Genomic DNA, 144,179 nt, shown 5'->3' with positions numbered 1-144,179 from the left:
AATTGTGAATGTAAATAAAGATAAATTTTGTTTGGATAAATAACAAAACTTACAGAATGCTTAATGTATGCCAACTTCTGAAATACTTTCTAAACATTTCCTCATTCAATCCTCACAAAAACTCTTAGGAAGTAGGTGTTTTAGATAGTTCATCTTTCTTATAAGGACACTCAGCTTGGGAATGTTAAGTAACTCGTCCAAGGTCATGTAACAAGGAAGGATAGCTTTGGGAATCAAACCCAAACTATCATGAGAACCCTGACTCTGATTTTCTCAGAGGTCAAAGGAATAACATTTATAGTGAGAGAAGGGGAAGGGGATTCTAAAATGTTTAATCATTCATTTGAGAGGCTATCATTGAGCATTTATTATTGTTGTTCATTTCTCAAAGCTATTTTTTGTTACTTTTCATTTCATCCTATTTTGATTTTTGTTTTCTTGTGGATGCAAATCTTGGGGAAGGTTGAATATTCATAGATATCAATATTTGAGAATGAGGTCAGGAAAATATGGTTGGCAGTTATCTTTGGAGAAATATTAGTGTTAATACACTAAAATGCTTTCTAAGAAGGTTGCCAGGAATAACATAGAATTGTACTTCCTACGTCTCAGAGTGACTTCAGGACTGCCCTTGTCTAAATATACAGAACATTTTTTTAAAAATCAAACACAATTACATATGTAGATTAGGTTATACTGTAATGGAGGAGAGAATCATTTATAACAAAATAAGGTTATTTTTCTATTATTGAGCCCTCACCAATACCAAAAGATCCAGTCAGGTTTAATTTTGGTTCTCGTTTTCTGACTAGAAGATTCTTTAAGTGCAGAAATAACTCAAATTGAGTCATAGAGCTGATAGGTGTTTAGAAAGGTTAATGATCTGAGAATCATCTAAATGCACAATAATTGAGATCCACAACCTTCAATATGCTTAATGATTTCTCTCAGTTTCTTTCTCATTTATGGCTTTTTCTTGTAAATGGGGAAAAATTACACTCTGTAGTTCTCTCAGGCATTTTGTTTGTTTGTTTGTTTGTTTGTTTTGATTTTGGTTTTTGGATCTTTCCTAGAGACCAGCCAAGTACCCAGAAATCTTTGTACCTTTTCCAGCTATCAAATTAGCCTCAGATTATTATTTCTTTCCCCTGCCCCCCTCCAAATGATCTAACTCTACTAATTTCCCTTTATGAATTTCTAGAAGAGTTTGGGCCCCAGGATAAACATCACAGCCTCACCCACCCTCCAGCTGGCAGAATAAAATTTTTATATAGGTGGAACTGCATAATGTGAAGATCAGGGCAACTGGAGTGTTAATTGGCAAGAATAAGTAGAGATAGTCTGAGGCTCCTTTGAAGAGAGGGGGACAATCATGTGCCAATAACACAAGCAGAGCTCAGGCCTGCCTCTCACAGTGGCGGAGCCACTTCCGCTGTTGGAGGAGAGTCACTCCCTGATTCATGCCCAGGTCTGCTAGCTACTTGTTTGCTGAGTGGTGACACTCTCCGCCTCCACCTCCCCACACATGGAGTTCTGGGGAATTGCCCCAATTTTCAGCTTTGCTAATGTGGTTTATGACTCATTCTCTTTTCTTTTCAGTGACCTTTTAGAGTGACAGTCATTACATCTATTTTGATACCTTTTTTAAAATTTTGGTTGATTTCTCTTGTTGAACTTTTTATTTGTTTGAACACATTCTGTAATTAAATTTAAAAATTTGTTTTGCATACCATGTATACAAAGCTGGCTCTTTTTTCCACTTCCCAGCTAAAACATTTCCTTTCCATTTAGGAAAAAACAGTGCAAGAGAATCTTATTTCCTATGAGGCAATCAGGATTATATTTCCCAATAATGTTATCAATAATTGTCTAAAATAAGGTACAGGGCTGCAGTCCTAGGAGTATTACTTAGGATCTATTTATTCATAACTTTACATACAATACATTTCCTGGAATAAGGATTGCCGGTGCAAGCGAGGTTGAAGCATTCAATCTTTTCACAATTCTGCAATGGTAAGTGGTTTTTTAAAAATCCTAATTCTAGTATATTTGTTTCTTTTTAAATTTTATTGTTATTGTTTAAAACTCTTATCATAATTATATTTCCTCCACCTTCCAAATGTGAAAAACCCCTTTCCAATACTTTATAAGTTAGAATCTTTGGTATGTTTATCAGCAATTTAACCTCACATAAGATGGAGAACCTATGTAGATGAACTATGGAAGATACATCCTCGTGTATGCACCTAATTTCTATCGCTAACCCTGGAGCCAACTGGATTAGAGAATTATAAGTAACCCAGATTTGTTGGAACATAAGGTGTAAAGGTGGTAATGGCAGGAGATGATGAAGGAGAGACAGTGTTAAAAAGCTTCATTTTTTGCCATTTTAGAATCAGCAATAGGTCTGGGGAGAAAGACTGGTCATGATCTAATTTTAAGAAATCTGAAATCTAAGTTAGAAAATCTATAAATTTCCTAGATTTAAGAATCTATAATTCAAAAAGTTCAGAGGAAAAAAGTATGACTCCTGTGTAATTTAACAGAGTAGAAAATTCCAGACGTATAATTTTCATTATATAATTGTATTAGCAAGAACATTAATACTGAGAAGATACACTACTAGACTTTATAGTGTTATTAGCATACTATATAGTAGAGTTTTATTGTATGTGTGAGTATGTGAGTGAATGTAATCTCAGATTTAAAACTATATAGTTTTCTTAGCTACACACACACACACACACACATACACATACACACACCATACCACTGGTCCTCTGTTTCTGTGGGATTTGCATTGCAGAGTCAACCAATTCTGGATTCAACCAACCATGAATCAAAAATATTTGAAAAAGTAAAGTATTTTACCTGTATTGAACATGTATGGACTTCATTCTGGTTATTCCCTAAACGATGCAGTATAAGTACAACAGCTGTCTGCATAGCGTCTACATTGTATTAAGTAATATAAGCAATATAGAGGTGATTTAAAGTATATAGGAGGGCATGTATATAGATCATAGGCAAATACTATGCCATTTTATATAAGGGACTTGATTATACACCAGTTTTCATATCTGCAGGGGACCTGGAAAAGCCCTTCACTTCACAGACACTGAGGAATGACTTTTTGTGTATAAAGAGGGGAAACAAAAAACATAAGATTGCATATAAGTGCTATTCTAGGTGTCTTAGGGCAACAATATGCCTAACAAGTGAACCAAGAGTATTCTTAAATACCATGCATAGCAAGTTATTTCTTTCCTGCTTGCCTGACTGCCTCCTTCCTATCCTCCCTTGTTCTTTTTTGTTATTTTGGGGAAAGGATGGTGGGGAGGAGAAAGAGAGAGAGAGAGAGAGAGAGAGAGAGAGAGAGAGAGAGAAATGAAGAAGAAAATGAGAAGGGAGAGAAAGAGGAAGATCAGGTTCCAGTTCCATGAGACTATCTCCTGCATGTGATCAGTCCTAGGCAGACCTGCCAAGTCTCATGCATGTTTGCAAACTGATTTTTGTTGCATGGTGCCAGTGTGATTCTAGTGTAGGTGGAAAAACCAATAATTTTTATGGGCCAGGCAACAAGATGTTTTTTATGACATAGCAAAAAACCATATGTGCCTAGAACTTGACATGATGATCCAGATAATGTAGTTTGCTCAAAATAGTTTTAAAATCCATGAAATCTAATTATTCTGGAACTTCCAGTAGGCATGGCTTAAGTGAGAAGCACAGCAGTGGATTCAGGTTTTGTGGGACCTGCAACATATTCAGTTTGGGAGGAGGGCACTGATTAAGAAGAAATAAATAACAAACTTTAAATTTCTGTGGTCTCTTTCAAGGCCTTGTGAATGGCCCATGCAAATGAGAAGTCCTGAAGCTTAAGTTTATATGCCTTTGCTGTGGTGAGGAACTTCCTCTGATGTGACAAGCCTTACTCTGGACAATTGCAAAACTATTTCCAACACTTTTATTAGTCTAGTCAGGCTACTATTAAAAAATGGCTTCAATTACAAACAACAGAAATGGGTTTCTCACAGTTCTAGAGGCCAGGAAGTCCAACATTTAGGTGCTGGATGATTCAGTAACTGGTAAGGCCCCACTTTCTGGGTCATAGATAGTGCCTTCTCTCTGTACCTGCACATGGAGGAGGGAACAAGGTGTCTCTCTGAGGTCTCTTTTATCAAAGCATTAATCTTAATTATGAGGGTCTATGCCACCTATTAAAGGCCCTATCATCTAATACCATAACCTTGGTGATTGGGGGTCAATATATGAATTTGGAGGGAATCACAGATGTTTACACCATGGCATCATGCAAACACACATTCTCTGGGATAACCAAGAATACACACTCTCTGATCATCTAAGCCTCAGAAACATGGAAAAATTATTTGTGTGACAATTTTCTCAATCTCCAAGGTAGTTATATAACTAATACCACTCCAGAAACATGGAAGAGAGAAATTAATTCATTGCATACAATGGATGTCTTGATGCAATAAGGTCCAGTTTTCTCATGGAACTGTTGAGAAAGGCTGGTTTAGTTTCATATCTTGTTATTCTCTGCTGAACATGTATCACTGTTACCCCAAAAAAAGTATAAAAATGTATGTTGGAGTACTCACTTTGATATTCTTCAAAGCCAATTTCTATGAGACTAATTCAGCACCCTAGATTATGGTCCCAGGAATAGGGCTTACTCAGAGTGGCTACATATAGGCAGACATGATCCTCTTGTTAGTACCAGAGAAGTCATATCAATCATTAGAGCCAAGAGGCAAAGAAGAAGTCATAACAGGAAATGAGTAAAAGCATCAGGAAGTATGGTTTTCAGGAAAGAGAGTATCAAGTCTAAACAAGGAGGAAATATTGCAAACATGTTCTTAATAAATGTTAACTGCATGCACAAACATAAACTTGACAGGATGGATCCAAAATGAGAGCCAGTGAAATGCCGATGACACAAAGAAAGGCTGCTCTTAATTTCCCATATTTTCATTCTTTCTCTCAAGGACAATCATGAACTGAATCTTAGTAAGGAATAGAAATCCACAACTAAAAGAAAGATTGCAAACAGCATGTCAATGAAGTCTTATAACTTTGGTAAGTACCATGCAGTTGTGGGATGTATGGTAACATATCAGGTAGGCCACTGGGGAGAAGGGCATCTGAGAAGAATTTTCAGAAAGGCAATGCTTAAAATGAAACTCAAAAGGAATAGAACATTTCAGGGTAGATAAGACAGGGTAAGGAGGCAAAGAAGTGTCAACAAGAAATTGAATATGGATGAATGCCCAATAGGAATGAAAGGAAGATCACACAATAATCAGAAAAAGTAAGAGATCATTTCATAATTTTCCTAAGGAAGATTCTGAATTGGTTTATTAAAGAAGTTTTCTAGTTCCCAGCATGGACTAACTTGAAAAAAGCAACACACGTCCTAAACTCATCTCTCCAAATCCCACACCTCCCATTCATTACTGGCAGTATAGGAGTGTGTCTGAGTGCTTGTGGATAGAGGGTGGGGTCATTGATTAAAGAGCTGGAATAAAAGCTAGTGTAACATGACACTGGGGATTGAAATAGGCAATGAGAGATCTATGACAGTGGGAGATATGAAAAAAAGTGTCAACTTTAAAAAAATATTATAAAAAGAGTTACAGAAATTGAAGGCAGAATATGGTATCAAAAATATGTATCCCAGGGTAGTAATAGTACATACAGACAGTCTGGGATCAAATAAAGAGAAAGAGAGAAATGGGAGAAGATAAAGGAATTTTTGCTCCAAAACATTGTTTCTTAAAATATGGTCCCCAGACAAGCCTCACATAAACATTTGCTAGAAATACAAATTCTCTGGCCTTGCCTCCTAAATTTCAAACTGGTAGGGTGAGATCCAGCAATCTGGGCTTTAACAAGTTCACCAGGTGATTCTGGTGCATGCTGAAGTTTGAGAACCCCTTCCCTAGGCTATAAGCTACAGCTTGCAGCTCACACAAATGGAAACAGGGAATTCTGTCTAATTCTGAGAACCAGTTTCTATCTTGATTGTTATGTTAAAGAATTTTGTTTTGTTTTGTTTTTTATTGGTTTGTTTGTGTTTATAATTCACAATCTTTGCATTGCATTACATTTCAGGCTTTAATCACGAATCATTTTGTTAAAAAGATCTGCAGAAAAGAATGTCATTTTTCCCTAACCACCCAGAGTTAAAATGAGCTTTATATAGCTCTGAAAATAAAAGACCAAAAAAGAGAACTCAGTGAACTTGTCACTGATTCATTTGTACCAACCAATAAAATTTATGAACCATCATCAACTTACACTCCAGTTATTGTATCATGACTTCAGGCAATCATTTACAACAACGCTTTTCAAAACCTGAACTCTAGTTACATATTAAGGTTCCTTTTGTATATTTCATAATAGATAACATCAGGTTCCATAGTACATTCTCTTCTTCTTGGGAAAAGGAGCTTAGAGAACAGGGAGTACACTATAAAATATAATCTGATTTAGGATTTTTTTACCCATCCAAATAAATTCATTGAGCAAAGATCAATTTACTTTGGAAAAATCAACATAATTTCCTTCTCACAGGGTGCTATGATCTGAATGTGTCTCCTCAAAATTCATACTTTGAAACTTAGTCACAATGTGATAGTATGAAGAGGAGGGATCTTTTGGAAAGGATTAATCATGAGGCTAAAGCACTCAAGGATGAGATTAACGCCCTCAGAAAAGGAATGAAGGAACCATTTGTCTCTTTTTGCTTTTCTGCTCTTCCACCAGGTGAGGATATGTAGATTGCCCCATCTATGAGGAAATGGCCCTCACCAGACACTAAACTTGCTGGTAACTTGATCTTGGACTTCCCAACCTCCAAAACTGTGAGAATAAATTTCTATTATTTATAAATCACCCAGTCTCAGGCATTTTGTTATAGCAGCACAAGTGGACTAAGACACAAGGTTTATGCATTAGGGTCCAGCCAGGAGACAGAATTGCACCAGTTATTTGAATAGGAAAGTCCAACATAAGGAATTGTTTGATAGTAGATGGTCATTAACCAAGATGAATAAAAGGTGTCAAGAAGTATCAATTATAAAATAGTTGATACTCCTGTAGCTCCTCTAGTCTGTGCAGAGACAAGGACTTAAGTACCAGAAGGCTGATACCCAACCCTAGGCTAAGATTCTGACCTGTTCAGAAAGACAACAACTAGCAGGGTAATATAGGGTCAACTAGAGATGAAAGAGGTTGCCAGAGTCTGGGTTAATATTAGTCTCTAGAAGAGGTCCACCATCATCAGAAGGGGACAGTTGACCACAGTTGCTCAGATGTGGTTGCTTGTAGGGAGATCATGGACTCAGAGTACAGCCAGAGCACATATGCATAGCTGGCTACTGATCTGTTATAAGTAATAGTATTTAAGGAACAGAATCTGGAAGGGAAGTAACTGCCTGCTATTTCTTTGTGGGGTCACACACACCAGTGCCCCCTACTGGCAAAGTCTAACATTCCCCTAGTGGGCAAGTGTGAAATTCAGAATCCTGCTGGAATATTACAAAGCAGGGCAAAGAATGATGCATTTGGAACTGAGAGACAATACACTATTAGCTGCACAGCTTGCACTTTGATTACTCAGTTTTCATCTACACCTTTGGGAATCAAAACCTAACTCCTGGAGGGGTCTGTATTTTCAATTATCTTGCCTTTTTTTAAACGTTGCTTTTTCATCCTCCTTTCTTCTGTTTTTGGTGGGGAGGAGTGTTGCTGAGTTTTTCATACAACTATAGAGCATGGAAGTAGTAAGAGAGAGTACAAAGAATTTCCTGAGTTTCAGATATAGCACTTCTTGCCTCCATGTGTAGTATCAACCCTACTTCCCCTTGGTAATTGTGGCTTAGTATACCAATCAGTGGAATAGTTTTTTTGTTTTCTTCCTCTTGAGTTTGTGGCAAAAGAACTTCAACCAGCAGGTAGTAATCTCAATTTTTAATTCAATAGAACCATAGATTGGTCTTCTGCTGGAAGTGTTCCCTTCAGGGAACTAAACCCTACAATTGAGCAGAGTTCAAAATTTCTAAGACAGTCAGCAAAAATTGTGCAGTGAGTTATTAGGCACAGCAGTAAGAGAAGTCATTCCCACATCCACCCCTTGATTCCCAAATGACATGGGGGAGAGACTACCAGATAATAGTCTTCTTATTCAAACCATATGCTGCATGTACTCTGTAAGATGGAACCCCATATCTTCAAGACACACACCCCTCCAAACAGACACTATAATGGAGTTTTCAGTTAAGTCATGTACTATTCAAAGTGGGGGGCAACTTCAGTCCTTTGATTTTATACATGTTTCTAAAAGAGAAGACTGATACATTTGGTTTTGGAGCAAATAGTGAAAATGGCTTTAGCTCCACTGTGGCTTGAACTACAGTGCCACATCTGACAAGATGGAACACTTATGAAACATTTCGTGAAATATGAGTTGAATGGATGGTTTGGATTAGAGAATGTTGGAACATCTATCACCAAAATATTCACAGGTCAATATTGCCTGGGAAGGATATGTCTAGTATATCGATGCAGAGTTCTCTCCTTGGCCCACTAATGGGTCACATTCTGATAAATGATAGGGCTTGTGATATTGAGGGCATAGTATTCAAATCCATGGATAACACAAAATTAGAATGGATAATGAATAAATTGAATGAGTCAGGATATTAAAATATTTAGCAAACTTAAGTTTGGGACTTAATTTAAGAGTAAATTCAATACAGAATCAATGCAAATACTAACAAGTTGTTATGGGATTAGGCAAGTCAATATTGAAGTTCAAATAGAAAAACAAAAAGGTAAGAAGAGCCAGAAAATAAGAGAAAAAAGAAAAACTTTCAAGAGAACTAGCACCACTAGACATTAAAACATGTTACATACAAATCCTTTATAATTAAAACTATGGGGAGTGGTTGAGCTTGGTGGCCTATAATCTCAGTGAATCAGGAGGCTGAGGTAGGATGACTATAAGATTGAGGCCAGCCTTGGCAATTTAGGAAGACCCTGTCTCAAAATAAAAAACAAAAAGGGTTGGGGATGTAGATCAGTGGTAAAATGCCCCTGGGTTTGATCCCCAGTACTGAAACATAAACAAAAGTAGAAACAAAACTGTGCGAAACCAGAACATGAATGAATAGACAAACCAATGAAACAAAAGAATGTTCAGATTTAAACCCAAATACTTAAAGATATTTAGTATATAATGAAGATGACATCTTAAACCATTGAATTAAAGGTGAAGGGGGGCTACTAGGGATTGAACCCAAGAACACTCAACCACTGAACCATATCCCCAGTCCTTTTTAATATTTTATCTTGCGACAGGGTGTCTCTAAGTTATTTAGGGCCTCCCTAGGTTGTTGAGACTGGATTTGAACCTGTGATCCTCCTGCCTCGACCTCCTCAGTCATTGAAATTACAGGTGTGCACCACCACACCTGACTAAAGATGTTTTTTAAATAAATGGTACCAGAACAACTGGGTAACTGTTTGGAAAAAGATAAGATTAGATTCATATGCCATACTCAAAAATAAATTCCAAACACATTAGGAATCTAAGAAGGAAACATGGGATATTCCTCTTCAATCCAGGTATAAGACTTCTAATTATAACTCAAAATTTAGAGTCAGTAAGAAAATAAATTTTGATATAAAAATTAAAAGTTTTCATGACAAAACATACCATTCATAAAGTCAACATACACTGACAAACTGGAAGAAATACTGATGACATCAGACAGAGGACTAATAAACCTAAAATACAACAAACCTTAAAATTGAGGGGCAGTAATCAAGGCAATACTTATTGGAATATTTATAGCATTAAATATTTATATTAGAAAGGAAGAAAAGTCTCAAATCAATAATGTAAGTTTCCAATTTAGGAACAAGCTAAAGAAGAAGAAGTAAACCCAAAAGATAGGGAGTAAAAAGGAAATAATAAAGATGAGAACAGAAGTGAGGAAATTGAAAATAAACAATAGTGAAAGTCATTGAAACAAAAGCTGATTCTTTGGGGGGAAAAGTAAATTGATAAACCTCCAGAAAGACTAAAAGAAAAAGAGAGGGGTAACAAAATATTAATATCAGAAATGAAAGAGGGGCTATCACTACAGACCCTACAGATAATAAAAGGATAATAATGTGATATTAGAACAAGTCTATGCATATAAATTTAATAACCCTTATGCACATGAGACAAAAGGAATTCCTTGAAAACCACAAACTACTAAAAACCATTTAAGTTGAAATAGAGAGCTTGAATAGTCCTTTAACTATTCAAGAAATTGAATTCTTAGTTTAAAATTTTCTGAAAAAAAGATCCAGGCCCAGATTACTTCACTCAAGAATTCTAACAAACATTTAAAGAAGAAATAACTATTATTCTATAAAACTCTTTGAGACACAAAAATCCTCAACAAAATATTAGCAAATAAGATTGAGCAATATATAAAAAGAAAAACACATTACAATAAAGTGGAACTTATCCCAAGAATGCAAGACTGGTTCAGTATTTAAAATTCAATCATTTCAATTTGCCATAACAAAAATCTAAAGAAGCAGCACATGGTCATTATCAATTTAATGAAGGAAAACCTTTTGACAAAATCCAACATCTATTTATGACAAAAACTCTCAACAAACTAAAATAGAGAGGAACTTCCTCAGTCTGGTAAAGGGCTTCTACAAAAAGCCTGTAGCTAACTTCCACTGTGAATCCAATATCAAATATATGTGTATATTTTTTATATTTGCCATAAATAAGGTATTTATATTTTACAAAATTGATATAAAGATTTTTCTCTCATAGATGATGTGGATCACATATTCCATACATAATACATAAAGACAAATCTTTTCCATTTTCCCAGGATTGTTATCTTCTGATGGTTGTAAATTTTTGTTTTTGTTTTTGTTTTTGTTTTGGTTGAAAAAGAATGCCAGAGTTCCAAGTGCAGTTTGTTCTACCTTTTTAAATCTTTTCACTAAAGGCAAAAGTTCTCAGCTAGCTGCAATGACTGTAATAGCAGTTGCAAAACAGTGAAAAGTGTCCCAAAATTTTTCCTCACTTATCTCACAAAGTATTTTTGTAATTTAATACTCAAAAAGTAACATAATTATATATATATATATACTCAAAATATAATGTAATTATCTTATTGATGAGACACAACATGTGTTCAGACATTGCTTAATGCTTAATTAGCTTAATTGCTTAATGCTTAATTAAGAATTGCTTAATTAGCACTCACTCCCTTTATTTTAATCAGAGAGTTCTAACTTCTACTTACATGGAAAGTTTGGAAAATTGAAGTTCAGTTTATCTCATCAGCCTCATTTAATACATGTTTGCTTCTGACCAGATGGAATCTTAATATTGATCATAACAAATACTAAACTGTGACTAGTACACACAATTTTTTAAACAAGTCACTAGAAAAAGAGTGATTTTATAATTCATACCACTTAAGTACTTACTGGGTGTGCTGTTGCATGCCTGTAATACCAGCTATACTCAGGAGGCTGTAGCAGGAGGATCACAAGTTCAAGACCAACCTGGGCAACCTGTTAAGACCTTGTCTCAAAATACAATTAAAGAAAAGAAGTGCTGGGAATGTAGTTTAGTGGTAGACTGCTTGCCAGCAAGTGTGAGATCCTGTTTTCTATCCCCAGTACTGCAAAATAAATAGACTAATAACAATAATTTAAGTACTTAGTTTTATTTTCTTGTAGTATATAAACTTGGTCCAAAATTATAAGACCAATATAAAGAAGTGCTTTTTGCTTAATTGTGTCTGCCCCCAAATTATTAGGTTGAAGCTCTAACCCTCAGTATCTTAGAATGACATTGTAGAGATAGGACCTCTAAAGAGGTAATTTAAATAAATTACGGCATATGGGTGGGTTCTGATCCAATATTGCTGGTGTCTTTATAAAAAGAGATTAGGAGATAGCATGTGGGCACACAGAGAGGAAAGACCATGTGGGGTCACAATAAGAGGACAGCCTATGTTACTCTTGAGTTTGGAAGTCATCACAAACTAATACAAGGAGCTTTCAGCACTTTATTCATTGTGTGTTAAAATGCCTACTTTATGCTACATTTTAAGAAACATTCACTCATTTTCATAGATATATTTTCTTATGTTCTTTGATAGAAAAATAAATGTTCACTTCATATGGTTAAAACAGATCTTACAATGTCTGTTTGGAACTATAATGCCCCTCAATAACATGTAAATGGAGTTCAATTTCAGAGAAAGTTTAATGGGAGGCAATTATTTTTTCCAATTCAGCTGCACTGAAATCACAATACAGAAGCAAAAATAATGAAACTTGTACTATATTTAATTGAGAATGTACTAATGATCTCCAACAGATGCTCATTAACAACTGGACACCCACTGAAAGATCATAGCTTGAGGCCAGGGATCTGGTAACCAGAACCAAGTAGGCAACAGGGTCCAAGCACCAATGGAGCTATCATCCAACTTATGATATCCAGAATTTTACTCTTCTTAAAAAACAGGAACTACTATTGTGTTTGGGACTGTTCTGATAAGTAATTAAAGAGGATTTCCCTCTAGTAAAAAGTTTTGAAAACTGCATTTTCCACTAAACAAAATAAAAACAAATAATCCTCTGGGATATTAGTTAAAAGAAGAAATGTTAATAAATGAAATTTTTGTCTGATCTCTGTGGTTTGGTACAAGCTTTATAATTTGTTCCAACCCCCTCATCTACATTACTCATTTCTAACACTGAATAATTGAAAGTTAGCCTCACATTTGAGCACTTACAACATTGACTTCTCATACATTCTTAATACTGTATTGCAATTAAGTTGATAATGTATCCCCTTATATTAGAAATAAATAATTAATCAAAGGTGTCAAACTCTGGGAATATGAGCTGTCAGCCTTCCTTTTCTCCCTAAATACTAAGTCCATTACTTTGATCACTTGGGCTAGTGGTTAGGTTAGCCAAGCCTCTGCTGAATTTTAAGTAAGCATTTAGGGAAAAATCTTTTTGGAAATGAATTAATTTTATCAGAAAGGGTCAGAGGAAGATCTACAGCCATATTTATAGTACTTGCTAGGGAATATTCTCAACACATTTGCTAAAAACTATGTGATGCATTCTAGCCATTTGTAGACTAACTCCATTCATTCATTCAATCAGTCAGTCCACAAAGATTTATTGAATGTCTACTGTAAGATATTACTTACCAAGTTTTATTAAGTATCTTGATAGGTAATCTCCTTCTCTAGATAATTATCAAGTTCCCTAGAAGAGTGCTTGAGATGGGGATTCTTGTTGAAATGATTAGTTGAGGGAGGGCTCTCAGGAAACGTGCAAGGGGTTGGGAGAGTTTAGCAAGGATGCAATCTTATTAGGCACTGCTTTCAGCATAGCTCCATGGGACTCTGGTTTCCTTAAGGGAAAGGGATTAACTTGTGCCCCATGTCAGTCAATTATTGGATGGAAGTTGTAATCCTCAAGAGGGTGGCTGTTCCAATCTTCTGTTCTGTTGAGAAGAGAGCAGTTCTGAGATGGGGAATAGGTTTGAGCTGTTAACAGCAAAGGTTCATAAAAGCTATGGGCTGGGCAAGCCAGTCAGGTTAAGGTGGGGTGGAACTCCAATAGCATACACTGTCCACTAGTGACTGTGTTTGATATAGATGACTCACTCGATTTTTAGAGGTGGAAAGTACCTTAGAGATTGATTGTATAAGACATCAAAATTCATTTTCCACCTAAGGCTCAGAAATACAAGCACCCTATTTGGCAAAATTTGAATTGAAGCACCTAATTCCTTATTTAATTCCAGAAATCTTTCTTTTTAATTATTATATGACTAACAGAAAACTTATGTCTAATATTTTTATTTCAGAGAAATAAAGGACTGGATAACATTTTGGGATTAAGGAAGTATTGTAGTAAGAAATAATTAACCACTTAAGAACAGGTTACAGAGTGACTTCTTGCAATGAATTTAAGAAGAAATCAATATCAAAATTTAGATGAGAATGCAAAAAGAAAAATCCTCAAACTGGACAAAAGAACAAGAAATGGGAGATCAATTCCTTCCTAACACAAGTGATGAGGCAGAAAAACCCCAGGCTGGAATAATGCCTAGAAAAGAGAGAGCTGAAAGAGATGTCTCATCATCATTGCTTTTTAAATAGCACAAAGTATTTAGACCACATTTTATGAAGAAGAATATTGAAAGAAGCTGAGAATCCGGATTCTATTTTCAAGTCTTTAGAACTGACACTGATAAAACTAGGCACTTCCCTTTTCTCTTAACATGTTCTGACTTTTCAGATGTATTTATGCTGTCTTAGGGATTCTGTAATCATACTAAATAGGCAAAATAAGAGAATCATAAATTTATTTAGTTGAAGGAATTCTTTTTTTTTTTAAGTTGTCAGTGGATCTTTTATTTTATTTATTTATTTATTTACTTATTTATTTATTTATATGTGGTGCTGAGAATCAAACCCAGGGCCTCACACATGCCAGGCAAATACTCTACCACTGAGCCACAACTCCAGCCCCAAGTTGAAGGAATTCTTAACCTGGACTCCTTGAATGCACAAAAGGTCCATAGATGGAATCCAGAGGGTCCTTGAACTTGAAGAGATAAAAAAAATCACAAAGTTATTTCAGTAACATTTAACTGAAAATTTGAAAGTCATTAGGTATGAACACTGACAAAATCTTAGACACAGTGACTTTACCACCAATAGAAAACACAGACTAGATAATACAGTGTTGTTGCAGATATCTGAAAATAATATTTATGCTCATCTTTTCTTCAAAAATACTTAGTATTAGTCCTCAGCTTCCCCATCTACAGACACTCATGCACAGGAGCTGGCCAACTAGAGGACAATTCTGGACCTCCAGATCATGAAGTTATATAATCTCATAATAATAATTTAACTCAAACAGATATGGAGAATTTTGTTATTTGCAATGGACTGAATATTTGTGTCCCCTCAGAATTCTTATGTTGAAATCCTAACCTCTAATGTAAGGGTACAAGGGAATGAGTTTGTAGGTGATTATATCATGATTGTGGAGCCCACAGATATGGGATTAGTGCCATTATAAAAAGATATAACAGAGTTTGCTTACTTTCTTTCTGCTCTCCACCATGCAAGGATATATCAAGAAGTCTTCAATCTGCAACCCTGAAGAGGATCTCATTGGACCCTGACCATGCTGGTACCCTCATTTGGACTTCCAGTCTCCAGAATTGTGAGAAATAAATTTTTGTTTTTTAAAGTTACTCAGTCTATGGTAGCTAATTTTAGTAGTCCAAACCAACTAAAACACAATTCCTTGAGAGAACCTACACATTTCTTATTAAGTAAGCTATGGAAACTTTAATTATATTTATGGTAATATATTTTGAAGAATCTAGATTGTAACAAAACAAAACTGAATATCAACTGGACATCTCACATGATGTGCACTTTGCCCTCCCAAAGCTTATTGTTCCTACTCATACTGAGCAATAACAATCTTCACACTGATGAATGTTGTAAAATTAAAATTTAACCTTGACTTACCAATATTTTAAATGTTCACATCTTTAAGGTTAATAAGTTGTTATATTACAAAAACAATTTTATAACTTTTAATGTAATTGATTTTCTTTGTAATCCTATGTATTTTATATATTCCAAAATTATTCTGAATGAGGATCCATATGCTTTATCAAATTGCCAAAGGGGCCTGTGATGTAAAAGGTTAACAACCCCTTCTTTAGATGTAAATTGTTATAGATATGTCATGACATTAATTGGCCTTTGCTTTTGTGTTCTCATTCAAATCATTTTATCTTCTCCTTAAATCAACTTTTCCCTATTTTAACACCTTTAACACTTATACTACTTATATATGATAAAATTCACCCATCTCCATATACAATTCAATGATTTTTAGCATTGTCATCAAGTGGTGCAATCATTTCTATAAGTCACTTGTAGAATATTTTCATCCCTCCCCCATTAAGATCCCTCGGGCTCGTTAAAGTCCTTAGCTCATTGTTAGAAATATTGAAATTGAGCTAGGCACCACTGTGTATGCTTGTAATCCCAGTGGCTCAGAAGGCTGAGGCAGGAGGATTGCAAGTTCAAATTCAGCCTCAGCAATTTAGTGAGGCTCTAAGCAACTTAGTGAGATCCTGTCTCAAAATAAAAAATAAAAACAGCTGGGGATGTGGCTCAGTGTGAACCTCTGGGTTCAATCCCCAGTCCAAAGGAAAAAAAAAAAAAGAAACATTGAAATCGTATTCTACCTCTCTATCTAATTGAATATAGTGTTTTAGAGATTACGAGAAATAGTCTATAATAAAAGTCCTAGAATTATGCCAAAACTTAGCATGGCATGACATTTTACAAACAAGTTTCATTTCCCTAGAGGAAACTCAGCTTGCTGATGACAGAAAAATGGTGAATGAATGCTAGGCAAGCAAAACGAGTGTGCCTGGTACAGAGGGTAAACACTGGGGAGAAAAAGTGAGTGGATACTAAAACTAGTGTGCAAATGAGGAATAGTAAGATAGTTATATACTTTCAAAATGTCTTTTCACAAGGCATTTGTTAATTATAATGAGTAAGATAGTACAGTTAAAGTGGAGAGACCTGACAGCCTCCATCTTAGCCAACTATATGAACAAGATTCATGTCACTAATAATGAAACCAATCAACAGCATGTACCTCCTGATATGGAGCACTGAGAAGAACAAAGCTTCACTTCTGTTATTCCTATTAAAAGAGCAAAACATGAATCTAATCAGGAGAAAACATAAAAACCCCAATATAAGGGATGCACTATAAAATAATTGTTCAATAGGCTTTAAAAAATTCAGCTTCAAGAAATACAAAGCAAGTCTCAGACTTTTCCTAATATTGGAAAGAGATATGAAAACTGAATTCTTTTGCTCTGTGTGCCATTATTAGAACAGTGGATGAAATCTGAATAAGGACTGTGTCCTAGTAGTATTGTATCAATGTTATTTTCTGATTTTGATAGCTATGCTGTGGTTATATAAGAAAATGTCCTTGGTTTTAGGAAATATATACTGGAGTATGCAGCAGGAAAGTAGCACCATATCTACCTATTCTTAGATGGCTCAGAAAATGTGTGTGTGTGTGTGTGTGTGTGTGTGTGTGTGTGTGTAGAGCAAGAGAGACAGAGACAGAGACAGTGACAGAGACACAGAATGAATGGAAGAGAAAGAAAAATGTGAGAATAACAACGGCTAACGTTTGGGGAATCTGGATACAGACTATTCCGGAATTCTTTGTATTGTTCTTGAAACTTTTCCACAAGTACAAAATTGTGTGAAAAGAGAGAAAAAAAAAAAGTACTTAGTCTTAAGTGTCCTTACTGTTGTACAAAAGTTGTTCAAAAGTTCTTAGACCTCAGTTTACACCCCATTATCAACTATATTTCACTACTGGTAGCTTTTCTACATAGATTTTTCTGTTATACCCTACTTGCTTCCTCGTTTGAGAATTTGTTCTCTCCTCTTTTGTTTGTTATTTCCCTAGGGCAGATGATGCTGAGTTTCGAGCATATGGCCATTTTCATTTTCTGACAATCGTCTACCCTCCCATGCTAAAAAGACCAATCCTTTTGATAAACTATAAAAAGGTATGGAAATGTAGAAAAGAATGAGTCATATATTTTGGGAGTCAGCAGCTTTGGTTGGCCACTGATTGAATTCACGACCTTGGAAAAAACCACGTCATTGCTTTGTGCTCTATTCTCTTCATAATCTTTTTCCCTGGGTTTATGTTACAGAGTGTTGAAAGGATTAATTTATGATTGTGCATCTCTTTGAATCTCCATGATTTAGGTATTAAAGAAGTTACCACAAATAAATATCCCTATAAATAGCACACTTATGCAAATCCTCCTCTTGATATTTTGGTTGTTATGTTAGAACTTTAAATACTTTTGACAAAGCTCAAAGTATTACCCACATTGGCTTGTGGCATTCTTTCTCACTACAGACATTGTATTTTTAAATATTATTAAAGACAATAGGATATCATGCAGGGGGGTTACTTAATCTGAAGTATTTTTCCCATTTTTGTCATTTCATTTCTAGACTGAAGATACATCCGTTTTTTTCTTCCATGTTTTTAACCTCTCTACTGAGAATAAGAATGCCATCTTTTCTTGATTAGCATCTAAATATTCACCCTTTTTCTAGTGCCAGCATGCTGAGTTTCTTTAGGAAAATATGCCTCTCTGAACTTAGAGTTGGGACTGACCCAGGATGATGGTTTCATGAAGCAGATTTGACGAATCAGAGCAGCACATGTCTTATCCACAATGATTGGCTCAGGAATGGGCATGTAACACTAAGGTCCACAAATACTTGCCCTGGCTCATGATGAAATGGGTAAGAAACAGGTGATCTCTTACCAATGGGATTGCTAAAGTAGGAGAAAGGAAGCTTGGTCTTTGGAGTAGTTATTTTGCTGCCCTGAGAAAATAGTATTTCTAAACTTGTTTCCATTCCAAACTAAAGTTGACCTGAGAGAAAAAAATCAATTTTCAAATGGTTTAATCACCTATATTTGGAATGCCTATGGAGAGATATGCTAAGTTTTGTAATGTGAGACAATATATTTCCTTTCCTTTTCTCTTTTCCTTCTTAAATTGTTTGGCATATAAGATAGAGGCAGTGGTGTCTTATTCTATATTTGTTTTTATCTTCATTCTTGGTAACATAATTTCAATTTTATTCAACCATCTCAGCTTTAAAAATGTACTTCTTGGCCTCTTACATAGAGAAATTTGTCTGTGTAACCAAGTATTGGCCAAACAGATATCAGCAGAAGTTACAGGATGGGATTTATTCACAGAAATCTTGAATGAACCCATTTACTCCCTAACCTTCTGCTTATTCTTGCTTGAAATGGACATGTGATTTTTACATTCCAGTGGGAATTTGTGACCTTGAGGGTGGAAGTCATGTATTAAAAAAGATATGACAGAATAAAATGGAAGAACTTTAATCTTGTTGCTCTTTGGAACCCCACTCCATTGTGGATCACCTATTTCTGAACTTCACTTATATAAAAGAATAAACCCTTAAGTGTTCAAGCCACTGGAGTTAGTCCTCTATGGCTAATAACTAACAAAATTCCTAGTTGATGTAATGTATCTCCACAATCAAACTCCAATAGTATGTCATGAAATGCCTGGGTTTATTTTGTGTGGATGCAATATGAGTAGAACTGGGACAAGAATATTTTTGTTTAAAAGGTAGATTTCATGGCTAGCTTGGACAACATAAAAATAAGACTCTGTCTTAAGTACATATATACAAAAACATTTATGTGTATATGTATACATATATGTGTTTAGTTCCATTATTTTGCCTCAATTATGCATTATAGATGAGAAGCTATGAATAATGCTGGCCACTACTACCTCAACTTCCTTTCTCATCCTCCTGCTGTAGCAGTTCAGCATCACAAAGCTTTGCCAATGTGAACTTGTAGTGATTCTGAACTTTTTGTCTCCCCTTTATTCTTTCTATCACTGTCACCATTATATCAGTCTACCATTATTCAATCTGTTAGCTGGAGCTTCCTATATCCAATCTTTATTCACTAAACCCAACTATCTGCACTGGCATCATGATAACTACTTATTAAACTTTCAGGATAAAAAAAAAATGCTTAGAAAACAAGTACTTAAATCCTAAGCAAAGTAGAGCGTAACAAAAGCAGGTAAAAGCCAGAGAGAAGTTAGCACTTGAAGGCAGTGGCAAGAGATAAGGAATAGAGTTAGAAAGAAATGAACCATGTTCTGAAAAAACACGGAGGAACTTTAAGCACATATTATTTTTGCAGTTCTGGGGACTGAACCCGAGGCCTTGCACGTGCTAGGCAAATGCTCTCTCACTAAGCTACACCTGCCTCCCCTATACTTCTAAATAAGAGAAGTCAGTACTGTGAACTGCGTGATTTGTACTGTATGACATTCTGGAAAACCATTAAATTATGTGTTTAGTTTGACGTTTAAAACATGTCACATTTGTCATATTTTATCTATTATGTTTTCAGCTTGTAGCAGGAAACTTTTCATTTTAGTTTAGTCTGCATTTCAATAGCTACTAATCTTGGTTAAAAGAAACTTTTTGGTGTAAAGGTTATTAGAAAAATAAATTGAAAGGATGTAATTTTAATGCCATTTCTAAATAAAATAAGCAACATTGGCATCTTTTTATAAAGTAATGAATTTATGATTTTAACCAGAAATATATTTTTTGTCTATTAATACAGTTTTTAATTTAAATTATGACACTATTTTCAGACTCCTGTAGGTTTAAAAGAAAATTCTCTTAAGTTAAAAAACAAAACAAAAAAGTAGGAGCTCCCTCTACTGGCTTTGTAGTAGCATATCAGAGTGTATTCTGTTTTTATTTAGAAACAAAACTGGCACATGATTCATGCCATTAATTGAATTTGCCATTGTTAGGAAGAACAGTTTTAAACCATTTTCCATAAATTTTCTATAAATTTTAATTTATGCTACTATGCCACTAATATTGGAAAGAAAAAATTTAGCATTTTAATATAAATATTAATTTTTTTTTCAGTATGTGCCTAGACCATTTGATACATCTCTAAAAGTAATATTATGAAAGTGTGTTGTGCAGGAGAGTGTCCTACATACACCACAATACATACAGGAGGATCTGGTTTTTAAATTTATTATGATCTTTAAATTGCAGGAACCATAAAACCTACATGTTGTGTTCGTATGTTAATATTTCATTGATTTAAAATACCATATGCATATGTGGAAGCTAGGAAGAATATAAAATATTTGCATAGTTAAGCAATGATTTATATAATTCTGAGTGTTTATATTGTTTAATTTATTGTCATGACAGCATAATCTATGACAATTTATGAAATTTGCAAAATTTCAATGACCTGTTTCACTTTATGATTTCTACTTTTATGTTCCATAAAAGTATCTTGGTGATGAACATCCCATCCTTCTATTATCTACTAAATTCTTTAACTTTTTTATGTTGTACTTCAACTTCCTTAAGAATTCCTTTTAAAAATTTTCAGATTTTTATCTTTTATGAATTTTATTTTGTTTGTTCTTTTTGTTCTGACTGAAACTCCTCTCTCAAACTATCAGTGCCTCTTATGTAAGATGTTATTTTTCTTGTTTGATTGATGAACTTAAATCTGATTAAAAAATCGTACTGGGGATGTGACTCAGTGTTTAAGCACTCCTGGGTCCAATCCCCAGTACCAATCAATCACTCACTCAATCAAATACAGGAAATTCCACATGTGGTAGAAGGCAAAGGGCTTTCTAGTCAGTGCTGTGTGGGTGCCAGTTTTTATCAGTCTATGAGAGGTTATTAGTCATTTTTCAAGAATTTTGCAAGCTAGTTGTTATACCCAGCCTTTATTAAAAACTATATTCTACAAGCTAAAAATTGCATTACTTATATTAAAAACAAACTAATAAATAATCAAAACTCATCATTTCCTAATTATTTGACTTTATTTTATTATTATTTATACTCAGGTTATTTGTATAATTGTATTTGAATGGTAAACATCTCTTTTCAACTCTGCATTCAATGAAGTCATATTGTCTAACTTGGAATCACCTGTGGTGGGAATGTTGCCACCATGGAAATTGGCACATTCTACAAATCTGAATTTGATTTATTGTTTTATTGATTGCCCAGATGTAGGAAAGTCATGCAGAAAATGTTAGATTCAAGCTTTGAGAAAAATCAACTAAAACATTTTGTGAAAACCAATTAGTCATCGAACAGTGAGACCTAATTTTCCTTCCTGTAAGTATGAGTTATACCTAATGACTCTAATGAATTAAATATGGTGGAAGTAACTATTAGACTTCCAAGGCTAATATAATAAAGAATATTATGTAATTTATTATTATTTGAAAATTGTGTACTACACATTCTTTACATCAGTAAAATTTATGTACATGTACATATATACTTACCATTTGTCTTCTAGAATTCCAAGTGTTAAAATTTAACCAGCACTGCCCCCAGAGACAGTGCAAATAGGCAGGCAAATTAACTGTTCAGGAAATGACATCCCAAAATATGAGGACTTGAACCAAGGATGTTTGGGTAACCAGATACAAGTGGAGAGTATCTCTGAGTGCCCCTTATCTGCCTAAAGATGATTCCTCTAAAAGGAATTCAGTTGTCATGGATCCCGTCCCTAGAAATCTTCTCAACTAGGGAAGATTAACTCAGATCACAGAAAAGAGGAAAAGTTGACATGCCCAAACAATTACCTATTCTTCCAAGGTTTCTCAGAGATTAGTTTTATTACCTGATTGACTTTTTACCTGCACAAGACAACCTTTATTTACCATGTATATCCTGTCCTCCCTGTCTCATAACTTGTGTTACTGCCACCTCCAGAAGCCTTAGGGCCCTATTCCTGTCTGCAGCTTGGGATGCTATGTAAGTTTTCATTACCTGATCCTTCCTTGAGTCTCTATTTTGCATTGCTCCTGTGTATATGTACACAATTAAGTATGTTTTTCCTCATGTTAACCAAAGAACATAATATAGTGGAGGAAAGTCAATTCTGTGAGGCTTCTGGGGGAATCACTAACGTAGTACTTGCCCATCCTCAAGAGCAGTGCTCAAGATGGACACAAGACTTGAAATTGTAAAAAAGAGGAAGAGAGTTACATATAAGTTGCCATATTTCATGAATCTCCTGTATGGTATATACTTAAAAAACATATTAATCTTTTATTGCCAAAAATAAAGTCAACAAAAGTTAGTTGAAAATGTTTTAAAGGCATAGAGTAAATGAGAAAACAGAATAACAAATGTAATAATTTTTCTTTTTTTACTTTTTAGTTAACACATTTTTCAAAAACAAAGTAAAAAGAGTGGTCAATAGTTCTTGTATTAATGCCTTTGGACCATCAATCAGCCTTTTAAAACACTCATTCCAGCATTAAATTTATAGAAAAATATCCAAAAAAGAAGAAGGAGTGATGCAAAAGTTAACTAAAACAGTGATCATGAAAATCCTCCAACAGCCAGATGTAGAGTAGGAAGCATTCTCATTCACTGGTTGCCTGGCAAACCCTTGCTTTCCATTTGTGTCAATCACTAAATCTATACTTGTATAGTCTTGAAACCAAAATAAAACGAAAGAAAGATTTTAAAAGACCAAATTCTTTGTGTATTTTGCTTTTCATACTTATCAATCATAATTTCCAAAACATACAAGACATTTGCTATTTGCATCCATCATTAGACTCATTCCCATAAATTTTTTGTTACTATATATTCATATTTTTGTAGTCAAAATATTTTAGAAACCAACTAATACATAAATAGTAATGTGATTTGATCTTTATTTGTAAGGTTAGGTGTTTTTTTTTTTTTTTTTTTTTTTTTTATTTGAAGCATTGGGGATTGAACCCAGGGGCACTCTACCACTGAGCAACACTCCTAGCCCTTTTAATTTTTTAATTTGAGACAGAATGAAGCTAAATTGCTTAGGCCAGTCCCAAACTTGCAATCCTCCTGCCTTTGCCTCTGAAGGAGCTGGAATTTCAGGTGTGCACCTAGTTTTTATTTAATATTTTAAATGAGGTGTTTTATTTTTTTTATTTCAGTCTATTTTTAATTAAATAGCAATTGCATTTATCAATTAACAAGTCCTGGATTGATTGTAGCCCTGGATCTTACAGTGGGTAACTTGTTTCTTCTATTACCTTTTGAAGTGAACTTGGAAAAGTCATTCTACATGACTTCTGTCAGTTTTGCCTTCTGTAAATGTTAAGACATTAAACTAGTTTGTCCATAACCCCAATTCAGTTTCTAAAATTTTAAATATTTATTGAGTGAATTGCTAATTATATGCAAGGATATGAAGAAATAGGAAACCCGATTCTTATCCTGAAACATATTAAAATCTATTTGGCAAAAATAAATTCATTTAATTATAATTCATTTAAGTATTAGGAGAGTTCAGGGGGAGACGGTAATGGAGTCTGTAGGGATTATGGAAACTCAAAGGAAACAGAACACAATGTAAATCTAAAGAATATGAATCTGAAATAAAAACCTCCAAAACCTTGTAAGTTCATTATTTCTTCATCAGCTACTAGTAAATCTTACACAATAACTTGCATTAGTTTTGAGTATTTTTAAAAAAATTTTTTAGTTGTAGATGGACGCAATGCCCTTATTATATTTTTTAAATTTTTATGTGGTGCTGAAGATTGAACCCAGTGCCTCACACATGCTAGGCAAGCATTCTACTGCTGAGTTATAGCCCCAGCTCCAGTTTTGAGTATTTTTGTGTACTTTTTTGTGTTTTAGGATTTAAAACTTGTCTTTTGAAGCTCCCACTCTAACTTAAACTAACATTTACTGTCTGGAAAATTATATACAAATAGGTATTAATATGTTAAAGGAAATAATCAATCTGATTCTTCTTAAAATATAAACTGTATTAAAGTCACAACTTTTAGCATGCCAAATAATCATTTTGTAATAAATCCCTCTTCCTTGGTAAAAGAGATAGACAAAGTCAGTTAGATTCTATACCCCCATAAATTTGAGTCTTAAAGAGAGGTACCCTGGGTAGGAGATTGTCATTGAATCATTTAAATGTAGGAGAATTTTACAGAAAGTGTCCATGAATAGATAAGTTTTGGTTGCTAAGATTCCTAGGGGTTTGTTGGTTCCTGTTGACTTGAAGTCTTGTTCAATATTTCCTTTGATATTATGAGTTACTTAAATCATGCTGAAAAGAAGAATCTTTTTTATATAGGTAAATCAACTTGAGTATTTGTTAAATTAATGATGGAGTGAAATTCAAAGCTGTGTCACAAGTTTGGCTTGTTTGTTGGGCTATGTATCAATTAATGTGACTTAAAAACATTTTATTACCTCTCACCATTCTGTGAGTTACTGGGGAATTCTTTTGGATTAGGTTGGATGAGCAAGTTGGGGTTTAGGTTTGTCTCATTCATATGCCTGGTGGTTGGCAGGCTGGACTCCTTTGCATGGTAGGTCTCCAATGAGCTCCTGAGAAGGCAAGCCCCAATGTGCAATCATTTTAGATGTTGCTTGTATCACATTTATTTTTTCTTATCATATTTACTTTAATCTGATTAGTCAAAACAAATAAATCACTTGGTTAAGTCTAGAATCAGTGTGGGAGAAAACCTCTCAAAGGCATGGATGGATATGGGAAGTATAAACAAATTTTGGGGCCTTTAAATTCCTCTACCTTTCTAGCCCCTTAGAATATAAATCAATCCAACAACAAACAAAAAACCTTGTAATTCTTTTTTAAAACCAGTTTATTTTTTCTTCTTTGGAAGAATGACAACTATCAAAGAAAGACTATTTTAAAAAAAAATCTCTTTTCTGGATTAATTTCCCCTTTGTGGCACCTTCAAAGACAGAAAAGTGTCAATTAACATGAGCACGATTACCATTGCAGAAGAGAAGATGGGATAAATGACAATTTAAAAAATGTAGTATGTATTTCAAGTTGAATTCTGGAAATAAAATTGTGTATGGAAAAAAGCTTTTGCCTTCAAGGAATCTAATCTTTTCTAAAGTTTAAAAATTTTTACTGATACATCATAATTATATATATTAGTGGAATTCATTAGCACATATTCATACTGCACACAACATAATTTAGTCAATTTTATTCCCAGTACCTCCCCTTTCAAGGAAGTTAATCTTTTAATGTGGTAGACAGACCAATATTAACAATCTGGTATGACATCATTATAATAGGGATAAACACTTTCAGCACGGGCCCCATTGGAGAAGGCTTCCTAGGCGAAGTGATTTTTAAGATAAGTCCTGAGGGTCAAGAGTTAAGGGAAGAGTGTGGTTGGTATGGTAAATGTTCTACACAGAAGGAGTTAATTGTATAAAAATAGAATGGATGACAGCATGGCCTATTTGTAGGAGGAGATTAAGGTTTTAAGGCCTTGTACACCAAAATATTATATTGCTCTCTCATTTGAAAACAAAAATAATGCTAACTATAAAATACAGCAGGAAAGTTCTTCTGTCTGATATTTCTCATGTTTAGTTTGATACTTTAAAAAATAAACTTCTAGCTGTGCGCGTTGGCACACGCCTGTAATCCCAGTGGCTTGGGAGGCTGAGGCAGCAGGAGCGAAGAGTTCAAAGTCAGCTTCAGCAAAAGAGAGGCACTAAGCAACTCAGTGAGACCCTGTCCTTAAATAAAATACAAAATAGGACTGGGAATGTGGCACAGTGATCAAGTGTCCCTAAGTTCAAGCCCTGGAATCCCTTCCCATAAATAAATAAATAAATAAATAAATAAATAAATAAATAAATTCCTCTATATATTCATGATCTGTTTTCTTCACTGGGACTGTTCATCTCCATACAATAATTCATCTGCTGGTAAGTATCCATCCTTATTTGGTAATTCACAAAAGGGAGACTGGTGGTCCTTCCTTTGCTGGCAGTATTGACTGGTTCTCTTGAACATATCCTTCCTATCTTGAGTCCTACCACACCTGAACTTTCCAAACTGAACAAATGCCAGTGGTGTTTTCAGCAGTACTTTTATAGAAGGGTTCCAAAACATACCAAGGTAAGTACATAGTAAGAGGACTAGGAATTGTGCTATTTGTACTCTGAATTCTTTTTTTAAATTTTTGTTTATTTATTTTGATTTATTGTACACAAATGGGGTATAACTTGTTTCTCTGGTTGTACATGAAGTAGAGTCGCACCATTTGTGTAATCATACATGTAATGATGTTTGTCTCATTCTGTTATTTTTCCTTCCCCCCACCCACTCCCCACCCCTCTTTTTCCTCTATACAATCCACGCTTCCTCCATCCCACACTGAGTTCTTTATTTTACTCCAAAGGGGAGAAAAAGTTCTTACATTTTAAAAAAGCACTAATAAAAATATATGTAAACCACATATATAATTTTAAATTTTCTAGAGGTCACATTTTAAAATACTAAGGCACAAAACAAAAAAACAGGTGAAATTAATTTCATTAATACTGTATATTTTATTTAACTCAGTGTATCCAAAATATTATCATTTTATTGTGTAATTGATGTAAAATTGAGATACTTTACTTTTCTGTTGCTATTGTTTCTAAGTTTTTGAAATCTGGTGCATATTTTACACTTAATGAATACTACAGTTCAAACTAGCTACATTAAAAGCGCTCCATACCCACACAATGGTGGTGACTATGATTTTAGACAATACAACTTTAAAAATTTAGATAGTGTCTCAGCTGGGCACGGTGGTGAATACAGCATCTCTGGAGGATGAGACAGGAGGATTGCAAGTTTGAGGCCAGCCTCAGCAACTTAGCAGGTCCCTAAGCAACTTAGTAAGACCCTATCTCAAAATAAAACTAAAAAGGGATGGGGATATAGCTCAGTGGTAAATTGCCCCTGAGTCAAATCCCTAGTACCCCCAAACAAACAAACAAACCTCTAGAGAGTATGTCATAAGGATATTTAATTGTGCCTGATGTCTCTCACTCCAATGTTATTGGATGTTTTTCTCTGTTCAGGTTCTGGTCCCAAAATAATGGGTGTAAATTTCAAGAGCCCTAATATAGGTTCTACATCGTTACCTTTGTACAGACAATTTTGTCCTAAGGCTACTTAAGGAATCAAAAAAAGCATGCAGAGGTGAAACTTCTTCAAAAGAATATTTATTCCTTCTCCCACTCCAATTAGGGGAGGATAGGGTATACTTTGTGCTTTTTATTTTTTCTTCTGATTTTGGCTCACAGGTTGGAGGCACTTTCTACAATAAATGTTGAAATTAACAGGAATGAAATAAGATAGAGACCCTTTGAACAACTCTGTAGGGATCAAATGTATATAAATATGCAAATACCTACTTGTTATGCAATCCCAAGGTAGAAGTTTGTGAATCCCCTCACTGTTGGGGGTAGCTTTCTTGAGGTATTTATCCTTATAACAGCTAATAGAATGCCATATGTTATAGGACAGATGAATGAAACCCAGTATTCTTTACCCTCGGTCTTAGATGTCAGACTCTCCTCCAGGATCGCATTTTAATTCTCCAGTGTTCATTAGTTTGATGTATATTAAAGTCTACTAAGTACTAAAAAATTCTCTAGTCACTGGAGACAAAGTTGTAAACAAGACAGGTAAAATCTTCTCTCATGGAACTTACATTCTAGCCAGTGTGTTAGGCATTCCCAGACATCTTTTTGTTTTCTAGGTCTCCCTGCCTTGATAAATTTTTTATAAAACATTTTTTATTATTATGGAAAACTCCGAACACATTTAAAGCTAAAGTAAGTATAATTTACTATTATCCAGTTTCACCAATAATGGAGTCAAATCCTATTTCACTGATACTCTCTCTCCTTATCCCATTTTTAATTGCTTTGACCATACACATTACATCATTTCACTGACACATAGTTTTCAATAATATTGCATCCCCTGTACTAAAATTCACACTTACCTGTCATTATTTGTGGCAGTTTGTACAAGATACGTGTGTGTAATGAATATGCAATATATGTACATGTGCATCTATATCCTTTTTATGTTTTGATTACTACTCATCATGGCCATATCCATATACAATAGTTCCATAACAACTCCGCACTGGAGATGGAATCATTATAATTAATTATGGATATGAATAGAGTACCCACTGAGGAGTTGGTGATTATCATTCAAACTCTTTTATACCAGAAGTACTCTGGTCCTATGAGGTGGAAATGGCAGTATGACTTCCAGTCCCAGTATGTATCAACAGCAATTGCTAAAGTATCTCCTACCTATGACATACCTCACCACAGCAAGCATTATTTTTCGTTGCAAGTAGTTAGCATTCTCAGATTAGAAAATATATTTCCTTTGTAACATAACCCTGATGTTATTTCCAGGAAAATACAAATCCTGATATTATTATGTTAAAGGACAATTACCTCCTTCATGTTTTTATTTTTAAAATTTCAAATTTAATGAAGTTCTCTCTGTAGTGTGGTTGTGTTTTTAATTGATTCTGCCACACTGCAAACCTTTCAGAGGTTTCCTATGAACTTTAAATAAAATTCAGTTCAAAAATCATAACATAATCTCCCCAAACCCCTAACTTGACCTACAGTCATTTTCCTCCCACAACCTTGATACCTCCCACCTCTCTGACCTTCTTTAAGATTGTGGATCTTCTTTACCTCAGGAACATCCCACAAAACTATTGTGTGTGCCTGGAATATTCTTGTCTCTATGTTGCTTCACGTGGTTGAGTTTTAAAACAAAACTCCAAAAGCAATATTGAGAGTAATACTGTATCATTTAAGACAGAAAACTGCAAGAAATAAGGAGGAGTTAAACACACTATAGGAAATACTCCTGGGATCAGGGAATTTAAAAGGTGAAGGCAGCTCATGGTAAAAAACAATAAAGAGTTGTAGTCTACTAGACAACACATCATTTCCTTGCCTGTTCAAATATTTCCTCCTGACTTTGCTTCCTTCCTATTTATAATGAAACATATATCGTTTAATAAACTTTTGTTCTTTTTCAGATATTGTGCAAATTTCAGGAAGTACAAAGAGAAATAAGCTTAAGTTTGGGTCCTTAAGGAGCTCATAATCAGAGCTGAGAAAGATGAGAAAACTAAATAAAATGTTTTAACTTATACACTCAGGAACCAAGTACCTTGGTATAGGTTATCAGTGAGGAAATGACATTTGAGCAACAAGGAAAGTCATTCCAGACAGAAGAAACAGCATGAACAAACTCACAGACCTTTGAAAGAGCATGATGTGTTGGAAAATGTTAACTGGTTAGCCAAATACTGAATATGTCAAAATATTCATGTTACTGAATAGAGAAAGCAGTCTATGGTGGTTGTTCTGTTTTCTTTGAGTAGTACTGATATCACATTAGCTATTTTTCCACCTTTGAAGAAAGGGTCAAAGGAAATGAACCAGTGAAATGATGTAGGATTAATAATAAATGTTTGAGGAAGAGAAGCATGCTAGGGAGCAACAATGACTAATGCTGGAATGCTAGCAAGCTCTGTTCTAAGCATTTAGTTGAAGAGATTGCTATCACCTATAGTGGGCAGGAAAGATTTTATGGAAATGATAAGGTTTCCTTTGATTGTTCAAAAAATATAGTTGAACCTTATTACTTGCAGATTCTGTATTTTTCACTTTATCTACTAAAATTACTTGTAATCCCCAAATCAGTACTTGTAGTGGTTTTTCAGTCATTTTGTGGACATGAACTGGGTGGTGTTGAGTCACCCAATGTTCATATTCCCAGCCAAGATTGAACAAGGGAATCCTCTGCCTTCTTTTTTTCAACTCTAATTTGGAAACAAGTGTCCCTTCATGATCTGTTTATTGCCATTTAAAAATATTTGTGATTTTTCGTTGATAATTTTACTGTTTAAAATGATCCCCAAGTGTAATGTGGAGTGCTATTTAGTTGAGTGCAAGAAGGTTGAAGGCTGTGATCCTCCCTCCCTCCTTCCCTCCCTTCCTTCCTTTCTTCCTTTTTTTTGGGGAGGGGGAGGCACTGGGCATTGAACTCAGGGGCACTGGACCATTGAGCAACATCCCTAGCCCTGTTTTGTATTTTATTTAGAGACAGGGTCTTGCTGAGTTGCTTAATGCCTCACTTTTGCTGAGGCTGGCTTTGAACTTGAGATTCTCCTGCCTCAACCTCCCCAGTTCACTGGGATTACAGGTGTGCACTACTGCGCCTGGCTGTGATATTTCTTATAAAGAAAAATACATGCATTACATAAGCTTTGTTCAGGCATTAGTTATAGAGTCATGAGTACAATGTGAATGAATCACCAATATATATTAAATAAGATGCTTTAAATAGAAACACATAAAAATGATTATTTATTGACCAATTGACAAAAATGTGACTAGCAGCTCACAGGAATCTAACCAGCATTTCCCCTAGGAGTAATGGTTCTGTATTTGTTAATTCAGCATTTGCAGCTGTTTATACAACACCAACTACTGTGAATAAAAATTGTATATATAACGGGCTGATCTTGAAGTAGAAGATTAAAGCTATAGTCTATTAAGAAACAGTCAGATAATTACTAAAACAATGAGGGCTTTATTTATAATAGAAGCAAGCATAGGCTGATGTGAGAAAGACTATCACTTTAAAGCAGGAAGGTCAAGGATACATTCCTGAAAGTGACTATATGCACTGAATTTTGATGGTAAGTAGGGATCCTTCAAATGAAAAGGAGGAATACATTTTGCAATGACTCAGTTTAGTGAGAGAAAAAAACCAGTTTTTTCAAGGAACTCAAACTTGTTCAGAATGTCTGGAAAAAAAGCCTAAAGGTATTGACATACATTTCTAGGCAAACAGGTAGGGATTAGATTTATGAAAGGTTTTATCAGGATATTTAACATTCTCTTTATCTTGAAGACAATGTGGAAGTTGATGAAAATTTTAAGCAAGGAAGTGACAGATTAGAACCAAGTTTTAGAATTATTGCTGTTAAAGGCAATGATGATGACAATTAAAGATGAACTGATATGAGGGCAGCCTAAAACACAATTACTAAACTGTTGCGATTGTTTAGGAAGAATAAGAGAAGACCTTAAAATAGAACAGTAGCATTGGTCCTAGAGAAGGATGGGCAAGATTTGAGCATTCAGAAAAAGAAGTGGAGGCATTCTCTGTGGGAAATACCGTGTGTAATCAATTTACTTGGAATCTCTGGTATTTGATAGACCTTTGGAAGGCTTGAGTAGAGAAGCAGAGTTATGGAACAGTTGGAGATTATTTTCATAATATTGGTGAAGTCAGACTGTGACAAGGCTATAAAACAAAATAAGATTTCATTCTCTCAGAAATATTAAAATTATAAATTTTATTATAACATGTAACATGACATTTAGCATTTTAATCATACAGTCCAATGGCATTTAATATATTCAAAATGTTGTGCAAACACCATTCCTCTTCATAACTTTTAGCATCACAAACTGAAATGCTAGCTCCAATGAAAAACAACTGAAGTTCTTTTCTCCCTGTCTCCTTCTCCACCTCTCATTTTTGGCAACCACCATTCTATTTTCTCTCTCAACAACTACTCTAGAAACCTCATGCAAGTAAAATCATGAATGTTTGTACTTTTGTTTCTGGCTAATTTTGCTTATCTAAATCACTTTACTTAACACCCTGGCTATTCAGTAGCTGAATTCTAATTTGCATTCTACTCTAGATTCTATATTTTAGGAAAACCTCTAGCTTAGTACTTGATAATCTTTTCACTTAATGCTTAAGGACGCTTCATTCTAGCAAATTATAAACTCAGAGTTCATAAGGACAATTTAGTATACTGCTGTGTCTCTTATAAAGACCTTTATTGGTCTACTTATGTGTCTTCAGTTTGTGAATATTTTCATTCCACTATAGTTCATTGATTTTAGACCCTTTGCAAAGTTCCACTTAGTCTTAATAGGAGTATAAAATAAATAGAACTGAGGAATCAAACTTATTGGACCACTCAGGAGAGGAAGTTTACTTTTTGGGGATGCTGATATGAAAGCTTTCTCTTTCGATACAAGGTAATTTCTCTGAGATGGAGCTGAATCTGCTCTAAATAAATCTGCCCTACTTTAAAACGGAACAACACTTATCTTTCAGGTGGCTGGAAAGTATCCGAAAGCTGTTAAAGTCATCTCAACTTTGTCTTGGGGGTATCCCTAGGTCATTAGGGTTTGGTTACTAAGTCGGGTAATTGTGGATAGGATTCTAATCCTTTGGAGAGTCAGTGATTTACCTTAGACTAGCCTGTGTTTACCGATCTTGTCCACACCACAGCACATGCAGTGTGTGGTATTGGTAGGGTACTGAGGTAAACAGGTGGCAGACCGTTCTTTCAAAGGGCACTCCATCCCGCAGATTCTTTCCAGTTAACATGCGACGGCCCTCTCATTGAGGGTGAGCTTGGGCTCGCGCAGTTTCTGAAGTAAGTTGCCTTTCGGACCTTGTAACAAGGTTTCGTCTTTAAAGATTGAGAACCACATGGTAAAACTGTACCAGGCAAGCAAACCACGCGAACGCGCAAACCAAACCACCCCACTTGTCCAGTCCGCTTTCTGCCGAACTTACGTCTCTTCCCAGCAGTCTCCGGGAGTCACCGCGAGACTTCATTAATTCTCGCGAGACTTATCGGCAGCCATCTTCTTGGGGGTGCTGGGAGCCGGGAAGACCCCCCGAATCGTTCCCATTGAGCTGCCCTTCGTCTTCGCCTTCTTTACTTTTGCCTCTTTTGCGTTGCCAACAAGCACCTAGTCCCGAAGCTGAGAGGAAGCCCGGGTCTAAGCGCGTTTCGCGCTCCCGGTTCGGGAAGACTCGCTGGGGAGTAGGGAAGGGGGAGGGCCCGGGCAAACCGTTGCTGCCTCAGCCCAGGCCGGGGTCCGGGAAGGGGGAGCTCCTAGCACCCCGAGGACTCGCGGCCTGCGGCGATCCCCGCGGAGCTGTTCGCCGATCGGGGCTCGCGGGAACCTGCCACCGGCGCCTCCCACCGCGGCCCACGCGGGCGGCGCGCGGAGGAGGGGGCGGGGGCAGCGGCGGCCGTAGCGGCCGCGACCTGGGCGGGCTGAGGAGTGTGACGGGCCTCGGGGCCGCTGTGGATGGTTTCTAAAATGATCATTGAAAACTTCGAGGCACTCAAGTCCTGGCTCAGCAAGACTCTCGAGCCCATGTGAGTATCCGGGGGATATCTCCTTGCAGGGATGGCTGTGGTGGATTGGCAGACACTTAGATCTGTGGTGTTTCTCCAGAGTGCCTGCGGTGGAGGCCGAAGCGGTGAACGCAGGTCCCAGGGCTCTGTTTTCTCCTGGGCTACCTTCGCGTCCAGGTCCTAGTATAACGCTGAGAGCCTGAGTTGAGCTTTATTTTATCGCGGAGCTGAGCTTTGAACCGGCGTGCCTCTCCTCTTGTTTTCCCGTTATGTGTAGACCGACCCCAACCTCCTTGCATACACATTTTCTGAGGGCCTCAAAATCCGTTTCTTTTCCTTTTAGTGAATCCGAGCATAACCTCCTGCCTACAGACTATTTTACTTTTTTTTTTTTTTTTTATTGAAGTGAATGGCCTCTATTATGGATTAGGACAGTTCTAGTTTAATTATCTCATGTTTCACCTAAGTACAATCCCTGAAAGAAAGGCCACGTCTCCCATGTGCTGTCTGGCTCATCTGCACTTCTCTTAACTGATTGAAGATGTAACAGGTGCTAGGGTGCCCAGTAAAATTCCCTTTTCCCGCCTACACGTTCGTTCACTTGGAGAGGTGGGAGAAAATTTTCTCCATTCATTTGGAATATTTAGCAGTTTTAAGTGGAATGCTGTAGATGGACTGCGCTTACGGATGAGGTTTGAGTTCTGAAATGTCTTCGGTTGGAAAATTTAAGGAGTGTTTTAATAACTTCCCTGTTAATACAAAATAGATCATAGACTGAGTGAGTGCTTTATCAGACTTGGTTGGTTCACAGTAAGCAAAATATAATGGGGAAAATTTATTTATTTAATACATTTATTAAACTCCTATTATGTACTGTGAGCAGCTTTAGGAACAGGTTTTAAGTTCCAAAGCTGACAGGGTGTAATAAGTAAATAGGACCATTTCAGATGTTGATAGTATCAGTAGTGTTATGACCATTGTAATAACAGAGGATCATGTAAAAGAAAAGAGTGATTAGAATGGGGGCTACTTCACATAGGATGGTCAGACAGAAGGCCTTTGAGTAGGTCACATTTTAGCAACATTTAAGTAGGGGAAGGAACCATCTGTGTGAAAGTCTGGGGAAAAGAACGTTCTTTGCAGAGTGGAGAGCAGATGCAAAGGCCCAGTAGCAGACAAGATCCTCTGATGTTACCAGGAAGAGAAAGGCCATTGTGGCAACAAGGAATCTTGTGCTGGGGGAGAGAGTGGAAAGACATGAAGTTGGAGAAGTAGCAGTGCCAACTCATAGGGGATCTTTTAGTCCATGGTGAGGAATCAGGATTTTATTTAAAGTATAATACAAAGATATAAGAAGATTTGAAGCTTGCAAGGACTGATTGTTTTAACTTTGCCTGCTTTGTCTAAAGGAGATTAAAGGGGCAAAAATGAAATGAAGGAGCCTATTCTGAAGGATATTGTTAAGAAATGTGGGTTGTTTGCATTAGTGTGATAGTGGAGACTGAAAGAACCAAATATATTTAAGTAGATCTGGTAGAACTTGCTGGTAGATTGGCTGTGGGAGATGAGGAAAAGGGAAATCAAGGATGATGCCAAAGAAGTCAGTCTAAGCAACTGGATGGTTGATGATAGGCTGAAAGAGAGAACAGGTTGAGGGGAGAAGGGGAAAGTGGTTGGCTTTGATTATTAAGTCTGAGCTATTATATACGTAAATGAGATGTCAGGTATGAATTTGGATATATGAACTCAGGTCAGCACTACAGAAATTTGTAGTCATGCAGATGATATATAAAGTCATAGTATTGTGGGAGATTTCCTAGGAATCATGTGTAGGGAAGAAAGGAGGACCTAGAACTGAGGTAGGAAAACTGGACTCTGTGTTACTAAAGGAAAGAACAAATGTGTGATAGAAGAAGGGAGTCATTAACTTGATAGAAAATGCAGAATGGATGAAAAAAGATGGAGGCAGATAAGTGGCCTTTATATCTGGCAAGGTGGAGGTCATTGGTAATCCTGGCAAAGTAGTTTCACTGGAGTGGAATAGAACAGACAGAAGTTCTATTTGAGGTGACTGGAATATGTAAGCTAGTGATAGACCATGCGCTTGGTGTGTTCAAAGCCCTAGGTTTAATCCCCAGTACCCCAAGAAAACCCCAAGTCAACAAAGATAAAAAAATATAGTAGTTCTGTTGCAGTGGATTGAAAAGAGTGGGAGCACAGTATAGGAGTTGAGAGGGAAGAACTTAAGGGCCTAATGGTTTGTACCTCTGCCACTTCCCTAGCAGCTGTATCATATTGGATAAATTAATGCCCATGTTTCCTCATCTGTAAAATGGGGGGAATAATATGTATTAAGAAAACCATAGAACACTGCCTGGTATGTAATTAGTGCTTGGTAAGAAGTGAACAGAAAACTTTGGAAAATGTTTTGTGTTAAGATAACTTCCATTTTTTTTTTGGTAAGCATTCAGTTTTAAAATTTGAACAATTAAGTATTCAGTTTCAAATCAGCTTTACTGTCACCCCCCCCCCCTTTTTTTTTTCATTAACCTAAAAGAAAATATTTACAATTACTTTGTGTTCCTGACCCTTTAGTTCCATTTCAGGTGGATTCTTTTAGATGATGACTTACTGATTCTAATGTTTTTTAAGACCAGTGGTTTGTAACCTTAGTTTTGTTATCTGATGGGATTTTTTTTTGCTTCAGCTTAACATTGTAATTGAAAAACTACATCTGTTTGAGAGAGGAACATATGAAAGACCAAGGATAAGATATAACTTGAAATTTATATAGAACTTTTAGCTACTTGTATTTTATGGTTTTGGATTTACCACAGATTTTAAATTATTCTGCAAATTTTTATTGATCACTTGACCTATTCAAGGCTCATCAGTATGCCAGATATTGGGGAAGTAAGTAGGAAACAAGACATGAAATGACTATCTTTATATCATTTACCATTTGGCAGGGAAGACAGATGTTGAACAAGAAATTACAAAATTGTGTTTTTGTGAAGAAGTTCAGAATACTTTCAAAATATATGGGGAGGTCAGGAAAGGCCTTCCTGGCATGCTAAAATTTGATCTCAACTTGGAAGGATGAAGAACAGTTTGCTGGGGTAAAAGAATGGAAACAGAGACCTATAAAAGCTTTCTAGGTTTTGGAGAACAGGTAATATGAAGGTTCTAAAAAGAGAGAAAAGATATCTTGGAGGGATTGAAAGAAATAAAAAAAAGAGCAAAAGTATAGTAGTGGAGAGTTCCAGAGAGAGGAGCCAGATCACATAGTACTTTGTTGAGTCATGTTAAGAGTTTTGGATGTTATTGAAGGATAGAGGGAAACCAGTGAAGGGTTTTAGGGCAGATGAGTTTTCAGATTGATGGAGATGAGGTGGGCTGAATGCCTGGTTGCATTTTCAGCATGAAATAAAAGTTTGTAAGTCTGTATTTTATTTGGTTATGAGTTCTGTAGTTGGATCAGTGTTTTTGAGTTTTTTCCAAAAGTAATTGAAAATATAGATATTAAAATGTCATTTGTTGTCTCAAGTATTTGCTTAGTCATACTTGTTAATAATAATATAAAACTAGATGTTGGTCTGTCCTCTACCATTCATGTGAAGTCCTTGAACAAAAAATTAAATTCTTCTGTTCTTTTTTGTTTTTTTTTAAACAAAAAGTTTTCTGCTTATTGTAAAACTTTTTAATAGGCTTACAATCACTAAATGTCCACAGTTTAATAAATTATAGACTTTTTTTTAAAATCTGAAGATATACCTCAATATGTAGTAATCAAACTTTTCAATTTTTCAGAAAACAGAGAGGCAGATAGATTTAATGTTGTGCCTAGATTTTGAAGTTTAGTTGTGAAGAACAGAATATCTAGTCTTTTGCTTCTGCTGTTGTATAGTGCTGTGGAGGTAGTATTGTGTAGTGGAAAGAAAAGAAGCTTTTTGTCTATGAAGATCAATATTCAGATTTCACTTTTGCCATTTTTTAGCTGAGTGCTAGGCAAATTAACCTGTTCTTTTTTTTTTTTGGATATAAAAGGGAGAATTATACTGGTTTCCATCTGTAGTTGCAAGGATTTAATGAGACATATTAAAGAGCCTAGCTTTTTCCTCTTTCTTACATACTGGTTGATTAAACACTAATAGGTTACACTACTGTTGTTATTGTTTCTCTTGTCTCTACTAATGCTGCCACTACCATCTTAACATTTGCATGCATTGTTAAGTGTTTTGTATTCCAGGTTTTATTAGGCATTGTTACCTCTGTTTTGCAGATGATGATGCAGAGGCACAGAAACACAGTTAAGATAATCACAGTTAAGATTCACAGTGATTTGAACTCAAGCCTTTTGACTCTAGAGCTATGCATGTTCTTAAATTACTACTACACAATAGTGTTTTCTTTCCTATTTCTGTATGCACCGTTTTAGTTTTTCATTTTCATAGTAACTTTGTTGAAAGGACGAAATTTTAAAGCCATCGTGGTTATTGATCCTTAACAGAGCTCAATAATGAAACCTCCTTGAAGTTTTTGTGGTATTTTCCCCATCATTCACACTTGTTACTAACAAGTATGCTTTTCTCACCACATTAAAATTGATTTTGTTCCTGACTTAAGTGAATAATTGTTCTTTTGAGTTTGCAAAATGATCTTTTGACTTCTGAACTTTTGATCATGTTGCCCTCTTTTGATCTTTCCCTTTCTACTGGCTCCTTTTGGCAAAGTATGTCACTGTCCTATTCCTTAAGGAGGAAAGAATCAACAAGAACAGTAACAAAAAATAAAATTGTATTTTTCTTCTAGTCACTTTACTGGCTTTTTTTCCCTTTCACTGATAAATTGTGGAATTCAATATTAGTTTTTTTGTTTATTTGCCCCATTTCTTAATCCCTTGTAATATAATTTTTTCCCATGTGTATTCAGCCAAAACTGCATACCTCAGTATTATCAATAATTTGTTTACTAAATGTAAAGACTAAAGTTTTATATTCTTTGACCTATGTGTGTAATATCAGACAATGTTAATGATGCTTTGAGGTACTGAGTATTATACATAGGGTTTTGCACCTGAGGTATATACCTCCAACCCTTTGGTAGTGCCGTTTTAACTTCCTATTTGGATCCCTAATACTTTGACTCTTTCTTTTCAAATTAGTCTTATTGCCTTTAGTTCCTTTTTTTGACTTTGAATTGTATTTTTCAAAGTCTTTACATTGACTTTTTTCTTCTTATAATCATTTTTACTCCTGATGTCTTACTCATTTCTGCTGTGGTTTTGAGTGTTTTGTCTCTTCCAAAACTCATGTTCAAGTTTTAATGGCTCATGTAACAGATATCTATATCTATATCTATATCTATATCTATATATATCTCTATATCTATATCTATATATATATTTTTTTAAACTAGGAATTAAACCCAGAGGTGCTTAACTACCAAGCCATATCCTCATCTCTTTTTTATATTTTATTTTGAGACAAAGTCTCACTGAGTTGCTTAGGGCCTCGCTAAGTTGCCAAAGCTGGCTTTGAACTCAAGATCCTCCTGCCTTAACCTCCAGAGCTGCTGGTATTACAGGTGTGTGGTTTGGACCACCACACCCAGCTGAGGTGGGACCTTTTTAAGAGGTGATTAGGCCATGAAGGCTGTGTCCTCATGGGTAGGATTAACACCTTTACACCCCCTTTTGCTTCTTTGCCATTCTGCCTTCTACCTTGTGAGGAACAGTTTGTTCCTTTCTTCAAGGCTACATCTTGGGATCAGAATTGCCAAGCCTGCTAATGCCCTGATTTTGGACTTCCCAGGGTCCAGAACAGGGAGCTCAAAAGTCTGTGTTCATTAAAAATTAGCCTGTCTGGGATTTTTTTTTTTTTTTTTTTTTTTTTTTTTTTTTTTTTTAATTATAGCCAAATGGACTAAGATAATTGCTGTAGGTTTTTTTTTTTTTTTTTTTTTTTTTTTTTAAATAATCTATGCCATTGGTGCATAAGATCCGAAGTATGATTCCCTTACTAAGTATAAGTATACAACATTTGCTTCAAATTTCAGAACTCATTAATGGACTCCACATGAGGACTTTTGCTGTGTGCATTTATTTTTCACATAAACATGTTTAGTAAACTTAACTACTTTCAAAACTTTAAGCTCTTATTTCCAGTTGCTAATTGTATATCTGCCTGCATCTTTCACCTGAACTTTAACCTATGTTTCTGAAAATAAACATTCTTTAGGTTCACTTAATTTCATTTCATTTCTGCAGATTTTCCAGGCTTTAAATTTTATATTTTAGTGTCTCTTCCCTCCCCTATTTGTCCCCTACTTAATTATCAGATCATATCTCGTTCTTTTAAAAATTCTTAGTGACATTGCTTAGTAGGAAGCTATATTCCTTATCTAAACCAGCATGATTTGTATCATAACAAATCTTCCTGTCTTTAGTCTTTCTCCCTTTCAGTTCTTTAGACATGGATGCCCAACCTGTTTCATTTTATTTATTTTTGGTATAGGGATTTGAACCCAGGGATGCTTTATCATTGAGCTACATCCCACAGACCTCCCCCCTGCCCTTTTTTCTTTTGAGAGGATCTTGCCAACTTGCTGAGGCTGACCTAGAACTTGTGATCCTCCTGTCTCAGCTTCCCAAGTTGCTTGAATTTCAGGCATGCACCACCACACCTGACTCCAACCTTTGAAATATCCTTCTGCTTAATCCAAAATTTCAGCAATTCTAGATAATAAATTGCATTCTTTTTAGCTTAGCTTACAGAATCTAATGATGTACTTAAAGTATCTTTGTACTTATATTCCTACTTGTTATATGAGTATTTCGGCAAAACTAAACTTTCATTATGATTCTTGGTCATGTTGACTTTTACTTCAGAGAAGAACTTATGTGAGCAGTTTGAAGATTAAATAATCTTGGGCCTATTTCTCTATTTATACTTCATAGTACCTTCAAGAGTAGAAATGTAAAGCTTAAAATTTTTCAGGTAACTTAGTTTTTTTGGGGGGTGGGGGGAGACATTGAAGAGTATTGAAGAATATTAATATCTACCCAAAGTGTTATTACATGGTACTATGTTCAGGATTGCTGCTTTCATACAGCTGCACAAAAAAGTTGCTTTTAGTAATTTTAGTATGATAATTTTACATTTGGTAGAAGAGTTAATATTCTGTAATTGTTGGCAAAAATGCTTTTTATTACCATTTTATCCCTTTAACTTTTGACAAGTTGAGTCTTATGACCACATTTTACTGCTGCATTATTTGACTTTTCAGAGTTGCTAAGTAAATTAAAATTAAGTTTAGTATTTTTTTTCTTTTAGCACTTTTATAGTACTTCTCAAAATCATTTTATAAGCATAAATCAAGAGACAGTGATAGTATTATCAGTAAGATGGAAAATAAGATAGTCTCATGTGTGATGTGGATATACTGAGAACCACTAACTCAAGCTTGAGCAAAATGATTTCCAGGAGTATTTATTCTTCCTCTTACTTTCTTAATAACTTTTTTTTTTTTTTTTTTTGGCAGTACTGGGACTGAGCCCAGGGCCTTAGTGCTTGGGAGGCAAGCACTCTACCAACTGAGCTAAATCCCCAGCCCTCCTCTTACTTTCTTTATCCCAAAGAAAAGGGAATGAATAAAAGAAAAAGTTACAGTAAACCCTTCATACTTGTTGATTATTCTTACTACCTTATTTATGTAAGAAAATGCCTTTTACTTTTACACACAGTAACTTCTGAACCAAGTAGAAGCTTTTTTTTTTTCTTTCTTTTTTTTTTTTTTCTTTTTTTTCCTTCCCTTTTTTGGGAGGGTGAATTGAACTCAGGGGTACTGGACCACTGAGCCACATCCCCAACCCTATTTTGTATTTTATTTAGAGACAGGGTTTGGCCGAGTTGCTAAGTGCCTAGCTTTTACTGAGTTCACTGCTCTCCCATCCTCTGTCATTGCTCTCCACAGCTGAAGCTGGCTTTGAACTCTTGATCCTCCTGCCTCAGTCTCCCAAGCTACTGGGATTACAGGTGGTCGCCACACTGCCTGGCTAGAAGCTTCTTTTAAATTTGAGATTATATTTAGAATCTTTTGTTTATGTAAATAGTGGGGTAAGAGATCTCTTACTTATGATACTGTCAGATGTATTTTACCAATATTCAGGCAAATTTTATCCTTTTCTCTGTCAAGGTCTTACAAATCTTTTGTTTGATTTTTTTCTCCTCTGCACATATTTTGCAAGTGTCATTTTACAGGATTGAGGAAATTCTCTTTTAATTGCAGTTTTGGTCATGAAAGGGTATTGCATTTGTTAGATTATTATTTTTTTGCATCTGTTAAGATGACATATTGAGTTTTCTCAATCTTATCTGTTAGTGTGTTTTATTTACATATATTGACTTTTAGATGTTAAGTTAGCCTTGCATTACTGTGATAAATCTTGCCTGTTCATGATGCATTATATTTTAAAAACAATTGGATTTGATGTGCTAATACTAAAACAAGTGGACAATCATTCTGTCCTATTTTTCTGAAAAACTTTAGAATTATTTTTTCTGAGTTATTTGTATTCTTCACTAGTGAAGTCATCTAGGACTAAAATTTGGTTGATGGAAGATTGGTTGATTACACAAAATCAGCATCTTTTTAAAAAAATATTTTTAGTTGTAGGTGGATACAATACCTTAATTTTTTTATTTAGTTTTTTATGTGGTGCTGATTGAACCCAGTGCCTCACACGTGCTAGGCAAGTGCTTTACCACTGAGCCACAACCTCAACCCCAAAACCAGCATCTTCAATAGGTATGAGACTTTGTAGATATTCTGTGTTTTCATGTGTCATTTTCAAGGATATCATTGTAGTTTTTCTGCATCGATCCAGACGTGGAATTGCTAATGTAGTTTTAATATGCATTTGTTTCATGAATTGTGTTGGGAAATTTTTCTTAATTGCCTCATCTCTCTCTATGTTTTTTCTCTGTACTACTTCTATATTTTCTGTTACATTGTTGCTTTCCTAAAAAGTTTATTTGTAGGAATTTTTCATATATTTGAGGAATTACTATGTGGGTTGCAACTTCTCGTCCCCATATTCACATTTATGTTGATTCTGCTTATGGTAATTTTTCTTTTTCTTTTCTTTTGGAGATGAAGTTTCACTGTGTTGTCCAGGCTGGCCTCAAACTTCTGGGCTGAAGCAGCTTTCTGCCCTGTGTCCCAAGTAGCTGGGTATAGGCATGTACTACCATACCTGGCTTGGAAGTTGTTTTAATATAGAAAGTGTTCATTTTATTTACTTGAATTTATCCTTTATTTCATGGAGTCTGGATTTGTTCATAACTTACACAAAACCTTTCGTATTCTGAGATGAGGATATTGATGATGGAAATAATATACTGATAGCTGTCACTAATAGTGCTTGTCGATTGCTGGAGTACCAATTGATTTATCATAGTTGATGAACTTTAATAAATGATAGGCATACTACAAATCATACTGTACTGTGACATACTGAGACAGAGATTAAATACAGTCTTTCAGAGAATTCCGGTGGTATCATACATGTGCTTTATAGTATCTGTAAATTTTTTTGATACTAGAAATTGAACATGGGGTGCTTAACCACTGAGCCATGTCCCCAGCCCCTTTTTATTTTTTACTTTGAAACAAAGTCTCACTTAGTTGCTGAGACTGGCTTTGAACTTCTGATTGTCCAGCCTCAGCCTCCCAAGGTGCTGGGATTACAGTCATGCAACATCACCCCTGACAGTCTTCTTATTTTTAATACTTCAGTCTTTTATCCACCTGAAATATATTTAGAAGAGGCACGTATGAAGTATGGATCCAGCTTTCTTGATTTCTTATATTCACATATAAAATTGCATAATGTGTGTTTTCCTGATGATTTGAGAGGCTACCTTAATTATATATTACACTTTTATGTATATTTGGTTTTATTCTAACTTTCTTTATATTTTATTGATCTGTGTCTTTTATATCACACTTTTATTTTGTGGGGGTTTGTAATCCCTGTAAAGCTTAGTCCCCTGTTAATAATACTCATTTTCAGAATTTTCTACCTGTTTTTTCTTGACCCTTCCCCCACAGGATTTTATTATACAAGAAGTCAAATATATAGGAAATATGTTTTGAATTTTATGGTGGTACACCCATTACTTAGATTCTGCCATTAACATTTTTGTGTATATGTCACTGTGTCCTCTTTGATTCATTTAGAAGTGAATTGTAGGCATCAGTGCACTTCCCCCTCTAATATATGTGTATCATTATAGTTTAGTATTGGTTTAGTTCTCTTTTTAAATTTTAAGAGTTTTGTACAATCATTGTACAGGTAGATATTAATTGTACCATTTAATAAGTTAAACAAATGCGTCGATTGTTGTAACCCAGTCTCCCATCAAGGTAAAGAACATTGACATCACCCTGAAAAGTTTTCATCGTTCTCCTTCCTGTGACCACCACCTAGTACTAGAAGAAATCACTATTCTGAATTTTTTTCCTACTATTTATTAGTGTTGCCTGTTTAGAACTTCATACTTACGGAATCATGGATTATGTATTCTTTTGAGTAAGACTTCTTTTTAATGTAATGTTATAAAGGTTTATGCATACTGTTACAAATACCTTTAGTTTTGTTTTATTGTTGAGTAGTATTCCATTGTTAGGAAAATGTTATATAATTATTATAATAATATCAGTACTATTTTTAGTCCAGATTAACAGTTTCCTGTTAAATCTTTTTACTTGATAATATTACATGCTTACTTTAATTAAAATTCAAATTGTATAAAAATATAAACCAAAAGTGAGTCTTCTCTCCTCTTCCTTATTCTCACATATACTCTAAACATGTAAAAGTTAACACATGTATTACATATTTATGTAGGTAGGTAATTTTTAAAGATTTATTAGCTCATTGTTTCTGTGCTACTGCAACGATATTTTAGGTAACACTGCATATCCTGCCATAGGGTTATATATTTAAGTAGAATCCTGTTCTTTCCATTGTCTCCATAGTATTCCCTTAAGTAAACATAATGTAATTTGTTTGAATAGTGTTGTGTTTATGATATAAGTTGTGACCAGCCTTTAGTCCATTTTCTGTTGCTGTAACTCAGTAACATGAATTGGGTAATTTATAAAGAAAATAAATTTATTTCTCACAGTTCTGGAGACTGGAAATTTTCGGGTTGAGGGGCCACATCTGGTGAGAGCCTTCTTTCTGATGAAGACTGATGTCCCAAGGCAGTTGGCATGGAGCAGTACATAGCAAGAGCAGTACATAGCAAGGCAGAACAGGCTCATTCATTTGGGTCTCTTTTCCACTTATAAAGTCATTAATGCAATCATGAGGGCTCTACTCTCATGACCTCATCTGATTCTGATTACTTCCTTGAAAGCCCCACCTGGTTCCACCTCATGATGAGGATTAAATTTCAACGGGAGTTTTGGTGGGGAAATTCAAACTACAGCAAACTCATTACTTTTTAGGAAAAAAGTTAGCCTATTAATTTTAACAGAGTGAAAAGATTGCAAACAGCAGAAGACTTTGAAATGTCCCCTCCTTTGGACTTATAGTATAATATCTAGTTTTTATGTTTTAAATTCCTGAAATCCAGTGTCATTGTGTGGACATACCACAGTTTACGTAATTATTTTGTTCATATCGTTTAGGTTGTTTTCCTGTTCTTTGTATAAATATATGTCTTCCCCCTGTGTATTTTTCCATGTGTATATACACTTTGTTCTCATTACTAGGAATTGTTTGCCAGAAATCATCTAATTTTACTGTTGGAGGTTTTATTAGGATTAAGAACTGGATGTTTGGCTGGGTGCGGTGACTCAAGCCTGTAAGTGCAGCTGTTTGGAAGGCTGAGACAGGAGGGTCCCAAGTTCAAGCCAACCAGGGCAACTTAACTAGACCCTGTCTCAAAATAAAAATAAAAAAGGCTGGGGATGTGGGAATGCCCTGGGTTCAAACCCAAGCACCATATAAAGGGTGGGAAAATGAATGTTTGGAAACTTGGCCAGATATTTTCTTTTTTCTTTAAACCTAGTAATCCAGATAAACTTATTTAATTATGTCATGTATTGCATTGTTAATTCCCCTCAATGATCTCAAAAAGCCATTTTTAACAAGTGACTGGATATAATGTAATGTGTCGTTATAAATTCTAGACTGTTGTTAGTTTTCTGAATTCTGATATTCCCATACTCCCTGTTGCTACATATACATTCTCCAGTTATTTATTTTCCATTGCTTGTTTAAAAGTTGATATGAAAAAAGGTTATGAAATTTTAAATGAAGTCAGTAATTATAAATAAAATTTTGTTTGATTATTAACCTCACATAAACATTAACATGCAGTTCAGGTCATTTATTTGTTGTTCCTTGTATCAGTTTTAAAAGACGATAACTGGTACTTTAAGGCGTACCAACTTCTGACCTTTTGGGCATATTTAATTAGAAATTGTCAGTGTGACTGCTACAGTTTGAATCTAGAATGTTCCCCATAAGGCTGTGTGTTGAAGTGGTGGTCCGCAGACTTAGTGTTTTTGGGATGTGGTAGAAACTTAGGAGGTAGGGTCATTGAGACTGTTGTGTTTTCTTGAAGGAGATAGTGGAACCCCATCCACTTCCTCTCTCTTGTTCACTTCCTAACCATGAAGTAAGTGCTTTTGTACTACTACGAGTTTTCATCATGACTGCTGCCATAAGCCCAAAGCTCTAAAACTAAGCTAAAACAAACCTGTTTGTAATTTGATTATCCCAGGTTTTTGTTTTAGCAATGGAAAACTGACCAGCACAGGGTCCTTTCTAATGCTTATATTATGTTCTTTCATGATATCTCAAGTACTTTACCTTTTAAAGTAATTCTATAATAGCATACTGACTGAAAGAATTAGATCCCATTTTGAAAATTGCTGCATAAAATTCTTACCAGTATATAGTTTTTTTTATTTTTATTTTTATTTGTTTAAATTTATTTCCCAAATTGAATTGTTTTAACATTTGGGTGCCTCTGATGAGATTAAGTAGGCCAAATTGAAATAAGTTTTGTGAGGATACATGAGGTTTTGAGAAACCACCACTATTCATTATGACTAAGAAATGGCTTTTGAATCCACATAGCCTTTGTTGATTTCAGATTTAAGAGGAGGTTTTACTGTTATGCTGGAGTTTGGATATTTGGGGATATTAGAGAAGATTAATTAAAGTAGGAGCAACTTGATTAGATCTTTTTCAAGAATGTTGCTTATAGTGTGTAGATATTTAACTAACTTGTATTTTGGAGATTATTTTACTGAACATTGTTCATTCTAGTTTAGGAGTGAATTGTGAAATGACTAAACTTGGACTTTGTAGGCGTTACTTAGTCTAGGAAGCAGCAAGAGAAGGTGGTAAACTTGGAAAACGTGTGCTAAATGTGCACACAAGGTTAAGTCTTGAGTAGTTAGGATATGGGAAGAAAAGAACTTGTCAAAGGAAAAGTAGCTTGTCAAAATGCTAGAGGCATTTTTATTTACTTTTTTGTGTCTGTGACAGATATGTGAATTCACATACTTTTTCTGAGTTTTGGTTGCTATGCCTCTGATTTTTTGTATGACCTTTGGTACGATGTTAGTAAGTAGTAGATACTTCTTAATACATTGTGGTTGGTTCTAGGGAAAAAGGCAGACATAGTTACCTAGAATTCCCTTGAGGGGAAACAGACAAACAGAACAGTTACAGTTGTAACAGTGATAGAAATATGTACAGATCTTTAGCTTAGGAGAAATATACAAAATGTTTCTATTTAGTAGAATTTAGTTGTTATGTATCCCTCCCAGAGCTTTAAAATTTGCTTGGGTGTTCTGAGAAAATGGGATCCTGTGGCTCTTGAAAAAAGACATAAAGGGAAAAAAAAAAAATTTTTTTTTTTTTTTTTTTTTTTTTTTTTGTCTCTGAAGATTCTAACAATATATTGAAATTTAAAGTTCAGTTAGCTAAAACTTATTGGGGATGGGAAGAAGAGAAAAGGTGTGATGATGGGGAAAGCTTAACATTTTATTCCTTAAAGTGACTCACTTTTTCAAATGTTATGGTTCAGTGTCTTTATTTTAAAAATATGTAAACTGAAGCCTAGAGAAGTAAAATGCTAACCCGGGATTATATAACTAGTGAATAAGTAGAAAGAATGCCAGATTAGAAATTTAAAAACCCAGGTGTTTCGGGATTCAGTCCATGTTTTTCTTTTTAAAACAATACCAAACTTCTTCAAAGAAAGACTAACAATATGGTTTAGGACTAAGTGGGTGGGCTTGAAAGCAGATATAGTACTTAAAATATAGCCAGAATTTAAATAAAGCTTATTTTTAGGAGTAAATATGGGCATTTTAACTTTAAAAAAATTTAATATAATTTATTCTTTAGTAATTCTTGAACCTGTGTTATGTTTGCCAGGTTAATGTCTTCTTGCTGGGTGTGGTGGTGCACACCTGTAATCCTAATGACTTGGAAGATTGAGGCAGGAGGATCTTAAGTTCAGGACTTGCCTCAACAACTTTAGTGGGTCCCTGAGCAACTTAGCTAGACCCTGTCTCAAAATTTAAAAAAAAGGACTGGATATGTAGCTCGGTGGTAAAGCACCCCTGTGTTCAATCCCCAGTGCTACAACAACAACAACAACAACAACAACAACAAAGCCTTCCTTGTACACATTTATAATTATTTCTAATTTGACAAAATAGCTGTTTCCTCAGATGAAGAAAGTACAGATGAACTTCCTTAGTCCTGAGATTTCTGAATCAAAAAGTATCTGTTATTACTCCTTTTTAATGAAAATATTTAGCATTGTTATCAGTATTAGAAAAACTTTGTGGCAATATTAGAAAAAGAGAAGTGAATGTGTATGTTGTGTCGCCTGCCACACAACATGAACCAGTATGATGTTTTGTTTTTAAATATTTGAGAAACAGATATTAATGGTTTAACTGACTTGGTCTAGTTTATACAATAGAATGGCAGTACCAAGTATTTTTTATTTGTAGTCCTTAGTGCTGTTTCTCTTGAATAATTCTGCCTTTGGTCACCTTTTAATAACTGAAGGAATGGGTCACCTCAGATCTGTTTTGTAACTAGGTACAATGTAACTAAAATGACCATTGGAAACCAGCCTTTTCCCAGAAAACTCAAATACTTCAACTATGAATTGGAATAAAAAATATCAACATATTCCTAAATGTGGAGTTGTATTGTAGGCTTCCATATTGCCCTTCTACTTATCCCTGATCTTGCAGTGGGCATATGACCCAGGCTGGGAATTTGAGTTATTTTCATGGGGCAGTACAGATACTGAGGGAGAGAATGATAGACTCCCTTCTCTGGCTATGAGAATAACTTAAGCCACTTTGGGTCTATTGCTGTATGGCCTAAAAATGAAATGAACTAAAGGGAAAGCAAAATAGTATTTTAGTGATATCTCTTGAACTCCTAGATCCAGCTATGCCTGAAGCTGGTTATGCTTTTGGATTTTTCATTTATTTGCAGCAGTATTTCCTTTTGATGACTTAAAGAAAATAATATGTTAAGTTGTTAAACTTCTTAAAAACTTTCTCACTTTAATTATTAGTATGATAAATATTGATAGATATAGCCCTAAAAACTCTTTGGAATTCTAATTTTTACATAGAGGGAACCTGAGAAAACATTGGGGAGCCCCTCTTATAAAGGTGGGAAGGAATCACTGTTGCTTCTTGGGATGATTTTAGATGAAAGAACTGAAAATAGTTTTCAGTGTTAAATTACATATCATAAGCTTTTGTAGTAATTAAGAAGTGGATTGTGTGATTCTTATGTAGAGATCACGTTTAAATGTGTTTTGGTGGTAATTTTATAGAATGAACTGGGTATGTAATAATTCTTAATGAATAATGTGTACTTTAACAGTTACCACAAATAATCTGTTTTTGTCTTTATTTGGATTGAATGAAACTGCACAATAAACTGCAGCAATTAAAAAGTTCAGTGTATGTATCATACTTGTTGCATTAAAATTTGGGTTTTTAAAAGTAATCATAAGTACAGAATATAGAATCATGACTCTGATGCAAATTAGGTATCCTTCATGAATATAAAATGAAAAATTGGTAGGAACAGATGTGGGTGTATATCCGTGTTCTACAGTTACTGAGTTAACATATTTAAATTTAATTTTTAATTCCCACTACCACCTCCAGCTCCTCTTTTTCAAGATTACTGAAAATGGAAGCTGGGTTAAATTCCATTAGCTATTTTCCACTGAATTTCTAAAACCTCCAAGAAACTTGAGCAAAACAAACTCCTTTCTGAAATATTTTTCTGGAGTGTTATAACTTTTCTTTGTTTCATTACTGTTTTGAAAAATCCTAAATCATGAACTAAAATATAATTATGTGATGAGTATGTTAGCAAAGATTGCAGGCTTTTTTTCTTGGGGCACTTTGATTCATGTCATTTAAGCAATATTATGAAAATCCAGTTCTTTGGGGAGAGATTTTATTATAACATTTGATATTCTGTATTACTTTGGCTTATCAAATTTATTTAGTTTATATACTTCCTCATGTATCACTGGAAAAAATAACCCTCTTTTTACCCTATGCTTATTAAAAGTGTGAATGAAGGTGAACCTCCAAAATAAAAAACACATTCTTATTTGTTGTATTCTTCACATGGAATATTCAAAGATTGATAAAGTTTTAATTTTATCCTTTAAATCATTATGTGAATGATTTTATAGTGATCTGGGTATTTAATTTGCCAAAACTCACTGAAGCAATTAATTTGAAATCCTTGGAGAGATGAAAGATTGGGAATCTAAATATTGGTGAATGCTCATTTTGCCCTGTTTCACTGGAATCTTTTCCCTCATATTGTGTCAACTAGGCTCTTGCCTCAGATTCTTTTTCTTGGTTCTCTTGGCCTGAGCTTTTCCCATAAAACATCTTGTACTCCATTACAGTCCCTGTCTAAATTCAGATCTCTGTTTAAGACAATTTGTCAGAGTCAGTCCTGGATGATCTTATATAAGGTTGTTTCTGTTTTCACTCATTCTCTCCCTCTCTGCTCCCTTCTCTCCTTTCTTCCCTCTAGTTTTTCCTCCTGCTTTATGCATTATCCCTTTGCCCAGGGATTTTTTTCCTATGGAGCACTTATCTGTAGTGACATTACATTTTATTCACATGTATATGTGTATGTACATGTGTGTCCTCTCACCCCCAATGTAAATTCTGTGGGGACAGGTACTTTATTCTTTTTTAAAAAATATATATTATTAGTTGTAGATGGATACAATATCTTTTTATTTTTATGTGGTGCTGAGGATTGAACCCAGTGCCTCCCATGTGGAGGGCAAGCGCTCTACCACTGAGCCACAACCCCATTCTTTTCAAAGTTATATCCTCAGCATCTAGAATAATGTCTGCCATCCTGAATACATATTAAATATTTTTGAGTATTTAATACAATATTGGAAGATAACTACCAAGCCAAACATAAGTTATTCAAACTTTATGAAGATGAAAACGGTTTCTGAGAAACCCAGTTTCTAAGAGTTAAGAAAATCAGTTTTTGAATTTCCAATTTTTCAGTAAAACTTTTTGTCATAATATCTGATTCCTAGTATAATTTTTTTTTTTTTTTTGTGGTGCTGGGGATTTGAACCCAGGACCTTGTGCTTTCGAGGCAAGCACTCTACCAACTGAGCTGTATCCCCAGCCCCTGTAGTATAATTTTTTAAAGATATTTTTAATTTTCATATATATAGGTAGGTAGATCAGTGATGGGAAGGGATATTTCATGTATTTACACCATATTAGTGAACAAAATCAAACTTAAAGATTATACTCTTACAGGTTTGTGGGGCATTTACTATCTAGTCTAGTGCTTATCTGCCAGGGATTGTTCAACCTGTACTTGAAACCATTCTAATGATGAAGAACTCTCAGACACTTTATTCTGCTTTGGGGAGGCCTCTGATTCTTTTAAAAAAAAAAAAAATCTATTTTAAGACAAAAAGCTGTTGCTTCTATTTACTCTTTGTAATTATATCCCATGGAGGACATTTGAATAAATGTAATCCTCCTTCCTTGTGATGGTCCTTCAGTTATTTGCAGGATTACTGAGTTCTCTCTGACATTCTCTTCTCCAGGCTGAGAATCTCTCAGTAAGCCATCTTATAATGACATCCATTTATCATCTTGGGCATTTTCTAATAATCTGTTTTTTTTTTTTTTAATTATTTATAAAAGGTAGCACATAGAACTTCAATCAGTAGCACTCTCTACTACATGGGAGAGCAGTACTATTTTTCTCTATTTCTCAATTTTATTGCATCATTACGATTTATGTTTCCCCCTTACCATTTCACACTTCAATTTCATTTTAATGCATTTTTCACTAAATAGTTAAGATGTTCCCCCTTTGCCTGCTTTCCACCAATGCTGTTTTTAAGTCAGGTATCCTGCCTTCCTTATTTGGTAGTTTCTGATTTTCTTGTTTTACATTTTTGTTCTCTTTGCTCCCCTTCTCCCATCTCTTCCCCCAAAACACAGAAGAGTAATTAAAGTTAAAGCAGTTTGGTCAGAATCATTCTTTAGTGGCAGATTTTATGTTTGTTTTGCTAGGGTGGTTAAAAAGTACACAGGGAATATGGAATCAGAACCGGTTTCTAAGTAGAAAGGAAATATGTCACATTTTCCAATCTTGATTTTTCCCTACCCGCTTTCTTGTGATCTGTAAGGAGATTTTAGTCCTGCTTTTCAGTAGAGGAAAGAATCTAGTTCTGATAAGTTTTGAGTCATTCAGATCCCAAACCTGTTAGGAGCAGTGGCAACTAGTATAGTAAAATATCTGAACGGTCTTGTTTGCTATGGAGACTTTTCAAAAATATTCCCTTAGCATCTGAATATAGTTTTCTTTTGATTAGGTGAATTTAAATGGTTTTATTAGCTTCACATAGCAGATTATCATTACTAGATGTTCAGATAATGTATTGGTGCTTTTAATTAATACAAACGAAAAGGAGGACATGTTTTGCCTTTCTGTTCCTGCTCACAATGTTTTGGTATGTCATTAAAACTTGTGTGGTTCAATTTATTTTCTACTCATATTTGATAAGTACGTACCTTTTCTTTGTCTTCAGAATATAGAAATGATGGAATGAACTTAAGAAAAATTGCCTCCCAAGTACAGGTTGTTTTGGTATTAAATATGAAATTATAAACATTGATTCTAGTGTATAATTTGAATTCTTAACAGATTTTAAAAAGTAATTAGCTGGCTAGACATGATGGCAGTTCTAGGTTGGAATTTCACCAACCCATGAGTTTAGAAGGATGGTGAAAGGAAAGGTATAGGAGGTTGAGATACTGTTGAGAGACTGTTTGAAATAACAGTCTTTGAAAATTAAGTTGAAAAGAGGAGAATATAGTAAGGAGGTAGCTAGAAGAACTGTTTTTTGAGCAGCAATTAAGGATATGGGAAGGTAAAGATGTGGAGGACTTTTAAAAAGTAATATGCTAGGGATTTGATTACTGTATGTCTAGATGTTTATAGAAATACATAAATTGGAGATCTGGTTCCTGGGTACCTCTTTGTAAGAGGTAATCTAGTGTAGTGGTTAAAGGTGTGAACGTTGGAGAATGAAATTTAGGTTTAAAGCTTGACTCATTTGCTAATTTACTTTGTAGTTTTGAGTACTCTGCTTAGTCTTTATCCAAGCTCAAGTTTCTTCATGAGTAAAATGTTAGAGCTCTATATAATGAGTTATGAGCTGAGTTCATGGCACATACTAGGTGCAGTTAGTGGTTATTATTTTTTTGTCATTTACTATGGTGTGTAAATTGATCACCTAATTAAATAGATGGCAATTTTAGCTTAGTTAAAAATAATTATTTTGGTTTTCTTGAGTAGGATGAATATGATTCACACATTAGAAATTTTCCTTCCTGTCTTTTCTGCTCTTGGATCCCTCTATCACTCCCCCGACACAAGTAACCGTAGTTATTAGGTTTTTTTTTTTTCCCCCCCAATCCTTCCTGTCCTTTGAATCATGTATTATTCAAACATTATCTGAATACATGATTTCTTCTACCCCCCAACAAATGGTAACAAACTGTATAAAGTTTTTCTCTACCCTTTTTACAAGCTGATTTCTCTAAGATATGAAAACTTTGTCATTTTTTATGTGTATCATTCCTTGTATGAATTTAATAGAATTTATGACATAAAAGGTGTATTAACATGCAGTGCCTTCCATAAGCCAGTACTTTTTACACCTATTAATTCACAACTGTTTGTTATATCTTATATAAGTCAGTTTGTACCTGGAATTTATAGAATGTGTAGTTATTTATGACTAAATTCCCTTCAACATTACTTTTTTTTTTTTTTTTTAGCTGTGATGCAGATCCATCAGCCCTAGCAAAATATGTTCTGGCTTTGGTAAAGAAAGACAAAAGTGAAAAAGAATTAAAGGCATTATGTATTGATCAACTGGATGTATTTCTTCAGAAAGGTAAGACCTTTAGTTTTAAAATACTATTTTGTTTTAATTAATTATTTATAATAAAATTATCCACAGAGCATTAAAATTTAAGAACTTAGTATGAGATAGACTATAATTGTAACAAAGTTAAACAGTGTTGTTTCTGATAATATCTGTAGTTTATTTAAAATGGAAACTTACTCTTTGATATGCTCATTCTTTGGGTTTTTTTTTTTTTTTGGTGCCAGGGATTGAACAGAGGGTCACTGAGCCATATCCCCATCTGCCCCTTTTTTATATAGAAATTTTAAAAATTTGTTTGTTCTTTTTAGTTATTCATTACAGTAGAATGTATTTTGACATATCACATATACATGGAGTATAACTTTCCATTCTTGTGGTCGTACATGATGTGGAGTTACACTGGTTGTGTATATTCATGTATGAACATAGTAAGTTATGTCTGATTCATTCTATTATCTTTCCCTTTTCCATTTCCCTGCCCCAATCCGGTGAACCTCTCCCCCACCACTATTGTGAGTCAGCATCCACATGTCACAGACAACATTCAACCTTTGTTTTAATTTTTGGACTGGTTTATTTCACTTAGTGTGATAGCTTCCAGTTCTATCAGTTTACCTGCAAATGCCATAATTTCATTCTTCTTTATGGCTGAGTAATATTCCATTGCGTATATGTACCACATTTTCTTTCTTTATTCATCTGTTGAAGACCACCTAGGTTAGTTCTATAGCTTAGCAATTGTGAACTTAGCTGGCCATATCACTGTAGTAATGCTGATTTTAAGTCCTTTGGGTATATACCGAGGAGTGGGATAATTGGGTCAAATTGTGGTAACATTTCAAGTTTTCTCCTCAGACCTTTTTTATATTTATTTAGAGACAGGGTCTCTCTAAGTTGCTAAGGCTGGCTTTGAACTTCTGTTGCCTCAGCCTCCCGAGCCACTGGGATTATAGGAATATGCTCATTCTTAAAGCATGTTAATGGTTTTTCTTACATAGTTTAAAAGATTAAGAAAATGACTAAATGTTTATTAAAAATAGTATCACTTAGGAAACAACTTTGATTCTTTTCTAGCTATGTTGCTTTTCAGTATTTGCACTTTGCCCATATCTAGATAATGATAGTGTTTGTGTTATATAGTGTGTGGGCTATATCAAGTCATGGCTGGGAATGACTAGCCCAGAAGCTGTAGCCATTCTCTCCCACCTTGAAAGTATATTAAATGAATCATTATTACATGGGATTTGTGCCATTATACATTGATTAGGAAGCTATTGGTCTTAGTATAATTTCTAGGTTTTATATAAGATATATTTCATCATATATTATTAGCAGTCTGATGTATAAGAGTGTAGAATTTCTGTCTTAGATGTCTTTTAATCTAGTTTGTTTGGTTTTATTTTTAGAGACACAGATATTTGTGGAAAAACTTTTTGATGCTGTGAATACAAAAAGTTATCTACCTCCTCCAGAGCAGCCATCATCAGGAAGCCTGAAGGTAGAGTTTTTTCAGCACCAAGAAAAAGATATAAAAAAAGAAGAGGTAAGAATTTATGTTATATCTTATAGTTATACCTTACAGGTTCTTTAAGCACAAGAGTTTTCTGTATCTTTGTGTTAGGAATCCTCAAGATCTGTCTCAGTTTGCTGATATTACAGGACACAGCATGTAGTCATACTCCTAGCTGTGACTTCTTAACACAACAGAAAGCAGAAGTCTGTAAAAGGAAAAGGTGTACTAGGTGAAATCTGGTGGAATATAGTCGGAAGTTTCATACCTATTATTATGTGGGATATACTAGGAAGAGACAGTACATATTTTGTTTGCAATTTCTTGTGCCAGATAAATATGTATAATAATTTAAGCTTTTGCCATTGATAGAAGTGTGGGTTGGTTTCAGATTTTTGCTCTTATAAGTTTTATATAATAATGTATTTTTTGTTTTTATTTTACTTTTAAAACAGGTCTTACTGTGTTGCTCAAGCTAGTCTTAAACATGTGAGCTCAAGTTATCCTTAGTCATGAATAACTGGGATTATAAATCTGTGCTACCACATTGGGCTTTAATTTTAATTCTTAAAACAAACAAACAAACAAAAAAAACTTGAGTAAATCCTGGGTTCTTTGTTTGAGAAACATTTTTTTCTCAAAGCAAGTTATTGGTGAAAACTTAGTCTTATCTTTTCCCAAAGCTAGTGGTAAAGCCTTAGTCTTAAATTTGTTGACATACTAATACTTATTTCTCAACCAGTGGGGAGAATATTTATACCTGATCTTTTAGAATTGTCACAATGCCAGATGGCAATTCGGGTTTAAAATGCTATGGTTTATTAAAAATTTCCAGTTGAGCACGTGCTGTGGAATATGACTGTCAACGTAAATTACTCACAGAGGACAATTGCGGCAAATAGAAAGGAAAAGGTACACTGGGAAGGTTGTATTAGTATCCATTTTTTTTTTGGTCTGGGTTGAGAGGAAAGTTGGAGTAGGTGGGAAAAGAAAAATACTTGATGAAAAGGTAAACTGTTGCAGGCATTATAGAAATTCTCCTAGTTTGATCTATTGGTAGAATTTCCATTTAATTTATTCAAGTGGTACACTTTTGATAGTGAGAGGCTCTTATGCAAAGGGTTGCTGGAAAAGGTGGTATTAACTGGGTTATGTGTACCCTGTCTATAGATTACGTGCATCTTAATCTATAGTGATTCTTAATTCAGATGAGTAATTTTAAGCCCTGACCTATTTATAGAAGATATGTTCAGTATTTCCTGTATTTGCCTAACATGTAAATCCCTTTTTCTCTTATTATACATTAATATCCTGTGGAACTAGTGTTCTGGGCTGTACAATCTTGAAAAAGTAGCACTGATCAAGGGAATATTTTCTGATGTAGTTGACATGATGCAATGAGAAACTGTTTAGTTCTATACATATTTTTCTCAAATATTTTCCCCCTCCCTCCTTTTTTTCCTGTGTTGGGGATGAAGTGCAGGGCCTTGTACCCATTCCCAGCCCTCAGATATTTTCTTTAATACTTGGTTAGTTCTCATGCATTCTCTTATATTTTTTGATGTATTTGGTATGAGACTAAGTCCATGAAACCAAAACATAGAAATATATGTTAGATGTTTGAAAGAAGAAATTAAAGTATCTTTTTGTTAATTATATTTAAATGAGGACACTTAAATATTCATTTTCTTACCAGTATTATTTAAGACAAATATTTATGAATTATTTTACTCTTCACTTTAAATTTGAGCAGACTCCATTATGGTTAAATGATTATATTGAATAGAGAAATTTATTTTGTTTGCATATCTATAGATGACAATTTTGCCCCTGTGTTATATAAATTAATTTAAATATTATGTTATTGAAATAGTAATATCACAATAAATATAATTATTGCTAAATTCTTTCTTTCTTTTTTTTTTTTTTTTTTAATATCAGATTACAAAAGAAGAAGAGCGAGAGAAGAAGTTTTCTAGAAGGCTAAATCACAGTCCTCCCCAGTCAAGCTCCCGGTATAGAGAAAATAGGTAATTCATTAAATCATACTCAATGTTTAGACTTTGACATTGTCTTTTATAAGACTTTGATTATCTTTTACATAAGGACAGGTAATATTTACTCTTTTATTTGTCCAGGAAAGTATAACTAGGTCCTTTTCTACCAAGAAAATCTAGATCAGGTTTGTTTATCTTGGGAGAAAGATTTAGAAAAATATTTGACAATTATTAAGAGTCTAGGGAATCTTAATGTGGACTACTTTTTGCTTGAAGTTTTTCTTTAATGTGATTACATTATTTTTTCCCTTAAGGTTTCAAAAGTGTTAGTATAATATATGTAATACATGCCTAACTATATGTACAAGATTATTTGTACTGTTTATAATGTAAAGACAGGTATGTAAACACAGGTATAGATGCCTTTATGTACAGATGACTAGTTGTGTAGATGTTGATGTGTATAAGATGAAGGGTTATGATGTTAAAAGAGTTTTTCCTTTTAAAATGTTTTTAGAGTACTTATGTTAGTTTTATTGATAGTTTCCCATACTTGGTTATGATGGTAGGATAAAAAATAATGATGTTACAAGAATTAAATGCAGTTTTTTGCATTTAGAGATTTCTACCCTATCCACTTTAGCTTTATTTACATCAAAGTGATTATGTCTCTGTAGAAGTCGTGATGAGAGGAAAAAAGATGATCGCTCTCGCAAAAGAGATTATGATCGAAACCCTCCTCGAAGAGATTCATACAGAGACCGGTACAATAGAAGACGAGGGCGAAGTCGCAGCTACAGCAGGAGTCGAAGTCGGAGTTGGAGTAAAGAGAGGCTTCGTGACAGGGATAGAGATAGAAGCAGGACTAGAAGCAGAAGCAGAACACGAAGCAGGGGTAAATAATACGTGTTCATCTATGTTTTGGTTAGCATTCGTTCACTGTGAAAAATTTTCCATATTTAAGGATTTTTAAAAATTGTTCAACATTTTGCCAATTTTGTCTTCATTTTTGTCTGTTGTGTATTTTGTGGCCTATATTTTAAAACAATTATTTTAAAAGTTTATTCCATGGAACTTAAAACCATAATTATTGCTGTACATTTAGCAGGATAGCTATAGTGAAAGACTGTATTCAATCTTAGAATTAAGATTGGTAGACTAAGAAAGTGACTCTTTGGAAAACATTTTGGCAGAATCGTAAAATGTTAAATATGCATCTAACAAAGGACCTAACCATTCTACTCTTAGCTATTTATGTAAAAGAAATGAAAGCATATGTTCATACAGACTTGCTCACAGATATTCATGGCAGCTTAATTGTAATAACCAAAACTGGAAGCAACCCCAGTGTCTATAAGTAGTTGGATAAACACAGTTGTACCATAACATGGATAAAAAGGAAAGAACTATTGATACATGTATTTGACAAAATAGATCAATCTCAAAATAGTTGAGTGAAAGAATTCAGGTAAGTATATATACATATATGTGTATATATATATATATATATATATGTATATAAATTTTAGAAATTACAAGGTGTGATGACAAAAAGCAAATCAGTTTTTGCCTGAGATAAAGTAGAAAAAATGGATTACAGATTACCAGGAGATATGAGTGTATTTTGGGGGTAATGATTATATTTGATTTGATTATGATTGTGGTTTCACAAGTATATACATGAATCACAACTTATTATGTTGTACACTATATTTAGATTTTTATTTATCAGTTATACCTCAGAACCTATACTAAATGGTTTAAAAGTTTCATTTCAGACATGTATATTTGCAAGATCGTGTCATTTCCAACTTGTGTGATTTTTTTTTCCCCCTAGTAAATACTGTTGAAAGGCAGATATTAGAATAAAACATCTTTGAATAAAACACTTTAAGTCAAACTTAGATTTTTGCTGCTTTTAATACTGTTAATGGGCTTTATATAAGCTCTGTATTTGTATTCTTATGACATTTTCTACCACTGTGAGTAGGTATACTAGGCCTCTTCACACATTGCTTCACTTAACTTTCTTAATTGTTTTGTCTTTCTTGAAGTCATACATAGCCTAGTTTTCTTTATATTTAATATGAACTCTTTGCTCATCCATTCTTTTCTTTTTTTTTTTTTTCCTTTCGCTACTAGAGATTTAACCCAAGGGTACTAAATCACTGAGCCACATCCCCAACCCGTTTTACTTTTTGTTTTGAGACAAGATCTCACTGAGTTGCTTTACAGCCTTTATAATTTGTGAGACAGGTCTTGAACTCGCAGTCCTCCTGTATCAGCCTCTTGAATCACTGGGATTATAGGCAGGTGCCACCATGCCCGACTCCATTCTCTTATAAAATAATGTGTTCACTATTAAGAAGTCTTATATTTAGGTGGATGATAAGAAAATATTTATCACAGGAAAAATAGCCATGCTTTTTATTAAATACTCTGTTTTGTGGACATACTAAGATTGCAATGAAGGAAATAACAAATTTGTTTTTTCTGAAAACAAATGCACAGGAAAAACTCATTAAGTACAGCATCTTTGTATAGTTTTATAGTTTAGTTCATATTGAAATAACTTACCTTGGAACAGTGTGTATTGAGTAGTCTTTAAAATAAAACAAAGATTGTGCAAAATTTAAACTTTCTGTGGTTTAGCAAAAATATTTCTTAAATCTGGTACACAGTTGTGTGGGGTTTCTTTTTTTCTCTATTTTTTTTGAATAGGGTGTAGTTTTACAAGTCATTTATATTTTGTTGCAGAAAGGGATCTAGTAAAGCCTAAATACGACCTGGATAGAACAGATCCATTAGAAAATAATTACACTCCAGTGTCTTCGGTACCCAATATCTCTTCTGGCCACTATCCTGTACCTACTTTGAGCAGTACCATTACCGTAATTGCACCTACTCATCATGGTAATAACACTACTGAAAGTTGGTCTGAATTTCATGAAGACCAGGTGGACCATAACTCTTTTGTAAGACCACCAATGCCAAAGAAAAGGTGTAGAGACTATGATGGTAAGTCTTTTTCAACTGTTTTATAAAGTATTAAATTAATATTTCCAGTTTCCTAAATTCTTTAGGTTATATAGTTATTCAATTAACTTCTGGTAGTAGAAATAGTTAGAAATTAGTTTTTATTGCCTGATAAGTTCCCTAATATTATTGTACTTTCATTAGTCACCACTGATAATTTAGTATCAGCTTAAAAATAGTATTTATTAATATGTTGGTGGAGTTTACCAAATAAGAATAATTATCTACTGAGTTATTTTTAAGAAAATTGACTACAATTTTTTTTTCTTTAACAAAAATCACTTCTTTAGAAATTAGTAATTATCACAATGTAAGAAGGATCTTGACATGTAAATGGTGCCTATGTAAGACTTTTATAAGAATTGAAGACTTATAAGGATTTGGTGTAAAAATTTTATAAGTAGTGCTAATACCATAGTCACAGTATTCTATTGGTTTTAAACAAGAGATTTAAATGAAGGATTTGTTTTTAATAAGAAAAACATGCCAGAAATTATATACCAGTTTTATATTATTTGCTAACTGGGTAGACTTATTTTAATTCTGATGATACTTTTTTTTTTTTTTTAATGTGTATGTTAGATGTATTTTCACTTGATTAGATTACTGGAAATTTGCAGATGATTCATGTGAAATGGTTAATTAATTAAACTTGTGTCCAATATTGAAAACAGTCACCTTTTAAATACTTTAGTTTTCTTAACTTAGAGACATTTTTTATTTCCAGGGCTTTTCACGTTTCTTTCTAACTTTTCTCACAGAAAAGGGTTTTTGTATGAGAGGAGACATGTGCCCTTTTGATCATGGAAGTGACCCAGTAGTTGTAGAAGATGTGAATCTTCCTGGCATGTTGCCTTTCCCAGCACAGCCTCCTGTTGTTGAAGGACCACCTCCTCCTGGACTCCCCCCACCTCCACCAATTCTTACACCCCCACCTGTGAATCTCAGACCCCCAGTGCCACCTCCAGGTCCATTACCACCCAGTCTCCCACCTGTAACAGGTCAGAGGATATATTTGTTTGTCTGTTTTTATTATCTATTTATTTGTATACTTTTTATAAAGTCAGTAATTTGATAACTTGCTTTTGTTAAAAGCATCTAAAGAATTTCCACAGATGACTTATAGAAACCAATTAAACAATATATTCTCATTTGGAATATACCTACATGTTACAGCCTATGCCAAACCATTTTCTGTGGTTTGGAATGACCTTGTGAGTTATGTACATCACTGATATATCCCATCTGCCTGTAGTTCCTTTATAGTTTAAGGCAAACCTCTTTTGGAATACATTAAAAGAATGATGTGCCATAGAAAACTACTTGTAAGATCTTGGTGTTTGTAGAAAATGTTACAGTTTGATAAGTGAGAATATCATGTTTGGATGTATAATAATTTATTTTATTTGTTTGCTTTCAGATGATATTTCTTATTCTTTGGTTTTGACAGGACCACCACCTCCACTTCCTCCTTTGCAGCCATCTGGCATGGATGCTCCCCCAAACTCTGCAACCAGTTCTGTTCCTACTGTAGTAACAACTGGCATTCATCACCAACCTCCTCCTGCTCCACCCTCTCTTTTTACTGCAGGTGCAGTTTTGGCCCTCTCTATTCATAGTGTAATGTAGTTTTAAAGCAGAGTTTTTAGATGGGGAATTAAAAATGTCTAGAAAGTTCATTGCTGTATTGGGACAGTTTTTCTCACTAAAATGAAATAGGACACGATGTAGGTTTGGTGAATGTACTCAAATAATCCCTCAGTTATGATTTATAAGAAAACTGTTAATTTTCTTCTTAATAGCACTCTTTACAAAACTTTTTTAAATACAAATAAAACATGTTAGTTAAGTTTTGTGTGTTAGTAATATGTTATCTGAGTTACTTTTTCTGTTATCAGCATTTTAAAAATTACCACATGGAGTTTTATAATTGTTTTTTAATTACAGTTTTTGTATTACCAGATACATATGACACAGATGGCTACAATCCTGAAGCCCCAAGCATAACAAACACTTCCAGACCTATGTATAGACACAGAGTGCATGCACAAAGGCCTAACTTGATAGGACTAACATCAGGGGATATGGATTTGCCACCAAGAGGTACTGTGGTTCATCTTTTCTTATCATTCTTATGATATCAAAGTGGGAAATCATTTATAAAGAATAGTTACTCCTGCAATTGTTTGGGTTGGGTAAGAGATGGTGATTTTGTTTATTCCCTGAATTATTTGGACTCTCATGAGAGAAAAGGTAATGTGTAGTTTTGTATTTGTAGTATAGGGGCATTTGTATTTGTAGTATAGGGGCACTGTATTCTGTTAAAGAAGGAAATTTCCCAGAAGCATGTTTTTCTCAGGTAACTTTTTTTGGGGGGAAGGTTCTTCTATTTTATTTCATTTGTAGTATTAAATGGTTCATTTAAACTCCTGACAATAATGCTTTAATTCCTTAAGTCTGTTCTAGTTTGGATAATGAAATTATCTTTACAAACTTGTGCTGATGTAGATTTTATTTTTGTTCACTTTGACACGTTAAAATCCTGTATTTGGTTAGCTTATAATATTTTTAAGCAGTAGGAATTGTGTCAGGAAGTGACTCATCTTTTAAATTTTCTTATAGGAAACAGACTTTTAGATTAAATTTCTAAAAATTACACTAATACCATCACAAACCAGGGCAGCAACAAAAGTGCTGAACTAGAGGTATAAACTGATAAGTAAGTTTAGAGGAAGAATTGAGTTCACACTAATTTGAAATATAAAACATTTGCTACAGATAACATTTGATACAGGGAAACCAAGGACTTACCAGACATAATAGAGATTGTTTATCTGGTCTAGTAAAAATATGTCTTTTTCCTTAATCACTTGAATTAAGTTTAAAACCTTAAGTGTATTTCTGACTTTTCTTGCTGTCTTACTTATCCAGACTAAACAAAATCAAAGCTCGTTAGTTGTGATTAAAACTTCAACTTAGCAGTCATTGCCTAATGTGGATTAGTAAACTTATGGTTACTTATACTTTGTGCTTTTTATTTGTTCATTGGCAGCCATTAGTCAGATTCTGAGCATCTTTCTTGACTATTTGAAGAACTGTTTGTGATGGGAGTGTGAGAAACATTTTAATTCAAATTTATGTCCTCTTTGAGATTAGAGGACATTTAATAAATACGCTTATTTCCTCACATCTATCTTTAAAATTCTAGTGGGTGTGGGAACTGCTGCTTGCACTGTGACTCTCATTAAGGCTAGGTCAGAGCTTTCTACCTGATCTTCTGTGGAGATGGAGGATAAATTGTTTAGCTAGAGAATTGAGATAGATAAAGCATGTGCACTGTCTGTATTATATTTTTGAGAGACTGAAAGAACTTTGTTTTTGGAACAGAGAAAGAAAGGGATATGGAGGGTGTCAAGAGGCCATTTGAGTCATTTAAAGAATTCTGTAGTAGAGGTGATAGTAGCCAGGGTAGGGTAGTAACAGTGGTAAGTGTTAAAATAGGTTTAATAGAATTGACAACATTTACAACTTGGTGAATTGTGGGGTATAACGTAGAACAAATGTAAAGGCTAAAATTAGGTACCAGTTTTCTGCCCTGGATAATTAGGCAAATGATAATATCATTCACTGAGAAAGAAGAGCAGATTTGGTGGGAAGATAAATTTAGTTTTGGAAGTTTTTAATTGTGCCCATGAGTTATTTGAGTAGAAATATCCAGTAAAAGGTAGAATTTGAAAGTATGAAGTCCATGAGAAATAGCTCACTGGAAGATAAAGATTTTTGGAGTAAAAAATATGTAGCACATTGGCTCTTAATCTTTTGTCATATTAGTAACAGTGTGAAGGTAAGGGAAGATCAAAGAAGCTCTATCAAAGTTTGCAAGTTTAACTTAACGTAAGTTCTAAAACCCTTTCTTGTGCTTCTTAAAACTGCTCCCCCCCTGCCCCCTACATGCACATTCTACTCCTAAGTATCATTGAAAAAGATGAATGAAGCCATAAAAAATTAAGATGCCCTAGAGAGATTGTGTAGACTGAGAGGAGAAAGCCCAAGTAAATGAGGAAAGTTACACAAGGGACTGAAAAAATGAAGCCAAAAGGGCACAAGACAAAAGCAGTGAGTAGGAATTCCTGAAAATTCAGTGAAGATAATATCTAAGGAGAGGAAGGTGATCAACAGTAGAAAATGCTACTTAGAAGTCAAGTAGGAGGAGAACTGAGAAGTATTTGTAGACTAAGCAACAAGTTATGATGTCATTGATTTTAGTATGAGCAAGTTAAGTACAATAATGGAAGCAGCTGTCAGTATTCAAAGGATCAGTGAGCAGGTGAGCAAAGTAGGTAATAAGGAAACAAAGTTAGCCAGGTGTAGACATTCTTAGGAAATGGCTGGGAATGGGATATGGAGGGAGTTACAGAGAAGAAAGAGTAGCTGAAGGAGAAAGTTGTCTTATAGGTTTTCTTTTGTACAAATGGAATAATTTGAGGTGTAATGTTAATTGTTATCTGTTGATAAGAAGTGCCAGTGCCATGAGAAAGGTAGAAGATAGAAGAAAACAGCTCTAGAGCGTTGATTTGGGGCCTCTGTATAGATAAATTGACAACCAGAAAAATCTAGAAGCAAAAACTCAGAACAGTAGACTATAAGAAAGCAAGGCAATTTTATACCAAAGTTCTTTTAGCAGGAAATGTGCAAAATATTGAAAGTAGCAGATATAGCTCTTTTGCATTGAATTTCAGTCTTGAGTATTTTTATTTTTAAGTGAGGTCAGCTTTCATTATGTTAATATGTTGCTCTTTAAATAGGCAACTCAGTTCATTCACAACTCTGCTAAAGGTCATTCAGTTAGTGGTAAATTAGAATGTTTTGGTTGGGAGGCAGATGGTGAATTCAAAGCCAGCCTCAGCAAAAGTGAGGCACTAAACAATTCAGTGAGACCCTGTTTTAGTTAGCTTTTTTGCTGCTGTGACTAAATGATCTGACCAGAACAATTTTAGGGGATGAAAAGTTTATTTGAGGGCTCATGGTTTCAGAGGTCTTCGTTCATAGAAGACTGGCTCCATTTCTCAGGGTTCCAGGTGAGGCAGGACATCATGACTGAAGAGTATGACAGAGGGAAGCAGATTATGTGATGATCAGGAAGCAGAGAGAGTGCTCAGGCCGGATACAAATATATACCCAAAGCCACACCCACCTTCTCTAGCCACACCCTACCACTTCAGCTACCACTAGTTAATCCCTATAAGGGGATTAAATTATGGATTGGATCAAGACTCAGCAATCATTTTTCCTCTGAACCTTCTTGGATTGTTGTACATGTGAGCTTTTGGGGGACACCTCACATCCAAACCATAACAGATCCTGTCTCTAAATACAATACAAAATAGTGCTGGGGATGTGACTCAATGGTCAAATGCCCTTGAGTTCAATCCCCGGTATGCTTCCCCGCCAAAAAAAGAATCTTTTAGATTGTGCATTGATTTCAAAACTGAATTTCGCTTCAAGGTGATTTATTTATTTGTATATTCATATATGGAATTGGGTGAAAGTGATGGCAGATGGGAATGGTGACATGGGTTTTTCCCTTAAAGAAGTGACCTACAGACCAGTAAAGTAGAGGAAGGGAATAGGGGGAAGCAAGGGGAGAGAAAGAGGAAGAAATGGAGCTAATTGTATTTCATGCATACATAATTTTGCCAAAATGAACCCCACTATTATGTCTACTATAATGCACTAATAAAAACGCTTAGGAAAAAAAAATAGCTTTCAGAATTATTGTGAAAGAATTATTGTGAGAATTATTGATTCTAATTGGTTATACATGACCAATTAGTAGAATGCATTTTGACATATTGTACACATATGGAGCATAACTTCTCATTCCTCTGACTGTACTTTGTGCTGAATCACACCGTTGTGTACATACATGTATATAGGGTAATAATGTCTGTCTCATTCCTGTCTTTCCCATCCCCACCGCCCAACCCCTCCCATCACTCCCCTATGCACAATCCAAAGTTTGATTCTTATGTTTAGGTTTGAAATGAAAGAATATATTTGAAATAGGTTAAAAATCTCTTCCTTTTCTATTTTTTCTAATATATATTTCAATTTCTTCTAATATATATATCATAATATATAAATGTGTGTGTGTGTGTGTGTGTGTGTGTGGACAAAAAGCCAGAACTTTTTAATATGAGTTTAAAGAAGTAGCTATAAAAACTGAGAATATTAATCTATGCTTTCTTTCATTTTCTTTTAACACAGAAAAGCCTCCTAATAAAAGCAGTATGAGGATAGTAGTGGATTCAGAATCAAGAAAAAGAACCATAGGTTCTGGGGAGCCTGGAGTTCCTACAAAGAAGACTTGGTTTGATAAGTAAGCTGGCAAGGGATAATTGGAGAATTTTATTGTACACAGATTTCGGGGATTATTACTGTGTCAGATCAAGTAGTTTTCTTTTAAACATTGTTCTATTACATTTTTTGTTTAATAAGCAATCCCCAAATCTAAGTTGTTTTCTAGAAGTTTTTAAGTTCATCGTTCAGTATTGGAAAGGCATTTTCTTCTAAAAACAGTATAGTAGCTAAGGAATACACTGCTTTTTCCTCTTTCTACTTTCCCTTCCTCTGAAAGAGATTGCCCTTTACTTAACTTGATATATATTTTAATACTAGCTATATGCAGGATGGTCATGAACCCCATATCTTTAGGGAAAAAAGGTATGGATCAGATCTGGGAAGATCTTAACATGTAGGCCATTTCTCTTTAAGAGCTAGAAAGAGCTGTTAAGGGGTTGAAAAGTTGGAAAGGCACTGAGTTGTTAAGGAGAGGTTTAGTGAAAAGGGGTAAGGAGTCAGAATGTTGGAGTGTCATGAGTCATTTGTAGATTTTCATTTATGAACTGAAATGAGAACCATGCTTTTGAACTTTAATGTTTAAAATAGATAGTTTCTAGTTCTGGCTCTGTGATTATTTATGTGGTTTAAGGCCAACAGTATAACCTCTCTGGGTCACACTTTTGTCCCTTTTGCAAATGTCAAGTGTACTATGTATACTTTTTTTGTTGTTGTTAATCTGGAGAGAGGTTGAGGTGGTCATTGAACCAATAATAACCAAATTTAAAATTTAATCAACATTTTTAAATAGAATACATTTCAGTAAGCTAGCCTTTGCAGAAATGGAAGAAAGGTTTTATGTGCAAATTGACTAAATAAGGGTATTAGTACCTTTTCTAGCTATATATGTTAAATAAGAGCAGATCGAAAGTGTGGAAAAAGTAACCAGGGTTATGGCAAATTCATAAACAATGATAACACTACTAATTTAGAAACCATTTGGAAGAAAAATAGTTCAGTTTTTATTAACCTTCAGTACTTTCAGTTTTGGAGAAAAATTGGACTTTCATCTTATATGTAAAACTTTATTCCTTTGTACTTGGAAGGGCTTAGGATTTATAAATGTGTTGATCAACTTGATTTTTGTTTATAGGCCAAATTTTAATAGGACAAACAGCCCAGGCTTCCAGAAGAAGGTTCAGTTTGGAAATGAAAATACCAAACTTGAGCTTAGAAAAGTTCCTCCAGAATTAAATAATATCAGCAAACTTAATGAACATTTTAGTCGATTTGGAACATTGGTTAACTTACAGGTAAGAGCCATAAAGTGATTCTCTTGTCCCTACTTAATTACTTAGGGGCCTTAATGTAATAATAAAACTACTTTTATAAAGAATATTATGGAAATTTGTTAATATTCTAAAGTTGGGGCATTATAAATAGTCTGTTTTTAGTTATTATAGTGAAGTCCTGATGCAGGCTAACAATAAAGAAAAAAGCATATTTAACTCACAGTTTTGGGGGCTGAAAGTCCAAGATCAGGTAGTGTCTTAGGCCCTCATCAGAGGCCTACAGGTGGATGGTGTTACAAAGTGGTAATACACATGAGAGGAAGTGATACAGTCATACTTGCTATTGTGAGAGCCCAGGGATCCATATAAACTATCTAAATAAATCCCTTAACCCTTCTAAGAGCTGTTCCTCTGATACCCTAAGGAACTCCCAGTAGGCCCCACTACTTAAAGGTTTACTCTACCTCCCAATGTCACTACTCTTAAGAAATAGGCTTCTAACACGTGAACTCTTAGGGAGAAACACTCCACCTATACCCAAACCATAGCAGACATGAAGTGAAACTATGTTTTAGAAAAAAATTGATCAATTGATTTATACCACTGAGTTGCATCTCTGCCATTTTTGATTTTTTATTTTTAGATAGGGTCTCTCTAAGTTGCTTAGGGCCTCATTAGGTTGCAAGAGGGCAAGAGTTTTGATTGATCATATTAGTATAAATGTTTGACCTAATAAAGGTTGACAAAAATACAGCAAACTTAATCACTCTAGTAAAATCTATATTATAGTAGTTTTCAGTTCTTGAATTTTTCAAGATTCTATCAGCAGAGTCATTTCTGCAAGATCATTTGAGCAAACTGTATTTCTGCAATTTCTGTGATGGGATGCATTTAACAGACAATTACAGTACCATGTAATTTGTAACTAATTTAAACATTTACTTTTTCTCTACCACTTTTGAACATTTTTCAAGAAAAATGACAGTGTAATTTGTGTTTGATGTCACTTGAAATTAGTCCTTCACTTAGTAGATAAAACTTGGGAGATTTTTTAGTATTATTTAAATTATGTGACATCAAAATTGTTGAAATAATGTGTTGTTTTTCTCCACTTGTTTTATAATCCAATAAAATAAATTTTAGTAGATATAGCTCATCCTGGGTTGATGTTTTAGAACTTTTTTTGCTTTTATAAAACACTGCTATAAAAGTGATGGAGGGAAAAATGCATGTTTGAAGTAGGGCAATAGAAATGTATGGAGAATTTTAAGGAAATGTTTTCTTTTCAACTTGATGTTTTCCCACATTTCTCCTCCCTTATAAAATTATATAATTGTTGTAATTTATTTTGTGCTGTTCTAGATTGTCTTTCATATATATTGCTGTGTACATGCATAAATTTAAAAATATTTATGGACCTATAGCATGTAGGTTACCCAGTAGTTATTTATAGTTGTTTACTTACTCTTAAATATCTCTTAATATCTTTTTATGGCAGTTCAGTTTACCACATTTATATCTAGACATAAAAATATTTTCAGAATATTCCTTTTCTCATACAAGTAACTACACTGGAAATATTAATTTAAAACATATTTCAAAGCTTGGGCAAAACATGGATCTCCCTATTGTTTTTGATTGTATTTATGCAGTTACTAATGAGGTTGATATCTTCTTTTTGTTGGTCCTTTGCTGTGTCTTCATTTTACTTGCATCATTATGATTTATAAAATGCATGTTTTGCAAAATTATCAAAAATATTTTTAGTGTTCTGTTTAAACACTGGTGAAATTGATGTTATTAAATTCTAATAAATTAAAATTAAAATGCTACCTAAAATTGTTCTTATAGTTGTAGCTAATATTTATTAAATATTTATATACTCTCTTTTTATGTTATTGTTGTATTCTTTTTTTTTGCGGTGCTGGGGATTTGAACCCAGGGCCTAGTCTACCAACTGAGCTATATCCCAACTATAAAATATATAGTTTTAAGCTATATATTCTTAAAACACTAATAAGTGGGTATTTTTGTTCTTATTTATAGAAGAGGACACTGAGGCACAGAAGATTAAGTAATTTGCTAGCTCTTATGTGAGAGTAAGTCAAGGTTTGAGCCAGGCAATGAGTTCAGACTGTGCTGTTAATTTTGATCCCTTATTGCTGTTTATCTTGATCCTGTATTGCTGTTTATGGCCTGTGCTTTATATACCATACTTTGGAAAACACTGCTGTTAGGCAAGAATAAGAAATTTAGAGTGAACAGTCTTGGATTTTTATTTATTAGTTGTACGGATCTATCACTAGAAACGTTCTTTAAATCTGTTTCCTTATGTGTCAGATGTGATTGATGCTGCTGTTATATAGGTCTTCTTTTTCTTTCTTTCTTTTTTTTTTTTTCTCAAAATTGTTTTCTCGTGATCTTAGAAATATTGTGAAAATTACAGATTTGGAATATTGTACAAGTATTTTTTTCTATAATATTTAGTTGAAGATTACCTCTTCCAAAGTAGTCTTTGCCTTCTCCAGACTGTACGGATCTTGGCCATGACATTCATTGACATATAGAAATTATTTCTCCTAGTTTGTATTAAAATTTGAGGTAAAAAGAAAAACAGTTTGAGTGTCTGTATATAATATTTGTGCAGTCAGCTTTGCTGGTAAACAAGAGAGGTTCTTTTAATGTAGTAGACAATCCTTGGTTACTATTTCTCCTGGAATAAAAGTAGACTATGGTAATACTTTAGATATAAGGAAAACAAAGATGGGAATCTTACTTAGAAGAAAAAGTGTTTGACATCTTGAGGAATTTTGCTGTATGAAAAAAGATTCCTTTAGAAATTCATTGTTCTTAACTTTTTAAATCATAGGTTGCATATAATGGTGATCCTGAGGGTGCCCTTATCCAATTTGCAACATATGAAGAAGCAAAGAAAGCAATATCAAGTACCGAAGCAGTATTAAACAATCGCTTTATTAAGGTTTATTGGCACAGAGAAGGAAGCACCCAACAGTTACAAACTACTTCCCCAAAGGTAAAGGGAGAGATTTGTGTGAAATTGAATGCCTTCTTCAAGAGCTCTTAGTATATTTAAGAACAGATGTATAGAAATTAGCAGGACTTGAAATCTTGACTTTACTGTATAGACTAAAGAAAGTTATTTAATCTCTGTAGCCTATTCTCTCATTTAATTGTGAAGTTAATTCCTAGTTTAGAGAATGAGATGGTATGTGTAAGGCCTGTAGAACAGTCCTCACAGACAGGAAGCACTAAGTAAATTGTAGTTATATATATATATTCCATAAATTTTGTTTCTGTACTTTATAAGTCAGTTCATGGAAAAAAATCTACATCTATGGAGAAAATTGAAAGGCATTTGAGTTTTGATTATAAGCTACATTTTTAAAACTTTCTATGCATGAATAATTTAGTACAGTTTGTAACAAAGTTTACTTTCCAAATTCCTGAACTAATCAGCTTGTTTAAAACTTTTTTTCTTCTTCTGAGGTAATGCAACCTTTAGTACAGCAGCCCATTTTGCCTGTTGTGAAGCAGTCAGTTAAAGAGCGACTGGGCCCAGTACCTTCAACTACTGTTGAACCAGCAGAAGCCCAGAGTGCTAGTTCAGACCTTCCTCAGGTAATGGAAGGTCTTACCTATTTAATAATTAATCTATTATTTATTAGTAAATTAACTTTAACCTATTAATTAGTAAATTAGTTTCCCTCATGACTTGCATTATAGTTGTTGTATGTGTTTTACACAGAAATGTGATCTTTACAGATTTAGAATCCCACCTATAAGTTACTGTTTTTATCATAACATTTTCACTGTCTTTATTTTCCTACATGGTATTTGAGTCTTAAATTCTCTTCAGTTAACACTCATTGATGAGAAAGATTTCTTTTTCACTTTGTGGAGGATATATTTCTGCAAAACTGCCTAAAGAATGAAGTTTAGTACACTAAATCTTATTTTTTCCGTCATCTTTTTACTTAATCAGAATCCTGTTCCAGAGATAATTGTACAGTAGACTGAACTGAAAGCTTTTGGGAAGGGAAGGCTTTTAAAACATCAGGTTAAGTATGCTTGATATACTGTTTGATGTACTAAAGCAGGTCACTCAAAACTTTGCATCACTTAAATCTGACTTTGGGATGCTCTTCTCCGTATATCATTTCCTTCCCACTTCCTTCCACACTTAAGTGGAGTTTTCTTGTTTCTATACTCTCAGTCTCTGAAACTTAACTTTTCCTTTTTCTCCATGTTTCAGGATTTGCTGTGTAAATGGAGTTAGGATGTAGTATCCTACTTAGCTAATAGATGCCATCTTTTAGCTAAGTATGGGACACGTATTTTTAAGCTTTAGAAGCAGGCATATATTTTCATTATCCAAATCTAATTTAAAATGTGCTGACTTTATACTTGTTAAGATAGGGTTCTAAGAATTTATGATTCCCTGTCAGTGGAAGGGACTTCAGTTAATACCTGGTTCAGACCTATTATTTTACATCATAATTTTTCATGATTAATATTGCATACTGTTTACTTTTGTTTTTCTACACACAATTCTTCCCTCCTTTTCCCCCTCCCTCTCTTTAAATAGGCCTCAGTTTCTGTGATTAGTATCAGTATACTCATAGTCTCACTATATATTAGTAGAACCAGAATGTTCAAGATCCCAACAGACTTATCTATGTTTGGGGAAACACTGAATATGTCCATTTTAATTTTTTTAGAATGTAACTAAGTTATCTGTGAAGGACAGGTTGGGTTTTGTATCAAAGCCATCTGTTTCAGCAACTGAAAAGGTAAGAAGAATAGCATGATGTGTTTGTCTTGGCTTTGTAAATGTTTTCAGGTGGCATCTTAATTTTTAATTTTTTCATAGTTTCAAACTGCTTCTTAATAGTATCTGTATCTTTTATTCCTACCTTTTTGCTTTCCATTGCTGAAAATAAAAAATATTAGCCTACTGTTTTTTACTTTTTTGCATCAGCATTTTAATACTTGCCTCTCTATTTCCATCTGCTCCATTCTTTTTGTTAGTTTTTCCTTTATATTTATTTTCTTTAGAGACACTGTACATTTTAGTTTGAAAACTCTGGCAGCCTTACAGTAAGAGCCACGAACTAGGAATTTTACCTGAGTTTGAACCCTGGCTCTTTACTTACTAACTGCATGATATTGGGCAGTGCTGTTAACCTTTCTGAATCTTTTTACTCATTGGTAAATGGTGATGGTAATATTTGTCTTGCTCATGGGGTTTTGTGAGGATTAAATAAAATTATTCATTTTAAAAGTATTTTGTAAACAGGAAGGGATGATATAAATATAATTTTTAAATATTTTTTACTAACAGCTGTTGATGTAGCCTGGCATTACATTTAGTTATTTCTTTTTTTGAATGAGGAGTTAAATGCAGATTGTGTTAAGACCATTTGTGGATCTGTCTGCTGTAGATATGTTATTTTTTTCTGTTTAGGTGTGAGTGAATGCCCTGATCTTTAGTTTTATTTGAGGTATGTAAAATCTCATAATATTAGAATTGAATAGTCCTAAGTCCCCAATAAGCCAAGGCACAAATAGTTGTATAGTTCGATCTACTTGCTGAGCCAGACTAGAACTTATGTCTCCTATTTCTAGTCCATGGCTCTTTCTATTCCAATGAGCTAGCTGGCCTGCTGTCATCACTTGTTCTTAAGTATACTATTTCTCTTATTTACTTTGTTAAACTTGAATCTGAATATCATTCTGTACATCAGACCTTTCTCTTGGGCATCTCTGTTATTTTAGGTATAATGTGCCTAAAATGAGCTTTTTCCCATATAAATTAACTTTTCCTAGTTCCTATTTAGGTGATACTTTCATTTTCTAAGCTGTAAAATCTAAAATCCTCAAAACTCATGTAATTGCATTTGTAGTCCATATCTTTTTTTCTCTACCACCTTCAGGACCCTGGCCTCTGATTATAATATCTGAACTGGCATCTTGAAATTCCCCTTCTCTATTTACATGTATCACCGTTCTGTTGTCAGACTTAATGTTAATTCGTTATGGAAACTTTGAATTTCTTAGCAAAATTACTTTACCTGATGTACAGCTCATCCATATGTCAGTTATTGTAGTTCTGTTTTGCTGTAGGGTTTCCTTTCTACACTGGGGAATACTTTTCTGCTTACTGTCCCTTGCCCTTTCCTGCCTCCCCACCCTCTTTTTGTGTGTTTGTGTGTGGTAATTTTTCTGGATTGCATTTCCCACTTTCTAACTAAATTCTGTTCATTCTTTAGAGATTGAAAATCTCTTCTAACATTTTCCTCGAAACCACCACATTTTTTCATGAAGTTTATCTCCTCTCAGTTTTTGTGCAGTTTAGTCTGTGCTATTAATTTTAGCAATGTCAGATGTTTACTTTTATTAGATTTATCCTCCTTGATAATAAGTAATTTAGGAACTGAAAAGAACACACTGTAAGATTTGCTGTACTTGTTTATTGCTGAGCAATTCTGGAGATATCTAAATGCCCAGTTGGGTTCAGGATCTATTTATATCAAGATTTAGACTCTGGAATTGAAGTCTACTAAGTTTTTACAAAATTTTAGTAATGTTCTTTGATATGGGTTTCATTATTTTTAGAGTTTTTCATTTAGCTATAGAATAAAATGGGTACCAATTTGGGCTTGAATAATATATGTTAATATATTATATTAATATAATAATGCCTAATTGAACTTGTAAAAAAATCACTAATAGTAGTAGGCTCTTTGTGGAGAAAAATTACTAATAACCAATCTTAGGGAAAACAATTACTTCTAAGAATGTAATATATAGTCAGCTTCAGTGAATTTATTTACAGAATAACATTTTATTTTTATATATTCTTGGTTCTCTTCTGCCCTTTAGAGGGCAAAGATCCAGAGAATTCTTAGGAAGATGAGAAGAATGTTCCCCGTCATCAAATATTACTTAAAAGGTTTTAATTTCTTTTTCCTAAACTGAAGTCAGGAGAAGGCTCAAAGCTAGTATCTGTACAATATCCTCTGTCAATGTTAAAGTGAATAAATGAAACTTTTACAACCTTCCTGTAAATGATATCCATTAATTCTTTAGTGATTATTACTTACTCTAAGATTACATTTTTGTGAGAAGTCTGGAAGAGAGGAAACTTAAAACCTAAATGATTGTTAAAGATATTGTAATTGCTATTAAATATTATTTGAGTAGATTTGATCATTGAAATGATGTTTGAGTGCTTCTACTTAGTCTACAGAGACTTTTGAAGAATAAAGGTTTGTGTGTGTATATATACCATCCTGGTTAGTTTTTTAAAAAGACTTAGTGCTCAAATTATGTTGCTAAATTCTAAGAAAATAAAGTAAAAATAAATTTAATATATAATGTTTTATCATTTAAGTTTTAGATATTAAATTATGATACATAATGTTATGCTTTTTAGTAGGATATTTTTGCCGTCAAAAAACAAATCTTGGTCCCATTGTATTGTGATACATTGACATTAATATCATGAAACTTTTAAAAGGAAAATAGTCTGGTATAATTGAACGAACATTTAATGTCATATAGGTACTTCAGCTATTGATTTAGTAACTGGCATTGTGTGTGATGCTGAACAAGTTTTATTCTCTATGCCTAACTATAAAATACAGTTGTTCTCAAGACCCTTTGATTTTTTTTTTTTTTTTTTTTTTTTTTTTTTTTTGTTACCTGGAATTGAACCCAGGGTTGTTTAACCACTGAGCCACATCCCCAGCCCTTTTTTACTGACCTAGTTGCTAAGTGTTTTGCTAAGTTGCCGAGGCTGGCTTTGAACTTGTGATCCTCCTCCCTCAGCCTCCTGAGATGCTGGGATTACATGTGTGCACCACCTCACCCAGTGACCCTTTTGATTTTTTGGGGGGGGTGGAGGGGGAATAGTTTTGCTACTTTGAGTGTAAAGATCGGGGAGATTTGTGGGTTTTTTTTGTTTGTTTGTTTTTTTCCCTTTCATAACTGTTACTAGGAGTTTTTAATTTTTATTTTTTAGCACATTGTCTTCTGTTAGGATTATTACCTAGGTTATTTTTTCTTATAGGAAAATATGCTTTATTTGAAAGTATTTGCTGAAATTTCTGGGAACTAAGCTACTGTAGTAGAAATTGACTATTGACTATATACATTTTTTCTTTGATATTTGTTAAAGTACTTCTTTTAAAATTATTAAGCCTTTGCTTCCTTTAATCCTTTTGATAAATGGGATGTAAAATAGTTGAACTCAGAAGCACAGTGGCAATATACCTTGGAGTTGGGGGAGTTGGGGAGACGTTGGTCAAAGGATGTAATATTTCAGCTAGCTAGGACAAATAAGTTCAAAAGATAAGTGCAACATAGTGACGATATTTAATAACTATTATATTCTTAAAAATTGCTGAGAAGTAGATTTTAAGTGTTCTCTTGGCAAAATATATAAGGCAATGCATTTAGCTCAATTGAGCCCTTCACATGGTATATAGTTTTTAAAATATATACAATATATGTATTCAGTATTTGTCAGTTAAAAAATAACTTAAAAATTATTAAAGATACTTAATACAGTGGATTTTTTAAAAAGAGTTCTTAAAATGAAATTATGACATTTGCTAGTTAAATGGATGAAACTGGAGAGTATCATGCCAAGTGAAATAAGCCAATCCCAAAAAACAAAAGGCCAAGTGTTCTCTCTGATATGTGAATGCTAACTCACAAAAAGGAAGGAGAGAGAGGGGCAGAATAGAAGTTCATTGGATTAGACAAAGGGGAATGAAGGGAAAGGAAAGGGTATGAAAATAGGAGACAATGGAATGAATCAGACATAACCTTCCCATGCTCATATATGAATACACAACCCATATAACTCCATATCATATACAACCACAAGAATGGGATCCTAATTAGTTTGTTATACATCATGTATGTATTACATATAAGAGTATACTCTACTGTCATGTATGTCTAAAATTAAGAAATTTTTTAAAAGTCAAAAAAAGAATTAAGAAAAAAACCAGACTGCCAATCTTAAAAATATTTCTAAACTTAACTAAAATCCTATTCTTCCCACTAGAATTCCCAATTAGGCAAGATAGGTATAAAATGGACATTTAAATGCTGCTTTAAGAGAATGTCAAAAAGAAAATTTAGATTTTCTGAACAGATGCTTATATACTTATGTAAAAATTGACCACTTAATAATTGTATTAATAAATTTCCTGCACTTAACTCCACCAGTACTTTTTATTGTATTAAAATGAGATTTTTCTGCTTTAAAAATCTGTTCCAGCTGCTTATAGTGACCATGGTTGTTAAGTATTTCATATCAGTTATTAAAAAAGTATTCTTGAATGATGACCTAATTTGTAATAATCTTTTGTAGAATTTACAAAATACTCTGTCCTTCCATTTTCATCCATGAGAAAAAACTGTTTTTTTCTTTTATTACAGGTATTTATAATATTTATGACTGGTAATATTTTACACAGGGAAAAAATAAATACATTTTGATGGATTATAAATTCTCTCATTAGGAAATTGACTTTTGTCTTAGAAAATAAGAGGTATTAGTAATATACCTTTTCAGAAGAGCACTTGGTGGTTTTCAACTCATCCTCTGAGTTTTGATATCAAAACTTGACAAGGATATTACAAGAAAGGCAAATACAGACCAGTATCTCTCATGAGCATGTGCATAAATATCCTAAATAAAATATTACCAAATGTCCATTGATATAGAAAACACATCATACATCATGGCCAGTCAGGACTTTTTCTAGAAATTTAGGATTGTTTTAACACTAGAAAATCAGTTTAATTGACCACATTAACAGAATAAGGAAGGAAAAAGCAGTTGATAAAATTCATGTCTTAGTTACATTAAACACCCTTTAAAATAAGAATAGACAAAAGCTTCCTTGCTTTGATGAAAACTATCTGCCAAAAAAGGGAGAACAATTCCTAGATTTTTAAAAATATTTTACCATTTTTAATATTTCACCTTTGAATGACATATTTTCTCCCCAAGGTCAGAAGCAATACAGAGAAGTCCACTCTTATAATTTTGTTTCAGCATTATACAGGAGGGTCTAACTATACACTAAATAAGAAAATGAAATAAATTGAAGATTAGAAAGAAGAAAATTCAACTGTTTACTCACAGAAAACATCATGGTGTTTGTAGAAAGTTCCTAAGAATTGCAAATAGTTGGTATTAATAGGTAACTATAGTAAGTTCAATATGTAAAAATTACAGCATATTCAGAAAATCCCATTTGTAAAACAGTGAAGTAGTGTATTTTAGCTTTTTCACTACTGCGACCAAAAAACCTGATGATTTTGGGGATCATGGTTTCAGGAGATCTCAGTCCTTAGATAGCCAGCTTCATTCCTGGGGACACGAAGTGAAGCAGAACATCTTGGCAGAAGAGTCTGAGGAAAGCATCTGGGAACATGGCACCCAGGAAGCAGAGAGAGCTCCACTCTCCAAGGACAAAATATATACACCAAAGGCACATCCCAATGACCCAGCCTACTTGCTTGCAGTTACCACCCAGTTAATTAATATTGGGATTAACACACTGATTGATTTAAGGGTCTCATAACCCAATTTTTCCCCCTCTATATCTTCTTGCCTTGTCTCACACATGAGTTTTTTGGGCATACTTAATATTTAATTGGAAAGGCCACCATTTATAATTTTATCTTTTGAAAATAAAGATAAATAGAGTTATCTCTTACTATGTAAACTCTAGAATCAAATAGATTCAGACTGAACAATACAATCATAGTTCATTATTTCTAAGACACATTTTTACATCTTAATACCTCTGATATTGGGCTGTACTTTTATGGTTGGTGTTTATGGCTATATTCAGCATCCTTTTATAGTAGGAGTATATAAAATGATAGTGTATCTTTGAGTCCTTGAGTCTTGTACTCAGTGAAATACATTTCCTATTTTTAGAGATGGAAGTTACTGGATGAAACAAAGGAATTAGGACTCCTAGGCAAATGAGAAGATTCCTTTATTAGTCTTCTGCTTCTTGTCAGATACTTTTATTCACTTTGAAGCAACACTCTTTAGTCTGATACCAGATGTTAAGGACACTTTGAAAAGAAGTGTTTCTTGTTCACTGAAGTTACAGAAATACCAGATAAAACTTATTATGTGGGTTTCCTTGCTTTGAGGTTTGTCAGTGGTTTTGGTAAGAGGTAAACATTTGATCCTGGAAAACAGGGTTATGATAGTCAATGTTTGCAATTTATTTTAAGTATTGAAATCTTTGGTCACAACTTTTTAATTTGTTGTGAATTCTTCACAAAGAAAGAAAGATGTACTTGATTAGATTCTGTTTTCAGCATATTATCTTATGTTTCTTCCCTTATCAAGTTATTGTCTCTGTATAATCATGCAGTGTGGCATTTTGTGGTGTGGTAAGGTAGCGTAGAAGAAATTTTTCTCCAAAGTTACAGAGAATGGTCATCAAAGTTAGACTACAAACTAAAAAGGTTAACTCTGTTTCATATTCTTTAGTAATACCTATTAGTTTTTATCATTGAAGAAAATTATTTATGAGATTTTGGTATATATCAAGCATTAAGAACTTTAGTTGATATCATTTGTGCTGTACAGAGTTAGTATAATTACATTTCATTTTTATTTCATTTAGAGGCTTATGAGACATTCTTATATACTTAGAATAGTGGTAAGTTTCTAATCTTTATGATGTTTTCTAATTTCATGATAAAAGATTAGATTTCTGCTACTCCTCTGATATACCCAGATGTTAACATTTTAGTAGCTAAAAAATAGGATGATTTTGCTCACAGTTACTCTTTCCTTTGAGTGTTTGGCTTAATCTTTTTTTAGGTTATGAATTCCTTTAAGACTTTAAAAGCAATATTTTTTTCCCTCTGGAAAATCAACCATGTTTACACACATGGTTTTATGTTTATTTTTTGTAGCAGTTGTAGATCTCCCTGAAGAGATCCCTAGGCTCTTTTCTCAGAACTACCCCATGAAACTTTTAACTGTTTTGCTTTTGAAAGAAAGAAAAAGCAGCCTATAAACACTCTTATTATTTTTGAACTAACCCTTTTGTAGAAAGGGTTATGCTCTTTGACCTCTAATATTTTAGTTTAGTTGGGTGCAAAAATGTTTGAGTATTTACCACATCCCCTGACACTGTTCTAGTAATGTCTATATCTAGAAGATATAAAATGAACAAAGGGAAAAAAATTTCTCCTGAAGGAGAAAATTTTGAGGTTTGTAAAGACTCTTGATACCAAATTGAACCTTTTCATTTTATAGATGAGTGCACTGAGACCCAAAAAGCTGTTTGGTCTTAGCCGTGGTGCGCCTCACCATTCATGAATTGATAAGTAAGACTTAGGTACTGGAGGGACGAAGAAGAGAAAGATGTGTTCTTTGTTTCAAGGCCCTTGCAGTGTGGACTGGGAGAAAGACGTATCAACATATCAAGTCATTTTTACTAAGTCTAATACTAGGTAAAAGTAACTTGTAGTATTTTTACCTGATAGCTGGAGGTATAAAATTTCATATGAAGACCTAGGTAGAAGAGGGGAATGGTGAAGACTTTTTGAAAGTCTTGATTATGTTATGCTGAACCTGAACTGGGTTTAAAGAAAATAAGTTTAAGCAGAGAGAACACTGCTAGTCAAGAAATGGAGAACTAATGCATTTATTTCAGAACTGCAAATTATAAGTGATTATGTTAAATTGTTTGAAGAACAACATCTAGTTTACTCCTGTGCCATGCTTTTGTGTGTTGTTTTTGCTTTAGTCACTGTAGATAGTAGTTAATGTATTCTGCAATTAGTATTTTCTGAGTAGTATGGTAATGGAAGTGTTTTTTCTTGATTTTATATTTTTGTATGTTTGTCTTTGCTCCCTCCCCCAAAGGTATTTGGTAATTTGAAATATTTTTCATTTAGGACTTATTCCTCATTCTTACTCTTCCTTTCAGATCATCAAATGTGATTTAGTTATTATAAGTATATGATGTACCTAGTTCAATTTGCTATATTTTGTCAGAAATACTTTAAAGCTGAGTTTCATAGATAGGACCTAGGAAATTATTAAGGATTTATACTTTTTTTAAGAAATTGAATTTGTGTTGGTAGGTATTGTCTACATCTACTGGCCTAACAAAAACGGTGTATAATCCAGCTGCTTTGAAGGCTGCACAAAAAGCCTTACTTGTTTCTACCCCTGCAGTTGATAATAATGAAGCACAGAAAAAAAAACAGGTAAGTACAGCTAGTATAATGAACAAAATTTGCATATAAGTTGTCACAAAATAATAATAAAAGATGTATGTTGGCTGTGGCTGAAATTTGCATATATAAGTTTTATGTAGCCAAATTTTGTATATAATTTTGTTGCCAATCTTCTACACTTTTCTCCTCTTGAATTATTTTATCACATTAGTAATATTCTAATGATATTTTTGATACCTGACTCCAGGAGGCACTGAAACTTCAGCAGGATGTAAGGAAAAGGAAACAAGAAATTTTAGAAAAGCACATTGAAACACAGAAGGTAAAATACTAAAGTTAGATTTGGCAAAATGTATTTACAAATGTTATAATTTTTTGTGAATTTAATTTTAATAGTATTTAGTTCTGAGAAACAGATTTATTAGAATTATTAATGGTAAAAATGAAATGGTTATGATATTATCTCATCTATATTATGTATGTTGCTATTGTCAGTATTTTGTGTTGATCAAGAATAGACATTAAAATATGGGTGTAGATTAAACAGAACTATGGTTATCAACATGAAATTAAAACAAGATAGTATTCATTGACCTATCAGTAGTTTGATTAAAAATTGAAATGGAAGCTTTATCTGAACGTTGCTTTGTAACTGTCTTTACTGTCTTGGAATCCCCTAGTCCTGTGTTGTGCTGTGCCAATACCCACATCTAACAATTGAGTATGATCTAAGTGTAGAATACACACCAGATTTCAAAGATGTAGTGTGAAGAAAAAAATTGATGATGTCTCTAAATTTTTACTGAAATTTAACATTTTGAATATATTAGATTAAATGTTACTGAATTCAATTTACTTGTCTCTTTTTATATCTTTTTAATGTTACTGCTAGAGAAGTAAATATTAAGTGATTGATATTTGTTTTGGACAATTTTTCTCTAATTTATGATATTTAATTAGTGTCAGTTCTTGATTATATCTAGTAAATGAAGGTTGGTATAGGACATTCGAAAATATAGAAACTGCATTTTAATTAAAAATGTATGTGTTTTCTAATTTAAAATTGGGTAGACCTTATAAAGAGAAATCACCGTCCTTTTATATTGAAAACTAAAGCCATCTTAACTCAGAGAACATGCAATACTATGTGGTTTCTTCTACCCAATGTTACTTTGTTCATCTTCTTATTTCCTTTCCATGTTGAGGGTAACATTCTCAGGGTAACTGATTTTTGTTCCCTATGACAAAGCAAAGTAATTGTACATTGTACCTAATTTCTCATTATATTGTACATTGTACCTAATTTCTCATTTTATATATATATATATATATATATATATATATACATATATATATATATATATATATACGTATATATATATATATATATATCCTGGCTTGCAAGACTACATTTAGAGTGAGAAGCATAATAACAAATGAATGAGAAAATAAAATTGATAACTATTTCAAATTGACAACTTTTCAAGTATTGAATTGAATTTCTTTTGGTTGTTGAATTTATGTTTTAAGAGAGCCAAACAGTAATAAATTTCTTTACAAAGTAAACCAGTAATAAGACTTGAATGGAGATATAGTTAGCATCACCAAATCTTCTTTCTTTAAATACTCAGTATTTATTAGCTTTGTCATGAATACTAAACTAAGAAATAGTAGTATTTATTTTTATATTTACTTTGCTGTATTTGATTTATAAATAGTAGTAGGAGCAAGCATCCTAAGATTTTTCTCTGTTTAAAAATTTGGCAGATGTTAATTTCAAAGCTAGAGAAAAATAAAGCAATGAAGTCTGAAGATAAAGCAGAAATAATGAAGACTTTAGAGGTTTTAACAAAAAATATTACCAAGTTGAAAGATGAGGTCAAAGCTACTTCTCCTGGACGCTGTCTTCCAAAAAGTATAAAAACAAAGACTCAGGTATTTATTTTGTATATACTGTTCATATTATTGTTTACTTTAAAAATATTGTATTTTTAAGATTCAGTTTTACTTTTAGGTACTATCCTTCTTTCTAAGTCTGATCATTATATGTAACATTCTCCCCCATCCCACCATTAATAAGTAAAAAAAATACAAACAAATAAATTCTACTGATCTTTTGAACCCTTTGGCATTATAGTTAGAAAGTTAGTAATTAGGAAAATAATTATGAAATTGGTAGCTTGAGGACAAAATGATATGGTTGTTTGAGCTTTATATTATAAGTAGTTGGTGGTATAAAAGGTTGATGACAGAAGTAACATTCTAACAGTACTGTACAGAATGGATTGATCAAAAGGAGAAAATCCAGGTAGATGAATTTATTGGATATAAACAAGTAAGCAAGATAATTTTATATGGTAATGTGATTAAATATAATACAGGGTTATACAGTATTTATACTTGGTATGTGTATCGTATATATGTGTCTACAATCATCATATCGACATTTCTAATCCAAAGCCACATGGTTCCTCTTTTTTATTTTCTATATTTTATTTCCTATTTTCATAATGATGATTTGATTTCATTATATCAATTTATTATTCATTGACATGAATCCATAATACATTCAAAACAATTCCAAAATTGTTACAATATTACTTCCAAAATTTCGAATATATTTGCTTTCTTTACAATATCTGTGTATTCTTCTCTGGGTAGCATCAGAAGTATGGTCTAGTTTATTTTCTTCCTTGGATATACTGTGTTGTGGTTTTGATAGGTTTATTTGTGATTGTAGTTTCGGATCCCCTCTCCCTGGCCCTATTCTTGTTGATTTAGTTTTCTTTTTTTAACAAGTAAACAAGTGACATGATTTAGAAGCCAAACTACATAGAAAAACTACACATAGAAGACCCATTCCAATAGATATCATTCATTTCTGGTTTATTCTTTTAACACATAAATACATACACACACCTACATATATGTCTTTGTATCTAAAACACAAACGTGTGTGTGTGTATTTTCTTACCTACATAAAAGCATATTGTTTGTTAGCATCTTGAAATTGTTTTCACAGTTACTTCCTGAAAATACTCCATATCAATATATAGAAATCTCATTCTGGCTGTTGTACAGAAAATTAATTATAGGGAAATCCATAGAATTAGCAACAAGTGAGGAAATCCTTGCAGTATTGTAAACCAAAGGTGGCCCATGGCTTGAACTGGAGTATTAGTCATAGAGATAGGAAAGAAATGTATATATTAAATGGAAATATGTAGAAGTTCATTGTAAAACAAAAAAAGTTTGCATATATGCAGGATATTAATTGTTAACTAAAATATTTCTATATTTTTAGATGCAGAAGGAATTACTGGACACAGAATTGGATTTATATAAGAAGATGCAGGCTGGAGAAGAAGTCACTGAACTTAGGAGAAAGTATACAGAATTACAGCTGGAAGTATGTTTTATCACAACTACACAGTATACTTAAAAGAAGCAGATATATAGTGGTTAACTTGAAAGTATATGTCCTTCCTTGTAGTCAACAATTGTTGACTGCCGTATGTGTTGGGATGTTGAAGTAAAGAGGGAAGAGGAAACAGGTTTTTTCAGAACTACAGGAGAAAATGTTATTTAATGAGGTGAGGCAGTGGTTCTACCTATATGCTCAGATTCCTTAATTTCTTGTGAATTTTATTTCTTTCCTTTTATTTCTTTTTGTTCTTTCTCCCAGAGGCCAAAAACTGTTAAAGGCTTTTCAGGCATTCTTGTGGAGTTATTCTTTGCATATAAAGACACATTAACTTGCTCTAAAGGTCAGACTTTTAGTGGTAGAACTGTATTGGAAAACGTGCTTGCTTACATTTTGCCTATAGATGGTGCTGTGGATGTTTTAAAAGGGAAAATAAACTATTTTCTTATGATAAAGTTATGTGATTTTTTTGGAGTGGAGGTTATTGGGGATTGAACCCAGGACCCTGCACATGCTGAGCAAGCACTCTACCACTGAACTACATCCTCAGCCCAGTTAAATGATTGTTTCTGAAAAACTCGTAGCAAAATTGATTGAAATTATGTGATGTGATGATCTTAATATTTTCCCCAGAAATGCTTAAAAATTAGAATTACATTTAAGGTATGGACAGAGTCATTAATGTCATTAATATGTTATTTAAATGTCTATATTCACCATTTGATAATTTAAATTTTTCCTGTAGACTGTTTTGCTTAATCTGATATAATGCTGTTTTCAGTTTCTTGGCAATGTCATATTTTTGTTTTTGTTTTTGTATTTTTTTTAGTGCAGTAGAAATCTATTGAGTACTACTGTGTAGTTATTAAAGACCTAACTTTTAGCAGCTACCAGAGTTGGCTTAAGGTCCTATTTTGTCTGTTAGAGGATGTTACAAGATTGCCTTAAACATGTAGACATTGCATTCTCTAGGAACTTGATGTGGTTGAGTGCATGTCCTACCCAAGATAAAAAATTTTGAGTAAGATTTATGTTAAAAATATTGTATGTTATAGAAATTGTGTTGTTCCCATTCATGCCACTATTGGTGGCAGGAATGTATTAACCTGACTATATGATTTCTTAGAGGCTTTTAATTTGTGAATCTTGAAAAATATAATTAATATTAATATAATTAATTAATATAATTAATATTCCTGTTTACTTAAATTTATTTTTCAAGGAGCATCTTGACGTATTCCTTGGAGCATACTTTAGGATATGCTGTAACATCTATCACCTCACATACTTTTTTAGGAAAACAGAACATTTAAAATCTTTTCTCGCAAGTATATAATACATTATCAACTATAGTCACCATGCTGTGCAAGATACTCAAAACTTATTCTTCCTGTCTAACTGAAACTTTGTACCCTTTGCTCAACATCTCTTCATTCTTCATGCCACTATAGCCCTTGGTAACCACCATTCTGCTTTTATGAGTTTGGGGTTTTTTTCCTAGATGTTACATATAAATGAAATTATATTGTATTTGTCTTGCTGTGCATGACTTATATCAGCTGGCATTATTATTTGGATTTTAGATGATTATTTTAGCTAATGTGAAGATTAACTGCCTTGAGATGAAGAAACTAAAATATTTATACCAATAGAGGTTTGACAGTTGTGCCTGCTTGCCATTTCCATTTGGATGTCTAGTATCCTCATCAATAAGTTTAGAATTGTGCGTATCTTGCTCCTAAAGCCCATTTATACAGTTACCCAAACCAGAAACATGGGAGAAGACTTTATTGATTCCTCCCTTTCCTTCAATTGTCCTTATCCATTTAATTACCCAATTTTATTTGTATTACTCCCACATTTAAATAATGTTTACTCTTCTCTGTCTCCCTTGCCACCACTTGTCTTTAGATGTTGATACTGATTGGTTTCCCAACTCTTTCTTCCTTTTACTGTGTTCCTAAAAATCTAGCTAGAATTTCATTTTTAACACTTAATTGATTATATCACTCTATTATTGCTTACGATCTTAATTGATTTTTATTGGTGTTAAGATAAAAGTAAAAATCCTTAACCTGATCCCTAATTCAGTTCATCCAGCTCCACTAAATTTTATCTGTTTGGAAAATGATGTTCCTTTCAGCTTTAGTGCCCTTTTTTTATATTGAAACTCTTACCTCACACTTGTATTTTTTTCTTTGATTCATTGAATAGATACTAAATATGACCTGCCAGCTACTGTTGAAGGTACTAAGGATAAATCAGAGAATTAAAAATCACCTTCAAGAAACTTTTCATTATAGGTGGTTGCTCACTTAAGATCTTTAAGTTCTGTTCAAATCTTTAAAGTATTTCCTCACTTTTTGAGTTACTGCTCATTAGTATAACTAGATAATTTAGTTGTTTGATATCTTTTTATCCCTCTAGGATTGAGCTTGTTGAGGGTAGGGCTTGCACAGTACAAATGCTTGGTTAATATTTCTGAAATGAAGGAATGATACTCTACTTATACAGAGTGTAACAGTAGAATTTTAATTAGTACACTACCTTGGTTTTATAATGATGTTAGTGATAAGTGATCAAAATGAGATTTTGAGTTAATTGTACCTAACTGATCAGTTATAATTGACTCATTGAGTCAACAGGTTAAGAAATAGAATGTTATATTTAAAAATGTTTTATTGTGTTTGTAGATATTATATGTCTATGTATTAACCTGACTTTTGAAGTAACATTTGAAAATTGTATGCTATTTAAGAAACCCCAAGTCCCTGGTCTTTTTGTACTGTATCCTGACAGCAAGAACTTAGTAGAAGGAGGCACATTTAGTAATTTCAGAATCTTTAATATTGATATCTGAATTCACTTACCACCTAAAGCTTTCACTTTAAAACCCTAATTTAAATTATGTGATCCTTTTATGGGACATTATTTGAATAAGATGTCAAATTGCATAAAAGTTTAACTCATCTGCCAAAGTATAACACTTGTCTTATGTTAAAACAGGTTGAGTATATCCAATCTGAAACCCCAAATGCTCCAAAATTGAAAGTTTTAGATTTGTATTAGGGATGTCCAACTAGTAAAATCTATGCAGATATTTCAAAATTTGATAAACTCAGAAATCTGAAATGCTTTCGATCCCAAACATTTCAGATAAAATGTACTTAGTGTGTTATGACTGCATTGTTTAACCTGTGTGTCTGATTTCTTGTAGGCTGCAAAACGAGGGATTCTTTCATCTGGTCGGGGTAGAGGAATTCATTCAAGAGGCCGTGGTGCCACTCATGGCCGAGGCAGGGGTCGAGGTCGTGGGCGAGGTGTGCCTGGTCATGCTGTGGTGGATCATCGTCCCAGAGCGTTGGAGATTTCAGCATTTACAGAGAGTGATAGAGAAGATCTTCTTCCTCATTTTGCGGTACTATTTTATTACCCAACAGAACAATAACTGATAATCGTCATTGTGGATAATTGGTATAATGAAAGAAAAAAATTATGAAAATGACATGACTAATTTAAATTAGTTGATCTGAGCAAAGGATTTGATTAAATCCATAGCAATCTTTTGTTAATTATAAAATGGGAACTATAGAATTTTTTTGTTTAATTATCTAGAAGGAATGTTAAAATTCTTATATTTAGGATTACTTCAGGAATTGTGAAAGGAATGATTTAAACTGTTGTTTCAGACAAAGATATCCTGTAGTTTAGTTTTATTTTATATTTACTTATGGAAAATTTTAATGTGTTACTTGGACTTTTTTTCTAAATGGAATTTAGAACTGTGAGCAGGATATAGATTTGAGTTCAATTTATGAAACACTGTAAGAACTTTAGTAACTTAGAGAAGTATCTTTGTCACTGACATATGATGGAAAATAATGTAACATTAAAAGTTAATCAGGTAGTAAAACTGGAGCTTAGATCTTGAAGGATAGGTCAACTTGTACATAGTTACACAAATGATTTAACCTTTTGAAAATTTAGATTAAAGTATTGACAGTTATATTCCTGCCTTGCAGCAGCTAACATGTACTTTGTCAGGACATAAAGAGGTATTAAAAGAAATGGTTTATGTTTAAGAAATAATTAAAATGATCAATATTTAAGGATGAAGAGTCTGAAGAGTCCTGTGCTTGATGAACTCAAAGGGATAAGGAAAAGAATCAGAGAACTAGAAAGGAACTTGGCAATAATCTAGCCCAGTTCTTCCCCTCTATGCACTCCACTTTCACACCTTCCACAAAGGAAATGAGATCCAGATAACTTAAGTACCTTTCATATAGTTATACAGCTAATTAGGAAACTAACAATGAATATGCTAATCCAAACAAGCAAGTTTAGTTTGTTATGATTGTGTTTTGCTGAGAGTAAGATGATTTTGCTTTGAGAAATATTCAAAGTCCCTAAATGGAAATTCTTTCATGTACTTGGAGATTTGAACTCTTCTTAAAAGTTAGTGGTATTTCACATTTTAAATTATCAAACTTACATAGAAACAAAGGTCTAAAGTTGAACTTTTCCTTCATAACCTGTGACTGAAACACATGAGATAACATTAATCAAAGAATCATTTGGCTACTGGGCATTTGATTAACAGAACACTTTATTTATCCACGGAACCAGTAATAATGGAGATAAAAATCATAGCTAAAACTTAGAGCATTTATTTTATGGCAGGTATTATTCTGTATGCTTTAAAAACAACTCATTATATTAGGAGTTATTTGAATCACCCTTTATTATGCCCATTTTAGAGATGAGGAAGATGAAACATGAAGAGATGAAGTAACTTGTTCAAGTTTACATAGTAACTGGCAAAACTGGTTTCTGACTATCTCTAGAGTTCATTCTCTTTACTATGCCCTACAGAATTTGTCTTTCATGTGTGCAGGTGTATTATTAATGAGATTATGATTATAGTTTTAGTTTGGGGTGAGAAAGTATTAATAATATATGAGGGACCTAAATTATTTTATTGATAAAAGTTACTTCTTTATATGGTTAAAAAAAAAAATCCAACAAACTAAAAACAGTCTGAATGTAGCTGTGCTTAGCTTTTAAATGTCTATAAGTGTGTATAGTATACTATATACATATAATATATAGTACGCGAAAACATGGTTACTTGGAGTGTTAAACTTTCTAATCAAAACACCAGGACTCTCATCTCATTAAGTACTTAATCACTTTGGGAAGATTATTTAAATTCTCTTAATCATTTTTACTCCCATTTATTGGGATTGATAGAAAAAATTCATAGTATTCTGAGGATTCAGTATGCTGTTTAATAGCATGTTCTGAGATTAGAGTAATAAGTATAAAAGGAAGGTCAGTGAGGGAACTCAGACTTTGACAATTGTTACCTTCACTTAAAGAATAATATCACTCACTCAAGTCTGTTCACTAATTCTGGAAAGTATGGAATTAGAAGTGAGGTTGGAAGATAGGGCTACCCTTTATCTTATAATACCAAGTACTAAAATAAAATATTCACTGTTTTTTTCTGTTAACCAGTAGGAATTGTTATATATTCTGGGTGATGTGTGTGTGTGTGTGTGTGTGTGTGTGTGTGTGTGTAAGTAAATGTTTTTAACGTCATTGGGACTGTAGGTGTTCTATAAAATATTTTTTTGGTGGAAATACTTTTTTCTTTTTAATTTAAAGCAATATGGTGAAATTGAAGATTGTCAGATTGATGACTCTTCACTTCATGCAGTAATTACATTCAAGACAAGAGCAGAAGCAGAAGCAGTAAGTATTAAAAATAATTTATCAACCATTTGGATTTAAATGATCAATATTGTTTTAAGATTTAATTAATGAATTTTTAAATTTAATGAATAAATATGTTTGACAATAAGTAGAATATTTGAAGTGGAACTTATGCCATAAGAAATATCCTAATGCAGTTAGGCAATTCTGTATATAGTGTTACATAATTAGAAGGTGTATACACACACACACACATATATATATGTATGTATATATGTATGTAGAGAGAGAGTATTGTAATAGTCACCAAGTTGAATGTCAAATTTTATTGTTTAGATATCTTTTTAATTTTTTTTTTTTTTTTTTTTTTTTTTTAAGAATATCGAGCTACCCTACTTTCCATTATTCTTCTTTTCAACTCTCCCAAAATACAGTCTGCTTTGACAGAATGAGTGGTAATGTTAAGATAGAAGCTGGGAAAATATAATCCTGATATCTTCCCTTCTTCCTTAAGTGTTTACTTTTATATATTTTTATTTTTGAAACTGACTAATAATCAAAAAAGTCAAGAATTAATATACAAGAAAGACTTGAGGACTAAATTATATGAAGTTCTATTAAGTAACAGAATAAGTAAGTTTTAAGTTATGTATGTTAAGTGAGTTACCTGTTAGGGGTAAACCATTTTAGTTTAATTTTCTTAATGGACTAGAAGAAATAACTCCCATTGCTATGATGAATATTTGGTATTAAGTTAAAAAAGTTGTGAAACCATAAACATTTCCTTGAGCCAAAAATTTCTTAAAATTTTATAGCAGTCTTTGAAAAGAAAAAAATTAAATTGAAGCTGATCATATACAAGCAAAATATAGGTGAGAAAAATAATTTTGAAATTTGTGGATTTCAGGGAATAGAAATGATTAGGAATTTAAAAATTAGTGCTTTTGACATAGGAGTGCCAATTTATTATTTTGCGAGGGAAGAATGCTTAAAAAATTTAAAAAAGATTGTCCTGTACTATTGTCATCATTATATAAAATAAAAGAAATTCTAATACCAAAAATGTAGAAGGATCTAAATTCAATATAGATAGGCCTTTCCGAGAAAAAAAAAATTGTCAGCTTTTGCTAGTGTTTATTTCTATTACCTTTGTCTTATTTTCTGGACTATTGTTGTAGATGAGCATATGAATTTTCCTTTGTTTTTCTATAAACCAATAGGAGCATTTATAATAGTTCTAGGTGAAAGTGCAGGTATAAAATAATTGAGTCATTGAGGTACACCTGAAGAGAGAAATTTTCCCCAGGAAAAAAATCGAAGTATCTTAAAGAATAAACTATAAGCAGAATACTTTTAGTTTTCAGTTAAGTTCGTTATTTTGGTTTGCATCTGGTTAGTTAGAAAGTGATTCCTATTATTTTTTATTTTCCTGTCTACTTATCATGGTGCCAGTGTGCTCAAGATGAGTAAGTACCCAAATGGTATAGAAAGAAGTAACCTCATCACATGACTGATTAGAATGTTATTTTTATACTCTCAATTTCACCAGTATGTTTTTTAGGAGATCAGTATCTTATTCTCAAAGTGAGCCGGTGAAAGGATGGTTAAGTTACTGTCTTAGAAGAATCAGTCCCAAAGATGAAGCCTATGATCCCAAACTCGGAAGTATAGTTTTTTATATCAAAAGGAAACAACCTTGCTTGTTCTATGCACACATTTCGACACCCATCCCTTGACTTCTAATAGTTGTGAGAATTTACTGATTCACAATCTGTAAATTAGCTCCTGATATACAGTAAAGTCTCTATTAGCTATTATTGATGATATTGTGCTTTTTTATTTTTTTATATGAGGAGTGATTGGAAAATGAATGGAATGGGATAGTGGCAAGATGGAGTAAATGTTATCAAAACTCTTTATTCTGCAGACCCGAACTTAGAAGTACAGAATTGGATTTATAGAGAATAGTACAATATCAGTAGTAGGAAGTCGATTAAATTTATTAAGTAAATGGAAAATTTATAGCAAGAGCTATGTTAGTAGATAAATCAAATTATATACAGAATATTTTTCATGTGTGCTTTTACTGTCTTAATAACTATTAATGGTATATGATGGTCTCTGTGCTTGCAGAATTAATTAATGCTAGGTTTTGAAGCTTGGGAGAAAGTGGCTGTGTGCCTTGAATTCAAGAGTTGAAGGAGTAGAAGTTGTTGTTGTTTTGGGTGGTTGTTTAAAGCTCCTGCCCCTAAGCACCTATACCTTAGATTAGTTTTTGTCAGTTTCCACAGAACTCTGATTTGGCACAGTTTCTCCTAACAAAGAATTTGCTTGTTAGATAAACTTGTGAAAGGCTCACTTTGTATGTTCCATTTGGAACCACAATCTTACAGGACTTGGGAATTGAGGAGGTAAACAGATTTGTATAATTTTGTACCTTTTTCCCAGACTTCATTAAAAATACTGTTTTCCAGAACCTTTTTCCATGTAAGACATGGAACTCATAACTACTTTTCATAGTTATTTTCTTTTTCCTCTCTCAGATTTTTATCCTTTTTTTTTTCTTTCTGTTGTGTGTATGCCTGCTTTCCTTCCTACATTTCAGTAAACCTCAAATGAATGTGCAAGCCTATGAATAAAATACTTTAAGACATTTGTTTTTAGTAGGTCATAGTATAGAAATTAAAATTATAAAATGAATTCCCACAGGTTCAACACTGAACTTTCAGCAATTATCCATTTATGGCCAATCTTATTTTATCTATATCCCACTCACTACAACATTCCCCTTCGAATATTGGAGTTATTCTTAGACATCATGTCATTTTGTCTGTACGTATTTCAGTGTGTATGTCTCAATAATAGAACCTTAAAAAATAGAAAAATACTACTATTGTGCTTAAGTATGATATTTCTTAAATAGCAAATGTTCATTGAGAGCTTAACTTCCCTTGATATTTGAAAATTTTTTTAACTTTCTTCATTTAAATAAGGATCCAATAGGTTCATATTGTAATATAGCTTGATTGATATTATACTGTCATGAACACATAGATTTAAGCATTTCATGATTATTAATCCATTGTTCTCAGTTATTAATGTTCAGATTGTCCCATTTTTGTCCAGTAGGAGACTTATAAAGTGGTTCTTGAATCCTTTTGACAGGATACTAGTGATCTGTGATAATGTCCTCGTTTTCTGGTTTTAAAAAGGTATTCTTGGCTCACTTTATAACTCTCTTTTTCAGGCATGGACTTGATTACTTTTCTAAAGAACTTTTCTTTTTTTAATTAAACAAAGGTATTAAGAAACCACAGTCTGAATACTACGGATGCTTATTACCACTAAGTATGTTCTAGTCACTAATCCTTTTCAGTGGTCAGAACTGGGAGTAAAACAATATACACATACATGGGTATATACATGCATATATGCATACATATGAATCAAATTATACATGCATATATGAATACACATGAATAAAGTTAACACTCTTGCTGTAATGTGCACACTATATAGTAGTTTTACCACTCATCAAAGATAAAGCAAAACAAAAAATCATGGGTATGTAGTTTGTCTTCATTTTTTTATATATGTTTTTAGTTGTAGATGGACACGATACCTTTATTGTATTTTTTAATTTATTTTATGTAGTGTTGAAGACTGAACCCAGTGCCTCACATATGCCTAGCAAGTGCGCTACTACTGAGCCACAACCCCAGACCATCTTTTTATTCTTGATACAGTGAGATATCAGTTTTATCTTTTTAAGATGAGAGCTCATTGTTTGTTTTTTGCTTTGTTTTGTTTTGAATAAATACAGTATCTCACTGTGTTGTATAGGCTGGCTTCAAATATTGGACTGTACTGCCTCAGCCTCCTGAGAACCTGTGACTACAAAGTTATGATACTGTGCCCAGTTTTCATTTCAGTTTTAATTCACTTTTCTCCTATGATTGAAGTTGAGCTGTTTTCACAAACTTATGTACTATTTATTTCTATTTCTGTTAACTTAATACCATTTGCCTGTTAATTTTGCTGAGTTTTCTTTCTACTGATTTTCTCTTAATAATTGATTTTTCTATATTATTTGTATATTAGTCCCCTTCATATCAAAGCATACCTACCAGTATCCTTCTTCCCTAGTAGATGCCTGAAACTGCAGACAGTGCTAAACCTTATTTATACTCCCCCATGATAAAGTTTAATTTAAATAGGTACAGTAGGAGATTTACAACAAGAAATAAACCAATACACTGTATAAAAATTATGTAAAAGTGTTTTCTGTGGGGGCAAGTAGTACATACAGTATAGATACTTTGTGGACAAAGGGATAATTCACATTCTAGGTAGGATTGGAATTTCATCATGATACTCTGGCAGTTTAAATTGTGAATTGTTTGTTGCTGGAATTTTCCATTAATATTTTTGGACCAAGGTTGACTAAACCTATGTAAAGTGAAACCACAGATAAGGTGGGACTACTCTGTATTAGGAAATCAGCTTAGAAATTACTTTCATGGTACTAGGGATCAAATTCAGGGCTGGACACATTCTAGGCAAATGCACTACCACTGAGCTACACCCCCATCCCATAAGTTAGTGACATTTATAAATTTTCATTTGTGCAGTATTTTGTGCAGTATTATCTAATTGTTCAGTTAATTTTTCCCTGTAATTTTGGAGACTTTCAGTAATCTGAGATAATAAACATTTTTCTTTGTTTTATTCCAGTATGCTATGTATTTTTTTCTTTGTGTTTAGATCTTATATTTACTTTGTAAAAATTTATAGGATATTTATTTGTAAGGAATAAAAAAGGGAGATTTTGAATTTTATTGAGTAAACCTTATTTTTCCAAGTTTATGTGAAATAATATGCACATATTTTCTGTTTGTTTGGATGTGTTCTGAACTCTTTAGTTGATGAGTTTTCTCTTTATATGCTTTTGCCTCACTATTTTGATTGCCATTATAATATATTTTAATTTGTTGGTTCTTGTGTGGATTCTTTCTTGTGTCCCTGTTATTCATTTTTAAAATCTTCCTTATATGTTTTAATGTTTTTTATGTAAACTTTAAGCTTTTTTGGTTCCAAAAACTACAAAATAATTTATGGGAGAATTAATATCTTAATACTAAATCTTCCTGTAACACATCATTGCCTTTCAATCTTTTCAGTCTTTTCTTATGCTTTGAGAGCATTTTAAGGTGCGCGCACACACACACACACACACACACACACACACCGACATTCATCTCATTAACTTCGTAAATAACATCTTAATAAATTATCTTTTGATGATTTTGTTTTAGAGTTTTCAGGTTTTTGAGCATATCCTTGGTAAATAATGGTAGTTTTATCTTGATCCCAACATTTAATCCTTTTTATTATTTTTGTTGCTAGTACCTTCAGAAAAATGTTAAAAGCATAGTAGCAGTAATATTTTGTCATGAATGAAAATGCCTCTGTTGTTTTTAGTATTATGTGTGATATTGAATTTTTGTCTTAAGATAGAATATAAACTATGCCTGTTTTATTAAAAACTGTAGAAGTTTTGGTCAGAAATGGATTTTTATCATGCTGCTGCCACATCATTCCTACCCTTTTTTCTGGGTACCAGGGGTTGTACTTAGGGGCACTTGCCCACTGAGCCACATCCCCAGTCCTATTTTGTATTTTTTCTTTTAAGATTCTTTTTTTTTTTTAAATTGTAAACAAATGGGGCACAACTTGTTTCTCTGGTTGTACATGAAGTAGAGGCATACCATTTGTGTAATCATACATTTACATAGGGTAATGATGTTTGATTCATTCTGTTGTTTTGCCTTCCCCCCACCCCTCCCACCCCTCTTTTCCTTCTATGAAGTCCCTTCTTTCTCCATTCTTGCCTCCATCCCACCCCCCCATTATGTATCATCATCTGCTTATCAGCAAGATCATTTATTTGGCCTTTGGTTTTTTGGATTGGCTTATCTCACTTAGCATGATATTCTCTAACTTCATCCATTTGCCTGCAAATGCCATCATTTTATTCTTTATGGCTGAGTAATATTCCATTGTGTGTGTGTGTTTGTGTGTGTGTGTGTGTGTGTGTGTGTGTATCACAGTTTCTTTATCCATTCAAGGGCATCTAGGTTGGTTCCATAATCTGGCTATTGTGAATTGAGCAGCTGTGAACATTGATGTGGCTACATCACTGTAGTATGCTGATTTTAAGTCCTTTGGGTATAGGCCGAGGAGTGGAATAGCTGGGTCAAATGGTGGTTCCATTCCAAGTTTTCTAAGGAATCTCCACAGTACTTTCCAGAGTGGCTGCACTAATTTTCAACCCCACCAGCAATGTATGAGTGTACCTTTTTCCCCACATCCTCGCCAACACCTTTTGTTGCTTGTATTCTTGATAATCACCATTCTAATTGGGGTGAGATGGAATCTTAGGGCAGTTTTGATTTGCATTTCTCTTATTACTGGAGATGTTGAACATTTTTTTGTATACGTTGATTGCTTGTAGATGATCTTCTGTGAAGTGTCTGTTCATTTCCTTAACCCATTTGTTGATTGGGTTATTTGTATTCTTGGTGTAAAGTTTTTTGAGTTCTTTATATATTCTGGAGATTAGTGCTCTATCTGAAGTGTGAGTGGCAAAGATTTTCTCCCACTCTGTAGGCTCTCTCTTCACATTGCTGATAGTTTCCTTTGCTGAGAGAAAGCTTTTTAGTTTGAATCTATCCCAGTTATTGATTTTTGCTTTTATTTCTTGTACTTGGAAGTCATGTTAAGGAAGTCTGATCCTAAGCTGACATGATGAAGATTTGGACCTACTTTCTCTTCTATAAGGTGCAGGTCTTGGTCTGATTCCAAGGTCCTTGATCCATTTTGAGTTGAGTTTTGTCAGGGTAAGAGATAGGTGTTTAGTTTCATCCTGTTGCATATGGATTTCCAGTTTTCCCAGCACCATTTGTTCAACAGGCTGTCTTTTCTCCATTGCATGTTTTTGGCACCTTTGTCTATTATGAGAAAACTGTATTTATTTGGGTTTGTCTCTGTGTCTTCTATTCTGTACCATTGATCTACCAGTCTATTTTGGTGCCAATACTATGCCGTTTTTGTTACTATTGCTTTGTAGTATAGTTGAAGTTCTGGTATTGCGATATTCCCTGCTTCATGCTTCTTGCTAAGGATTGCTTTAGCTATTCTGGGTTTCTTATTCTTCCAGATGAATTTCATGATTGCTTGCTCTATTTCTTTTCTTTTCTTTTTTTTTTTTTTTTTTTGCGGTACTGGGAATCGAACTCAGGGCCTTGTGCTTGCAAGGCAAGCACTCTACCAGCTGAGCTATCTCCCCAACCCTGCTTGCTCTATTTCTATAAGGTACATCATTGCTATTTTAATTGGAATTGCATTGAATCTGTATAGCACTTTTGGTAGTATGGCCATTTTGACAATATTAATTCTGACTATTCAAGAACATGGGAGATCTTTCCATCTTCTAAGGTTTTCTTTAATTTCTGTCCTTAGTGTTCTGTAGTTTGTAGTTCTCATTGTAGAGGTCTTTCACCTCTTTTGTTATATTGATTCCCAAGTATTTTATTTTTTTCGAGGCTATGAGACAGGGTCTCACTCTGTTGCTTTAGCACCTTGCTTTTGCTGAGATTGGTTTTGAACTCTTGATCTTCCTGCCTCAGCCTCCAGAGATGCTGGGATTATAGGCTTGCACCACCATGCCCGACTTTTCCTCTTTCCTTTATAAATCAAGTTTTAAAAGTAATATGAGTTTGCAGATTTGGGAGAGAAACATTATTTTTGTCAGGCATCTGCATTACTGGTCTTTATAAAAAGTAACTGGAAAAGTTTCCATCTTTTTTTGTTCTCTGAGATTTAGATAAAGTTTCTTAAAAGTTTATTAGAATTCATCTGTGAAACTTAGGACCTAGAGATTTTTATAGCATGTCTTCTTAAACGGTCTGAAAATAATTGCTTTAGATTTTTAAAAAGTCTTTTCTGACTTTAGCTTGGTATTTTGGTAGTTTATTTCAAAGAAATGTTATCTGTACTAGATTGACTGTATTTACATTGGTATGAGGAAACATAATTTTATATTAATCAGAAATTATTTACCCTACTTTTAGTTTGTGAAGTTTTGCACTTAGCCTCACCTACACCTTTATAACCCTAAAATCTTGGTCTACTTAAGCGTCTTTTAAAGCACTTGTAAACATGATATTCATTAACATTTTACTAATGATTATATTTTTAAAAGTACATTTTAATGAAATATTTGCAGAACTCTAGAACCACTGACTAGTACATTGGTATGACAACACTTATTAAGATAGTATAACACTGGAGTTGGCCAAAAGTTTCCAAATGTTGGAAGAAGAAATAACATCAAAATAACCAAGAGTATCATGAAAAGGTTGAAGAATGGTATTGCATTTTTATGAAATAAAATAATAACATGGTAATGATATAGAATAGACAAATAATAAACCAAAGCAACATTCAGAAATAGACCTATATATAAGGATTTTAGAGGATCATAAAGATGTTTAAAATCGCAAAACAAAACAATACTATTTACTCAGTAAATAGTATTGGGATAACTAATTAGCTATGTGGGAAAAATAAGGGAATATGTCTTTTATATCTAAATAAATTCAAATTGGATAAAGGAGTTTTCTACTAGTAAAAGACTGCAATTTCTGAAAACAATCTTCATCGTAAAAGAATAGTAAATACCCCTTTCTCTGCAATAAAAACATGCATTATAAATAAAAAGCTAGTTAGCGAATATGTTGCCATAAATAAGAAAAAATGCTTTTTCATTAGAAAAATACTAATAGGCCAGATCTTGGAAAAAGTCAATAAACATTTTATCCTATTAAAAGTCACATGAGATATACAAATATACAAGGTTGTTCATGTATATGGAAATTGTTTAATTATGCTAAATATATGATAGATAGTCTTTCAAGAAAAATGTTAGATGGTAGGAATATCAAAAGTTATCTGTAAAAACAATGGGTTACTAATGTAAGTAGGATGTTGTAGACCAGTAATATCTTCCCATATCATACATATTTGTATACACAAAGTCATTTAGTATGTGTGTAGAAAAATATTTGTAGGACTTTATTCCAAAATCTTCCTAGAAGGATAATCATGGATTATGATTTTTTATTATAGCCCAAAATTTGAATTTTTTATAAAAAGAAAATGAGTTGCGGAATGAATTCTTTAAAAACTTAATGCTGAAAATTACCTGGAATATTATTTTCTTGAACTTTTTGTTAATTAGACAAACATGGTTTTTACTTAGAATGAAAGTAAATGGACTATAAAGTTTCTGATGACAAAAAATTCGTAGTTTTTTTGAATACATTTGCATCTTCAAAAAGCAAAATCTGTTACTTCAAAATTAATAGAAAGTTAAATATATGCCTAGTTTTAAAAATCATCCTACAGAGTTTAAAAATTGAAATTCTAGGAAGTTGTAGACTTACAAATTTGAAGTGTGTGCTGAATATAGAGATGTATACAATTAAAAATGTTAAGAACTTGTAGAACATGTAATATTTTTTGCCCTATAGATTTATTTTTTTAGTTGAGTGAAAAGATGAGTTTTATGAGTAGGCATTTTGCATGAGATAATTGGAATTCCTTACAGTAACATTTTTACGTAATGTTTATGGCTTTAAAAAATTACAGGTATTTCTGTACTTAAATACATATAATTTTTAAAAAAAACTCTAGTTTTGTGACATTGCGATGAGGCCATGAACTAAAAAGCTTGCACCCGCATTTTAATAGGCACAAAATCTTTTAGATTTATCATAAGTTTATATGTGCAGATTTAAAGTTTATACCTGGGAACTTTAATATTACACAACTCATGTTCAGATGTCACAGAGCATGTCATTGTTTCTACATTTCACATAATGCTGTACTTTTGAGATTGTACTATAAATCTTTTGTGACTATGAGTTATTTCAGTATGTTGCTAACACTGATTTATGTTCATTCATATTACTTTACTTTGAATGTCCTGTTTCCAAACAAGCCACTTAATGTAGCAAGCACTTAGACTTGATTACTACCTTGGTTCAAGGTTTATAATAGTCAGTACTAAAAGCTTTGTAGGAGATACTGTATTCTCAATAGAACAATTCAGAGTTTTTCCTTCATTTATTAAGAAGTTTACATTTGTGTTAGTTATATATCAAACATTTTATGGTAGTTGTGATCATTTAATATAATTTGATAATAATACACTTTACATGCAACCTTTTCTTATATGTGTTAAAGGTTTCTAGTTAGTAGTTACTGTATATGTCATTTTTGAATTAACAATTAAAATGCAATAAAATTTATTTAGCCTATTGATTCTAATATAGACATTGATTCAGAAACTACAGCCAAGATTTTGAAATAGAAGTACCTTGGGATTGTTGTTTTATATTCTAACTGTTGTATTATGAATATATTTCTTCTAGTCAAGTATTGGCCAGTAGTAAATAACTCAGTAATGAAAAATTATTATTGTTTTCTTTTTTAAAGTTTTTTGAATCACAAGTCCGATTTTAGAAGTAAATAACCATAAAAAGTAAATTTTAAATTATAAGAATAAATAGTAAAATGAGAAGTACCAAAAATCAAATGAATAAATAGTTGTCTGCAGTTGAATTTGGCTATTTTAATTTTAAAATTAGGCACTACAAAATTTATTTTCTTCAGAAATTGTTAATGCTGTATACTCCAATGTTCTTAATTGTTTCAGGCTGCAGTTCATGGAGCTCGTTTCAAAGGGCAGGATCTAAAACTGGCATGGAATAAACCAATAACTAATATTTCAGCTGTGGAAACAGAAGATGTTGAACCTGATGAAGAGGAAGTATGTTTTTTTTTTCCCACTTGTTTATGCCCTTTACTGTTCATAGTTTACATATAAAATGTGATTTTGTTTTTGTTTTTGTTTTTGTTTTTTTGTTTTTTAAATGGCTGTGATCTCAACCTAAAGCTTTTGTTCTTGAGCCATATTCCAGACAGGGGATATCAGATAAATGCAGACAACCTTAAATTTTCTGGATTAATGACAAGAATTATCGATTGCTAATCGAAAGAGAGAATATATGAAAGTCATATTTTAAATATGTATGTATGTGTGTACCACATATATGTTTACATATGTATGTATGCACACACACACATACTCAGTTTTCATTTACTCTGAGAAGACAATAATTATTCATTGGGTTTTTATCCACAGGAAATCTTGTAATGTTTTAAGTTTTAGGATATCTATTCTATTCAATTACTGTATTAATGTTCCAGCTTTCTTGTAATTCATATTGTTTTAGTACATTAGTGAATGCCTGCTATATGCTAGATTCTGTGATAGGCACAAGAATGAATAAGACACGGTCCCTATCATCAAGGAGCTTATAATCTGGCAAGGTGGGTGGTGGCAGATACATAAGAAACTAATTACAATAATAGGCAGTCTGATGTGCTGAATAAAGATTTGAACAACGTGCTGTGAAAACCCTGAGGGAGAAGAGGTTGTTTCTGTCCAAAAGAATCTTCAAGAAAGGTATTGACAGTGGAACTGGGCCTAAAGTGGTAACATAGTTTTCCATAACCAGGTCCTAGGGCTGGAATATAGTTGAGAAACATATTTTAGGCAGAACCATGAACTTCAGAATAGGTGTGGAAGAGTGTATTTTTCTTGGGTAATAGTGATTAGTCTGATGACTGAAAGGTATGGACATCTTACCTTTGAAGTGAAGTGAGAAAACACTTTGAAACGAAAAACTTAAAAGTAAGCAACTCTGTTTTGCTTAGTCTTAATGGAAACTGTAGGGAAAAGTAAGAGATTAAGAAATAAAGGTAAGGCGAAGAGACTAAATGATTTTTTTTTTTTACCTTTGTTAGATTTTTATAATGGCACTTCATTTTGTTAGAAGAGCATTTCAAGGCTGTTATACATATCCATAGTCAAATGAAAGAATAAAATGTATATTTTGAAACTCATATACATGATTTGTCATTTTATGTTTTAGATTATACCTTTGTCCTTCCATGAGTTTGAATTGAATGGGGAGAAAAGCAGGAGAGCTCCTGGTATTAGGTATTTTGAAAAGTTTGGAAAAGCAGTCTGAGAAACTTTTGTGAAGGGAATGGAAAAAGAAAAGAATGCTATAAAATGTTTGTTACATATAGCAGAAATAGACAATTTGGTAGAATTTTTACAAGCTATTAGTTGATTTAGTGTACAGAGTTAGAGTCAGAAAAAACTAATAATTTCTTTTTTTTAAAGAAATATTATGTAATATTTTGAAAGTACAGAAGATGGCATAATTAGAGATAGGAGAAATGGCATATACAAAGTCTTAATTTGGTATTGATTTGGTGCTTGTTTCTTGCAAGCAATAGAAGAGACATGATAGAGAAATAATTGAGTGGATAAAGGTTGCTCTTCTTTGTTTCTTTAATGTTCTAGCTATAAAAATACCTATTGTATTCGACTCTGAGAGAGATCAGTATTTAAAAGTGTCACCTTTTTTTTCTTTTCTTTTCTTTTCTTTTCTTTTTTTTTTTTTTTTTTTGGGTAAATTCCTAAATACATTTTAACCTAAAGTTTCAGGAAGAGTCTTTGGTGGATGACTCATTACTTCAAGATGATGATGAAGAAGAAGAGGACAATGAATCTCGTTCTTGGAGAAGATGATTTGACTGATCATTGATCGGCATATGCTAGAACTCTACCTGTGTTTCATTAGTATTATCTAATGTACTTTTACATATTTGTAAAAACAATTTTTTGGTAAAATGTGATGAAGATGGATTTCACAAATAGACAAAAGAGAAGAAAACTACCTTCTGATCCTGTATTTTGAAAGATTGATGTTTGCATTTTATTTCAGTAAACAATGCTAAAGACATCACACTAGAACATATGCAATGTTTTTATTACATACTTCTACTGAACATTACAGAATTCTTTGGGTTCTTTGTAATTTAATGAATAGGTCTGAAAACTTATGACCCAATACTTGTTATAATTTAGAAGATTTTGTTTTACTCCAAATAAGGAATGAATTTGCATTTAAAATCTTAATGAATGTTTTCAAAATGAATAGATAACATAGTACTCTAACTAAAGTCTCCAAGTTATGTATTCATAATATTACATAGTAGTATGCTTAGGCTTTACTATGTATTAGCCTTTTGTTGGACTTGTGTATGTATTTTACCACATGGGTTTTAATGATAATGGTGTATGACTGCTTTACATATGAGTCCTTATGCATCTGGATGTTAAAAATAAAGTGGAATGGTCTCTTAAAAAGAAAAGAAAAGAAAAAAAAAGTGACAAAAAAAAAAAAGTCCAAGACAATGTTCCTTGATTTAAAAAAAAAAAAAGAAAGAAAAAGAAAAAGAACAAAGGAAAAAAAAAAAAAGAAAAAATTAAAATAAATAGACCATTCCAGATGGTGATCTACCCTTCCCCCCAATTATCACAAAAGGAGCTATAATCACTCAATAATAATGATTAATGATACCTTTACAATAATGTACAATCCAATGTTTAAAATTTATACCACTTCAGTTTGGTTTGATACTATGAATTTTCAACAGATGTCTTAAAATTTAAAAGCAGGCTGATTAGTTTGGTGCCAGACTTCAAGTAGAGCTAACATTTGGTGAATAAGAAAGCATCATTTTACATTTTGGATGTATGAAAGAAAACTTGACCATTTGAAGATGTATGAATAAAGAAATGTACTATAGATACTACTTTAGGAAAACACTGTTTGGTAAGTGTTCCAGTCTGATACTCTAAGTGTGCTTTTCCTATACTTGTATAAAAACCTTTGAAATTTGCAAAAATATTGTGATTTTTAAGTGGATTTCTCTGGCAAGTGAACATGATTATTGAAAGTTGATATAGCAGTTTTCAGGAAATAAATATATTCTTTGTAGAATGAGGGGGTGGGAGATTATTATATTTATTTTTTAAATCCATCATTTCAATTGCAAGCGTTTCTGCCTCTCTTGAGATTATAGTGATAATATTAAAAATCACATTTAAAAAAAAATCACTTTCTTCCATATTGGAGACCTTACAATCAAAACCTAAATTCCACCACTACAGTAGTCTGCTGCCAGTGAATTTATTTGTGGATGCTGTTTTTTTGGGGTTTTTGTTTTTTAACCTCCCCCTACACTTGGGGTTGAAGTAGTATTTTCTTGATGGTAATACAATTTTGTAGGAATGTTTTGACTTGCAGTTGTTTATATTTTAAATTACACACTCAGATTTCAGTTGTCAAAAATACTTACTTTACCAAAAACTTTACTTAGGTCTATGATATACTTTTATGTAGTCTTTTGTATGTTGACTATGTGCTATTCTGATTCATTAGGTAAGTTTCTTTTCTTTTCTTTTTAGTAGTCGTGAAAGATGCCAAATTGGCAGAGGCTCACGTTTCTTCTCTTTACACCAAACAGGTATTATAAAGAAAGTAAATCTTTCGAAGGCCAGTTAAATCTCCATGCTGATTTTTGGCTTTATAATTTGATTAGTAAATTTTAACCCAGTATTTCAAAAATTACGGTAAAATTCCTTTATGATGTACCTGAAATTACCTGCTTTGTTTATTTCAGTCCATAAACAGCTAACCAATTTACTTAGCCTAAAATTTCTAGTCCTAAAATTTAACTGTTTTAAGCCATGTTGCTTTAAATGAATCACAAGAAAAGTATGTTTCAGTTTGGTTCCAAAGTATGAGGATTAAATATTACCAACATTCATTAGGTTCAGAAATCACACTTTTATAGACATTAATATGGTTTTAAGTATAAATATTACTTAGTATTGTTATGGACTTTTTATGGTATATTTCTAAATACTCATTCTCTACATGTTGTACTTTCGTATGTTCTTATTTAAAACTCTAGATATCCCTTTTAAGTAGTTATTAATTCCCATTTTACAGATAAGGAAACTTACACTAATAGAAATGGAGTGATTTATGCAAAGTCATAGCTTGTGAGTGGAAGGACTAGATTTGAATACAGGTGTTCTGATTACAGTGCCAGCTTTTTTTTTTTTTTTTGGTACTGGGGATGAACCCAGGAGTGCTTCACCACTGAGCTACATCCCCAGCCAAATATACACATACATATATATATATATATTTTTTTTTTTTTTTTTTTTTTTTTCTTTGAGACTGGGTCTCTTCAGTTGCTAAAGGCTTCACTAAGTTGCTGGGACTGGCCTCGAACTTAGGATCCTTCTGCTTCAACCTTAAGATAACTGGGATTACAGGCGTGCCCATCCCCACCAACCCACCACCACGAGTGCCCAGCCGAACTTTTTTTTTTTTTTTTTATATTTAACTACATTGCTACCTTCTTCCTAATTATTGATCAGTCATGAGATTGTGTTCACAGTAAATGTGGTAGTTCTTGTCTCAGAGAGATACTGCACAAAATTATTAGATTTCTTTGTCATTAGGAAGTTCATACTTTTACCCTCCATTTTAATGCAGCACTTTGTTCATATCTTTGTTACAATACTTATGTTGTAATACAATTTATCTGGTTTATATGTCTGTATTCCCCACTAGATTACAAGCTCCTCTAGGAAGGGGACCATGTCTTATTCATCTTTTTATCTCTACTGCTTATCATAAAGCCTGACTTGTGGGCACTCAAGATGATTGCTGGATAATATAGTGAATGAATGCATATTTAAATCTCCAATAATAGGGTGACAATTACCTCCCTTGTTAATTCTTATCAATTTTACAAAAATCTCTCTTGATGGTCTTCTTAGTCACTGGGACCATTTTGCTAATACATACAGTTAAACTTTTCTTCAGAGGGTTTACTATACTGATGGAGGTTTATACCTATAGTCTTAGTGAAATTTCCACAGTAATTAGTAAGGCATTAATATTTGGGAGTATTAAATATTATAGTTTCAGAGGTAAAATAGCCTTTCAGTTTCTACTAGAGAGTGTGATTACAAATGCTGAGAATCACCAATCTAGTCCATCCCACTAATTTTTTATGTCCAAAGGTGACCTAGTGTAGAGAACTGGACAAGTGTTAAGAGATAACAGTTTTTGGTCTCAGCTCTGCAGCTAACTGTGGCCTTAGACAAGTCTCTTACCTTATCCAGGGTTGTTTCCTTGTCTGTAAAATGAAAGGGGTTGGACTAGATAATCTCTAAGATCCCTTTCAAATGTGCACTTTCTCTGGTGCTATTTTAGTGTTTGATCCAAAGCAATTTACTATACATAAACCATTTCTTTCTGTCTGTTGTTGCTGTTGTTTCTGTCATCTTATCAGTGGAAACAACTTAGATGTAGTTACGATAATTCATATAATGTCTCTTGGTACAATTTTACATATAGACTTCCCAAATGTGAACATTTGCCAGCACTAATTCCATTCAACCTAGTAAGTATAGATTAACTTCTCTATTCACTAGCAACTTCCATTTCCCTATTACAACTTCTCCTTTTACTTCTAAACTCAAGGTTTAAAAATAAAAATATTTGCCTGTAACGCAAAAAGTCTCTTACGCAAATATGGATTTAAATCCTTTCCACTTCGGTTTACTTTCTTTTTTTATAATAGGCTACCTAAAAGTAGAAACATTTTAAATTCTATTAACAAGTTTTTTGCTTTACTGTTTGTATTTGAGCTGTCGCAGGCCGAGTTGGGGGTGGGGAAAGGATTAAGGGCAATATAGGTTATCTTCTTACAGGAAAATTTTATATTACTGGTTAAAAGATTGATTAGGATTACCTCAAGGGATGGTTGAGTTGTCATTTTACATATTTCAGTATGTCTCTACCAGTTGTTGTTTAAAATGTAATTGGATAATTGTAACATTTAAAAAAATTAAGTATTTAACTGATACCCATACAAATTTATGAAAACATGTTGCAGGAATGGGGAATATTCCATAGCTTTTGTTTTATTGTCATATGATCCAGTGTAACAACCAGTAGTGTAAAAAGGCTTCACTGTTTTAGCTGATTAACTTGTAGCAAGTATAACTGAACTTAATGGAAGGAAATATCTTATTACTAAAACTGGTTTTGGCACACTGTATTTCCAGCCTTACATGGAACACTAACCGTTGGGCATAAAGGTTAAAAAAGAAAGTAGTTGCTTATTTGGTATGTTGAAATATTAATGACTGTAGTAGAGTACCATACAAATTTTATCAGTCTATAAATTTTTCCCCTTACAAGTAATGTTAGACTAGTTACAGAAAATTAATTTAAGTTCTTCTAGAATTTACATAAGTATTTATAAGCTTTTTCCCCCCCTCTTATAAAAGTTTGTTGGCCTTTTAAAACACATGTCCTGTATGATTATTAAATTAGTTCACTTTTTTGATCTTCAGAACTTTTCTTCTAAAATCCTATAAATTAAAAATGGAAATTTAATGTAGAATTAAATTAGCAGGGTAAAATATTTGTAAATCAGAAAGAAAATTTTCTTTTCCCATATATCAGAAACTTATTTATGTTAACTTCTTGAACTGGCTAGTTGTTTTAAGGTATGTATACATGGTTTTAGAAAAGAGAGTTCTTTTTTTTTTTTTTTTCTCTATGACATTATATACTTATCAAATGGAACAGTCTTCTAAAATAGATACCTAAAAGTCCTAGGAAGAAAGAAATTTTGGTGAATATGACTGCCATTGTCAGTAATTGCTAATGAAAAATCATACTTGCTTAGTAGAAAAACACCTAATTTGATAATAATTTGCAGTTAGTATTTTGTGCTCATTACTTAATAAATTGAAAGCATTTTTAATTTGACATCACATTTTTATATTTACTCTTTCCTAAGTCTCTCCCTTCCTGTTTCTTTGTTTCATTTATTCACTTATTTTCTCATCATCCAAAGTTAGTCTTTCTTAGTATACAAGGCACTGTCACATTTTGATGCATTCCTTTTTATTTTATTGTTGACCTTAGTGCTTAGTATAGAATTTATATCATACAGAGTGTTTAAAGAATGAAATGATCATTGAATGGAATTTAAGGAAATTAGTTATACCTTGCAATTACTTTGAAGTCTTTGGAAAACTTTAAGAAAACTGTTTTTGCTTTTCTTTTGCTTTATTTAAAATATCTTAGAGTTCATATTTTTAAAATTTTTCTTTGTCTATCCACACCTCTATGAAAATATACAACCTGATTAGGTTCTAAGTTTCCTAACTGAAAATTTCAGTCAGAGCCATGTTACAGTGCTGTGAGTTTTGGAACTTGATGTTTCAAAGAAGCATGATGCAGAGAGGTTTTGTTAAAATCACTTTAGTCCAAAGCTGATCCTTTGTGTAATTTGTCTGCAACTTTGATTTTGATTCCTTTCTCAAAAAGATTATTTTAATGTTTAGAAAAGTTGGAGATCAATTTATGGTGTGACTCAATTTTTAGAATTATTTGCTATTTTCAAAGTTTTTTTTAATAGTCTTCTCTTTTTCCAGCAGAGAGAGATCATCATTGCCTGAATTTAGTTTTGTGACTACAAGAGCAAGACCTGTTCCTGTCCGGAGACGACTGTTAATGATAATATCATCCTATCATTTTGTTGCCCTTTACCAATTTGAATAGATGTTTACATGTACTATAATTAGCATTTTATCTTTACAGTACACCTGAGTCCAGAAGTATCTGAATGTGTGCTCTGTGTGACCTTACCATAAAGGTTTTTTCCCCTTACTTTATAGCCATTATTTTTTTAAACACCTTAAGAAGGAACAGGGCCTCTTAGTTTCCTAATATGAAATACATTCACCTCAGCCAAATTGAGAATTGTGTCTGGGAAATCTATAAAGCCATGATACTGTGTTCATTAGAGCATGAACAATTTATAATGAAGAAAATGAATTAAAAAAGTTAAGCATAGTTTGGTTTTAATTTTTTCTTGGTTTTAAGATATATTTCTGAGATTACGATGGTCACTTAAAATAATTTTGAACAAATAAGATATTTTTACACACTGTAATAGCTTGCCTATTTCTTATGAATATACTTCATTGCCGGCACCACTTACCAAAATATTTTTTTTAATTCTTAGCTCTTCAAAATCAACAAGGAGAATAATTTTCTTTTCAAGTAATAAATGATGATCTGTGAATTATAAATAATGAAAGATATCTATTAAATGTCCAATTTACACAGTTTTTCCTGTTTTCTTCACTTGTAATCAGACATCAAAGATGATCTTAAAAGCAAGGGGAAATAGTGTTCGTGTCTAACATTGCTAAAGACTATATAGTTTTGAGCTACTTTAAAAGTGTACGGTGCTCGCTTTGGCAGCACATATTCTAAAGTTGGAACGATACAGAGAAGATTAACATGACCCATGCCCAAGGATGACATGCAAATTCGTAAAGTGTTCCATAGTTTTTAAAAAAGTGTATGTACAAATTATTTATAAATGATGACTTAGATGATTAAATCTCATCCTAAATGCACACTCACAATATCCTTTTTACAAAGGGTTTCATAAAGTTTTCACAAAATTAATTTCTCATTATTCCTTCATAGATTCTAGGAGGGATTTGAGCACTCAAGTTATGCTTGTGGCGACTCTATTAGAAAAGTCCAAGTTACACTGATTTCACCTTTTTTTTTAAGTTCTATCAAGTTCTGTCTACACTTTTAGTGTGCAAAGCTGACTGTTCTACATTTTTCCCTCCAGTATGCATCGTGATTGTCTTCATAAAAAAATGAAAAGAGCGTTAATAAACACATCAGTCATAATGTAAATTATATGTTTTGATCCACGTTGGTTACACACAGCATGGTAAAGGAAAAGTCATATTGTAGAAAGTCTTCTGATAAGAGTTATTACCTGGTAGCTTACAAGGCTTTTTTTTTTTTTTTTTAACTAGACTTTTCTTTTGGTTCAGATTTACAAACTAGTAACTGAGAATTCAAAAACTTTTCCCAGATTAGTTTGGTATTTATTGTTTTCAAGAAAGGATTCCCTGCCCCTATAATAGTAGTTTAGCTGCTAGGTTAGAATTCAAAGAACATTTTCTGAAGAGACCCTACTTGCTCTTTAGTTTTGTTTCTTTAAAGGATGTGGACCACCTACTACCACCTTCAACTTTATTTTGTCATGTTTTTTCCCTTTGCTTTTAAATTAAAATCTAAACAAAATTAAATATACCAGTCAGAATCAAAAGTCAAGATGATTTGATTCTCATAAGATCATTGTGTTTTTTGAAAATTGCTGTGAGATCCAGTTGGTCAGTTATGTATTTAAATCTTCATATGTTGATTAAAGATAAGGTTCTCATTTTTTTATTTCCCTAAATAGGATTCTCATGGAGCTATGTGTAGATAATTGTACAGAATCACTTTTGTGTAATGAATGGTTTACCTCTGCATGATTGCATTATGGAAGCCTTTTATATATCTTTATATTTTTCAATATACTTAGATTTTACACTATTAGCCACTCTAGTCATGCTATATTTGTTTTTTTAATAGAGTTTATAAATATTTATGCTCAAAATACAGATCAACTGAATATTTTTGGTCTTGTTTACAAAATAATACTTTAAAGTGATACAGGCCCCTCAAGTGTCTTAGGAAAAAGTCGGTGCTACAAAACCTTTCATTAATCATTTTGAACCTGTTGTCTAGACTTCGCTATGCTTTAATCTATGATTGCTTGTGATTTATTCTAATCTAGCAGCATAATTATAAAAGTGGTCCTTGCTGAGTCAGATAAAGAGCCCAGCCATTAGAAACACCTCGTAATTTAAGGAAATGATACAGAATGACTGTACACTTTTTTGTGCCCAGCTTCCTCCAAAAGATTATTTTGATAAGGTTATTAATTTGACTAAAATTTAAAAAGATGTATTCAGCATGGCTGTTTCTCATACTTCAAATGGAAAACTTTCCTAGTACTAAAATATTATGTAATCTTCCTCTGCTTTAAATTGCCATCTATCTTTCACTCAACAAGAGGCAGAGTAATTCTTGACTATTTACAGAATACTTGATGAGTTATTAAGAGATGTATTATTACATTGTACAAGTTTTGCATTGATGTGTAGAGGTGTTTTTTTTTTGTCCCCAAGATTTTATTCCCAGCACCTTAGTGAATGTTCTTAAGATACTATTGTTAAGTATCAGCAAAGCATTCATAGATGTTTACTTTTGATTCTCAGAATCCTGAACTTGTTTTGAGTGGTACTACTTCAGAACATATTGTCTGGCACAAGATTTCCTTTAATAAGTGGTTTATTTTAACTTAGTTTTTTGTGGACTACTGAATCTAAAAACACCAAAGGAGTTTTTTGTCTGAAGACTGGATTGTTCCAGTGTTTAATACCTGTGCCCATAAGTATCCCATTTCATGAATGTGTGTTGGCATGGGGAAAAATATTCCCTGCTCTTTGAGTGGAGCGAAAGTAATTGGTTAAGCTGTAGCAGCTTTTTGTTTATTTTTAAAAGTGATAATAAAACTTGAACTTAAAAAGGCAAAACTTGAACTAGAAAACTACTCTTGTATGCTTAGAATGTTTATAGTATTACGTGGTTTATGTGGGGTTGTCAACATTTTTATTATTTATAGTTGAATTATGTTTCGTTTGTTGAATATCCATAATGTTTATTATTTTTATATTTTGAAAATTTTAAAATAAAATAGTCTTACTAAAAACAGTTGTTAACGTTTAGAATTGTCCTACATCTTGCATCAACTATATTAATATAAACTAGAAAGATATGTACCCATTGGGCATAACAGCTGAGAATTCTGAAAATTGTCTATACAAAGAAATGTCTCCACATTTTCTCTTCCCTTTTCACCCCTCATTCTTTAAGTTGTTTTGAGTCAATTTTGATGTGTTGATAGCCTAATAACTTCTCTCACATATGCATACATAAATTTCATTTCCCTTTCCTCCCTAGTTTCTATCTCTTCACTATTGGAATTTTTCTCTATTCATTTGGTGGCCAACAACTTAGGAATGATAAGTATAAAAATACTATAATGATGTCAAAGGAGGAACTCCATGGATTTCTAAAAGTGAAATGCTACAGTATCAATCCCCAAGACGATTGAAAGCTTTCAAAGTTCTCTCTATTACCTCACAGTTTTCACCTAAGGTTTTTCTCCTCCTGATCTGATTTGGTCTACTTTTCCTGCATTTAGCTTGTTCATTTCATACTTAATTTTATCAAATGGATTTTATGAAAAAACTGCAAAAATGCATTTTCATCTCACTGCTTTAATTAAAAAAATCTAAAAGATGGTTGTAAAATGGACAACTTGTGTTAATGTTGGTAAAACTTATTAAAGTATAATAATTTTATATATACATATATTTGCGGATATATGTATATATATTCTTGCCTGTAGAATATTTAAGGATTGTGTTAGCCTTCATTAACCCGCAATATATTTCTTCACAAAGAACAAACTTGCCCTTTTGAGTTCTTTTTAAAGATCTTACGTAATATGTGTTATTGTAGAAAAACTAGAAATTTTAAAAGACGAAGATGTAGTATAATATGACTTTCATCTATAAATGATCACTAGACATTTTTAAAATATGATTACATAGTTTATTCTGTAGCGTTTTCCAGAGTTAATTGTATCTTTAAGAGTTCATCATTTGTAGATGAATCATAATGTAATAAATCAGTTCTTATTTTGGGTACTTAGGGCCTTTCCATTTCTTGAATGTACAAGTATATCCTTGAAAGTCTGTGTACCTTTGATTATTCATGATACATTCTCAAAATTGCTTGGTGAAAGCATACCGATTTTTAAAACTTGTGATAAATTTTGCATTTGATCTTTTACAAAGCTGATAATACATATAAATAGTCAGGTACCTTCCATAATTTAGCTTTGAGAAGAGCCTAAGTTTAGTTTCTTTGCACTCGTGTTAGAATTCATTGAATTTATTCCCATGTTTATATTATGGCAGGAATCTTATTATGCCTGGTAAAATAATTAAACTGTGATACAGTGTTGTCACTGTTACTGACGTTTTCCACAACATATAGTGGCTAGGATTTTGAGAACCACAGTAGTCCTTTCTTGGAACTACAGATTTTTTATGATTTTTAAAAATTTTTTTAACTGCAATTTTATACATTTTTAAGAAAATGTTCTTGAAGTAGTCTTTATTTAAAGGTAAGACAAATCTTCATTAACAGAATGGTGGCAGCATCAAGATTGGAAATTCCCATTTCTTTTTTTTCGCGCGGTACTGGGGAGTACTGGGGATCGAACTCAGGGCCTTGCACTTGTGAGGCAAGCACTCTACCAGCTGAGCTATCTCCCCAGCCCAGAAATTCCCATTTCTAATACTGTATTATAAGAATTAAATCACCAATTAAGAATTAATAGCTGGAAAATCTCTATACTTTTAATCCAAACTGCTTTTTTCCAGAAAAAATATTTGTTTTCTCTTTATGAAGGTCATATGAAATAGAGTATAAAGATAATCAGATAATGGGAAGATAATTGTTCCATCTATTTTTTTCTGAAAACCATTTTTGAAAACAATTCATCTTATTGGAAAGAAAAATTTCATGCATGTAAACCATATTTTTATTTGTTCTTTTTAGTATATGTGACAATAGAGTGTATTTGGGCATATATCCATGAAGTATAACATACTAATTAGGAATCTATTCTTGTGGTTGTACATGATGCGGAGTTACCCTGGTTGTGTGTTCAAATACAAGGATAGAAAAATTATGTCCAGCAAACTATATTTTTCATGTTATCCTTGTGATAGTAATGCTTTTATTTAAATTGGATATGGGCACATTTTGGATATAGTATACAGTGTTGTATGACATGAATTCCAGTATTTCAGGATGTACAATGAAAGTGGCAGCATTTTCTTCAGTTTACAGTCTTTGATTCACTTTTTATAAGTCTCCTGATATTAAAGTGTCACACAGTAATACCTTTTATATTCAGCACTCTTTGAGAATCTTGATCCTTAAGTATGGAGTGTATTTGAGGATTTTGATTTTAGGACATGGAGTTAATAAGGTCAACTGATAATTCAGGGAGGATAAAGTACAGATCACACAAAAAAGTAAGCCTTTCCAGTGTCCGACATTCTTGAAGAATTTTAAATATTAAAATGCATTTATTTATTCCAAAGATCTCATTGAATTTAGTTTTTCAGGGTGTCTGGAAATGCAGGTAAATATTTGCAGTGTCACGGACATGACCAAACCTGATTTTTTGAAAAATAAAAGTGTCTAGAAGTAGTACTTAGAAATTATAAGATGTATTTGCATTCTTGGAGTTAGAAATAGAGAACTGTCAAACGTAGTCTAGTGGGTAATGTTCTGATTTTACATTTTACTTTTTTACCAACTTAATATTAAACTAAGGAATGATAGGACAATCTCTGGCACTTAGCAATGGTTACGTCTGAGGTAATAAAAGCCAAATAGGTAACTTGGCAAAAATATTCTTTGATTATCTGCTTATTATGACAGCCCTCACACATAACCATATTTATAGTACTTAAGTGAATTACAACTACATATACTAAACATTTCATAGGAACATTTTTTTGTTAACCTAAAGAAGGAGGGCTTTTTGATTTTTTTTTTTTTTAAGATGTTCACTGAAGAAGAGAACCTCCCACTTAAAAGAGTGTTTACGAAAGAACAGTTTGAGGTGCCAAGGATGAGAGGAAGGGATGTGTCACATAGATGGCATTTGTGAAAATTCTATTTAAATTGAAGGCTAACTAGAATTAAGTAACAGTTTTGTTTTTTCCCCAACTGTAAGTTTTATTGACCATTAAACATTAAGAGTTCATAGATAAAGGTGCATTCAAGAGCGTATATTTAGGATCTCATGTTCATGGGGAAGCACTCAAAGTGAAGGTGATCAGCCATCTGAGTTTCAAGGCACTGTTTTGTTTTGAGACAGTTTCTCATGTTTGTTGCTTTCTCGAATAGTAGGCTCAAGTGATTTTCTTGCTTCAGTCTCCTGAATAGCTGGAATTATAGGCAAGCACCACTGCTGTAAGTTGCCTTTTTATCTTCCCAAACTCTAAGCTCTAAGTTGCCTTTTTATCTTCCCAGCCACAAGAGCACTTCAGCACAATTTATGTTGTCACACAAAGGCATAGGCCATATTCTTCAGACCTAATGTCAAGGTTCAGTGTCCTAAGAATTTTGCTTATGCTTAAACATAACTCACTTGTGACTGCTTTTACCCAGTTGAACAAGAGCAGTTTCCAAATTTGTACACGTAGGGCCTTCTTATGTGCAGTGGCCTGCCACAGCATCCTTCCAGTTTCCATGCTTAACAAGGGTATAGCTTTCCAACCTGAGATTTAACCAGAGCAGCTGATAGGCACTAGCGTTCTTTATCAGGTTGTATTTGATAGAAGAGACACAGAGCTCTTTTAAAATTTAGAAACAAGTGTTCTATATCTGTATCCCCAAATTTTGTTAATTGGACTCTCTCCTTACCCTGTCAGACTCCACTTGATTGTTATTTAAAAAAAAAAAAATGAAAGATGTTTAGTTTCATTGTCATTAAGGAAATTGAATTTGTAATTTAAAAACTTCCTCAAAAAAAGAAGTCTATATCCTGATTGTTTCACTGGAAAATTCTACCAAACATCTGAAGAATTAACAATTGTATACAATCTTTTCCAGAAAAAAGTAGAGGAGGAATGAATGAATACTACACAGATAATTATACGAAGCTTGCATTATACTGAAATCAAAACTAGAGACAGTAAAAAAGAGAAAACTACATACTGATAAATGCCAATAAAGATACAAAAACCTTTAGCAAATATTAAGTAGAATTTAGCAATATTTATTTCAGAGGGGCAAAGCTGGTTTAATATTTAATCAACCACCATATTAGACTAATGAAGAAAAATCACATGATCATGCCAGTCAAAAAGTACTGGACAAAATTTAGTGTCCATGATTTTTAAAAAGATAGTATTAGCAGATAAATCTATCAACTTGAAAAGGAACACTTCTACAAAATTAGATTTAATATTCTACTTAATGGTGAATGACTCTCCCGGAAGACTGAAAACAAGGGGAGGATGTCTACTGTTAATTCAGCATAGTGCTGAAAATTCTAGCTAATATAAGGAAAAGAAAGAAAAATAAATAAACCAAACAGATAAAACAACCTATTTAGAGAAAATACCATCTATTTACAAAATCTTAAATATCAGAGTTTAGTAAGGTTCTAAGATAAAAGGTAAACATTAAAATCAATTCTCTTTTTATACTAGCAGTGAACACAAGGAGACAAAAATACAAAATTACAATCAGAAAAATTGACGTAGGTATAAATATAGATACTACAAAGTTCTGGTGAAAGAAATCAAAGAAGACCTAAATAAATGGAGAGATATGTGATCATGGATTGAAAACCCAACATGATAACTTTGTCAGTTGTCCCAAAATTGTTGTACAAGTCCAACAGTATACCTATTGGAAACTCCACAAGGGTTTTTGTAGACACAAGTGGAAAGGCAAAAGAACTAGAGTAGTAGCTAAAACATGGGAGCTAAAATGGGAGGGATCAATACATTCAGTTTCAAAACTTACACTATAATTAAGACTGGTCTTAATGGAGGAATAGATGCATAGATACAGAACAGAATACAGAGCCCAGAAATAAACATACACATGCCCAACTGACTTTTTTCAGTTTATTTTTTTGTTTGTTCTAATTAATTATACATGACAGAATGTATTTTGACACAGCGTACATAAATGGAGTATAACTTCTCATTCTCCAGCTGACTTTTGATGAGGGTACAAAAATAACTGAAAGAAAACCCTCTTCAACAAATGGTACTGGAGTAATTGGGCATCAGAAGCAAAAAACAAAACAGACCAAAGTCTCACACCTTATTCAATAATTAAAATGAATCATTTAAAACTATAAAACGTTTAGGGAAAAAAAAAACCTTTGGTACCTAGAGATAACAAATTCTTAGACTTGAGATCAAAGAATGATCCATAAAAGCATGATAAATTGAATATAATCAAAGTAAAGAGAAAAACCTTTGTTCTATTAAACTGTTTAAAAAGATTTTAAAAGTAGTTACAGAATAGGAGATTATATTTTTAAGCCACATAACTAGTATGTGAGTCTGTGGTAACTTCAGAAATTCTCAGGTATGCAAACTCCATAGATTCTGATACTAGTATCTAGAGTATATAAATAAAACAGTAAAAGAGCAACCAATCCAAGTAGAATGTGCATACAGGACATAAAGAGATCTTTCACCAAAGAATATATACAAATGACAAGCAAGTAAAAAGATGTTGAATATCATTAGTTTAGGGAAATGAAAGCTAAGACCACAATAAGAGATTCTACATACACCCCAGAATGGCTAAAGGAAAAATAGTGACAACACCAACTGCTGACAAAGATGCAGAGAAACGAGATCATACATACATTGCTTGTGAAAATACTATATACTTCTATTCTGAAAAACAGCATGCCAAGTTCTTAAAGAGCTAAACATGCAGCTATTGTATGAATCAGAACTTACACTCCTGGGCATTTATTTATTCCTGTACACTAATGTTCATTGGAGCTTTATTTATAATAGTAAAACACTGGAGATAATCTTTTAGCAGTTTATCCATTCGTGAAATAATACTCTTCAGCAAAAAGAAACAACTCACTGATACTATGGAACAAACTTCAGAGATAATGCTAAGTGAAAAAAACCAATCTCAAAAGGTTCTTGTGAAATTGCATTCATATAACATCCTTGAAATGCCAAAATTAGAAGTGAACAGAGTAGTCTTTAGGAGGTTATGGAGTTGATAGAGGAGGGAGGGCAGGAGGCTTGATTATGAAAGAGTAATGAGATTTTTATGAGGATGGATGTATTCTGTGTCTTGACTGTCACTGCTGTCAATATCCTGGTTGTGATACGATACTACAGTTTTGCAAGATAACACCATCAGAGGGAACTTAGTAAAGGGTAAAGGGGAGTTAGTTCTATTGTATCTTTCTTTTTTAAGAGTAGGTAAGTTCTTTTATGCTTTTCTAAATGTCTGACAAGTAACTTGCTTACAAAATCATCAGCTTTGTAATTTTTACATACTTATGAGACATACATTATCAGTGTTTTTTAATGTTTTCACTTCTATTAACTTTTTTTAAAAATAATTTTATTTTTACAGACTGCATTTTGATTCATCGTATACAAATGGGGTACATCTTTTCATTTCTATGGTTGTGCACAATGTAGATTCATACCATTTGTGTAATCATACAAATACATAGGGTAATGATGTCTGTCTCATTCCACCATTTTTCATACCCCCCTCATTTCCCTTTATAACCACATGTGAATTTAAAATGATCTCAAAATTAGTTTAATTTAGAAAAACAAAAACCAAAAAGTTCGCAAAGCCAGAATGACATCTAAGTATTTACAATGGAGATACAGAATCTAGAGAATTGCCTTGGAAGTAAGTGTGCTCCCTGAAAAGAATGTGGTCTTGAGAGTAAGAATTTCAAATATATACAAGGAATAAATGGAGTTTGCATACCAATTTCTGAAGTTACCACAGACTCATTTATCTCACTGGTTACACTATAACCATGGCCAGTAGTAAATGAGATAGTCTCAGCAACATGCTACCTGAAAAAGACCTTACACTGCAAAATGGGAAATGGGAGTGTAAAGCAAATTGACGTGATCTAGAATGACGTAAGGGAAGACTTTCCATAAGAAGTTCAGTTGAGATCTGAAAGCTGAGCTAGAGTTTAGTAGGGGGGAAGTGTATTCTTGATGGAAAATTTGTACAAAAGTATAGGAGGATCAAATATGGTGTATTTCAAGCACTGAAAGAAGGGCAGTGTGGCTGCAGTACAGAGACATAAAGCTTGAGATGTATTCATATGTAAATCTCAATCTATGGGTAAGGATGAGAGTCTCTGGAGAGTGTAGAGTTAGAAACTTTCAGTTTAATCTAGTGTAAGCGGATTCTACAAAGGAGATTTAGAAGGGGCAGCCAAAGAGTTACGAAGAAAAACAGGAAAGGGGAGTTTAAGGGCCAAAGTCAACAAGGAAGAAAAGAAAGCTTTTTTGGAATGAGAACGATTAACAGTGTCAACTGTTGCAAGGTAAGATAAGATGAAATGTAAAAAATGTCCACTGGATTTTAGGATAAGGAAGTGTTTTTGTTGCTATTTGAGTTTTGCTTGTTTGTGTTTTAAATGATGGATATAGGAGCCAAAAGAAGATAAGGTTATAGAGACAGAATATAGGCAAGTTTTTTTTCCCTCTTTTTTTTACAACATGCAAAATCACCCTTTACTGTGAAGATAAACAGCCATCTTCAATGGGGAAAACACGAAGAACGATTAGTCATTTGGAAGATTATGTTACCTGGCCTACAAGTTAACTCTGACTTCTTGGTCAGCCAGACCTCCAACCCCAGTCATGAGTGTGGGCCTAGGTCAGTGACCAAAAAAACGATGATGTGGATGAAGAGGAGGACGACATCCAAGGGCTCCTTTCAGGGCATCCGTTTGAAGGCCTCCTCTGGGATCTTGCCCTGGGTCTGGAGCATAGTGAAGACCTGACCAGCTCTGATGTAGTTCCGCTGGTTGTCCTCAAGGCACTTCATAGACCACTTGAGCTTCATCCTAGACTGGATGGAGAAAGCCTGCACTGTTTCCCACTGCTCTGCTCTCCCTCTTTTTTTTATTGGTGCAATATAATTATATATATTGATGGGATTTGTTGTTACATATTCACACACACACAATATATAACAATATAATTTGGCCAATATCACTCACCAGCATTTTACCCCTCCCTTCATTCCCACCCCTTGTCCCTTTCCTCTACTGATCTTCCTTTGATTTTTAGGAGATCCACCCCACCTTTGTTTTCCTTTTTCCTTCTACGTCCCACTTATGAGAGAAAACATCACCCTTAACCTGAGTTTGACTTAGTTTGCCTAACATGGTGGTACTTAGTTTTATCCATTTTCCTGCAATGCCATAATTTCATTTTTCTTTATGGTTGGATAAAACTCCATTGTGATATATACTATATTTTCTGTATCCATTCATCTATTGATGGACACCTAGGCTGGTTCCATTGCTTGGTTGTTGTGAATTGTGCTGCTATAAACATGGGTATGCATATATCTCTGTAGTAAGATGTCTTCAATTCTTCAGGGTAAATATGGAGAAGTGGAATAGCTGGGTCATCTGGTGATTCTGTGCCTTTTCTTTTGAGGAGCCTCCATTCTGATTTCCATTGAGGATGTACTGATTTACAGTTCCACCAACAATGTAAAAGTGTTCCTTTTTCTCCACATTCTCTCCAGCATTTACTGTTATTTGTATTCTTGATGACTACCATTCTGACTGGTGTGAGATGAAATCTCAGTGTAGTTTTGATTTGCATTTCTCTAATTGCTAATGATGTTGAACATTTTTTCATATATTTGTTGGCCATTTGTATTTCTTCTTTTAAGGAATATCTTTAGTTCCTTTGCCCTTTTATTAATTGGGTTATTTTATTTTTTTGGTATGAAGTTTTTGAGCTCTTTACATATTTTAACTATTGATCTTACCTTCTAGGATATTATTAATCCTATCATAGAAAAGTAGCTAGCAAAATTTTTCTTCCATTCTGTGGGTTCTTTCTTCACATTACTAAGTGTTTCCTTTGCTGTGTGGAAACTTTTTAATTTGATGCTGTCCCACTTATTAACTCTTGGCAGTATTTCCTGAGCTTTAGGGGTCCTGTTGAGAAAGTCATTGCCTGTGCCTAAAAGCTGAACTCCTTCTAGGAGTTGCATAGTTTTTGATCTAATTCCCAGGTCTTTGATCCATTTTGAGTTGATTTTTTTTTTCTTTTGTGCCAGGTGAGAGATAAGGGTCTAGTTTCATTCTTCTACATTTAGATAATCAGGTGTTCCAGTACCATTTGTTAAAAAGGCTGTTTTTTCTCCAATGTATGTTTTTGGCACCTTTCTCAAGGATAGGATTACTATATCTGTGTGGATTGATCTCTGTATCTTCTTTTCTATACCATTGGCCTATGTGTCTGTTTTTATGCCAGAACCATACAGTTTTTGTTATATAGCTCTGTAGCATAATATGCAGTTAGGTACTGTAATGCCTCTAGCATTGCTTTTTTGGCTTAAAATTGCTTTGGCTATTCTGGATCTTTTCTTCTTCCAAATGAACTTTAGTACTTTTTTTTCTCATTATGTGAAGAATGTCATTGGTATTTCGATGGGGATTGCATTTAATTTGTATATTGCTTTTGGTAGTCTGGTCATTTTAGCAATATTAATTCTGCCTATCCATGAACACAGGAGGTGTTTACATCATCTGAGGTATTCTTCAATTTATTTCTTTAATGTACTATAGTTTTTATCGTAGAGGACTTTCACTTCCTTGGTTAGATTTATTCTTAGTTATTTTATGTATTTATTTTTTGAGGCTGTTGTGAATGGGATTGTTTTTCTGATTTCTTTCTCAGTGGATTCATTGTTGGTATGTAGGAAAGCTATTGATTGACTTTTGTATGTTGATTTTGTAACCTGTTGTTTTGCCAAATTCGTTTATTGGCTCTAGCAGTCTTTTGGTATTCTTTTTTTTTTTTTTGATCTTCTATGTATAGGATCATGTATCTGAAAACAGTGACAATTTGACTTCTTCCTTTCTTGTTTTATCCCTTTTGTGTCCTTTTTTCAGAAGATTTTTAAGGGTAGTAGAGAGAGTTTCCAAGGAAGATAGGATAGAGAGGCCAGAGCCTTAATCATGTTTACATCTCACCTCTGAGAGGTGTGCCAATATGAAAAGTAGATAATACTGATAGTTTAAGGTACTCAAAAAGATGGGATGAGAAAAGACCCAAATACAATTAGTGGGATTGCCTTTAGAGAGGAGTGAAGACAAGTCCTCCATTGTAACTGGAGGTAAGACAAGGAAAAACATTTCCTTCTATTTTTAATTTTGGCAGTTGATTCAAGACAGTTTCCACTCATTTGTTTACAATAAAAATAAATTAAAGGGGCTGGGGAGATAGCTCAGTTGGTAGAGTGCTTGCCTTGCATGCATCAAGGCCCTGGGTTCGATCCCCAGCTCTGCAAAAAAATAAATAAATAAATAAATAAATTTTTAAAAAAAGACAGTTTCCATCAGTGTTTCAGTCATCTTTTCAACTAGTAAGAATGTAATTTGCTGCATAATCCTCATTTGTATAAACCCTGAATATCATCCACCTTTTACCATTTTTCCCAGTTACCCCTGGGAATTCCCTAGAATATCTAGTCTCAACTATACCTCTAATATTCTTCTTTCCAAACTCATCAGGCTCCTTCATTATGGCCTTTCTAGCCAATCAGTGGCCTCTGCATGAACTCTGCTTTACTGAGTACACCCAGCCCCTCTAGTGCCCATGTTCCTTCCCATCCTATATTTTCTGTTCACCAAAGCTGCACTTTGATCTGAGGAAGTCAATGACCTATCCCCAGCTCTGTGAATCTTTGTTTCTGAGGCCCAATGAAAAGCATCTGTTCAGACCTGTCTTTTGATCACAACTCTATTTCCTTCTCAATCTCATGAGTAGACAAACTTTTTGCCATCCCTTCCATAATTTTCCTTTTCTGCTCTATTCCATTCTCTTTCTATTATCTTATTTAGGAAAACAAGTTCTCATGAATACTAATTAATGCAAATAATTACTCCAAGGAGCGACAAAGAAGCATGAAGTGATTAGAATGTAAAGGGTTTTTTAAAACAGAAGAAACTAGGTATCCGGAAAGAAGGTTCAGAGCAGAGTTAGAAGTTTGAACTTTACCTTAAAGTACTGGGGAATCACTGAAAGTTTTCAAAGTTTAGAAGGAGAAAGGGAATGGAATGGAAGGAGGACAGGGATAAGAGTGAGGAAGTATGGATTTATTATATTTTCAGGTTTTAACAATCATTGCAATGATAAAAGTTATGAACTGGTAGTAAAGCGGACTTTGGGTAATTCAGAAATGTTAGGTCTCTGGGATGAAAAATCAAGTTGATGGACATGTGATAGATACCCTGAGATCAGGGTTGGGAGAGGATTTGTAGAATAAGAGAATGAGTTGAATTTTTTCTGAAATGTTGATCTACATGGCCTTTTGGGATATCAAAGTGGAAATATCTTACAAGTAGATGTGTGCTTTCTGAAGCTCAGGAGAGATGTCTAGGCTGCAGATATAGGTCTGGGAATGCATGTATAGATGAGATTCCACAGTGAGCACATGTAGCAAGCAAAGAGCAAAGGTAGCTGGGCACGGTGGCACATGCCTGTAATCCCAGCTGCTCAGGAGGCTGAGGCTGGAGGATTGTGAGTTCAAAGCCAAGCCTTAGCACCAGGGAGGCACTAAACAACTCAATGAGACCCTGTCTCTAAGTAAAATACAAAGTAGGGGTGGGGATATGGCTCAGTGACTGAGTGCCCCTGAGTTCAATCCCTGGTGCCCCTCCACCAAAAAAAAAAAAAAAAAAAAAAAAGCAAAGGCAAAGGTTGGAATCCAAATAAATCCTCATATTGATAGGACTGGAGGAGGATCTGGTAAAGAATTGCAAATGAACTATCAAACTTTGTGCCAACCCATGTAATCTATGGATGCATCAAGTGTCCAACTCACCTCTATTCTTTGGCTGTATATCCTTGAACAAAAGGCAGTTGAGTAGAGAAGCCCACAAAATCCAAATGGGTCAATGGTCATGACTCACCTAATGAATGAGTTCCAACAAAGGCGTGGACAGTCCAAGAAAAGAGAGAAACAGAGGGAACAGATTGCTCTTATTATTTGCAAATCTTATTACGAGTTTTTTTCAAAAAGAAAGATTGATCAGGTCTGCTTGGAGATGCATTTGTTGAAAGAAATGAATTATGATTCAAAAGGAAGTTTAACCCAAATAGTTGAGACAATAGAAGTAGATATGGGCAGTGCTTGCATTGCACTGTTCTGATATGTGTGAATTTTAGTTACCATCGTTTCCTTACTTAACACCAGTACTCCAATACCATGGTTCAAAAATGAGTTGCCACAGTAATCAATTGTAATTAATCGTGTAAAGAACACTATTCTCTGGTAGTTTGTCAGTTCACAAACCACCATGTAAATAAGAGATGGGCATCATGATCTGTGAACAATCATACTTCTTCTTTCAAGGTCTGTCAGTGATTGGTCACTGTGCATCTTTTATTCAGTTTATGCACATACAACAAAGCATGTGTTGAATTCTTGTCTCCCAGTGATAAATTCATGTAACATTTTACCTACACAGATAATAAGTGTTAGTTACAACAGCTTAGAAGTAATTGAGGGCGGTTGCTGCTGTCTCAAAAGCTAAGAATAGAAGACAGCTGTCATGGAGAAGGGACCTACTCACAGCTGGTACCTGGACTTCTGAGGGGACCACACATGGCTGTTCTGAAAGTGATGAAAGATGCTGGAAGAAGACACACAAGAGCTGGAGGTAGGAGCATCTTTCCTCCCTTTCTTCCCCACTCCACCTTATGATCTCCCAATAGTGCTTTCTATTGGCAGAAGTTAATTGGAAGCCAGCTGTCAAGTTAGTCTGGGAAATAGAGTTTACAGACACCTACTGGGTGTGAGAGACACTAGGTAAATGACTGCCAGAGCTGCTATCTTTATTTCTCCCAGGGATTGTTGGCAAAAGAGGTTTGCTAATGCCTTGCTCTGGTACCCTGTCTCCGAAGAGGCACATCTACAGTGTCACAGTTGTGAATCTGCTACCCTTGTAAATCATGCAGTGATACAAATGAACAGACATAGTGCAAATATAAATCAGAGGTCATTGGCAACTACTTTTTCTTGGTCCACAGAAATCAGACATCTTTTCCCAAAGTCTGTCATTGTTATTTGCTAATAGTTCATTTTATTTCTTGTCCTCAAATGGCTAAACTTTGTGTGATTCCATGTCCAAGGCCTTTGCTTGTCTTCTTTTATCCATTTTCAGGCTGTGGGGCTGCTTTCTCTTTACTCCTTTTCTCATTTGTGTCTCTTTTTCTGGTAATGAGGTATCCTGGGTGTTGATTCTTTGAGAATATCTTTCAGTTTTTCTTCTCAAAGAAAAGAATGCTAAGGAATCTGAGACTTTAATTTATTTCAACTTTCTCTGTTTCTTTCTCATACCCCAGCTGGAAGAAACAAACCCATCCCTTTGGAGAATTTTAAGCTCATGGTCTGAAAAGGAAAACAGTGGCTTACACTTACTTCTTAATATAACTCTTATTTTCTTTTACATATATATTCTTTGCACATCAACATTGTGCATGATAGAGATAACTATCTATAGCATTTGAGCAATCTAAAAAAAATGCCACTATGACAAGTTCTGGAATCCTTCCTGATTCTCTTTTGTACTGGTTTGGTGGCAGTGCTGCTTCAGGAGAGAAATATGTTTTTCATTTATACAGTGAAAATTTGTAAAAGTTAGTCACTTAATAGCCAAGTTACAAAAATAATATAGACAACCAGTCTCACTTATATTCTAATTACCATAGCTATTTTTTTTTAGATATGACTTGGATATGCTAAGATGTTAAATGAAAGATATCAGTTACAAGAGTCAATGCTTATTTTTCATTTTTTTCTGTATTTTACTATTTGTATGGCACGCTTTCAGAGGTATGTCACTTTGACTTAAAAATACATATGTATATATTATATAACATATAGTATACATAATATATTACACAGAGGTATTTCTATATATATCTATATAGCTGGTTAAAAGCAAAGAATACTTCATAGAAAATGTGATTTTATTATATGTATGTATATATAAATATACATTTACATATAGTAAAGTATATATTTACATATAATATTATATGTAACATATGTAATAATATATATTATTAATAAATTAATAAAATATATATTATTAATATATGTAATAATATTGCATATAATATTATATGTAAATACTTATATTATGTATAAATATACATAATATATATATTTATGTATAAATACATATAATGAACAAAACTCGTGTTTCTTTTTTTTTTTTTTTTTTTTTTATGTACATAGTTGTTCTTATTTTATTGATTTCAAATTAAACTCCAAAAAACACAGAGTCGGGATATCTTGTGGTTCTTGAAATGCATTGCCAAGTTATTTTTCTATAGGGATCATCCTAATTGTTCTGCTTCCAGAAATGTTTTAGACCACAAGTTACAGCAAAGCAGCCAGCCCTAAAAATAATCATTAGTTCAAACTAGTAAGGTTTTGTTATTGCTGCTTTTATTCGTGTGTCTTGGATTGCTAATGAGGTTGAACATTTCCCCCATTAGTCTACTGATTGCACTTCTTTTTTTTTTTTTTTATTTTATTTTTTATATATATTTTTTTTTACGTTTACATAGGGTAATGATGTTTATTATATTTTTCCCCTCCCCCCCACCCCTCCCACCCCTCCCACTCCTCCCACCCCTCTTTTCCCTCTACACAGTCCTTCTTTCCTTCATTCTTACTACTCTCCTTAGCCTAACTCTAAACCTAACCCTAAACCTAATGCTAGCCCGTCCCACCCCCCATTATATGTCTTCATCCGCTTATCAGCGAGATCATTCGTCCTTTAGTTTTTTGAGATTGGCTTATCTCACTTAGCATGATATTCTCCAATTTCGACCATTTGCCTGCAAATGCCATAATTTTATCATTCTTCATTGCGGAGTAATATTCCATTGTATAAATATGCCACAGTTTCTTTATCCATTCATCAACTGAAGGGCATCTAGGTTGGTTCCACAATCTGGCTATGGTGAATTGAGCAGCAATGAACATTGATGTGGCTGTATCTCTGTAGTATGCTGATTTTAAGTCCTTTGGGTATAGGCCAAGGAGTGGGATAGCTGGGTCAAATGGTGTTTCCATTCCAAGCTTTCTGAGGAATCTCCACACTGCTTTCCAGAGTGGTTGCACTAATTTGCAACCCCACCAGCAATGTATGAGTGTTCCTTTTTCACCACATCCTCGCCAACACCTATTGTTGCTTGTTTTCTTGATAATCGCCATTCTAATTGGGGTGAGATGAAATCTTAGGGTAGTTTTGATTTGCATTTCCCTTATTACTAGGGATGTTGAACATTTTTTCATATATCTGGTGATTACTTGTACATCTTCTTCTGTGAAGTGTCTGTTCATTTCCTTAGCCCATTTGTTGATTGGATTATTTGTATTCTTCGTGTAGAGTTTTTTGAGTTCTTTATAGATTCTGGAAATTAGCGCTCTATCTGAGGTATGGTTGGCAAAGATATTCTCCCACTCTGTAGGCTCTCTCTTCACATTTCTGATAGTTTCCTTTGCTGAGAGAAAGCTTTTTAGTTTGAATCTATCCCAGTTGTTTATTCTTGCTTTTATTTCTTGTGCTATGGGAGTCCTGTTAAGGAAATCTGATCCTGAGCCAACAAGTTGAAGATTTGGACCTACTTTTTCTTCTATAAGATGCAGGGTCTCTGGTCTGATTCCGAGGTCCTTGATCCATTTTGAGTTGAGTTTTGTGTAGGGTGAGAGATAGGGGTTTAGTTTCATTCTATTGCATATAGTTTTCCAGTTTTCCCAGCACCATTTGTTGAAGAGGCTATCTTTTCTCCATTGCATATTGTTGGAACCTTTGTCTAGTATGAGAAAATTGTATTTATTTGGGTTTGTGTCCATGTCCTCTATTCTGTACCATTGATCTACCTGTCTATTTTGGTACCAATACCATGCCGTTTTTGTTACTATTGCTTTGTAGTAGAGTTGAAGATCTGGTATTGCAATACCCCCTGCTTCGCTCTTGCTACTGAGGATTGCTTTAGCTATTCTAGGTTTTTTATTCTTCCAGATGAATTTCATAATTGCTTGCTCTATTTCTGTGAGGTACATCATTGGGATTTTAATTGGAATTGCATTGAATCTGTATAGAACTTTAGGTAGTATAGCCATTTTGACGATATTAATTCTGCCTATCCAGGAACATGGGAGATCTTTCCATCTTCTAAGGTTTTCTTGAATTTCTTTCTTTAGTGTTCTGTAATTCTCATTGTAGAGGTCTTTCACCTCTTTTGTGAGATTGATTCCCAAGTATTTTATTTTTTTCGATGCTATTGTGAATGGAGTAGTTTTCCTAATTTCTCTTTCTGACGATTCATCACTTATGTATAAAAATGCATTGGATTTATGAGCATTGATCTTGTAACCTGCTACTTTACTGAATTCACTTATGAGTTCTAAAAGTTTTCTGGTGGAATTTCCAGGTTCCTCTAAATATATAATCATGTCATCAGCGAACAGGGATAGTTTGAGTTCTTCTTTTCCTATTCGTATCCCTTTAATTTCTTTGGTTTGTCTGATTGCTCTGGCTAGAGTCTCAAGGACGATGTTGAATAGAAGCGGTGAAAGAGGGCATCCCTGCCTTGTTCCAGTTTTTAGGGGGAACGCTTTCAGTTTTTCACCATTTAGAATGATATTAGCCATGGGCTTAGTGTAGATGGCCTTTATAATGTTTAGGAATGTTCCCATTACCCCAATTTTTTCTAGTGTTTTGAGCATGAAGGGATGCTGTATTTTATCAAATGCTTTTTCTGCATCTATTGAAATAATCATGTGATTCTTAACTTTAAGTCTGTTGATATGGTGAATGACATTTATTGATTTCCGAATGTTGAACCAACCTTGCATCCCTGGGATAAAACCCACTTGATCGTGGTGCACTATCTTTTTAATATATATTTGTATGCGATTTGCTAAAATTTTGTTGAGAATTTTTGCATCGATGTTCATTAAGGATATTGGTCTGAAATTTTCTTTCCTTGATGTGTCTCTGTCTGGTTTAGGTATCAGGGTGATATTGGCTTCATAGAACGAGTTTGGTAGGGTTCCCTCCTCTTCTATTTCATGGAATAGTTTGAGGAGTATTGGAATGAGCTCTTCTTTAAAGGTTTTGTAGAACTCAGCTGAGAACCCATCTGGTCCTGGACTTTTCTTTGTTGGTAGGCTTTTGATGACCTCTTCTATTTCATTGCTTGAAATTGGTTTATTTAAGTTGTGTATGTCCTCCTCGTTCAGTTTAGGTAGTTCATATGTCTCTAGAAATTTGTTGATGTCTTCAAGGTTTTCTGTTTTGTTGGAGTATAGATTTTCGAAATAGCTTCTAATTATGTTTTGTATTTCACTCGTGTCTGTTGTGATGTTTCCTTGTTCATTCCGAATTTTAGTAATTTGAGTTTTCTCCCTCTTTCTCTTTGTTAGTGTGGCTAAGGGTTTATCAATTTTATTTATTTTTTCAAAGAACCAACTATTTATTTTATTAATTTTTCCGATTGTTTCTTTTGTTTCGATTTCGTTGATTTCGGCTCTGATTTTAACTATTTCCTGTCTTCTACTACTTTTGGTATTGGTCTGCTCTTCTTTTTCTAGTGCTTTGAGCTGTAGTGTTAAGTCACTGATTTGTTCATTTTTACTTCTTTTTTTGAATGCACCCTATGAAATAAATCTTCCTCTAAGTACTGCTTTCATAGTGTCCCAGAGATTTTGATATGATGTGTCTTTGTTCTCGTTTACTTCTAAGAATTTTTTTATTTCCCTCCTGATGTCTTCTGTTATCCATTCATCATATAATAGTGTATTATTTAGTCTCCAGGTATTGGAGAAGTTTCTGTTTTTTATTCTGTCATTTATTTCTAATTTCAATCCATTATGATCTGATAGAGTACAAGGTAGTATCTCTATCTTCTTGTATTTACTAACAGTAGCTTTGTGGCATAAAATATGGTCTATTTTAGAGAAGGATCCATGTGCTGCTGAGAAGAAAGTGTATTCATTCTTTGTTGGATGGTATATTCTATATATGTCCGTTAAGTCTAAATTGCTGATTGTGTTGTTGAGATCTATAGTTTCTTTATTCAATTTTTGTTTGGACGATCTATCCAGTGGTGAGAGAGGTGTGTTAAAATCGCCTAGTATTATTGTGTTGTGGTCTATTTGATTTCTGGAATTGAGAAGGATTTGTTTGACGTACGTGGATGAGCCTATGTTCGGGGCATAGATATTTATGATTGTTATGTCTTGCTGATTTATGCTTCCCTTAAGCAGCATGTAATGTCCTTCTTTATCCCTTCTGACTAGTTTTGGTTTGAAGTCCACATTATCTGAGATGAGGATGGATACTCCAGCTTTTTTGCTGTGTCCGTGTGCATGGTATGTTTTTCCCCATCCTTTCACCTTTAGTCTATGGGTGTCTCTTTCTATGAGATGAGTCTCTTGCAGGCAGCATATTGTTGGATTTTTCTTTTTAATCCAATCTGCCAGTCTGTGTCTTTTGATTGATGAATTCAGGCCATTAACATTCAGGGTTATTATTGTGATATGATTTGTATTCCCAGTCAATTGACTCATATTTGTTTTTGACATGCTTTGGTTTCTCCTTTATTTGGCTATTCCTTTAGGCTAGCGCCTCCTGTTGCTGATTTGCATCGTTGTTTTTCATCTCTTCCTCATGGAATATTTTGCTGAGAATGTTCTGTAATGCCGGCTTTCTTTTTGTAAATTCCTTTAGCTTTTGTTTATCATGGAAGGATCTTGTTTCATCGTCAAATTTGAAGGTAAGTTTTGCTGGGTATAAGATTCTTGGTTGGCATCCATTTTCTTTCAGGGCTTGGTATATGTTGTTCCAGGCCCTTCTAGCTTTTAGGGTCTGGATTGAAAAATCTGCTGATATTCTTATTGGTTTCCCTCTGAATGTAATTTGATTCTTTTCTCTTGCGGCCTTTAAAATTCTGTCTTTATTTTGTATGTTAGGTATTTTCATAATAATGTGCCTTGGTGTGGGTCTGTTGTAATTTTGTATGTTTGGAGTTCTATAAGCCTCTTGTACTTGGTTTTCCATTTCGTTCTTCAGATTTGGGAAATTTTCTGTTATTATTTCATTGAATAGATTGTTCATTCCTTTGGTTTGTTTCTCTAAGCCTTCCTCAATCCCAATAATTCTCAAATTTGGCCTTTTCATGATATCCCATAGTTCTTGGAGATTCTGTTCATGATTTCTTACCATCTTCTCTGTTTGTTCAACTTTGTTTTCAAGGTTAAATATTTTGTCTTCAATGTCTGAGGTTCTGTCTTCCAGGTGTTCTATCCTATTGGTTATGCTTTCTATGGAGTTTTTAACTTGGTTTATTGTTTCCTTCATTTCAAGGATTTCAGTTTGGTTTTTTTTCAGTATCTCTAACTCTTTATTGAAATGATCTCTTGCTTCCCGTATTTGCTCTTTTAACTGTTGATTGGTGCGATCATTTAATGCCTGCATTTGCTCTTTCATCTCCTCCTTCAATGCCTGCATTTGCTCTTTCATCTCCTCATTAGCTTCCCTGATCGTTTTAATTACGTACATTCTGAACTCCCTTTCTGACATTTCTTCTGCTGTGCTGTCATTGGGTTTTATTGATGTAGTATCTAGGTTTGTTTGGGACATTTTCTTCCCTTGTTTTCTCATAATGGTCAGTTGTCAGTGGGACCCTGAGATATTGCAGTTTTCCACTATTGGCTTATAGTGTCCCAGTAGATTTCCAGTGTATCACCTCCCAGCCTTCAGTAGCCTGATGTCTTGGAGGAATCTGATAAAGCAGCTCATTCGAAGAATACTGCCCCTAGCCCCCTACTGGTTCCACGTTTTGGAACTGGCTCTGTGCGGAAATGCTCTCACTGTGGGCCTGCACCGTGCAGCTGGCCGTGTGGGAAGAGCCCACTGCCGGAGTGTGGAAGACTACCTTGGGAAGACTCAAGCTGCCCTGCCCGGTTCTGCTAAGCCACCTCTATCTGGGCCTGCCACCCGGGCTGAGCTTTACCCAGTGGGCAGACTCACCCGTGGCTCCACTTCAGTCCGAGTCTCTCAATGCCTCCCCTTCTTAACTCCTGGGTTGTGGAGCGACCGGGGGTGCAGTCTCCCTCTAGGCCGCCATCTTGGATCGCCCCGTGAAGAGAGCCCGCAGCCGGAGTGGGCAGAGCCGCCTGAAGAGGTCTCCGGCTGCCCTGCCCTTATCCCTGAGGCTGATTGCAGATTGAGGCTCTCCGCTGGTTCTTTGCAGGAGTACACTGCACTGCAGCGGCTCCGGGACTCGGAGCCTGCTCTGTTCAGACAGGCTCTCACTAGCGGGCCAGTTCCGTTCCGAGAACCTGGAGAAGCTGGCTGTGTGGGCCGTGTTTCTTATAAAGTATCATTCCTATTAACCAACTAGAAAATTAAAGTGTTTTCTGGTGGAAAGAATCTTAGGTGGTCTGAGTTCTAGCTGAGGCTCTGGTACTAATGAGCTCTGTCACCTAAGCAAAGTCATTTAACCTCTCAGAATCTTATCTTGCTTTTCTGCACTAAAAGAGAAGAAACCAGATCAAGGGTGGTAACCAGAATTCATCTTTACTACCAACTCCTGAAAGCAGTGTGTTGAGTGCTGAGTTGAGAATTCTAAAGCTAAGTCAGGGCTAATGACAAAGAGCACCATGATCATCTAGTGCTGTCTGGTATGGGTGCAAGAGGTAGAGAGGGGGCTGCATGTGCCATGTATTATTTGTCTTCTTAGACTAGATTACTTCTAAGGTCACTTGTGCTATGCTATATAATTCAAATTATTTATCATTGAAATATAAGTTTACAAATATAAAATAAACTGGAAAAAAATCTTGGAAGTACCCTGATCTAAGTATGGATTTTGGAAGTAGGAATAAAAAAGGGATCAAAACTTTTTTTTTTTTTTTTGCAAGTGTAGGAAGGAGATTTTATTTAAAGGATAGAACAGAGATAGACTTGTCTGAATAGAAGCGGACCCAGAGTTGGGTGTCCAAAGAAGTGGGGATGTCCCACCCCTTTTATACATTTTAGATTTCCTTTGTTCTCATGCTCTCTCCTTCCCCATCCTGCCTACATGACTAGCGGCCAAAAGGTGGGCCAAATGTGCAGTGATCCAAGGACAAGAATGAAGCCACCCAGGGGTACAGACAGGAAGGGAGTGGCGTAGGGGGCATTCATTCATTAACAACTGCTTGTAGGGAGGAACAATTCCCTTGAGGCAGGTAATCTTGAAAACAGGTGAATAGGGGCAGCGAGGGCTCTGGAGATAATAGCATTTTATTTCCTCTTGAATCAGCCCCATCTTTCTAATCCAATCATTCATTAGAAACACTGACTGTCCTTTTGGCTGCCCCCAGCCTCAACCCCCCTCTCTGAGAAGGAAACCTTAGGGCTGTAAGGGAAAATGGATGATGACCACTTTGGCTGTTTTGAGTTGAGAGGGGGCAACATGGGGCAAGCAGTTTGAGTTTCTCTCTTAGGAATGTTTTGGATCAGTCGAGGGTCTGTGACAAAAGTCTGGTTCAGAAAGAACAGGTTGTAAAGTTGTCTGAGAGGTGGGTGCTTCTATGACAGAAACCAAAAGGCACGAGTACTGGAATAAGATTAATACAAAATAAATGTTGCAGCATCTGGAACATGTCAATGAATATCATGATGATAGAAACCAGTAATCTCTCATTAGGAGGTGCAAGAGCTAAAAAGTTGTTTCAATAATAAGGCTGCTGAGGACATGGCCTCTATTTGGGGCTGAAAATCTTTAAGGATGTTAAGTTATCAGGAATGTAAACACATCACTTAGTTTTTATAATGTTATAGATGCCCCCATAAGATGTAGTTAATATATCTAATGTCATCTGATTTTTTGTAAAATATCTTTTTATTGGCATAACCTCTGTGTTTAGTAGAGATCCCTTTATTTTTGTCACTTAGGGCAAAATCAACCTGCCTATGTTGGAAGTTACAAAGATTTGTAGGCCTAAATTGACTAAAAAATCCTTCTGACTCTGACAGTCTCTTTTGATAGTTATCAGGCACTCCTGTCTAAGAATTCCTCTTTTGTAGCTTCCAGTTTTACTTAACTCTTGGTGGGGCTAGCACAAGCGTACATGTTAAGTTACATTAAAAGAATTATTGTCTTTTAAATGTCCAGGTATCACCGTACTTTGGTTATAACTATTTTGCTAAGTGTTTAAGACTAAGCTAATCAAATTGACCTTGTTCCTATCTATTGGTAAGAGTCAACTGAGTTCCTTCAGGGGGTCACTCTTGGGAACTTGAGAGCAGCCTCTTAGCTCCTTTAGTGCCATCTGTCAGGATGGGTCAGGGTCTCCTTGACCATGGGGCTTCCCTTTGAAGCATCAGGGATGTCTACCTTGTCCAATGACCCTCCTCTTTGCAACATGTGCACTGGTCAGCTTTCTGTTGTCCAGAGTCTCAGTGATCCCCCTGATCATTAGGTCATGCATCTCAGAGTCGGAAAGCCCTTAGAAAAGTTCCCTTGTTCCCTGGGTTTAACCTGATTCAAAAGACAAGACCCAAATATTGACTTATTTCTTCTTGGCTCTTTACTTCCTTAACTTTAGTCTCTAATCTTTGTTCTTAAACATCCAGCAAGCCAGTTTCACCAGTCTTAAATTAAGAGTACTGGGTTTTAACTTTAATGTCTATAACTTTACCGTTTTTTTTACCCCTTCTATTTAATTGGGGTCTGTACTAGTATTGAAAGTTATCCTTACATCCTGTCTGTCCTATTATCTCAAATTAACTCAGGTTGTTGTATTAGAAGTTATGCTTCTGTAAGGCACTAACAGACAACAGCTAAAGTTTACAAGGAAAATACACAAAGAAATTAACAAGAGTAAAAACATGTTGGGTTTGCACAATAGCTATGAACCAAGAAATATAATCTCAAACCTTTACTTTAAACCTTAGTTTAAAGAACAGCACCTTGGTTCTTCTAAACCTTATACTTTAAAGACTTGTGTACTTGGAAGATATGAATATATTTATTATACCAAGAAACCAGTAATAGCACCGCAATTACAGCAATGTTTTTATATTAACCAAGTTTAGTTTTTAAAGAAAAATTTAGACTCAGTACTGCAGTGTAATACTCTAAAATAATAGTTGTTGTTTAACCAGAGTTGTATAGTGTTTAGGGAGGAACTTGTTAAGAAAGCAGTGTGGTAGACTACAAGAGGAAGATAAGATAGCCAGCCATTGGGGTCTCACAAGAGTCTTGAATTTAAAAGTGACAATTTTTTTTTTCAGTCCCAAATTGGTTCTCTGCAAGCCTTGCAAGCCCTGCAGATCTCCACAGGTTGCATTTCATATGCAAGCCTTGGTGAGATAGAGATCTGGCAGTATCTAAATAAGGGTAGTTGCTGTTTTGACCAAAACCTCATGCATAGGGCATTTTAATCTTTTTTTTTTTTTTTTAAATTCCCTACTTGGTGATCAGGCTATGTTTGGATGCAGAAAATTATAAGATATCATCTCCCATTACTTTTGGGGATGAGACTCCACTATGAACAACATGAACATGAATTGAGCAAAAGAAAACAGGACTCATCAGTGCCTGCTCTGAGGAACTATCTCTTTGGCTATGAGATATCTTCCTGATGCTGGAGCCTCTTGCTCCTGGAACCTTTAGCAGTCAGCAGTTTCCACCCTCCTTCCACACATGATCTCTGGATTTAACTGCTGCCTTACCAGTGTAGTCATAACCCATAGCCTCCAGATTATCCATTCTTACCATGTGACTTGTGATTCCCTGGGAGAACATGGGACCCTGTTTGAAATAAATCTTGATTTGTCTGTGTTGAGCCTCCCATCAGTTAATGAACTTTTGGGAAGGGAAATTTGGCCTCACTTAGCATGGGGAATCATAGCTGAGTCTAATTTACATTTTTGACACAATTTGGGTTTTTTAAACTATTTCCCTCCTTTGTCCAGAACAGGCTGAGCTGTAGAATGGTATTAAAATTTATACTTCCCTCTGATGGTCATGATCCTCTATCAGATAGAGTTGGAATTGAGACCATGTTTGGCAGCAGAAGAACAAAGATAAAGGCTGATAAAGAGTTTATGCTCACTGTGGGTCAAAGGAATCTTCAGAGGGTTGTGGGTATAAGTCTGTCTTTTTGCAGCCAAAGAAAATAGCAGAGCACACAGGAGCACAGAAACAACAATGGGAATCCCTACAGGCTTGTAAAGGCTGTGAAAAAAGGGAACCCAGGCATTTCCTTACTAACTATTCCATGTCCTTCTCTCAACCCTAGAGTCTGAAAAGCTAGAGCCTGATCTGCCATTTGGGGGGAATCCTCCGGAGGAGTGAGTGTGGGAGAGAGCAGCACGGCTCATCCAGAGGCATATGTCATTGGACTTTTGTTCAATGCCACTTGATCAATGGGTTGCCACAGGATACCCCATAGGAGAGGTAAGGAGGGGAATGGGGGACAAACCTTTGAGGTTCATTGGGGCGAGGCCCTGGACAGAACTTTGCAGTTATTTCAACCCTTTGTCCGTCTCCACGCATCCAAAGGCAGACCAGGATAAGAGACTGTTCTCATACCAAACGTGTTCCAAGCCTGGATAGAATAGTGAGAAATGGCTTTGGCAGAACCCAATATGCCTGACCCACAGGACAGGTGATTTGGAACTGCCAAGGCCACAAATCATCTCACCTGTATCTTGTATAATGGTGGTTTGCACCAATTGCATTTAATTAGCTGATGAGTGCCCATTATTGTCCTCCACAAAGAAAGAAACAGAAATATGCACCTCAGAAATATGTGGGGTGTGTGATGGAGCTTACCTTGGTGATGATCTTGGTGGGACCTCCAAATATGATATCTGTGATGAGAATCAGGGCTGAGTCCTGTTTCCCTGGTGTGAAGATTGAACACCTAAGAAACACTGAGGCAAGCATAGAAAGCAAGTTTTATTTAAAGGATAGAACCGAGAGACTTCTCTGAAAAGAAGGGGCCCCAGAGTTGGGTATCCCTGGAAGTATCTTAAGAAAATGTAAATTTATCTTTCTTGGCTCTTTCATTCTGCCATGAAATATTTATTAAGTGGTAACTTTGAAATTGACACAATGCTGAGTGTTGAATATTTGCTGAATTGAATTGAAATAGGGTATTGAAAGGTGAGTAAGACAGTCCTTGCTCTTAAGGAGTTCATGGCCCAGTGGGGAAGGAAGATGTCCTGGCAGGTAATTATAATACAACCTGTTAGATACTATAATGCTTTGTGAAACCTGAAAAATGAAATGACTAGCTTGTCTCAAGAAGTTTGGTGCAGATTCCTCAGAGGAGGTGACAACTGAGCTGAGGGTTCAAGAATGAATAAAAATGTCCTTGAAAGATAATTTACACATTTTGACACTATTGAAAACAGAATGTCACCTATAGATTATTTGTATTTTGGATGGGTATTTTGGTTAAGTTAGAGTTTAGAAAATAAAATAATTTAAATAAATGAATAATGATTATTCTGATATTTGAGAAACTGTGGTCAGATGACATGAGTCTGGAAATGTGAGGTGAATGCCTGGGAGAGGAGGGATGAGACACTTCAAATGGAAACTAACATGTCCCCAGATGTTGACCTCAGGGGAGTTTCAAAGAGAGGTGACTGAACCATGCTGACCAAAACTGGAAACTCAGAGACAGATAAGGAGGGTATACTGGCTGAGAAAGGGGCACTGCAGGGCCCATTTGGAAATTTATGTGGGGATTTGGAAAGAGTGGCCAGAAGTCAAGGGCCTCTCAGGAGAGGACCAAGTTTCTCCAGGGATTTAGAGATTGAACTGAAATCTCATGCTGGTTATACCCACAAGACTTAAAATCAGCATACTACAGTGATGCAACCACAACAATGTTTATAGCAGCTCAATTCACAATAGGTAAACTATGGAACCAAACCAGATGCCCTTCAACAGATGAATAAAGAAAATGTGTATATATACACAATGAAATATTACTCAGCCATGAAGAAGAATAAAATTATGGCATTTACTGGTAAATGGATGGAATTGGAGACTATCATGCTAAGTGAAATAAGCCAATCCCCAAAAAGCAAAGGCCAAATGTTCTCTCTGATATGCAGATGTCAACCCACAACAAGGGCTGGAGAAAGAGTAGAGATTCAGGGGATTAGACAAAGAGGAATGAAGGAAAGGAGTGGGGGATGGGGATGGGAATAGGAAGACAGAAGGAATCGGACATCACTTTCCTATGCTAATATATGAATACACCACCAGTGTAACTCCACATCATGTACAACCACAAGAATGGGAAGTTATACTTCATGTATGTATTATATGTCAAAATACATTCTCCTGTCACGTATAACTAAAAAGTACAAATAAAAAACTAAAAAAAAAAAAGAAGAAAAAAGAGAAAGGAAGAAATTTCGCTGGAAAATGACAGGAAAGTGTCATGAGAGGTGCCGTGAGAGTAAAAGCAGCATGAGGAGGAAAATCATATGGAAGCCACTGAGTGATGAGGCGACTGTGTGTTAGTCAGTCAAAACATGGCTCTTAATGTGTGTAATGAAATAATGAAAGAAAAAAAAGAGAAAAAAAAATCCTTTCTGTGTATAATGTGGATTTCTGGGGAAAAGTAGGAAAATTCTCAGAACTGGGACATTCATGGAGGGAAGAGATTTACAACCAACCCCTTTTCCCTATGAGCTCTTAAAAGCTGCTGGGGACCAGGAGCAGCCATTGCTCTGATTTTATCACCATGTATTAGTTTCATTTATTCTAACATTTTGTAAAAATGGAATTATACAGTTGAAAAGAAAAAAAAGATGACTCATATTAGGTGGTTAATTATATTAAATAAAATTACCAATATGAATATGTACACGTGATAATGGATATAATTCTAATTTGCTTATTAAAACATTATCATAGCTTATTAAGAAAGTAATACTATAGTACTACAGAGATTGTTTTGTTTAACATATTAATTGTGCTTTGAAAGAATATCCCAAAACTTTATAGTCATTGTGGTACTATACCTTTATATTTTCACATATGACTAAATACATACATATAAAGAATATTAATAAATTCTGTAGCTCCAAATTATTAACTGAATAATGTAAAAAAGAATGAAATTAGAATTTAGGTTCTTTTTCTGTAAAATAACTAGATTATTTTCTTCCCAGATTAGTGGATGTTTCCTTTTGTTGCTCAAATAATCTGTTCGTTATGGGATGCAACTTAAGATCAGACCAATCACCACTGAGAAGTCCAAATTTGAGAGTCTTTATTAAGCTGGCCGGCTGACTGTCTCACACAATGCCCCAAAAAATGGCTATTGGGAGAACAGCCCTGACCATAGGGTTGTTGGGGTTCTTATACCAAAAATCATATCAATCATAAGTGTCTGTTGCTATGATTCAAAATTACAAACTAACATCATGAGATCATCAACAGAAGTTGATGGGGAAGTGGGTCAAAATGACCCTTACCTAGGTACAATCTAAAGAATGGTTACTAACATCCACACAATCACTGTTCACATGGTACATTGTTTAGGAGCAATAGGAATCAAAAGAGAGCAATTTTTCTTTACATAGGAATTATCATTCTATTTTGTTAAACATGTCACACTAAGTAACTGAAGATGAGCACAGAGGAGGGGTGTTCCCATGGGAGAAGTTTATTTCCTACATAACATGGAGTTTTAGAGCAAAATGGAGTCTATTTAGTCATTTCCCTTAGAGTCTGGCCTGTAACATTCTCATAGAGCCAGATCTGTAAGCCCATCACATGTTAAATTCAGTGCTTTTGGACATATTCTTAGATAATTTTTGAAAGGAGTCCTTAATTTTTAAAAAATGTTATTCCAGAGCTGTGTGATTTGGCAATGCTGTGTATTTTTTTGTGTTTAAATATGTATGACAGATATTGTTTCCTGTAACAACTATTTTTGTTTTTGCTTTTCTCAAATTCAGGATAGGAGCTGAAGAAATAGCTCCTCTTGGAGAGTGCTCGTCTAGCATGCACAAGGACCCCGGTTCGGATCCCCAGCCCCTCAGAGAGGAGAGAAAAAAAAAAAAAAACAAAAAACACTCAAATTCAGGAGAATAAAACTGGTAAATTTTCAAAAAAAAAGAAAAGAAAGAGAGGAAAGGGAGGGAAAGGGAAGGAAGGAGAAAATCAAACCTATTAGGCAGAAGTGGGGCAAACTTAATTGCAAATTTCCCTAGCATAGACCTGTACATTACTCCAAGGGTTTCATTGCTCGTGCTTTGAATTGTATGTGTTGGCATGTCCAGTAGATGAAAGTTGCAGTGGAATTTGCTTAAGTTGTGTATACCCATTTCGGCAGCAGATGAGTCAGAGGGCAATGATTAGCTTATAGAATAGCCTGGCCCATCTTTTGGCTAAACAGTGGGATCTCTGTCATTTATTTCACTGTAAAAGTACAGTTATAAACTAGAAGCTCAGTCAGTCTTCTGTCCAAAATAAATAAATAAATAAGTAAATAAATAAAACTCAGATGTATTAGAGGAATAAAAACATGACTCATGTCCTGAATAAAAATGTAACTCATCTGAATGATATGGCATGCATGCTGTTTCTGCCATATAAGGTTAGGATTTGTGGGCAGATGTATCTTGTTTTAGTCTGACTTGCTTTTTGGGAAATCACTAAATAAAGTGATTATTTTCTAGTACAATTAATGAACTCCTCTAGCAGATTGCATTATAGTTCACAGCTAAAACCTCCACTTCTTTCTTTTCACATACAATGGGACTGGATTAGGATATATAAACATTTACATTTCAATTTAGCCACAGTAGTTTCTTGCTGACACTTATGTGCATAGTATGTACATTTCATTTTGGTCTTTTTCTTTTTCCTTGCTGTTTTCTTTTCTTTTTTCTTTCTTTTCTTTTCTTCTTTCTTTCTTTTCTTCCTTCTTTCTTTCTTTCTCTCTCTCTCTCTCTCTCTCTCTCTCTCTCTCTCTCTCTCTCTCTCTCTCTCTCTTTCTTTCTTTTGTATCCTAAAAGGAAAATTTATAGGGAATAGTGAGATTCCTTTACTATATAAAGAATACTTTATTCCACTTTAGAAGCCTGTTAAGGAGGATCCAACTGATTATATTTATTAAAATTCACATTAAAATACATGTATACATCTAAAGACTCAGAAATCCCACCCCTAGGTATATACATATTCCAAAAATATGAAAATATATTTGCAGCAAAGAAAATGTACAGAATATTTATAACAGTATTTGTAATAGTCCCAAACTGAGAGAAACCCAAGTGTTCATCAATGGTAGAACATTCTGTATACACTATGGACTACCATGCAATGAAAAAGAATAAACTGCTGCTTATACAACAACATAGACAATACTGAGTAATATCGAGTAAAAAAATCAGATAAGCCTCTCTCTCCCAAACAATTCAGACAACAGAATATAGATTTTGTGAGTCAACCAGTATGAATCATAAAACAATCAGGCAAAGCTGCGCTGCTGTGATGGAACTTGGAAGGATGCTTACAATTGGAGGGCTCGGTACCTGGTGAGGGGCTTGTCAGAGACTTGTGTAGTGTTGGTAACACTCCATTTCTTCATATCGGTAATGGTTACACAGGTATGTTTACATTAAACTTTCATTAGCATACACATTTACAGTTTGTGCACTTTTTTTGTATATATATATGAATGTTTATAACATATTTTTCTATAAAATAATTAAGAATGATTTAGTAGCAAACATTTTATTTACAACATTCTAGTTTGATAAGGATGAGTTTGATTATTTCTTAGATATCAGCACATTAAAGTCAAATATCTTCCACTAGGAATTGGTAGTTTTCTTTTTCTTATACTAGTAAGCATTTTATGAATTTTATGACAGTCTCTATAGTGGTTAATCGTATGATAAATACTTATGAATTTTAAGAGATGGATTACAGTAGCAAATTATGCCAAAGATTCTTATAGAATAAAAAAATTTCTATTAACTAATAGCATCCACTACTAGGAAAATTATTTTAACATTCATGTCTTTGTTTTATTGAATGTGGGTACTACACAACCATTCAAGCATGGTTTGCCTTTGCTACCACCTTTGCTTTCTTCCTCTTGTATTGTCCTGTTTGGTATCTTGCCCTTTTCTAAAAATGATTTAAGATTATATTCTCTCTTTTATAGATATGAATTTATCCATTATATATATATTTATATATATGGGCTTTTTCTGTCTTTGCTTATTATCATTGTTGTCTCAGAAAGTCACATGTGCATACATAGTGATAAGAAAGAAAATTGTAAAGTCATATTGAAAAGAACTGAGAATAGTTCAGGTATCTGTTTTCAGACAGGAGATTCTACTAAGAAATCTAATGCTGTAAAGCATTCTATTAAGAAACTGTAGGAACAACAGAATCATAAGACCTGGGTAAAGAAAACAGGATAACAGGGTCCAGCATGCTTCAACCCTTTTCACTTGACTCAAATCATAGAATGTTAGAGGTGGGTGGAACAGGGGGCAAATTCATGGAAATGATACCTCTAGTCTTTCAGGTACTGGTGACTGTGTTTCAAGGCTCTATGAGCAAAGGAGTCACCCCCTTGTACCTGTTTCTTGTTATAGAAGCTTCTTGATACAGTGGAGTAAACATACTTTTGAAGATGAACTGGCTATACCAACTTAGAGGGGAGCGTCTGTCCTGCTGGAGATGGCACCCCTTTAAAAAGAAGGCTGCGGTGACTTGAATTCTTTTCTATTGTGCTTGCTTGTAAATTTTTAAACTTTCCTTCAGTTCTGAGGCCTGTGGTATAAGGATGCAGCTTTGCAATCTTACCTATTTTCCAATGTAGGATAAACATATTGGGTTTGGCTAAATTATGAATGCTGATAATATTCATTTGGTACAATTTATATTCTTCTTTTATCTTTTTATTTTTGACAGTTTAGGCTGGGGCATAAAGCATAATTATATTCTTAGCATCCTCCCTTAGAAGTTTTAAATCAGTTCATGAGGCTTTCAGCACGGCTCATGTCATTTATCCATCAGCATTCAGTCCATTTAATCCCAGCCTCTCAGCCGAGCAGCCCTAGCCCCTGTTGTGAGTGATTGGCCTGCTCCAGTGCTCCCAGCTTCTCCTGTCACATCGCATTTGCATAAAAGAGGACAGATAACCAAATTTGAGCACACAAATGAAAATGCTAAGCGCTAAACCTGTCACAGTTGTTGTTCAACT

At 33.9% G+C, this 144,179-nt stretch overlaps 1 protein-coding gene and 1 non-coding gene across 15 annotated transcripts; both read left to right on the top strand.

The window, feature by feature from the left end:
- Positions 1-33,348: 33,348 nt before the first annotated feature.
- Rbm26 (RNA binding motif protein 26) lies at positions 33,349-113,352 on the top strand. Of its 14 annotated transcripts, none has more exons than XM_047552537.1 (24): positions 33,350-33,883; positions 54,308-54,426; positions 55,827-55,963; positions 57,872-57,960; positions 58,605-58,822; positions 60,685-60,945; positions 61,725-61,964; positions 62,384-62,554; positions 62,911-63,066; positions 67,231-67,342; positions 68,456-68,615; positions 71,464-71,628; positions 72,102-72,233; positions 73,334-73,405; positions 81,765-81,890; positions 82,108-82,182; positions 83,628-83,795; positions 85,165-85,269; positions 88,502-88,702; positions 90,952-91,038; positions 101,780-101,893; positions 103,640-104,819; positions 105,458-105,513; positions 109,526-113,350. In XM_047552537.1, the coding sequence occupies exons 1-22, from the start codon at positions 33,813-33,815 to the stop codon at positions 103,727-103,729; spliced, it is 3,069 nt and encodes a 1,022-aa protein (XP_047408493.1). In that variant the 5' UTR covers positions 33,350-33,812; the 3' UTR covers positions 103,730-104,819; positions 105,458-105,513; positions 109,526-113,350. The 14 variants fall into 14 exon arrangements, with proteins under 14 accessions (XP_047408500.1, XP_047408493.1, XP_047408490.1 ...); XM_047552534.1 differs by having other exon boundaries at positions 109,523-113,350; XM_047552535.1 differs by having other exon boundaries at positions 105,455-105,513.
- Positions 110,342-110,448, top strand: LOC124986089 (U6 spliceosomal RNA). The gene has a single exon (XR_007108989.1). It is a non-coding gene; the product is annotated as a U6 spliceosomal RNA (small nuclear RNA).
- Positions 113,353-144,179: the final 30,827 nt, after the last annotated feature.

The sequence above is a fragment of the Sciurus carolinensis genome, chromosome 5 (genome assembly GCF_902686445.1).
Source record: "Sciurus carolinensis chromosome 5, mSciCar1.2, whole genome shotgun sequence".
Taxonomy (NCBI): domain Eukaryota; kingdom Metazoa; phylum Chordata; class Mammalia; order Rodentia; family Sciuridae; genus Sciurus; species Sciurus carolinensis.
Note: the sequence above shows the minus strand (reverse complement) of the source record. Positions and strands in the feature narration are given on the sequence as shown.

What these genes read in the sequence shown, in the direction of transcription:
- Rbm26 (XM_047552540.1), top strand. Translation starts at nt 33,813, where the DNA reads ATGGTTTCTAAAATGATCATTGAAAACTTCGAGGCACTCAAGTCCTGG. An exon ending in ATCTTCTTCCTCATTTTGCG is followed by an intron (nt 88,703 to 90,951) that starts GTACTATTTTAT and finishes TTTAATTTAAAG; the next exon opens with CAATATGGTGAAATTGAAGA. An exon ending in CAAGAGCAGAAGCAGAAGCA is followed by an intron (nt 91,039 to 101,779) that starts GTAAGTATTAAA and finishes TAATTGTTTCAG; the next exon opens with GCTGCAGTTCATGGAGCTCG.